The sequence below is a fragment of the Nomascus leucogenys genome, chromosome 3 (assembly GCF_006542625.1).
Source record: "Nomascus leucogenys isolate Asia chromosome 3, Asia_NLE_v1, whole genome shotgun sequence".
In the NCBI taxonomy this organism is placed as follows: Eukaryota; Metazoa; Chordata; class Mammalia; order Primates; family Hylobatidae; genus Nomascus; species Nomascus leucogenys.
In genome coordinates this window covers 33,908,565-34,052,743 of record NC_044383.1, presented here as the reverse complement: position 1 = coordinate 34,052,743, position 144,179 = coordinate 33,908,565, and the positions used below count along the sequence as shown (strand labels likewise).

Below are 144,179 nucleotides of genomic sequence, written 5' to 3'. Positions count from 1 at the left end.
GAACCGCCTCACCGCCATGGGGGACCGCGGCGGCCCGCTAGACTCTGGTCGGGTCTGGAGTATTGGGCCCTCTGGCCGGACCCGGTGCTCCTCAGGCCCCAGCGCCCGGCACTGAGCCTCGCATCCACATTCGCACAGTAAACCCAGCAAGTGTTGAATGAATGAGGTTCCCCGGGCCCCAGCTGTCACTGGGCTCTGCGCCAGGCCGAGAGCCGAAGGCGGGGAAGGAAGATGTCGAAATGGGCGGGATGATTCAGAGATGACGGCCAGTGGCGAGGCGGGGCTGGAGGCCGCATCCCAAAGGCAGCAGGGAAGTGCGGCGGCTGTGGAGAAGCTCGGACGCACGGCCTGGCCGAGTCTGAAGCATCAGCATCTTGTCCCTGCGCCGGCGCTCTGATGGGTCCCCCCACGGCGATGAGGGCTTCTCCCTCCCTTGGGTCAGCCCGGGTCCTGAGAGGCAAGGCCAGCGATTCCCGGCCTTAGGACCTCCTGCGCTAGGGAGCACCGGCGTCTTCTTCTGTTTGCCTTCCCTGAGCGTGTTGGCACAAGCCGCCCGCGGTTTCCAGCTCTGTCTTCTGTGTTTTACCCAGATGCTGCAACTGTGGACTTCTCCATCTGTTTATAGGTTTTCCTTGTATAGGAAAGATGTTTTCCTTTTTTCTTTCTAAAGTTTAGCCCTTCTCTGGGCTTCCTTTTTAAAAACTTGTTCTACTCTCTTCAGCAGTCGTTATTAACCTTTGGGTCGCGACCGTTTGGAAAACAATAAAGCTACGAATTCTCTTCTCCTACTTCCACCCCCATCCCCTGTGTGCACCCAAAATTTTGCATATCATTTCTGCGTTTCAGAGTCCCTGAAGGTGCCATGTGGACACCCTAGGGGTCCATTAACCTGGTTAACCTTTCCCTGGCCGGCGCAGTGGCTCATGCCTGTAACCCCAACACTTTGAGAGGCCGAGGTGGGACGACTGATTGAGCTCAGGAGTTCGAGACCAGCCTGGACAACATGGCAAAACTCTGTCTCTACAAAATAATAATAAATACAAAAAAGTACAAAAATTCAAAAATTAGCTGGGTATGGCGGCGTGCGCCTGTAGTCTCAGCTACTTGGGGGAGGATTGCTTGCGCCACTGAGGTCGAGGCTGCAGTGAGCTGCGTTCACGCCACTACACTCAGGCCTGGTTGACAAAGCCAGGCTTTGTCTCAAAAAATTTTTTTTAAAAGGAACTTCCCCACAGCATGTTCAGTCTCTCCTTTTCTCTGGCATATTTAGCTTGAGAAATGAATAGGTCTCACAAAAATCCATTCAATCCTGCTAGAGTACTAATTCCCTTTACTGCCAGATTACTCCGCCTCTATGTCCTTTCTCTCCTTAAGCTCTTTACATTTTTTACTTTTATTCGTTGGTCATAAATGACCTTTCCAAATCCATCGGTCTTTTTCCTATTCCCGTTTTTCTTAACAGAGATAACACTTGCCGCCACCCCGCATTGGCACTTTTTCCTAGCTTCAGAAACCACTCTACCTTTTAGACTTCTCAGTCGCTTACACTTCTCTAGCCATTGAAGTGGAACATCCCTAAACGTTTAATGCTTCTTGGTCATCTTTAATACCTTAGAGAACTTTGCCATTCCAAACCAGTTGTCCTCATTGGAACCCTATCTTTATTTCCCTTATTGCATATTTTTAACGGAAATTTCCATGGGAACATTCAGTAATGTTTATTGAGTACCAACTGTGTACTTGAAGCTGGGGCTACAGGACAGACATAGTCCATGTTCTCATGGAGCTTTTTAATGATGAGGGTGGGGAGGTGGGACAGAGAAATACACACAAAAAATGTCAGCTCTGGATGCTATGCTGATCTTTGAAATAGGGTGGTATGATATAGTGTGACTGGGTGGCTACATTTATATGGCCAAGGAAGGCCTTTCTGAGGAGACAACATGTATGGTGAGTTCTGAATGATAGGCAGGAGCCAGTCATGACAGACTTGGAGAAGGGCATGCCAGCAGAAGGAACAGTAGGCACGACAACCCTAAGGTGAGAACAAGGTTGGTGCATGAGGAACAGAAAGAAGGCCAGTGTGGCTGGAGCATGGTGAGTGAGTGGGGAGGGGATACAACATGAGGTTGGAAAGATAAACAAGGGGTGAATATCCACCTTGATTTCTGACTCAGCATGTGCATTCCAAACTCAGCCTTTCCATCCCCACCCCAACCCATTCCTCCAAAATGTTCGTTTTCCATGAAAGTTCACTATTTGCCCAATAAATGAGACTCTGAAGCTGGAGTCTTCCTTGACTGCCCATTCAGAATCATCATTATTCTGAACTGTTTCTTCTGTTTATGCTCTCCTTTTCCTTCGTATTGATATACTTTCCCTGAATCTGATTACATCTGTGTTGTCATAACCCCTTGAAAGGCCTGCCTGCCTCGAGGATCCCCTAGCTTCAGCAGTATTTTGATTCTCCTCCTTCCAGGTACATAGTAGGATGTTTTTTCCACCTCCTTGAAGATAGGCATGGCCATGGGATTTGCTTTGGCCAGTGAAATACGAGGGAAGCACAAGGGTCACACATTTCCTCCTCTGCCACATGACTAGTAATTGTTCAAATGGTGGAGGCTCCGTCAGCCTGGGGCCCTGGTGAGAATGACATGAAGCACAGTTCCCTACTTGCTACCTGCTTGCTCCCAGACAGACTTCAGCATCAGTGAGAAATAAATCTTAGTTGTTTCAAGACACAGAGCTTTTAGGATTATTCCACACCATAGCATAAACTAGCCTAGTACTTCTGAGACTTTAATGTGATGATAAATGATGTTACCTGAAGAATTTGTTAAAATGCAGATTGCAGTTCTGTAGGTCTGGTTGGGGCCTAAGATTTACCCTCCCTCCCTTCCTTTCTTCCTTCCTTTCTTTCTTTCTTCCTTTCTTCTCTTTCTCTTCTTTCTTCCTTTCTCCTTCCTTTTTCCTTTTTTCCTTTCTTCCTTTCTTCTTTTTCTTCTTTCTTCCTTTCTCCTCCCTTTCTTCTCTTTTTCTTCTTTCGTCCTTTCTCCTTCCTTTCTTCTCTTTCTTTCTTCCTTTCTTCTCTTTCTTTCTCTTCTTTCTTCCTTTCTTCTCTTTCTTTCTCTTCTTTCTTCCTTTCTCCTTCCTTTTTCCTTTTTTCCTTCGTTCCTTTCTTCTTTTTCTTCTTTCTTCCTTTCTCCTTCCTTCCTTTCTTCTCTTTTTCTTCTTTCTTCCTTTCTCCTTCCTTCCTTTTTTCCTTCCTTCCTTCTCTTTGTTTGTTTCTTTCTTTTTTCTCTCTTCTTTCTTTTTTCTCTCTTTCTTTTTCTTTCTTTCTCTCTCTCTTATTTTTGTAGAGACAGGGTCTTGCTATCTTGCCTAAAATGGCCTTAGAACTCCTGGGCTCAAGCAATCCTCTTGTCTCAGCTTCCCAAAGTGCTGAGATTACAGGTGTGAGCCACCATGCCTACCTAGATTCTGTATTTTTGACAAGGTCTCAAGTGATGCTGATGCTGCTAGACCTTGGACCACAATTTGAATAGTAAGCACCTAACCTGCACACAAACCCATACACTGTTGTACATCTCACCAGCACTAAACCTGCCTAAAAAATTATAAAAGTAAGCAGGCCAGGCGCAGTGGCTCATGCTTGTAATCCCAGCATTTTGGGAGACCGAGGCAGGCAGATCACTTGAGGTCAGGAGTTTGAGATCAGCCTGGCCAAAATGGTGAAACCCCATCTCTACTAAAAATACAAAAATTAGCCAGGCGTGGTGGTGTGTGCCTGTAATCCCAGGTACTCAGGAGGCTGAGGTGGGAGAATCACTTGAACCCGGGATGCAGAGGTTGCAGTGAGCCAAGATTGGGCCACTGCACTCCAGCCTGGGTGACAGAGTGAGACCCTACCTCAGGAAAAAAAGTAGGCAAGGAACTTTATTGGTGATATTCTTCACAAACCCTCAACAGTTTCCTGCACCTGCAACTCCTCAGGTACTATAGTTATGTTTTCTTGTATTCCAGTGTCTGGAATTTATTCCTTCTGGTGGATTCTTGGTCTCACTGACTTCAAGAATGAAGCCGCAGACACTCGCGTGAGTGTTACAGTTCTTAAAAATGGTGTGTCCAGAGTTTGTTCCTTCAGATGTTCAGATGTGTCCGGAGTTTCTTCCTTCCAGTGGGTTCGTGGTCTCGCTGACTTCAGGAGTGAAGCCGCAGACCTTCGCAGTGAGTGTTACAGCCTTACAGGTGGCGCATCCAGAGTTGTTTGTTCCTCCCAGTGGGTTCGTGGTCTCGCTGACTTCAGGAATGAAGCCGCAGACCCTTGCCGTGGGTGTTATAGCTCATAAAGATATTGCGGACCCAAAGAGTGAGCAGCAGCAAGATTTATTCTGAAGAGCGAAAGAACAAAGCTTCCACAGCGTGGAACGGGACCTGAGCGGGTTGCTGCTGCTGGCTCGGGTGGCCACCTTTTATTCCCTTATTTGGCCCTGTCCCCCCACATCCTGCTGATTGGTCCATTTTACAGAGCATTGATTGGTCCATTTTACAGAGTGCTGATTGGTCCATTTTACAGAATGCTGATTGGTGCGTTTACAATCCTTTAGCTGGACACAGAGTGCTGATTGGTGCGTTTTTACAGAGTGCTGATTGGTACATTTACAATCCTTTAGCTAGACACAGAGAGCTGATTGGTGTGTTTACAATCCTCTAGCTAGACAGAAAAGTTCTCCAAGTCTCCACCTGACCCAGAAGCCCAGCTGGCTTCACCTCTCATTCCCAGTACAATTGTTTTTCACATTCTCCCTTCTATCTTGTAATTTTCTACATCTCTCTATGAGACCACTCATTTTTTTTCTTTAGTGATAGAAACCTCAGGTTTCAATTTGAGCATGTGGCTTCCCAGCTAAAGCCCATATATTTTCCCCAGCTTCCCTGGCAATCAACACTGGCGGTGTGACTAAGTTCTAGTTAGTGGGATGTGAGGGAAAGTGATGTTTGAAACACCTGGGTTGTACCTTTAAAAGAAAAGGGTATGTTCTCCTCTTGCTCATTTTCTCCGTTCTCGTCAGAACACAGACCCAGAAGATAATTATTTTTGACCATGAGGACAAGGCCTATACCTTAGCTGGTGGCAGAGCAAAAGTTAGAAGAAACCTGTGTTCTTAACACCATGAGGCATCCTATCACCTCAGACCACTTGTGCTCAGACATGAGAGAGCTTGTTAAGCAATTGCCATTAATAGGAATCTTTGTTATAGCAACTGAATTTATATCCTAGAGAAACTGCTCTTCCTTAGAATGCATTTCCCCCTTTGTTCTTATCAAAATTCTCATTATTGAAGATTCAAAACAGGTCCTACTGCTGCCTCCAGCTTACACTACCCTCCTTCTCTGAACTGCCATCATACCTGGGCATGAGATATGAGTGTAGTATAAAATGAGATTGATTCCAGCAGCCACACATGAAAATAAGACTGCTAACCTTACAGTCACTTAAAAAGAAACTGATTCCTAAATGGTGAAGAAACAGAACATAAGAGCTGCAGAAATTCAGAGATGGCGTAAGCAGTGAGGAGTGAAAGGATCAGGAGATATCATTATTTATCTCATCAGTTTTCAACTGGAGACTGTGCACATGAAGACTTTCCAAGGGTTATTTAGGAAACATTGTTTCAAGGGAATCAATTTGCTACTCCTCATCTGGATTAATTCTTTCCTAAAATTCCTCTTCCTGAAAAAGCCATTGAAACAATTTTTCTTTCCTTTCTCCCCTTTCTCAATCTGTCCTTTCATCTTACAAAAGAAAAGTGTGACCTGACTCACTTCTCATCTTATTATCATTTATTCGCTGGGTGCATAAAAACACCCAGGTTGTCAAACAATCCTTGTGCTGGCAAGGCCTTCAATCAAGATGTAACAGTAGACTTCATGTCTTTCCCTGACTCACATATATTCCTGTTAAGGGCAAAACATGGCTTTAAGAATGGATATTTCAGCCCGTGTGGGATATTCTGTGTACATAAATATTGTACAGTGGAGCAGTGTTATTTTTTTAATTTGTAATTCTCATTTATTGAGGAAAATATAAGTAGAGGGCAGTTTTCTATCCCAACGTTAGTCCTTCTTCCCCAGATTTCTTATTCCACTTTTGTCTGTCTGATGAGTCACTTTCATTCTTTAACCCTGCTCTTTGTATTTTTTTAAAAAATAATTAATTTTATGGCCAGATATGGTGGCTGACACCTCCCAGCACTTTGGGAGGCCACAGCAGCCAGATCACTTAAGGCCAGGAGTTTGAGACCAGCCTGGCCAACATAGTGAAACACTGTCTGTATTAAAAATGCAAAAATTAGCCAGGCATGGTGGTGCATGCCTGTAATCCCAGCTACTTGGGAGGCTGAGGCATGAGAATGGCTTGAACCAGGGAGGCAGAGGTTGCAGTGAGCCAAGATCATGCCACCGCACTCCAGCCTGGGCGACAGACCGAGACAATCTCAAAAAAAAAAAAAAAAAAAAAGTTTTTTTTTTTTATACATAGTAGGTGTATATTTATAGGGTATGTGAGATGTTTTAATATAGGCCTGCAATGTGAAATAATCACACCATGGAGAATGGGGTATCCATCCCCTCAAGCATTTATCCTTTGAGCTATAAACAATCCAATTACACTCTTTATTTATGTATTTGTTTATTTATTCATCTTGTTTTATTTTTTTGAGACAAGGTATTGCTCAGTCACCCAGGATAGAGTGCAGTAGCACGATCATGGCTCACTGCAGCTTCGACCCCCTGGGCTCAAGCGATCCTCCTGCTTCTGTCCCTCAAGTAGCTGAAACTATAGTCATGCACTAATACATCCGGCTCAAGTGATCCTCCCACTTCAGCCTCCCAAAGTGATGAGATTACAGGCATGAGCTACTGTACCCTGCCCACTTTTAAGTTATTTTAAAATGTACAATTAAGTTATTATTGACTATAATCACCCTATTTTGCTATCAAATAGTAGGTCTTATTCATTCTTTCAATTCTTTTTTGGACCTATTAACAATTCTTACCCCCCGCAATTTCCCCGCCACCCTTCCCAGCCTCTGGTAACCATCCTTCTACTCTCTATGTCCATGAGTTTAATTGTTTTGATTTTTGATCCCACAGATAAGTGAGAACAGAGCAGTGAGTTTTTGATTTACATCACCGATTCCAATCTCTGACTATTATCAAAGAATACGTTGCTTCTGGAGGGAGATTCTCCTGAGAGCAAAGTAAAGAGAGCATAATTAAATATTAAAGGTGAGAGAGCCTTATTTCATTTAAGTGGCACATTTATGGCAAGGTTTGTGGCTTATCTCTCTTGGGACTATGATATTCAAGACTTACAATTTTTATTTTTATGCTGGGAAGTAATAAAGGGCAATGATCCCTCTCTGGTCAGAAACAAGAAAAAGCTGAGTAATACTCCTCATTTACTCACGTCTCAACTTGAGTTTCAATTTTATGTTTTGCATTACTTCTAGGAGAAGTATGGGGAAAGTACGTTTACATGTTTTCACAGATCAACATTATGCCATCAAGTAAAAGGAAAATATGTCAAAAACAAATTTGTCTTTTATATTTTCTTGAATGTTTATTCAGGCTTGCAGTAAAAACGTTTTTATTTTCCTTTGTCAAAAGACGATTGGCTATGCCACTTCATACCTATGCAGATGGCTATAAGAAAAAACACAATCATTGGGCGGGCGCAGTGGCTCATGCCTACAATCCCAGCACTTTGGGAGGCTGAGGTGGGCGGATCACCTGAGGTCGGGAGTTCAAGACCAGCCTGACCAACATGGAGAAACCCCGTCCCTACTAAAAATTAATTAGCTGGGCGTGGTGGCACATGCCTGTAATCCCAGCTACTCAGGAGGCTGAGGCAGGAGAATTGCTTGAGCCCGGTAGGCAGAGGTTGCAGTGAGCCGAGATCACACCATTGCACTCTAGCCTGGGCAAAAAGAGCAAAATTCTGACTCAAAAACAAAACAAAAAAACCCACCACTATCATTGTTGAAATAACAACCATTGGCAAGAAAATAACAACCACTGAGGAAATTGGAACCCTCATACATTGCTGGTGAGAATGTAAAATCATTCAGCCACTATGGAAAACAGTTTGGCAGTTCCTCAAAAAGTTAAACATAGAATTACTATATGACCCAGCAATTCCACTCCTAGGTATATGACTGCTATAATTTGGATGTCTGTCCCCTCCAAATCTCATGATGAAATTTGATCTCCAGTGTTCCAGGTGGGCCTACTGAGAGGTATTTGAGTCATGGGACTAGATCCCTCATGAATAGATTAATACCCTCCATAGGGGACAGGTGTGAGTGAGTTCTCATTCTATTAGTTTCAGTGACAGCTGGTTGTTAAAAAGAGCCTGGCACCCCCTGCCCCATGCCCCTTGCCTCATCTCTTGTCATATGATCTCTGCAGAAGCAGCCTGAGGCCCTCCCCAGAAGCTGGGGAGATGCTGGTTCCCTGCTTCTTGTATAACCTGCACAACTGTGAGCCAAAAAACCTCTTTTCTTTATAAATTACCCAACCTCAGGTATTCCTTTATAGCAACACAAGACTAAGACAGTTTCCAAAAGAATTGAACATAGGTACTCAAGCAAGTACATGCCTGTTCACAGCAGCACTTTTCACACTAGGCAAAAGGTAGAAACAGTCCAAATGTCCATCAGACAAATAATGGATCAACAAATTGTGTATACATGCAATGAATATAATTCAACCATAGAAAGAAACAAAGAACTGATATATGCTATAATGTGAATGAATCTTGAAAAAAGTCAAATGCAAAAGGTCACATACTATTCCACTTATATGAAATATCCAGAATAGATAGCTCTATGGAGACAGAACACAGATTGGTGGTTACCAGATGCAGCAGGCAGAGGAGAATGAGAGTAACTGCTTAATGGGGATGGGGTTTCCTATCAGGGTGATGAAATGAGTCAGAACTAGGTAGACGTAGTGGTTGTACAACATTGTGAATGTACTAAATGCCACCGAATAGTCCACTTTAAAATGGTTAATTTAGCCAGGCACAGTGGCTCACGCCTGTAATCCCAACCCTTTGGGAGGCCGAGGTGGGTGGATTGCTTGAGCCTAGGAGTTCAAGACCAGCCTGGGCACCATAGGGAAACCCCCATCTCAAAAAAGAAGAGGGAAAAAAAAGGGTAGTGAGACTGTAAAGCAGTTTCTTCCTCTTCTTTTCTTTCTTTCCTTCCTTCATACCAGTGGCTCTCAAATCATCCAGGGGAGCTTGGATGCAAACTTTTTCTTTTCTTTTTGAGACAGAGTCTCATTCTGTCCCCCTGGCTGGAGTGCGGTGGTACAGATCTCAGCTCACCCAAACTCTGCCCGCCGGGTTAAAGCAATTCTCCCGCCTCTGCCTCCTGAGTAGCTGGGATTAACGATGTGCACCACCACCCCCGGCAAATTTTTTAAAAATATTTTTGGTAGACACGGGGTTTCACCATGTTGGCGAGGCTGGTCTCGAACTCCTGACCTCAAGTGATCCACCCACCTAAGCCTCCCAAAGTGCTGGGATTACAGGCATGAGCCACCGTGCCCGGCCCATGCAAACTTTTCGACCCTAACATAGGCCTAAAAATCATCTTTCAGAGTGAGGCATGAGAATCTGCATTTTATAAGCAGGTCATTCTGACACAGGTGGTCCCTGGACCACATTTTGAAAAATACTGCTATGATATCACCATACTAGTTCCGAACATCCAATTGGTGCTAGTTTAATAGGCTAAAAGCCATGACTCAGCAGGGGGCAGCAAAGCTTAATAGTGCTAGCCAATTCATTTATTCTCTCAATATGTGCCAGGGCTTAAACGAAGTCCTAGGGATAAAAGATGCATAAATCCACGCTTAAAGTCTTCTGGGGGAAGACAGGCATTAACCAAAGATTCTGAATGTAAAATTACAACTGGGATGTGTGAGATGAAGGAAAGGCACATGATACACTAAAAGCATATGTTAAGGGGACCTAACTTAGCCTAGGGGGTTATGTCACACAAGGAAAATGACATTTGAGTAATATTTTAAAGATACGAAGAGTTAATTAGGTTACATCAGATGGAGGGGTAGTGGAAGGAGTAAGGGAGGTAGTGGAAGGAGTAAGGGAAGGAGTAACTTTCTGGATAAAGAAAACATAATAGCAGGAGTCCTGTGGTCACAGGACAAGAACAGCGTTTGTGAGGCCAAATGAAGCATGTCTGAGTCCTGGGAAGTAAGTAAGGAGGAGTCCTTGAGAGGCTTTGAAAGTCATGTTTCAAGGGATTGGTTTCTATCTTAAGAACAATGGGATTCCATTGTGGAATTCTAAGTTGAAGTTGGGCAACATGGTCAATTCTGCATTTTGAAAAGGTCACTGGTTTCTGTGAAAAAAGATTGAGGGCAGCAACCCTAGAAGCTGGCCTATTATTCATATTTTATAGATAAGGAAATGAGCTATAAGAAACATAGTTTCCTCAAGGTAACGCAGCTGGTAAGTGGTGAAGCCAGCTTTCAAACACTGGTCTCCTGACTTCCTTTATTTTATTTAATTTTATATTATATCTTATTTTAAATTTTTATATATTTTTCTTTCTCAGAAATCCTTGCTCTGATCTGCCTGACTTCAGAGTGTAAACTCTTAAATACACAGTCTGCTGCCTCTCCAGATCAAGGTAATAAACTAACAAAACATAGTTAGTAAAAATGATTTTTAAAAAGTATAAACAGAAAGCCTCATCTCTAGGCTGGGCGCGGTGGCTCACGCTTGTAATCCCAGCACTTTGGGAGGCCGAGGCGGGCGGATCACGAGGTCAGGAGATCGAGACCACGGTGAAATCCAGTCTCTACTAAAAATACAAAAAAAAATAGCCGGGCGTGGTGGCGGGCGCCTGTAGTCCCAGCTACTCGGAGAGGCTGAGGCAGGAGAATGGCGTGAACCCGGGAGGCGGAGCTTGCAGTGAGCCGAGATTGTGCCACTGCACTCCCGCCTGGGCGACAGAGCGAGACTCCGTCTCAAAAAAATAAAAAAAATAAAAGAAAGCCTCATCTCTGACTCATCCCATCTTTGCTTTGGTCATGACTCCTCATCAGAAAATGAGAATGGGAAGGGTAGCCCAGGGTGAAGTTCCCTTACTTGACCTAAGCTTCACTTTCCTCATCTGTAAAGCAGTAATAATACTCTAATAGCCCGCATAGAATGCCCTCTGTATCCATGGGTTCTGCATTCGTGAATTCAACCAACTGGGACAGAAAATAATGGGAAAAAATGCATCTGTACTGAACATGCTCAGTATGTTATTTTTTAAGCAATAAAGTATAATGACTATTTACATAGCATTTACATTGTATTAGGTATTATAAGTAATCTAGAGATTATTTAAAGTAGCTGAGAGGATGTGTGTAGGTTATTTGCAAATACTATGCCACTTTACATTAGTGATTTGAGCATCTGCAGATTTTGGTATCTGTGGAGGCTGGCGGGGGGTGTGTGTGTGTCCTAGAACCAGTCCCCCATGGATACTGAGGGACAACTGTACTTCACTGGATTGTTTAAGGATTAAATTACAAAAAGAATGCTAAATGCTTAGTATACTGTCAGGCATACTATATACTATAGTTAGAACTCAACAAATGTGGATTATTACTATTATTATAATGATTACTTATTTTTTCCTTTATATCTGTCCATCCACCATCACAGAAATCAATGGCATCACATCACCTAACTCCCAAGCAAGAAACCAAAATTATCATAGTTACTGTCCTTTGCTTTTATTCTTTCTTCTTTTTTTCAGGTCAACTGTGAGCAAGGAACTTTTGCTTGTTTAGACAATCAACTTGTTGCTAAACTACAGCACCAAATTTTGGGTATCTCACAAATTAGCTTCCTTTTCTTCCTACAATAACATCCTTACTTTGGGACTAGGTCATATGTGACCTTAGTTATTGCATGGACTTTGTATCATAAATAGTAGACCAAATTCTTAAGTGAAATGGCTAGAATTACAAAGCTTTCCTTGAATGTTATCAAATAGCATAATGGTCTATCATCCTTGACATACAAAAACGATAAGCTATCAGCACGGGATAAATTTTGAGTTGTTTATGGAAGTAGATGTGATGTATTTTTAGTGCTCTGTGGTATTGAATACTTCATACATATGGGATGCATTATCAAAGCAACTAGCCAGTTATGAAGGCAGCAAACATGGACACAACATTTTCATTAAAAAAAAAAAAAAAAGTTGGCCTCAACCCCATAAGCCTTGAATCCCCAAGTTATCTGTGTGCATGATTTTCCTGGCTGTTCTCCAGGTCCTATTCCAATTTCTTACTACATTTTTATTACAGGCACATTCCCAACACTCATACCTGGTCTTCTGCCTTATCCAATGCTGATTTCTTCATTGCCTCCTTTTAATCAACCAGCTCTTTTCTCTGTATTTACTTAGCCTTTCCTTTTTTTTTTTTTTTTTTTTTTTTTGAGACGGAGTCTTGTGCTGTCGCCCAGGCTGGAGTGCAGTGGCGCGATCTTGGTTCACTGCAAGCTCTGCCTCCTAGGCTCACGCCATTCTCCTGCCTCGGCCTCCCAAGTAGCTGGGACTACAGGCGCCCACCACCACGCCCAGCTAATTTTTTGTATTTTTAGTAGAGACGGGGTTTCACCGTGTTAGCCAGGATGGTCTCAATCTCCTGACCTCGTGATCCACCCGCCTTGGCCTCCCAAAGTGCTGGGATTACAGGCGTGAACCACTGCACCCGGCCTACTTAGCCTTTCTTGCCTTCACAACTTACTCATTACAAACTGGCATATAAAAGCCTAGGCAGGCCAGGCGCAGTGGCTCACATTTGTAATCCCAGGACTTTGGGAGGCTGATGCAGGTGGATCACTTGAGGTCAGGAGTTCGAGACCAGCCTGGCCAACATGGCAAAACCCCATCTCTACTACAAATACAAAAAATTAGCTGGGTGTGCTGGTGAGTGCCTGTAATCCCAGCTACTTGAGAAGCTGAGGCAGGAGAATGGCATGAACCCAGGAGGTGGAGATTGCAGTGAACTGAGATCGTGTGCCATTGCACTCTAGCCTGGGTGACAGAGGGAGACTCTGTCTTAAGAAAAAAAAAAAAAAAAGCCTAGGCAGACCTATGAGCCTTCCCTATCCGCCCTAGTAGCTGAAGACAAAGGGCATAAACTTGGGAGTTCTAGGGTTCCTCTCCATACTGCCACAGCTGATGCTCTCTGGAAAGCACCACCTCCCAGCAGGAGGCCAACCAGCACAAAAATAAAGCACTAAACCACCAAAGCTAAGAATCCTCACAGAGTCCATTTCACCCGCCTGCCACCTCCACTGGAACAGGTGCTGGTATCCATGGCTGAGAGACCAATAGACAGTTCACATCACCGGACTCTGTGATAACTCCCAGTACCAGCCTGGGGCTGGGTAGACTTGCTGGGTGGCTAGACCCAGAAAAGAGATAACAATCATTGCAGCTTGGCTCACAGAAAGCCAGATCCATAAGAAAGGGGGAGAGTACTACATCAAGGGAATGCCCTGTGTGACAAAAGAATTTGAACAACAGCCTTCAGCCCTGGACCTTCCCTCTGACAGAGCCTACCCAAATGGAAGGAACCAGAAAACCAAGTCTGGTAATATGACAAAACAAGGCTCTTTTACACCCTCAAAAAATCACGCTAGCTCACCAGCAATGGATCCAAACCAAGAAGAAATCCCTGATTTACCTGAAAAAGAATTCAGGAGGTTAGTTATTAAGCTAATCAGGGAGGAACCAGAGAAAGGTGAAGCCCAATGCAAGGAAATCCAAAAAACGATACAAGAAGTGAAGCAAAAAATATTCAAGGAAATACATAGCATAAAAAAGCAATAAAAATTTCAGGAAATATCAAACACACTTATAGAAATGTAAAATGTTCTGGAAAGTCTCAGCAATAGAATTGAACAAGTAGAAAAAAGAAATTCAGAACTCAAAGACAAGGTCTTTGAATTAACCCAATCAAACAAAGACAAAGAAAAAAGATTAAGAAAATATGAACAAAACCTCCAAGAAGTCTAGGATTCTGTTAAATGACCAAACCTAGGAATAATCAGTGTTGCTGAGGAAGATGAGAAATCTAAAAGTTTGGAAAACATATTTGGGGAAATGATTGATGAAAACTTTCCTGGCCTTGCTAGAGACCTAGACATCCAAATACAAGAAGCACAAAGAAAACCTGGGAGATTCATCACAAAAGGATCATTGCCTAGGCAACATTGTCATCGGATTAGCTAAAGTTAAGATGGTGGAAAGAATCTTAAGAGCTGTGAGACAAAAGCACCAGGTAACCTATAAAGGAAAACCCATCAGATTAATAGCAGATTTCTCAGCAGAAACCCTACAAGCCAGAAGGGTTTGGGGCCCTATCATCAGCCTCCTCAAACAAAACAATTATCAGCCAAAAATTTTGTATCCAGCAAGACTAAGCATCATATATGAAGGAAAGATACAGCCTTTTTCAGACAAACAAATGCTGAGAGAATTCATCACTACGAAGCCACCATTACAAGAACTGCCAAAAGGAGCTCTAAATCTTGAAACAAATCCTGGAAACACATCAAAACAAAATCTCTTTAAAGCATAAATCACACAGGACCTATAAAACAAAAATATTAGTTAAAAGGCAAAGCCAAAAACAAAAAAAACCAAGGTACACAGACTGCAAATAGCACAATGAATGCAACATTACCTCACATCTCAATACTAACATTGAATGTAAATGGCCTAAATGCTCCACTTAAAAGATACAGAGCTGCAGAATAGACAAGAACTCACCAACTGCTGGGCATGATGGCTCACACCTGTAATCCCGGCACTTTAGGAGGCCGAGGTGGGCGGATCATGAGGTCAGGAGATTGAGACCATCCTGGCTAACATGGTGAAACCCTGTCTCTACTAAAATACAAAAATTAGCCTGGTGTGGTAGCACACACCTGTAGTTCCAGCTACTTGGGAGGCTGAGGCAGGAGAATCACTTGAACCTGGGAGGTGGAGGTTGCAGTGAGCAGAGATCATGCCACTGCACTCCAGCCTAGGCAACAGAGCGTGATTCCATCTCAAAAAAAAAAAAAAAAACTCACTAACCAACTATCTGCTGCCTTCAGGAGACTCACCTACACATAAGGACTGACATAAACTTAAAGTAAAGGGGTAGAAAAAGGCATTTCACGCAAATGAACACCAAAAACAAGTAGGGGCAGCTATTCTTGTATCAGACAAAACAAACTTTAAAGCAACAGTGGTTAAAAGAGACAAAGAGGGAGATTGTATAATGGTAAAAGGCCTTGTCCAACAGGAAAATATCACAATCCTAAACATATATGCACCTGACACCAGAGCTCCCAAATTTATAAAGCAATTACTAATAGACCTAATAAATGAGATAGACACCAGCACAATAATAGTGGGAATTTCAGTACTCCACTGACAGCACTAGACAGGTCATCGAGAGAGAGAAAGTCAACAAAGAAACAATGGATTTAAACTATACCTTGGAACAAATGGACTTAACAGATATATACAGAACATTTCATCCAACAACCTCAGAATACACATTCTATTCAACAGTGCATGGAACTTTCTCTAAGATAGACCATATGATAGGCCATAAAACAAGCCTCAATAAATTTAAGAAAATTTAAATTATATCAATCACTCTCTCAGACTACAGTGGAATAAAACTGGAAATCAACTCCAAAAGGAACCTTCAAAACCATGCAAATATATGGAAATTAAATAACCTGCTCCCAAATGAGCATTGGGTCAAAAACGAATGGAAATTTAAAAATTCTTCAAACTCAACGACAATAATGACACAACCTATGGAAACGTCTGGGATACAGCAAAGGTGGTGCTAAGAGGAAAGTTCATAGCCCTAAATGCCTACATCAAAAAGACTGAAACAGCACAAACTGACATTCTAAGGTCACATCTCAAGGAAATGGAGAAACAAGAACAAACCAAATGCAAACCCAGCAGAAGAAAGGAAATATCCAATACTGACACTGCTGAAATACAAAAGATCATTCAAGGCTACTATGAACACCTTTATGCACATAAACTAGAAAATGTAGAAGAGATGGATAAATACCTGGAAAAATATAGCCCCCTAGCTTAAGTCAGGAATAAATAGGTACCCTGAACAGATCAATTACAAGCAGTGAGATTGAAATGGTAATTTAAAAATTACCGACAACAAAAAAGTCTAGGACCAGATAGATTCACAGCAGAATTCTATCAGGCATTCAAAGAAGAATTGCTACCAATCCTTTTGACACTATTCCACAAGATAGAGAAAGAGAGAACCCTCCCTAATTCATTCTATGAAACCAGCATCACCCTAATACCAAAACCAGGAAAGGACGTAACCAAAAAAGAAAACAACAGACCAATATCCCTGATGAACATAGACGCTAAAATCCTTAACAAAATACTAGCTAATTGAATCCAACAACATATCAAAAAGATAATACACCATGAGCAAGTGGGTTTCATACCAGGGATGCAGAGATGGTTTAACATACACAAGTCAATAAATGTGATACACCACATAAACCGAATTAAAAACAAACCACATGATCATCTCAAAGATGCAGAAAAAGCATTTGACAAAATCCAGCCTCCCATTATGATTAAAACTCTCAGCAAAATCGGCATACATGGGACATACCTCAATGTAATAAAAGCCATCTATGACAAACCCACAGCCAACATTATACTGAATGGGGAAAAGTTGAAAGCATTCCCTCTGAGAACTGGAGCAAGACAAGGTTGCCCACTCTCACCACTCCTCTTCAACATAGTACTGGAAGTCTCAGCCAGAGCAATCAGACAAGAGAAAGAAAGGACATTCAAATTGGTAAAGAGGAAATCAAACTGTCACTGTTTGCTGACAATATGATTGTTTACCTTGAAAACCCTAAAGACTCCTCCAGAAAGCTCCTAGAACTGACAAAAGAATTCAGCAAAGTTTCTGGATACAAGATTAATGTACACAAATCAGTAGCTCTCCTATACACCAACAGCGACCGAGTGGAGAATCAAATCAGGAACTCAGCTCCTTTTACAGTAGCTGCAAAAACAAAAACAAACAAACAAACAAAAAAACTTAGGAATATACCTAACCAAGGAGACGAAAGACCTCTACAAGGAAAACTACAAAACACTGCTGAAATAAATCATAGATGACACAAACAAATGGAAACACATCCCATGCTCATGGATGGGTAGAATCAATATTGTGAAAATGACCATACTGCCAAAAGCAATCTACAAATTCAATGCAATCCCCATCAAAATGCCATCATCATTCTTCACAGAATTAGAAAAAGCAATTCTAAAATTCATATGGGACCAAAAAAGAGCCTGCATAGCCAAAGCAAGACTAAGCAAAAAGAACAAATCTGGAGGCATCGCACTACCTGATTTCAAACTATATTAAAAGGCCATAGTCACCAAAATAGCATAGTATTGGTATAGAATGGCACATAGAGCAATGGAAAAGAATAGAGAACCCAGAAATAATCCCAAATACTTACAGTCAACTGATCTTCGATAAAGCAAACAAAAACATTAAGTGGGGGAAAGGATACCCTTTTCCACAAATGGTAATAATTGGCTAGCCACATGTAGGAGAATGAAACTGGATCCTCATCTCTCACTTTATACAAAAATCAACTCGACATGGATTAAGAATTTAATCTAAGACCTGAAACTATAAAATTATAGAAGATAACATTGGACAAACCCTTCTAGACATTGGCTTAGGCAAGGATTTCATGACCAAGAACAGTAAAGCAAATACAATAAAAACAAAGATAATTAGCTGAGACTTAATTAAACTAAAGAGCTTTTGCACAGCAAAAGGAACATTCAGCAGAGTAAACAGCAACCCACAGAGTGGGAGAAAATATTCACAATCTATACATCTGACAAAGGACTAATATCCAGAATCTACAATGAACTCAAACAAATCACTAAGAAAAAAAAATCCTATCAAAAAGTGGGCTAAGGATGTGAATAGACAATTCTCAAAAGAAGATATACAAATGGCCAACAAACATATGAAAAAATGCTCAACATCACTAATGATCAGAGAAATGCAAATCAAAACCACAATGTGATACCATCTTACTCCTGCATGAATGGCCATAATCAAAAAATTAAAAAACAGTAGATGTTGGCATGGATGCAGTGATCAGGGAATACTTCTACACTGCTGGATGGGAATGTAAACTAGTACAGCCACTATGGAAAACAGTGTGGAGATTTCTTAAAGAACTAAAGGTAGAACTACCACTTGATCCAGCAATCCCACTATTGGGTATCTACTCAGAGGAAAATAAGTCATTGTACAAAAAAGATACTTGCACACACATTTCTATAGCAGCACAATTTGCAATTGCAAAATCATAGAACCAACCCAAATGCCCATCAATCAATGAGTGGATAAAGAAACTGTGATATATATATATATATTTCTCAACGTATATAAATAGATATATATATTTCTCAATCATATGTATATGATGGAATACTACTCAGCCATAAAAAGGAATGAACCAATGGCATTTGCATCCACCTGGATGAGATTGGAGACCATTATTCTAAGTGAGGTAACTCAGGAATGGAAAACCAAACATTGTATCTTCTCACTGATATGTGGGAGCTAAGCTATGAGGATGCAAAGCCATAAGAATGATACAATAGATTTTGGGGACTTGGGGGTAAGGGTGGGAGAGGCGGAGGGATAAAAGACTACAAATAGGGTTCAGTGTATATTGCATGGGTGATGCGTGCACCAAAATCTCACAGATCACCACAAAAGAACATATGTAACCAAATACCACCTGTACCCCAAAAACCTATGGAAAAAATTTTTAAAAAATGAAATAAATCCCATTTTCTCAATTTCAAGGAATGCCCAATTTTAAACTCAACCTAAAAAAAAATTCCCTGGAGAGAACCAAGCTTGATCCACTAGGTAATAACTCTTACTAAACGTCATTGCTTCATGAAATCTCATTGACTCCCTGCCCCCCCATCCCGCTACTCCGCCCCAGGCTACCTTCTTGGCACTGATCTTATTCCAAGGACTGGGCCAGGCCCATGGGTACACACACACACACGCACACACACACACACACACACACACAGCCTAGGCATTTACATCAACTGCATCAAAAGAGATAATCCCATATTTTAGGAAATGGAAAGTTATTCTCATAGCGACAAAGGTAAATCACTTAACCTTTGGATTTAATTCACTTACTTCATGACTTACTTATCAGGCTTCAGTTATGTGTGTACTCAGCAGTATGTTAAGGGACTGAGAAGGATAAGGAGGGGCAAAGAGTACAAAAAAAGAAAAAAACAAGAAAGCTAGGAAGCTATAGTCCTGCTTTTCAAGAAACTTGAAATCTCTGGTGAAAAAAGACATGCATGTGTTATGCAACAATGGTAACTGACAGCCAACATTTCTGAGTGGCTCACTATGTGCCAGCCAATGTAGACATTATTATTTTCTAATCCTATATTGTTGTATATTAGTTATCCATCACTCCATAACAAATTACCTCAAAACTTAGTAGCTTAAAACAATAAATATTAATTATAAGTTTCCGTGGATGTGGCATTTGATATAATTGGCTAAGGCTACAGATACCTGAAGGATTGACTGGGGATAAAGAATGCACTTCCACAGTGGGTCACTCACACAGCTGGCAAGTTGATTATGGCTATTGGCAGGAGGCCTCAGTTTCTTCCCATGTGGGCATCTCCATAGAGGTGCTTAAGTGTCTTCATGACATGGTAGCACATGGTACCACATTCTAAGCAAATTATTGTATGTGTTTTGATTATATCCATTCTAGAGGATATGTAGTATCTCATTGTGGTTTTATTTTGTACTCTTAAAATTTTGTTTTAATGTTTATATATTTACAGGATACAAGTGCAGATTTCTTCTTTTTTTATTATACTTTAAGTTCTAGGGTACATGTGCACAACATGTAGGTTTGTTACATATGTATACATGTGCCATGTTGGTGTGCTGCACCCATTAACTCCTCATTTACATTAGGTATATCTCCTAATGCTATCCCTCCCCCCTCCCACCACCCCATGACAGGCCCCAGTGTGTGATGTTCCCCATCCTGTGTCCAAGTATTCTCATTGTTCAAGTCCCACCTATGAGTGAGAACATGTGGTGTTTGGTTTTCTGTCCTTGTGATGGTTTGCTCAGAATGATAGTTTCCAGCTTCATCCATGTCCCTACAAAGGACATGAACTCATCCTTTTTTATGGCTGCATAGTATTCTATGGTGTATGTGAGCCACATTTTCTTAATCCAGTCTATTATTGATGGACATTTGGGTTGGTTCCAAATCTTTGCTATTGTGAATAGGGCTACAATAAACGTACGTGTGCATGTGTCTTTATAGCAGCATGATTTATAATCCTTTGGGTGTATATCCAGTAATGGGATGGCTGGGTCAAATGGTATTTCTAGTTCTAGATCCTTGAGGAATCGCCACACTATCTTCCACAATGGTTGAACTAGTTTACAGTCCCACCAACAGTGTAAAAGTGTTCCTATTTCTCCACATCCTCTCCAGCATCTGTTGTTTCCTGACTTTTTAATGATCACCATTCTAACTGGTGTGAGATGATATCTCCTGTGGTTTTGATTTGCATTTCTCTGATGGCCAGTATTGATGAGCATTTTTTCATGTGTCTGTTGGCTGCATAAATGTCTTCTTTTGATAAGTGTCTGTTCATATCCTTCGCCCACTTTTTGATGGGGTTGTTTGATTTTTTTCTTGTAAATTTGTTTAAGTTCTTTGTAGATTCTGGATATTAGCCCTTTGTCAGATGGGTAGATTGTAAAAATTTTCTCCCATTCTGTAGGTTGCCTGTCCACTCTGATGGACTGATATGTGCCACATTTTCTTAATCCAGTCTATCGTTGTTGGACATTTGGGTTGGTTCCAAGTCTTTGCTATTGTGAATAGTGCCACAATAAACATACGTGTGCATGTGTCTTTATAGCAGCATGATTTATAATCCTTTGGGTATATACCCAGTAATGGGATGGCTGGGTCAAATGGTATTTCTAGTTCTAGATCCCTGAGGAATCGCCACACTGACTTCCACAATGGTTGAACTAGTTAACAGTCCCACCAACAGTGTAAAAGTGTTCCTATTTCTCCACATCCTCTCCAGCACCTGCTGTTGCCTGACTTTTTAATGATGGCCATTCCAACTGGTGTGAGATGGTATCTCACTATGGTTTTGATTTGCATTTCTCTGATGGCCAGTGATGATGAGCATTTTTTCATGTGTTTTTTGGCTGCATAAATGTCTTCTTTTGGGAAGTGTCTGTTCATGTCCTTGGCCCACTTTTTGATGGGGTTGTTTGTTTTTTTCTTGTAAATTTGTTTGAGTTCATTGTAGATTCTGGATATTAGCCCTTTGTCAGATGAGTAGGTTGCGAAAATTTTCTCCCATTTTGTAGGTTGCCTGTTCACTCTGATGGTAGTTTCTTTTGCTGTGAAGAAGCTCTTTAGTTTAATTAGATCCCATTTGTCAATTTTGGCTTTTGTTGCCATTGCTTTTGATGTTTTAGACATGAAGTCCTTGCCCATGCCTATGTCCTGAATGGTATTGCCTAGGTTTTCTTCTAGGGTTTTTATGGTTTTAGGTCTAACATGTAAGTCTTTAATCCATCTTGAATTAATTTTTATATAAGGTGTAAGGAAGGGATCCAGTTTCAGCTTTCTACATATGGCTAGCCAGTTTTCCCAGCACCATTTATTAAACAGGGAATCCTTTCCCCATTGCTTGTTTTTGTCAGGTTTGTCAAAGATCAGATAGTTGTAGATGTGTGGCATTATTTCTGAGGGCTCTGTTCTGTTCCATTGATCTAGGTCTCTGTTATGGTCCCAGTACCATGCTGTTTTGGTTACTGTAGCCTTGTAGTATAGTTTGAAGTCAGGTAGCGTGATGCCTCCAGCTTTGTTCTTTTGGCTTAGGATTGACTTGGCCATGTGGGCTCTTTTTTGGTTCCATATGAACTTTAAAGTAGTTTTTTCCAATTCTGTGAAGAAAGTCATTGGTAGCTTGATGGGGATGGCATTGAATCTATAAATTACCTTGAGCAGTATGGCCATTTTCATGATATTGACTCTTCCTATCCATGAGCATGGAATATTCTTCCATTTGTTTGTGTCCTCTTTTATTTCGTTGAGCAGTGGTTTGTAGTTCTCCTTGAAGAGGTCCTTCACATCCCTTGTAAGTTGGATTCCTAGGTATTCTATTCTCTTTGAAGCAATTGTGAATGGGAGTTCACTCATGATTTGGCTCTCTTCTTGTCTGTTATTGGTGTATAAGAATGCTTGTGATTTAGGCACATTGATTTTGTATCCTGACCCTTTGCTGACGTTGCTTATCAGCTTAAGGAGGTTTTGGGTTGAGACGATGGGGTTTTCTAAATATACAATTGTGTCATCTGCAAACAGGGACAATTTGACTTCCTTTTTTCCTAATTGAATGCCCTTTATTTTTCTCCTGCCTGATTGCCCTGGCCAGAACTTCCAACACTATGTTGAATAGGAGTGGTGAGAGAGGGCATCCCTGTCTTGTGCCAGTTTTCAAAGGGAATGCTTCCAGTTTTTGCCCATTCGGTATGATATTGGCTGTGGGTGTGTCAAAAATAGCTCTTATTATTTTGAGATACGTCCCATCAATACCTAGTTTATTGAGAGTTTTTAGCATGAAGGGCTGTTGAATTTTGTCAAAGGCCTTTTCTGCATCTATTGAGATTATCATGTGGTTTTTGTCTTTGGTTCTGTTTATATGATGGATTACATTTATTGATTTGCGTATGTTCGACCAGCCTTGCATCCTAGGGATGAAGCCAACTTGATCATGGTGGATAAGCTTTTTGATGTGCTGCTGGATTCGGTTTGCCAGTATTTTACTGACGATTTTTGCATCGATGTTCATCAGGGATATTGGTCTAAAATTCCCTTTTTTTGTTGTGTCTCTGCCAGGCTTTGGTATCAGGATGATGCTGGCCTCATAATATGAGTTAGGGAGGATTCCCTCTTTTTCTATTGTTTGGAATAGTTTCAGAAGGAATGGTACCAGCTCCTCTTTGTACTTCTGCTAGAATTCGGCTGTGAATCCATCTGGTCCTGGACTCTTTTTGGTTGGTAGGCTATTAATTATTGCCTCAATTTCAGAGCCTGTTACTGGTCTATTCAGGGATTCAACTTCTTGCTGGTTTAGTCTTGGGAGGGTGTATGTGTCCAGGAATTTATCCATTTCTTCTAGATTTTCTAGTTTATTTACACAGAGGTTTTTATAGTATTCTCTGATGGTAGTTTGTATTTCTGTGGGATCAGTGGTGATATCCCCTTTATCATTTTTTATTGCATCTATTTGATTCTTCTCTCTTTTCTTCTTTATTAGTCTTGCTAGTGGTCTATCAATTTTGTTGATCTTTTCAAAAAACAAGCTCCTGGATTCATTAATTTTTTGAAGGGTTTTTTGTGTCTCTATCTCCTTCAGTTCTGCTCTGTTCTTAGTTATTTCTTGCCTTCTGCTAGCTTTTGAATGTGTTTGCTCTTGCTTCTCTAGTTCTTTTAATTGTGATGTTAGGGTGTCAATTTTAGATCTTTCCTGTTTTCTCTTGTGGGCATTTAGTGCTATAAATTTACCTCTACACACCGCTTTAAATGTGTCCCAGAGATTCTGGTATGTTGTGTCTTTGTTCTCATTGGTTTCAAAGAACATCTTCATTTCTGCCTTCATTTCATTATGTACCCAGTAGTCATTCAGGAGCAGGTTGTTCAGTTTCCATGTAGTTGAGCGGTTTTGAGTGAGTTTCTAAATCCTGAGTTCTAGTTTGATTATACTGTAGTCTGAGAGACAGTTTGTTATAATTTCTGGTTTTTTTTACATTTGCCGAGGAGTGCTTTACTTCCAACTGTGTGGTCAATTTTGGAATAAGTGCGATGTGGTGCTGAGAAGAATGTATATTCTGTTGATTTTGAGTGGAGAGCTCTGTAGATGTCTATTAGGTCCGCTTGATACAGAGCTGAGTTCAATTCCTGGATATCCTTGTTAACTTTCTGTCTCGTTGATCTGTCTAATGTCGACAGTGAGGTATTAAAGTCTCCCATTATTATTGTGTGGGAGTCTAAGTCTCTTTGTAGGTCTCTAAGGACTTGCTTTATGAATCTGGATGCTCCTGTATAGGGTGCACATATATTTTGGATAGTTAGCTCTTCTTGTTGAATTGATCCCTTTACTGTTATGTGATGGCCTTCTTTGTCTCTTTTGATCTTTGTTGGTTTGAAGTCTGTTTTATCAGAGACTAGGATTGCAACCCCTGCTTTTTTTCATTTTTCATTTGCTTGATAGATCTTCCCCCATCCCTTTATTTTAAGCCTGTGTGTGTCTCTCCACTTGAGATGGGTTTCTTGAATACAGCACACTGACTCTTTATTCAATTTGCCAGTCTGTGTCTTTTAATTGGAGCACTTAGTCCATTTACATTTAAGGTTAATATTGTTATGTGTGAATTTGATCCTGTCATTATGATGTTAGCTGGTTATTTTGCTCATTAATTGATGCAGTTTCTTCCTAGCATCGATGGTCTTTACAATTTGGCATGTTTTTGCAGTGGCTGGTACTAGTTGTTCCTTTCCATGTTTAGTGCTTCCTTCAGGAGCTCTTGTAAGGCAGGCCTGGTGGTGGCAAAATCTCTCAGCATTTCCTTGTCTGTAAAGGATTTTATTTCTCCTTCACTTATGAAGCTTAGTTTGGCTGGATATGAAATTCTGGGTTGAAAATTCTTTTCTTTAAGAATGTTGAATATTGGCCCCCACTCTCTTCTGGCTTGTAGAGTTTCTGTGAGAGATCCGCTGTTAGTTTGATGAGCTTCCCTTTGTGGGTAAGCCGATCTTTCTCTCTGGCTGCCCTTAACATTTTTTCCTTCATTTCAACTTTGGTGAATCTGACAATTATGTGTCTTGGAGTTGCTCTTCTCGAGGAGTATCTTTGTGGCATTCTCTGTATTTCCTGAATTTGAATATTGGCCTGTCTTGCTAGGTTGGGGAAGTTCTCCTGGATAATATCCTAAAGAATGTTTTCCAACTTGGTTCCATTCTCCCCGTCACTTTCAGGTACACCAATCAGACATAGATTTGGTCTTTTCACATAGTCCCATATTTCTTGGGGCTTTGTTAGTTTCTTTTTACTCTTTTTTCTCTAAACTTATCTTCCTGCTTCATTTCATTCATTTGATCTTTGATCACTGATACCCTTTCTTCCACTTGATCAAATCAGCTACTGAAGATTGTGCATGTGTCACATAGTTTTCATGCCATGGTTTTCAGCTCCATCAGGTCATTTAAGGTCTTCTCTCTGCTGTTTATTCTAGTTAGCCATTCATCTAATCTTTTTTCAAGGTTTCTGGCTGCTTTGCGATGGGTTCGAACATTCTCCTTTAGCTTGGAGAAGTTTGTTATTACCGATCATCCGAAGCCTTCTTCTTTCAACTCATCAAAGTCATTCTCCAACCAGCTTTGTTCCATTGCTGGTGAGGAGCTGCTTTCCTTTGGAGGAGAAGAGGTGCTCTGATTTTTAGAGTTTTCAGCTTTTCTGCTCTGGTTTCTCCCCATCTTTGTGGTTTTATCAACCTTTGGTCTTTGATGATGGTAACGTACAGATGGGGTTTTGGTGTGGATGTCCTTTCTGTTTGTTAGTTTTCCTTCTAACAGTCAGGACCTTTAGCTGTGAGTTTGTTGGAGTTTGCTGGAGGTCCACTCCAGACCCTGTCTGTCTGGTTATCACCAGCAGAGGCTGCAATACAGCAAATATTGCAGAACGGCAAATGTTGCTGCCTGATCCTTCCTCTGGAAGCTTCATCTCAGAGGGGCACCCAGCCTCATGAGGTGTCAGTCGGCCCCTACTGGGAGGTGCCTCCCAGTTAGGCTACTCGGAGGTCAGGCACCCACTTGAGGAGGCAGTCTGTCCATTCTGAGATCTCAAACTCCATGCTGGGAGAACCACTACTCTCTTCAAATCTGTCAGACAGGGACGTTTAAGTGTGCAGAAGTTTCTGCAGCTATGTTCAGCTATGGCCTGCCCCCAGAGGTGGAGTCTACAGAGGCAGGAAGGCCTCCTTGAGCTGCAGTTGGCTCCACCCCAACTTCCCGGCCACTTTGTTTACCTACTCAAGCCTCAGCAATGGCGGACGCCCCTTCCCCAGCCTCACTGCCACCTTGCAGTTTGATCTCAGACTGCTGTGCTAGCAGTGAGCAAGGCTCCGTGGGCATGGGACCCTCTGAGCCAGGTGTAGGATATAATCTCCTGGTGTGCTGTTTGCTAAGACCATTGGAAAAGTGCAGTATTAGGGTGGGAGTGTCCCAATTTTCCAGGTACCATCTGTCACAGCTTCCCTTGGCTAGGAAAGGGAATTCCCCAACCCCTTGTGCTTCCCAGGTGAGGTGATGCCCCACCCTGCTTCGGCTCATGCTCCATGGGCTGCACCCATGGTCCAACAGGCTCCAGTGAGATGAACCCGGTACCTCAGTTGGAAATGCAGAAATCACCGTCTTCTGCATCGCTCATGCTGGGAGCTATAGACTGGAGCTGTTCCTATTCGGCCATCTTGGAACCTCCCCAGAAGAGACAAGTGCAGATTTCTTACATGCATATATTGCATAGTGGTGAAGTCTGGGCTTTTAGTGTACCCATCACCCAAATAGTGAATATTGTACCCAACAGGTAATTTTCCAACCCTAACCCTCCTCCTACCCTCCTGCCTTCTGAAGTCTCCAGTGTCTAATAGTCCACTCTGTATATCCATAGGTACTCTTTGTTTAGCTCCCACTTACAAGTGAGAGCATGCTGTATTTGACTTTCTGAGTTATTTCACTTAGGATAGTGGCTTCAAGTTCCACCAATGTTGCTGGAAAAGATATGATTTTATTCTTTCTTATGGTTGAGTAGTATTCCATGCTATATATAAAATACATTGTCTTAATCCAACCTTCTGTTGATGGACACAGTTTGATTTCATCTTTGTTATTGTGAATAGTACTGCAATAGACATTAATGCAGATATCTTTTTGATATAATCATTTCTTTCCATTTGGATATATACGCACTGGTGGAATTGAATGGTACTTCTATCTTTAGTTCTTTAAGAAATCTCCATACTGTTTTCCACAAAGGTTGTACTAATTTACATGCCTACCAACAAAGTATAAGATGTGTAAGATGGTATCTCATTGTGGTTTTCAGTTGCATTTCTCTGATGATTAGTGATGTTGAACACTTTTTCTTATATTCTTTGGCCGCTTGTATGTTTTCTTTGAAAAATGTCTGTTCATGTCCTTTGCCCAATTTTTAATGGGATTAGTTGCATTTTTCTTGTTGAGTTCTTTGAGTTCCTTGCAGATTATGGCTATTAGTCCTCTGTTGTATGCATAATTTGCAAATATTTTCTCCCATTCTGTAAGTTGTCTGTTTACTCTGTTCTTTTGCTTTGCAGAAGGTTTTTTGTTTAATCAAGTCCCATTTGTCTATTTTTGTTCTTGCTATGTTTGCTTTTGAGGACTTGGACATAAATTCTTTGCCTAGGCCAATGTCCAGAAGAGTTTTTCCCAGATTTTCTTTGAGGATGTTTATAGTTTCAGGCATTACATTTAGGTCTTTAATCCATCTTGATTTAATTTTTGTTTATGGCGAGAAGTATGGGTCTAGTTTCATTCTTTTGCATATGGCTATCCAATTTTCCTAGCACCATTTGTTGAATAGGGTGTCCTTTCCCAAGTGTTTATTTTTGTTGATCTTGTCAAAGATCAGTTTTTCATAGGTGTGTGGCTTTATTTCTGGGTTCTTTATTCCATTCCATTGATTTTTTTTTTTTCAGTCAGTCTCACTTTGTCTCCAGGCTGGAGTGCAGTGGAGTGACATCGGCTCACTGTAGCCCCAGCCTCCCAGGCTCAAGCAATTCTCATGCCTCAGCCTTGCAAATAGCTGGGATTACAGGTGTGCGCCACCATGCCCGGCTGTTTTTTTTTTTTTTTTTTTTTTTTTTTTTGTAGTAGAGATGAGGTTTCACCATGTTGACCAGGCTGGTCTCCAACTTCTGGCCTCAAGTAAACCACCGTCTGTCTGCCAAAGTGCTGGAATTACAGGCATGCACCACCACGCCCAGCCTATTCCATTGATGTATGTGTATATACTTATACCAGTACAACACTACTTTGGTGACTATAGCCTTGTAGTATACTTCAAAGTGAGAAATGGATGCCTCGAGCTTTGTTCTTTTTGCTTAGGATTGCTCTGGCTATTCAGGCCCTTTTCTGGCTACATATGAATTTTAGGATTTTTTTATAATTCTGTAAAAAACGACATTGGTAATTCGATAGGGATCGCATTGAATCTGTAGATTACTTTGGGGACTATGGTCATTTTAACAATATTGATTCTTCCAATCCATAAGCATGGGATGTTTTTCCATTTGCATAATCTGCAATTTCTTTCATCAATGTTTTGTAGTTCTCCTTATAAAGATCTTTCACTTCCTTGGTTAAATATATTCCTAGGTATTTTTTTTTTTTTTGTAGCTATTGTAAATAGGATTGCCTTCTTGATTTGGTCCTCAGCTAGATTGTTATTGTTGTATAGAAACACTACTGATTTCTGTACATTAATTTTGTATCCTGAAACTACTGCATTCATTTATCAAATCTAAAGGCTTTTTTGGAGGAGCCTTTGTGGTTTTCTAGATAGAAGATCATATCATCAGCAAACAGGAATAATTTGACTTCCTCTTTTCCAATGTGGATGCCTTTTATTTTTTTCCTTTGCCTGATTGGCCTGGTGAAGACTCCCAGTACTAAGTTGAATAAGAGTAGTGAAAGTGGGCATCCTTGTTCCAGTTAGAGGAAATGTTTTTATTTTTTCTCCACTAAGTGTGATGTTAGCTGTGGGTTTGTCACATATGACCTTATTATGTTAAGATATGTTTCTTCTATGCCTAGTTTGTTGAGGATTTTTATCATGAAGGGATGTTGAATTTTATTGAATGCTTTTTCTGTATTGAAATGATCATATAGGTTTTTGTCCTTAATTATCTTTATGTGATGTATCACATTTATTGATTTGCATACATTGAAACATCCTTGCATTCCTGGGATAAATCCTACCTGATCATGGTGTATTGTCTTTTTGATATGCTGTTGGATTTGATTCGCTAATATTTTGTTAAGGATTTTTGCATCAATGTTCATCAGGGATACTGGTCTATAGTTTTCACTTTTTGTCATGTCCTTGTCTTGTTTTGGTATCAGGATGATACTGGCCTTGTAGAATGAGTTAAGGAGACTTCCCTCTTCCTCTATTTTTTGAAATAGCTTCAGAAGAATTAACAATAGTTCTTCTTTGTATATTTGGTAGAATTTGGCTGTGAATCCATATAGTTCTGGGCTTTTGTTGTTGTTGTTGAGAGATTTTTTATTACTGATTCAATCTCACTACTCATTATTGTTCTGTCTGTTCAAGAGTTCTGTTTCTTCCTAGTTGGATCTCAGAAGATTGTATGTTTCCAGAAATTTACCCACTTCTTCTAGGTATTCTAGTTTGTGGGCATATAGTTGTTCATAATAGTCTCTGATGATCTTTTGTACTTCTGTGGTATCATTTTAATGTCTCATTTTTCATATCCATTTGTTTATTTGTATCTCCTCTCTTCTTTCTTGGTCTAGCTAGTGGCTTATCAATTTTGTTTACATTGTCAAAGAAGCAACTTTTCATTCATTGATTTTTTTTGGTCTTTATTTCATTTAGGTATGATCTAATCTTCATTATATCTTTTCTTCTGCCAACTTTGGGTTTGGTTTGTTCTTGTTCTAGTTCCTTGAGATGTGACATTAAGTCGTTATTTTGTAATATTTCTACTTTTTACTATTTTTATATTTCTACTTTTTAAATATCTATCTACTAAATATAGATATTTAATGCTATGAACTTCCCTCTTAGGATTGCTTTTGCTGTATCCCACAGGTTTTGATATGTTGTGCTTTCATTTTCATTCATTTCAGATTTTTTTTTAATTTCCATCTTAATTTCTTTCTTTCTTTTTCAGACAGGGTTTCACTCTGTCAGCCAGGCTGGAGTGCAGTGGTGCGATCACAGCTCACCACAGCCTCAACCTCCTGGGCTCAAGCAATCCTTCTGCTTCAGCCTCCTGGGTAACTGGGACCATAGGTGCACATCACGATGCCCAGCAAATTTTTAAAAATTTTCTGTAGAAATTGGGTCTTACTATGTTGTCCAGGCTGGTTTTGAACTCTCACAGGGCAGTGGGAATTTTTCTATGTATGTGCAGGAGAGCCTGGTTTCCCTGTCTGTTCTTGGATGGGCAGCAGCTGCAGCTGCATCAGTCTGAACTCAGCCTAAGGGCAGGATGTAGCCTAACATTAAACTCTCAAAATGGTGCCTTGGGCCTAGGACCAGAGAGGGTAGGGCACGTTCCAGGCAAGCAGTGTGGGCAAGAAGCTGTGGGGAAATGCAATCCGCTCACATCTCAGTCACACAGCAGCCCACTGCAGGGCTGTGGTATTGTCTTAGATATGTATAGGAAAGCCTGGTTTCCCTGATCCTGCTTGGCTGGGTTCATGTCTCAGTCTCAACGGCAGCCCACAGATGGGTGGTAGGGACTCTCCCAGGGGTGTGTGAGAGCATTTGGTCTCCCCTCTCCCTTTTTGGAGCAGAGCAACAGCCGCAGCCATGTCTGTAGATCCCCGGTATCTAGACTATCAAAATAATGCCTGGCTGAGGCTGCTCTAGTCTCAGATGCCTGTAGGATTCCATGTGGATTTCTTTTCTGGAGCAACATATCTGTGCAATTTTAGGCAGCTCCATATATCAGGCCTGAGGTCCTAAGCTGGTTGGGGTTTTTTTGCATAGCCAAGATCATAAAAGCTCTTTTTGGAGTGTGGAGCCCTAGGGATTTCTCTCTTATTGTTTCCCGGCATCCAGGAGCCTCTTGGGGCTCTCAGTCAGTCCCAAACCCTCTCCTTATTTATTTCTGGTGCTTCCCATCACTACTCTGGTGAGTCCTAGCATTCTCTACCAGACAATCTCTTCAAAATATATCTACTTACTCTTCTGGTTCCTCTCCATGAAGGAGGCACATACTACCTGTGTCTAGTCAGCCATCTTCTCATTGTAGTTTTAATTTGCATTTCTCTAATGACTAATGATTTTGAACATCTTTTGAACAGATTGCTTATTTGTCATCTGTATATCTTATTTGGTGAAGTGCACAAATCTTTCATCTATTTACACCTGGGTTGTTTGCTTTCTTATTATTTAATTTTGAGAATTCTTTTCGTATTCTAGATACAAGTCCTTTATCAGATATGTGATTTGCAAATATTTTCTCCCACAGAAGGATAACCCACTGTGTGGCTTATCTTTTCATTCTCTTAGTAGTATGTTTTGAAGAGGAGTAGATCTTAGTTGCCTTTTTTTTTTTTTTTGAGGTAGGGTCTCACTCTGTCACCCAGGCTGCAGTGCAGTGGCACAGTCATAGCTCATTGCAGCCTCGAACTCCTGGGCTCACATGATCCTGTCACCTCAGCCTCCTGAGTAACTAGGATGAGAGGTCCATGCCACCATGCCTGGCATACATTTTTATTTTTAAATTATTTTTAGAGATAGAGTCTGACTGTGTTGCTCAGGCTGGCCGTGAACTCCTCCCACCTCAGCCTCCCAAAGAGCTGAGATTACAGGCATGACCCATCATGCCTGGCCTAGATCTTAGTTTCAATGGAGACCAATTTATTAAGGTTTTCTTTTGGTGTGTGAGTGTGTATCTTGCTTTTGCTATTGAATCTAAGAAATTTCAAGGCTACCAAGATTTTCTCCTCTATTTTCTTTCACAAGTTTTATCGTTTTAGCTCTTACATCCAGAATTATGATCTATTTCAAATTAGTTTTTATACGTGATGTTAGATTTTTTTTGGCACTGTCAGTTTTTACTTATTAATATTTCTCTGCAATCTTACCATATGTGTACATAAAGAGCTTCCTTTTGTTTTTCCAGGTACAACAGCAGGTTCTTTTCTGATTCCTCAAAGTCCTGCATGGGGTGGAGGCAGAGATAGAAGAGAATGTAAACACTGGGTTCCACCCTCTGGAGCTTAAGGGAAGACTCCTTACCCAGATAGGGACTGACTGGAGAGGTGGAAGGGAACAAGGTGAAAGGTAGGGGTACTGGTGAGAGAAAGCAGGGGGGCCTGAGAACACAGAGGAAGGTGGTTGAGAAATGTTCTCTCATATGCTCTTTAAGAAAAGCAAATGCCCCTTTTTTGTCCCAGAAAGCATGTCTCTTTATCTAGAATTAGGCCGTGTGCCCACTCCTGAAACAGTAGCTATGACCCAGGGATGAGATTTTGCCCAATACCTCAGGACTGGCTTGCATGTGCCATTCCTAGGGCCAGGAGTGGAGTCAGAATCCTCAAATGACATGCTACACATGAGGGTGTCCACACTCAAGTAAAATTGGGATGGATACCAAGAGAAGGGGTTACGTTCCCTTCTCACAATGCCTCTGTTCAAGTACTACGGGCTTTTAGAATTTGCCATACTGTACCCCCACCCCAGCCTCCCTCACCCTAGTCTCTCTGAGGAGGGGCCTTTTACTTCTCTGAATGACCTGTGGTATTGATTTTCTGCATTTTTCAAATTTTCAATCATCCTACTTGTTAATTTACTTTCTGCAGATGCTGTTATCTCCCTGCTCTGCTATGTCTTCATTCCTCACAGTACCCGCACACAAAGCTGTGGTGTTATCAGACTTTTACTGAAGGTTTGGGGTCCTGAAGAGGATTATAACACAGCACAAAACTCAAAACTGAACATTGATGATGTCATTATCAATACCCAAAAGTTCCCTGACCAAACCCATTTTAAGGACTGCGGTAATTTAAAAGTATGTCTACAAATTAGTTGATACTTCTTTATTCAAAAGGTGGAGCCTAATTCCCCTCCCGTTCAATGTGGGCTAGGAGTTAGTGACTCACTTTTAACAAATAATGTGTGGCAGAAGTGAAGATATTTGACTTCTGAGGCTAAGTCATACAAAGGATAAAGTTTCTACCTGGCTTGTTCTCTTTAGGATCACCCTGGGGGAAGCCAGCTACCATGTAATGAAGGTACTCAAGCAGCCCTGGGAAAGAACCATGTGAAAAGAAACTGGGGCCTCCCACCAATAGCCAGCATCAACTTGCCAGCCATGCATGCCATCTTGGAAAGATATCCTCTAGTTCCAGCTAAGACTTTAGCCTCCTATAACCCCAGCTGACATCTTGATTGCAACCTCATGAGAAGATCCTTAGTTGAGGGGCAACCAAACTCCTGACCCACAGAAATTGTGAGAGATAATAATGCTTATTGTTATTTTAAGCCACAAAGTTTTGGAGTAATTTGCTATGTAGCAACACATAAGTAATACAGAGAGTCTCTCATGGGCTGTTTTCTTCCGTCTTATCTGCCATCTTGCCTTGATCCTTCCTCTTTTTTCATCTCTTTTTCTTTTTCCTTGCCAGAGCTCCCCAAACCCAGTCTCTAGAGGGAATGCTCAAAATTACTGTATTTCACTTTGCAGAGTAATTTAAGTCTTCTTGGTCTAAACATCTCCCATGTAGATTAAGCCCACGGGATTCCATCTTTTCGGACCAAATATACCTGTTAATGTCCAAAACAGATAATTCTGTCTTCCTACCAGGCCCAGTGGCATCAGGTCCAATCAGACAGCTGCCAGCTTGCCCTAACAACAGTAGATATAGGCAAAATACTATAAGAGCAAAAAATAAGAAGCATGTAAGCTGACTCATGGAGGAGGTAATATTTGAGTTGAGTTTTTAAGGATATGTAGGAGTTCATTTGGTAGAGAAGTGAATGAAAGTTACTTATGCAGAGTAACAGCAAGTAAAAAGGCTCAGAGGTGAGAAAAGTTATAATCAATGCTGAGAACTTTAAATATGTAAGGGTTCTGGGTGACAACATCTATTAGTGAGCTTGGAAGCTTTTGGGGGCTAGATAATATCAGACATTGAAAGCCACATGTATCAGGAGACTACAGACAATGTAAATCCCTGATTCACTGACTTAAAAATAAGAACAATAAGGAATTTACTATTTCAAATAATAAGCCCAAGGTAAGACTGCTCCAATGTCTTAATTTAGCAGCTTGATGATGTTATCAAGAACCCAGTTTGCTTCTGTATTTCTATTCTGTTATCCCCAGTCTTGTACTCCCATGATTATAAGATGGTTACAGCAGCTCCAGGCATCATGTCCTTAAGATTACACCTGGACAGCCTGGGCAACATGGTAAAACCCCTTCTCTACCAAAAATACAAAAAACTAGCCAGGTGTGGTGACGCGTGCCTGTAGTCCCAGTTACTCAGGAGGCGGGAGGATCGCTTGAGCCTGGGAGGCAGAGGTTGCAGTCAGCCGAGATTGCACCACCACACTCCAGCCTGGGTAACAGAGTGAGACCCATCTCAATGACAACAACAAAAAGATCACACCTGGAAGTAGAAAGGGGGCCTTCTCTTCTTTTTCTCTCATTATATAAAATTTTTAAAAAAGAAATGGGATCTTGCTATATTGCCCAGGATGGAGTATGGTGGCTACTGATAGGCACAATCATAACATGCATCCAGAGAAAATTGCAAATATAATTGTAAGGCAAGGCTTTAAAGAGCAGTTAAAAACTTGTTTTGAAATACGGGTTTCTAGAATTTGTTGAGTTACAGCAAATGAAATAGAGAAATAGTCTCAATGCTTTTTAATTTGCCCTGCTGACTGGAAACCTTAGAACTCAGCCTTATGAGCTCTTAATCAGATAAGCACTGTGGGTTTTTGCAAAGAATCATGCTTGACAAATGCTTGAGGGCATATGGATTTATTGAAGGAAGTATTGTCCAAACCAGACTGACAAAATTTTACAAAGAAAATAGAATTTAAAAATGTTGGGATTAAAATGTAGATCTTATCTGAGCATGGCGGTGTGCGCCTGTAATCCCAGCTACTCGGGAGGCTGAGGCAGGAGAATCACTTGAACCCAGGAGGCGGAGGTTGCAGTGAGCCGAGATGACACCACTGCATTCCAGCCTGGGGGACAAAGCAAGACCCCTTCTCAAAAAAAAGGTAGTTTTTTTTCTGTTTTGAGATGTAGTTATGAAATGTAAATTAGAGGATGTTTCAATGAACTTTTGAATTATAAGTTAATATAGTTTATAAACCATATAAATTAAGTACTATTTAAAAAATAGATGGGAATTATACTTCCACTCAAAAACACCTTGAACTCCTGGCCTCAAGGGATCCTCCTACCTCAGCTTTCTAAGTAACTGGGATTACAGCTGCATGCCACCACGCCCAGCCCCATTATGAAAAGTTTTCATTGACTTATACCTGTATTGTTTTTCTCTTTCAATAACTTTGGTATGAATGTATCTCTTTTTAAGATGAAGAAAACTTTGCCTAGAAATGTCTTCCCTCCTCCCTGGGCATTCTTCTTAACAGCTGACTTCCCCTTCATATTATTAGCTAAAATTGTATCATATGCCCATTTAAACCAATATTTTGTGAGGGTATGGGCCCACCATGATTGACTTAGACAATCACAATTTACCTCCTGGGACTGAGGTTGGAGCCTAGCACCCTTCAAGCACATGGCCAAGCATATTCAGTGTGGTTACTTGTCAAGTTAACCAGGTAGAAAAGAGAGCCTACTTCTGGAATAGGCTATCAGCGGGATCTCCCACACCATGCTAAGGAATTTGGACCATATCTCATTGGAATAAGAAACTACTATGGGATCACAGGATGGGATAAAAAATATATAATAGGAACTTCTGGAATAAGGTACTTCTGGAATAGGCTGTCAGTGGGGTCTGCCACACCATGCTTAGGAATTTGGACTATATCTCGTCAGAATACGAAACTACTATGGGACCACAAGATGGGCTTAAAAAAAAAGTAAGGAACTAGTGAAGGATTTTAGATCAGGAAGCAGCATGATGAGATTTCCCAATGGTAACAGAATCAAGGGGCACTCAGGAGGGGCATGGGTCTGGAGGCAGGGCCACTAGTTGGAAGGCTTCATTAGAAGATCTTGGAGAGGATTTTAGGCACTTGAATTAAGCACCCCTAATGACTTGTTGGATGGAAAGGGAGAAAGAAAGTTAGAAGGAAGATATGCTAGGATGACTCTCATACAGGTTCCTGCTCTGGTGAATCACAGGGTATTTTGTCAAAATGGAGAATATGGATGGAGGAGGTTTAGGTGGATATGACGAGAGTGGAGAGATACTGAGTTTATCTGGGACAATGGGGTGCCTGAAAGACAGGTGAAGAGAGATGGGTAAACTTGGAAGGGAGAGTGTAGACCACATGACATTCCTCCAAATTCCTTTAGAGGGTAGGGTAGGATGGAGCATGGAGGGAAGGAGAATCCACAAGGGGGAATGAAGCAAAGCAAACAACTAGCACCTAATATGGGACCTGTTGGGCTGATTTTGCTCAGGGCTGGGCATCAAGCACATCTGGAGAAACACTGCAAATGTAATTGTAAGGCAAGCCTTTAAAGAGCAGTTAAAAACCTGTTTTGAAACATAGATTTCTATAATTTGTTGCAACATGTTGAGTTACAGCAAATGAAATAGGGAAATAGTCTCAGTGCTTTTTAATTTGCCCTGCTCACTGGAAACCTCAGAACTTAGCCCTATGGGCTGTTAACCAGATAAGCGTTGCTGGTTTTTGTAAAGAATTATGCTTGACAAATGCTTGAGGGCATATGGATTTATTGAAGGAAGTATCGTCCAAACCAGACTGACAAAGAAAGTTTTACAAAGAAAATATAATGAAAAAATGTTCGGATTAAAATGTAGGTCTTTTCTGTTTTATGACGTAGTTATGAAACGTAAATTAGAGGATGTTTCAACGAACTTTTGAATTATAAGTTAATATAGTTCATAAACCATAGGAATTAAGTACTATTTAAAAAATAGGAATTATACTTCCACTCAAAAACACCTATTTTATGGAACACTAAAGTTTGAAATATATATATAGATTAGACTTAGAACTCACAGAAGGCAAATTCAAGAAATTTTTAAAAATTACTCCAAAACATTATTTTAGTTCTTTCCATATCTATTTTGTTCTAGGAACTGAACTGGGTTCTGAAATAATAAAAATAACTGGTATCTGTATAATGTTGTGGTTAATCCCAACTTTATGCAACTATTCTATTCAATGTGGTTTCTGGGGGTCCAGATAAAATATAACACTTCAAGCAGAGTGGGGATTGAGGGACAGAGAAAAAAAAAACTGAGAACTGAGAATTGAAGAAGAAAGGCAAATTAGGAAGTTCAACAAGGTTAGCAGAGTAGTGGAGCCAAAAAAACAATAGTCATGGGAACTGAATATAGAAACTGGACAACGGCTAGATCTTACATGACAGTTAGAACTCTGACCCACAACCTCTACAGCAACCAGCCCAGAATAATCAGGACTTGGTCAATGACTCAGTTTCCCTGTTTTTTGCCACCTCCTTTCTTCAACTCAGGACCCACTAAAGGCAGCCAAATATGCTACCTACCCCAAGCCAATCACTTAAGAGACACTACTTTTGTTAGCCCACCTCCAGCTTTCCCATGCTAATACCCTCAAGTCAGAGCATACATGAAACCTTCCCTTTTTGTTCACTACTAAGCTTTCCTGGCCAGGTGCAGCTGCTCATCCCTGTAATCCCAGCACTTTGGGAGGCTGAGACAGGAAGACTGCTTGAACCCAGGAGTTCAAGACCAGCCTGGACAACGTAGTGAGACTCCATCTCTACAAAGAATTTAAAAAGATAAGCCGGGCATGGTGGCACGTGCCTGTAGAGCCAGCTACACAGGAGGTTGAGGTGGGAGGATCGCTTGCTCAGGAGGTCGAGGCTGCAGTGAACCATGATCGTGCCACTGCACTCCAGCCTGGATGACAACAGAGTGAGACTCTGTAGGTAAGTAAGTAAGTAGTTTTCCTAATGTCCTGACAGGCTTTGAGTCGGCCAAATGCAAGTGATGGTGACTGACTCCCTTGTCATAGCAAGCTTTGAATAAATAAAGCATTTGGGTGGTCTTCTTCCCCGACCCCCCCCCACATTAATTTATTTGCTTATTAATTATACATTAGTTGTGTTTTATCTGCCAGGCAGTGGCCAGTATTGGGAATATGTGGAAGCAGATAGTCCCTGCCTTCAAGGATATTCTGTCTAGTGGGACAGACAGACAGACACATACGTATAATAGTAATTCAACGTGCTAAGTGAAACACTAGGCATGTATAAAAAAGGTGTAGTAGGTCAAGTAGGGCTTTTAGGGGAAGGTGACCCTTAAGATGGGTGGTAAGGGATGAGTAGGAGGTGATTTGGCTAAGAGGCCGGGACGATTATTCAAGGCAGGTGGAGGGGCAGAATGAGCAAAACAGGACGCGTTGCTGGAGCGTGGTAAGGAAGGCAAGCAGCGGCAGAGGACACGGTAGGGCAGATCGTGGAGCGCAATGGATGTGCCACGTTGGAAAGAGCTTGGACTTTATGCCGTCCTCCTGGAAATGAGATAAGGGCTGGTGTAAGCAAGAAAGAAACACACACACCCACGCGCGCGCGTCGTTTCCTTTGTGTTACTGTAAGGTCAAGGAGGGCGGCGACACAGAAATTCATGATGATTGGCATAAGTAGACATTCAATGAATGAATGAATGGACACAAGCAGTTTGATGTAAACGTCATTGTCTTCGATTTATGTTTTTCTCACGGGGCAAGACAGTGAGGTCGGGGCATCAGTTTGGGAGGTGATAGGGAAGGTTTAAGGTGAGAGAACTGCCATTCTGGTAGGGAGGGTCAGTGGGCACAAAACCAACAACAGTTTATGGGCAAGGGATGCGCTTCGGTCGCAAACACCCCGAACCCACCCACCGGAGCTACTCTGTCCCAGGAGCGGCCGTGGAGAAAGCAACTGGCCAAGAGTTCGCGCCCCTGGGAGGGAAGCGGGCGCAGGGCCGCCCAGCGCCACTCACCTGTGAGCTCTCCGCTGGCCCTGCAGGCGGAGCCTCGGCACGACGCCTTTCCGATTGGGCGCGGCTCAAAGTCCCGGGGCGGGCATTAGAGGCCGAGCGCTCTAGGGGATTGGCCACCCTGGCGGACGGATGTGCTGCTGACCGAGCTGGTTCGCCCCCGGTTCGGCTCGTGGAGAGCCGGCCCCTCTCCGTGGGTCTTCTGTCAGTCATTGGCTCCCTGCGGTTTCCTTGGGGACGTGGCGCCGCCGCCGGCCCGGGCCCTCCTTCCGGCTGGGCAAGGGGCCGCGGGGAGCAGCTTGGGACTGAACCGAGCGGTGTCGAAGGAACCGGCGGGCCGCTTGATCCCGTGAGTGTGGGCGCGAGAGGGCTGTGGGACCCGAAGGGACGGGGAGAGGGAACGGGACCCATACCCCGCCACCTGGGGACGACTGGTTCCTAGAGGACAGAGCTGGCCCACGAGAACGCCCCGCTCCCAGGATGCCTGGGTAGGGTCCTCTGGGCCTGAGGAACCAAAGCAGACGGAGTGGGAGCCTGGGGAGGAGGTGGGAGCCATGGAATTCCCGTGGAGGTTTGTCTCGTGGGCTCAGTCGGACAGAAGCCTGAAATCAAATCTTTCTAGGCTGCAGACGTAGGAGATGCCTGGGACAAGGAGGCCACCTTCTCAGGGCAAAAGAAAAAGAAGGTGACAGGCGTTGAGACCACCGAAGGGAACCCATGGCTAGGTAAGGCTGCACACTTTCTCTCCGGCTAGGAGCACCGCAGAGGATGGCAGGCAGGTTGGGGGGCCCTGGGAGGCTGTCCCAAGTGAGATTTGCCCTGGAGCTGCACTTGGACTTTGTATCCTGGTTAGTTGGATGCAGAGACGATCAAAGTTGTATTATTTCGAGGGCTGATAAATAATAGTTTCTAGCCCATAGCCCAGGGGTGGTGGAGTGAGTCGGCTTGCTCAGCTCTGTAAAGTGCAAGGTTGTAACACTGATTCAGATTTGCATCTGAGCAAGGCTAGGTGCCACTTGAGGAGGTTAAACAAAGAAGTTTTTTGTTTTTTGTTTGCAATGAACTTTAAAAGCAGACAGACCGAGGTCCTTTTGAATCAATATACAAAGTGAACTTCACAGATGAATACACTTATCCATACATTATAATACCCTGAAGCTTTTTAAAAATATTAATGTGGATCTACATGCACCAATAAGGGACAGTTATAAAATAAAGTGAGGAAAGATGCAGAACAGCAGGTATGGTGGACTACCATTTGTGTAAAACCGAGGGAATGGATACGCACACACACACACACACACAAACACACATACAGATATATTACTGTAAATATATTGGTGTATATTTATGCTTGTGTATCCGTAGAATATCCCTGGAAAAATACACAGCAATGGCCGGGTGCGGTAGCTCACGCCTCTAATCCCAGCACTTTGGGAGGCCGAGGCAGGCGGATCACCTGAGGTCAGGAGTTCGGGACCAGCCTGGCCAAGTAGAAACCCGGTCTCTACTAAAAATAACTAAAAATACGAAAATTAGTTGGGCGTGGTGGCAGGCACCTGTAATCCCAGCTACTGGGGAGGCTGAGGAAGAAGAATCGCTTGAACCCAGGAGGTGGAGGTTGCAGTGAGCCGAGATTGCACCACTACACTCCAGCCTGGGCAACAGAGCAAGACTCCATCTCAAAAAAAAAAAAAAATTACACAGCAACTGGGTAGCAATGTTTGCCTCTGAGAGAGAGATTGTGGGGTCAAGGCAAGAATCACTTTTCACTATACAATATATCCTTTTAAACTGTTTGATTTGTCTTTTACTATGTGCATATATAATCTGGTAAAACATTTTTAAAATCAGTTAAATAAATTTTCTGACCATCTGTTTCTTGACAGCATTCTTGGTTGGGAATATTGTAGTTGCTCTGATTCTCCAATGTTATGAGGTTGCCCAGGGAGACTGGTGATCTTTTCACTAACATGAGATTAAGTCTTTGAATTGCACTCAAAAGTGCAGTTTGGAAAAAGGGCAGATAAGGCTTTTCTGATTTATATAGTAGAAGCACCATGAGCTTCTTCTAAAATTAGAGATGACAAGAACATTTAGACTTCTGTTGGCATGGATTTTTGCCTTTATTAGGAGGGCTTTTATCCAATTTTAAAACGATATTTAAGCACTCAATTGTAGAAATGTTTCAGACTTACTAATGTTTGTCTAATTTCAGGATCAGTTTTTCCTACCTCTGCCCAGCCTCCTGGTACTTCACTGTGCCCACAGTGAGTCCATTTCTCCGTCAGCGGGTGGCATTCCTGGGACTCTTCTTCATATCCTGTCTCCTTTTACTTATGTTAATCATAGACTTTCGACATTGGAGTGCTTCATTACCACGAGATAGGCAATACGAAAGGTGAGTCAGCTTTAGATTTTGGCACTCAAGTCATAAATATTTTCATAAGCTGTTTAACACACTACTAACTTTGACCCTTTTGGGTGATACTGTACTTTCATTAGTAAAATTGCATGCCATTTATTACATAAAGAAGATCTTAAGCCCTATTTTGGCAATGTTCAGTTTGGTACAGGAATACTGATACTGCATGAAAGGCATCTTTCTGTTTTCTTGTTTTGGTGGGCTGAAACTTATTGTGTGTATAAGTGTTTAGGACTGTATATACCTTTATGAATGGACCCCTTTATCATTATTAAATGATTTTCTTTATCCTTGATTATATACTTTGCTCTGAAATCTACTAGTCTGGTATTGATATAGCTACTCCAGCTTTCTTTTGATTAACATTAGCATGACAGATATTTCTTCTATAGTTTTAGTTTTAGCCTATTGGTGTCTTTATATAAGTGGGCTTCTTGTAGTCGGTGTTTGGTTGAGTCTTGTTTTTTTATCCAATCTGACTATTTCTGCAGTTAATTGGGGTGTTCAGGCCATTTACATGTAATCTGATTATTTAGTATGTTTAGTTTTAATCTTGCTATGTGTTTTTCGTTTGTCACATTTGTTCTTGTTCTTTTTCCCTCTTTTCAGTTGAGCACAATTTTTATGTTTCCATTTTATCTCTCATGTTGGCTTATTAGATATAACTTTTTCTTTTTTTAGTGGTTACTTTAAAGTTTATAGTGTCATCTTTAATTATCACAATCTTCCTTCAAGTAATATTACTCCTCTTCACATCTAGAACAAGAACCTAACAACAGTATGCTTTCATTCCTCCCTTCCCCTTGGTCTTTGTGCTATTGTCATATATTTTATTTCTACATGTTATAAGCTCCACAATATATTGTTATTATTTTTGTGTTAGATAGTCAATTATCTTTTGAAGAGATTTTCAATATAAGAAAAAAAGGCTTATGTATTTAACCGTATTGTTGCCTGAAAGGGTCATATAAGCAAAGTGACCCTTGAATGCTGAAGGGACTGAGAAACCAAAGGAGGAGGCAGGCAAATTGTTCGTTGGTATTGATTGATTTATTGAGGAACTTGCAGACAGAAGCATGGTCCTGGGTAGCTGCAAGACAGGTAGATCTCCATACTGTTACTCCTGAGATCCAGGGCTTATATAGTACAGGGAGACGGGATATGCACCCCATGCAAGACAATTAAAGACAGCCCTCCAGAACAGGTAAGAATGCTGCATGTGCCATATCCTGTCATTTGTGTGCCAACACCAAGGTTGACATGTTCTTACACTAGTAAATAAAGCAGGAATCAAGAGGCATTTACGGGACTGGGGCTAGTCAGAAGTCAACGTGGCAGATTAGCATCCATGATGGAGTCACTTTTGTCTATATTTACCATTTCTGGGCTGCTTCATTCCTTTGCGTAGATCCATATTTCCATCTGGATCCATATTTCCATGTTTGCTTTTACCTCGAGAACATTCTCTAGCATTTCTAGTAGAGCAAGTATGTGGTGATAAATTCTTTCAACTTTTATATGACTGAAAAAGTCCTTATTTTGCTTTCCTTTTGAAAGAAATTTTCATTGGGTATAGAACTCTAGGTTGATCATTTTTTTCCTTTCATTACTTTAAAGATGATACTTCACTGTCTTTTGGCTTGCATTCTTTCTGAGATGTCTGCTGTCCTTTTAATCTTTGTTCTCTCTGTATAGAATGTATCTTTTTCCTCTGAATACTTTTAGAATTTTCTGTTTATCACTGGTTTTAAGCAATTTGATTGTGATGTGCTTTGATGTGGTTTTCTACATGATTTTATTTGTTTATTTATTTATTTTTGAGACTGTCTCGCTCATCTCCGAGGTTGGAGTGCTATGGTGCAATCATAGCCCACTGCAGCCTCAATCTCCTGGGTTCAAGCTATCTTCCTGCCTCAGCCTCCCGAGTAGCTGGGACTACAGGCGTATGCCATCATACCTGGCTAATTTTTTTGATTTTTAGTAGAGGTGAGGTCTCGCAGTGTTGCTCAAGCTGATCTCAAACTGCTGAGCTCAACCTATCCTCCTGCCTCGGCCTCCCAAAGTGCTGGGATTACTGGCATGGGTCACTGTGCCCTACTTACATGATTCTTGTGCTTGTGATTTGTTGATTCTTGGATCTATGGATTTGTAGTTTTAATCAAATTTGGAAACATTTTGTCCATTACTTCTTCAGATTTTTTTGTTGTTGTTCTCCCCTGCTTTTCCTCTGGGGACTCCAGTTACATGTATATTGAGCTATGTGATGTTTTCCCACAGCTCACTGATGTTCATTTTTTTTTCCAGTCTTTTTTCTCTCTGTGTTTCATTCGGATATTTTTTTGCGCTTTCAAATTTGTTAGTATTTTTTTCCTGTAGTGTTTAATCTACTGTTCCATCCAGTAAAAGTTTGGCATCTTTTTTCACAGATAGTACATCTGAATTATTTTATATACTTTTAGCTATACCAATTGCACAGAAGGTCTATATTTCTTTATAGCAGTGATTCATTTTGCTATTTTTTTGAGATTAGTTTTTGATGAAGGTACAAAATTAAATAATGGCATGTTGTGTTCATCATCTTCAACATGATTTTCTTATTAAAAAATTTTTTTCTTTAGAAACAGAGTCTCACTCTGTCACCCAGGCTGGAGTACAGTGGTGTGATCATAGCTCCTTCAACTCCTGGGTTCAAGCAATTCTCCTGCCTTGGCATGTCAAAATGCTGGGATTACAGATGTGAGCCACTGTGCCTGGCCTCATTTTTAAAATATTTACATTTTCTTTTTTTTTTTTTTTGAGACAGAGTCTTGCTCTGTTGCCCAGGATGGAGTACAGTGGCGCTATCTCAGCTCACTACATCCTCTGCTTCCCAGGTTCAAGTGATTCTCCTGCCTCAGCCTCCCGAGTAGCTGGGACTACAGGCACATGCCACCAAGCCTGGCTAATTTTTTGTATTTTTAATAGAGATGGGGTTTCACCGTGTTAGCCAGGATGGTCGTGATCTCTTGACCTTGTGATCTACCCACCTCGGCCTCCCAAAGTGCTGGGATTACAGGCGTGAGCCACCATGCCTGGCCTAAATGGTCTTTTTATTGCTTCTCAGATATGTATTAGTTAAGAGGCTTTGGGCTGCAAATAACAGCCCACATTGACTTAAACAATAAGAATGCTCACATACCTGGAAGTCCAGGGGTAGAAGGACTACAAGTTCAACATTGGCTGACAGGATGAGAGGCTCTGTCTCTCCTGTCTGTTGTCCACAGTGTCAGTTTACTTAATGGTTGAAAAACAGCAGACTGCCAGGCATGGTGGCTCATGCCCGTAATCTCAGCACTTTGGGAGGCGGAGGCAGGTGGATTGCATGAGCTCAAGAGTTCGAGACCAGCCTGTGCAACATGGTGAAACCCTGTTTCTACAAAAAAATACAAAAATTAGCCAGGCATGGTAGCATGCACCTGTAGTCCTTGCTTCCCAGGAGGCTGAGGCAGGAGGATCACTGGAGCCTGGGGAGGTAGAGAATGCAGTGAGCTGGGATCACGCCATTTTACTCCAGCCTGGGGGACAGAGTGAGACCCTGTCTCAAAAAAAATAAAAAAAGAAAGAAAAGAAAAACAGCAGACAGTAGCAACCAGGGCAACATATATACTCACTTATGTCCTGTAGCAGACAGAAAGGCTATCCATGACTCTCTTCTAAGAATGGAGAAGAGCCTTGCCAGAAACCTCTAACAACCATTTCCTGGAATCTTTTTTGGTCAGAATTGGGACACATGCCTACCCTCCTTTTTATTTCTGGATTCTGTCCCCAGATTTTCTCATTTCCCATTCACTTTGGTCATTCATTCATTCATTCATCATTCATTCATTCATTCAACAAAAATTTGAGCAGCCACTATGTGCAGACGATAATAGGCATCAGACACCAGACACAGAGACTTTGGTACATTTTCTCAAGAAGCTTACGTTTTCAGCCTTGCCTTCTTCTAGCAGCCCTATTCATTTGTATTTTGGCTTTCTTTTCTTTTTAAATGTTACGGAAATAGAGATGGAGGTCTCACTATGTTGCCCAAGGCTGGTCTTGAACACCTGGGCTCAAGTGATCCTCCTGCTTTGGCCTCCCAGAGTGTTGGGATTGCTCTGGGATTGCAGGCATTGAGTACCATGCCAGCCTCGACTTTCTCTTCCTTTCCAGAAGAGGAAACGCTGTTTGGATGATTATAGTAATCAACAACTGCCCTTAAGAAACGTACTAAATTTGGGGACCTAAATCCATAATTTGAGTTTGTTTAATGCTTATGGAATTTTCTTGACAGACCTGCGCATAGTTTCTCACTTGAAGACGACATGGTCTAATTATGGAGTTCCATGTAGGTTAGTTAATATGGCTAAAGACAATTAGGGAGTGAATAGTGAGCTGTATGGCTGGAGAGCTAGATCAAGCTCAGTCTGTGAAGCTATTTTAGAGGGTTTAGGCATTACCCTCAGGGCAGAAGGAAGGCTTTGAAAGGTTTTGAAGAGTGAAAAGGTTGGAACTGCTTTTTAATTTTTTTTTTTGAAAGAGAGTCTCACTCTGTCACCCAGGCCGGAGTGCAGTGGCGCTATCTCGGCTCATTACAACCTCCGCCTCCCAGGTTCAAGCAATTCTCCTGCCTCAGCCTCCCATGTAGCTGGGATTACAGGCATGTGGCACCATGCCCAGCTAGGTTTTATATTTTTAGTAGAGACGGGGTTTCACCATGTTGGCCAGGCTGGTCTCAAATCCCTGGCCTAAAGTAGTCCACCTGCCTCGGCCTCTCAAAGTGCTGGGGTTACAGGCATGAGCCATCATGCCCAGCCAGAACTGCTTCTTAAAGAAAGCTCACTTTGGTGGGATTGTGGAAAAAGAATTGGAGAGGAATAAAAAAGAAAGCAAGAAGAGTAATTGAACTAGAGATGCTCCTTGACTTATGATGGGTTATGTAAATTGAAATATCATAAGTTGAAAATGCATTTAACACACCTAACCTAACAAATGTCATAGCTTAGCCTAGCCTACTTTGAAGGTGCTCAGAACATTTACATTAGCCTACTGTTGTGCAAAACCACCTAACAGAAGGCCTATTTTATAATAAAGTATTGAATATCTCACGTAATTTATTGAATACTGTACTGAAAGTGAAAAACAGAATGGTTGTGTGGATACTCACGGTATACTTTCTACTGAATGTGCATCACTTTTGCAGCATCATAAAGCTGAAAAATTGTAAGTTGTAAGTTGTACCATTGTAAGTCAAGGACTGTACCTCAAGAGAGAGATGGTTGTGGTCGCAAGAGGATGGAGAGAGGTAAAAGCATTTACATGTATGTGGGAGGCAGAGTTATCTGATAATTCTTGTCTATCACTGTATCCCAAGTGGTCAGAGCCAATAAATACTTGGTAGGTTGAATTAATTGAAACAAGTTAGCAGCAGAGCTGAGGACCACATAGACTGTGCCATTATGGTGACCTCACCAAAGTCCTAACACCCTGGCACGCTGTGGCTCAGAGCTCATTGTTATTTCATGAAAGGTTCTGTATATATTGCCACAAATGACCATTTATCATTAAACTTCATTCAGGGCAGCCTCCATGAGTCATTTAAGAGGCAAACATTTATTGAGGGCTTGCTGTGTCCATGACTCTTATGATAGCACTGGAGTACAAAGATGACAAAGCATAGCCCCTGAACTCAAGTAGTTTGTAATCTAGTTAGAGATGCAGGCATAAAGGAAAAATTATTTCCCAGCGAGATAATAGTTTAGGTACGGTTGTATAGAATCAGGAGTGAAGAATCAGGAACTATGTACAAGGTTAAGAATTAGGAACAAAGTTAAGAATCAGAAATTAAACAGAAGAAGTTCTTGAGCAACCAAATTTCATATCACTAAGTTCATGTGCTAAAAGCACCTGTACTTTACTGATAAGATAGGCTCTCACATAAAGCCTGTTAGCTTTTATTTTACACACTGTTCTCATTTGCATGGTTCTCACTTGTCTCAGAACACAACAGATAACAAATTGGAATGGTGGGTGGGGTGTGTTGTTAGATGTGGGCACATTATGACAATAATCAGTTATATCTGGCATCTTGGCAGTGAAGCAGGAGAGAGGAAATTTAATAAAGATAGACTCAATAACTCAAAATTTCTACAGACAGTTTCTATAGTGGTAAACGGTTCTACATATGTTGTTAAAACTGTTTTATTACATAGTCTAAAAACTTATGTTAATGAAATGATAATCTTTCTTTTTTTTTTTTTTTCGAGACAGAGTCTCACTCTGTTGCCCAGGCTGGAGTGCAGTGGCATGATCTCAGCTCACTTCAACCACCACCTCCCAGGTTCAAGTGATTCTCATACCTTAGCCTCCCGAGTAGCTGGGATTACAGGTGCACACCACCATGCCCGGCTAATTTTTGTATTTTTAGTAGAGACAGGGTTTCACCATGTTTGCCAAGCTGGTCTCGAACTCCTGGCCTCATGTGATCCACCCACTTCAGCCTCCCAAAGCGCTGGGATTACAGACGTGAGCCACCACGCCTGGCCATTAATGATAATTTTAAATCAGAGGTTTTCAACCTTTGTGTATCTAAATCACTTGGGGAACTTTAAAAAAATGTAAATAATTGGGACTCTTCTCAAGGTGAATCTAATATACCACCTGGGTTGAGAAAAACTGCTCTAAGATTCGGTTACATTTATTTAAGGAGGTATTGTGAGGTAAGGGAAAGTATTAATTTTAATCAGCCCATCATTTGCTAGTTGGGTAATCTTGGGCAGGTTTCTTAATATCCTGGAATTTCATTTTCTTTATATATAAAGTGAGAATAAAAATAGCTATCTTTTAGTCTTGTCATTTGCATAAGAAGAGTAGAGCATCTAGGAATGTCAGGTGCATTGATTGACTAATCAAATGTCAATCTATTATTATTTGAAATAATCTTGATTTTTCTGTTTTCCAATTCTCTTCTCTGCCTGAAAATATACACTGAAGATAATGGGCATTATAATCTCTATTTAAAATTTTGATGAAATGATTAAGCAAGTAACTAGGAATTGGTAGAAACACTTACTACCTTAGTTTAACAGCTTAAAAAAGTTTTAAGACAAGCGCCTGTAGTTGTGATTTTTTATATTGTATTCATATATAGACATATTTTTTTCCTACTTAAATTGTTCCTAATTCACACAGCGAAATTATATCAGTACTTTATGGTGTCCCTCAGAAAGTGTGCTGACTTCCAGGAATCACTTACATGTGTCTTCATGGGAGCAAGTTTGGAAACCTTTGATCAGGAAAATGTGCCTAGAGGAACACTACATTCATTCTTTATTTTATTTTATATATCTTTTTTTTTTTTTTTTTTTTTTTGTAGAGACAGTGTCTCCCTATGTTGCCTAGGCTGGTCATGAACTCCCAGGCTCAAGCAATCCACCTGCCTTGGCCTCACAAAGTGCTGGGATTACAGATGTAAGCCACTGTCTCAGGCCCATTCATTGTTTTATGGTCTTGACAAATAAGGCATTGCTTTAATTAGAAATGATAGTCTCTCTTGCACATTGCATCTTTGTATTTTAATATATATGAAAGCAGTTAATGTTTAAAATATTTTAATTACTTTTGCATTGAAAACAGATATTTCAATGTGAACTTTTTGTAGGCATTGGTGGAATTTAACATATCACTTCTCAGGGGATATTAACTAGGACTTTAGAAGCCTGTCGGGGTTTTCTCTCAGTAGTTCCAGAACTAAAGACTTACATTTTTTTTCTTTATTGTGAACACGTATCCATATTGCTTCTGGAAAGAGAAAGTAGGAGGTTTGCATCAGAACTAGAATTTATTTGATACAAAAAAAGTAAATTTAGAGAGATGGGGTGTCAGTAAGGATAGAATCCAAAACTGTGTTTTTTCAATAAACTTTTTTTAGAGCCATTTTAGTTTTACAGCTCATTTGAGCTGAAAGTGCAGAGATTTACCACATATCCCCTGGCCCTACACATGCACAGCAGAGCTATTTTTGAGAATAATACTTGTATTAGATGTGTGGGTTTTTTTGTTTTGTTTTGTTTTGTTTGAGACAGAGTCTCGCTTTGTCGCCCAGGCTGGAGTGCAGTGGCGCGATCTCGGCTCACTGCAAGCTCTGCCTCCCGGGTTCACGCCATTCTCCTGCCTCAGCCTCCCGAGTAGTTGGGACTACAGGCGCCTGCCACCACGCCCAGCTAATTTTTTGTGTTTTTAGTAGAGAGGGGGTTTCACCGTGTTAGCCAGGATGGTCTTGATCTCCTGACCTCATGATCCACCCGCCTCGGCCTCCCAAAGTGCTGGGATTACAGGCGTGAGCCCCTGCGCCCGGCCGAGATGTGTGTTTTAATCAACTATTTTTCTGGCATGTGCCACATAAGACATGCTCCAATATTTTCTTCAGACTTAATACATATCTTATATCCTTTTATTCATTTATCTGTTTACTTATTCAACAATTATCGAGTGTCTACACTGTGGTATCAAATAGGGTAGTCACTACCCACAAGTGGCTAATTAAATTTAAATTAATTAATGTTAAATGAAACAAAATTCAGTTCCTCACTTGGACTGGGCACATTTCAAATGCTCAGTGGCCACATGTGGATATATGGGACAGTGCAGATAGAGAACATTTTCATCATTTCACAGAGTTCTGTTGACAGTGTTAAGTGTACCATGTTTTAATTTCTGCTGTGGATGCTGGGTAACTTAAAATTTATTAATTTTTCATACAGTCATGTGTTATATAATGATTGGGATATGTTCTAATAAATGCATCATTAGGTGATTTCATAATTGTGTAAACATCATAGAATACTTACACAAACCTAGATGGTACAGCCTACTACACACCTAGGCTGTGTGGTGTACATGCTCCTAGCCTACAAACCTGTACACATGTTACTGCACTGAATACTATAGGCAACTGCAACACAATGGTAAGTATTTGTGTATCTAAACATATATAAACATAGAAAAGGTACAGTGAAAATATGGTGTAAAAGATAAATTGGGTCTGGTATGGTGGCTCATGCCTGCAGTCCCAGTACTTTGGGAGGCTGAAGTGGACAGATCTCTTGAGCCCAGGAGTTCCAGACCAGCCTAGGTAACATGGTGAAACCTCATCTCTACAGAAAATTTAGAAATTAGCTGGGTGTGGTGGTGCATGCCTGTAGCCCCAGCTACTTGGGTGGCGGAGGCAGGAGGATCACTTGAGCCCAGGAGGCCAAGGCTTCAGTGAGCCATGATTGCTCTGCTGCACTCCATCCTGGGCAACAGAGCAAGACCCTGTCTCAAAAATAATAATAATAATAATAATAATAATAAATTGTACACCTGTATAGGGCACTTACCATCAATGGAGCTCACAGAACTGGAAGTTTCTCAGCATGAGTGAGTGGTGAGTGTGAAGGCCTAGGACATTACTGTAGACTTTATAAACACTGTACCTTTAGGCTACGCTAAATTTATTAAAAAATTATTTACATTTTTTTCTTTCTTCAATAATAAATTAACCTTAACTTACCGTAACTTTTCCACTTTCTAAGCTTTGAAATTTTTAAAAACTTTTTGACTGTTTTGGACTAACACAACTTAAAACACAAACATATTGTAAATCTGTAGGGAAATATTTTCCTTATAATATTCTTATTCTATAAGTTTTTTTCTATTTTTAAAAATTTAAAAATTTTTTTCCTTTTAAAACTTATTTGTTAGAAATGAAAACAGAAACACACATATTAGCCTAAGCCTGCACAGGGTCAGGATCATCAAGACGTCATTAAGTAATAGGAATTTTTTCAGTTCCATTATAGTCTTATGGGACCACTGTTGTACATGTGGTTTGCTGTTGACTGAAACGTCATTATGCAGTGCATGACTGTGTAAGAGGAACTTCTAGCATGTATACATAGTGTACAAGACACTGTGGTAAACAGTTCTTAAATGTTCTATTTAATACCTTTCCTTTTTCACATTCATGTTTAATATTTTTCACTTTTTGGTAGCCTCACTGTTATCTTCATTAGTGGGTAAAATTTTGTCTGGTTGAACTATTGTCTGAAGAATGTCTTTGTAGCCATTGAAAGGTGGTGCCTTCATGTTCCTTTACCATCTGGAAATAACTGAATGAGAGGTTCTGTGTCAGCAATTGGCTTGGTACTGGCCTTCCATAGGTGTTTCAATTCTGTTTAATTAAAGCAAGTCAAAGAGAGGCATTACTTTTGGTTAGAATGCTCTTTAGCATATACAGATGAAATGATTGGGTTCTTATGTGTAATAGAACAGTTCAGAGATTTTTGATGGTGAAATCAAAAGCATTTATTCACGTTTATTTTATTATTTATAGAGTGACTCAAGCCATCCTCCTGCCTCAGCCTTCCTAGTATCTGAGATTATAGGTGCATGCCACCGTGCTTGGCTGAATTTTTTATTTTATTTTTAGAGACAGAGGTCTCACTATGTTGCCCAGGCTGGCCTTGAACGCCTGACCTCAAGCAGTCCTTCCACCTTGACCTCCCAAAGTGCTGGGATTACAGGCATGAGCCACTGTGTCTGTCCCACATTTATTCAGTTACTTGATCTTTTGTTTTTTTTGGAAACAGGGTCTCACTTTGTCACCCAAGCTGGAGTGCAGTGGTGTGATCATAGCTCACTGCAGCCTCAACCTCCCAGGCTTAAGCAATCCTCTTACCTTAGTTCCTCAAGCAGCTGAGACCAAAGGCAAGCACCACCACACCCGATAATTTTTATATTCTTTGTAGAGATGGGGTTTCACCATGTTGCTCAGGCTGGTCTCGAACTCCTGAGCTCAAGCAAGCCACCCACCTTGGCCTCCCAAAGTGCTGGCTTACAGCCATGAGCCACCACACCCAGCCCATTTATTTGATCTTAATGGTGTTTTGAGCAGGACTTTAAATTATAGATGTTCCTGACTGCTCTGATTAATCTTGTTAGGAGGTAAGCAGTAATCTTACAATATACTTTTCTGGGTATGTATTACTATCATCAGTCATGCACAGCTACTTTAACTGTAACATCATTATATTTGGTTCTGAGCTTTGAACAGAGTTGAGGAGTATGATGACATTCAGCAAAGAATTAGTAGCCCCATACTCATGGGGGCTACTTCAATTGATTTTTGGCCCATCACTGAGCTCTGTTTGAACTCTAAAGTGGTATAATTAGTTTTGATTTTGTAAGCTAGGTAATGGTTTGCTTAGTTACAGCTCTAATGCTGTTAATGCTTTCAGGATAATGGCAGTGAAAAGCCATTGTCTTCCAATTCCACCTTGGGTGATATATTTATGGGTAACTTTCTTTTCATTGACTCAGCAGTGACTAGAAGGAAATCATGTTTCTTAAACAGAGGGTGTGTGTGTGTGGGTATGGTATTGGGGTGAGTATGTGTGATAGTGAATCAGCCCTCTTTGGGGAAGGTGGATGTGAGGGATGCCAAGACTTTTGAGACTTTTCTTTTGGGCTTTTGGTCCTCTTTAGAGATTGGCTAGTGTGGCATCAGCAAAACAGGAGGGTCCAGCAATGCAAGTAATTGACCATGATGGCTAAGGCCATGGCTACAAATTATATATGACAAAAAAAACTATATATGAAAAAATGCAGGAAAGATCTGGTGATCCATTCATGTTAGGAGCCTAAATAGAGGAAGGCTTCTAGTTGGTTGAAAGTGTAAGAAGCCTGATTAGGTCATAAGAGGTCAGAGTTCCAGAAAAAGGTAATATGGTTACTGCCCAGAGGGGAAAACTGTTCTTTAGTTACTCGTTTATATGCACAATGAGAAAAATGGAGACTTTCCACTGCATAAATGCCATTTAGGCCTATCTTCCTCTTTAGTGATCTAAGGTCAGCTGACATTTTAGCCAAAGCTCACATGGAGACTTCGAAAGGAAGAGAAAGAAAAGTTGAGTTGCACCAAAACTGGAGCTGTAAAGTTGCTTATTTTGGCAGGAATCAGAGAGCATAACAAGATACTTTATTTGGAAAGCAATTAAAACTTTCTAAGAAAGAGACCAGCTGATTTTGAGTAGAGCTGTACAAAGACATGGAGGAGTTAACAGACCAACAGCTCCATTTTGTGAGCTCTAGGACCAAACCAATCAATACTGTTTGATACATGTTTTGGGTGGAGAAACGTGAGAAACTCTGTGACAGTGTCAAGATACTATAGATAAGGTACATGTTCTTAAGAAACTTATGGTCTAAACAGGTAGAGCAAGCAAATATGAAAGAAATCTTAGGGGCTCATACTGAAATATAAACAGGGAATATTGACGTCCACATTTTAGAACAGAAGGAAGAGGCCTTTTCAAATCATTCTGGGTATTACCAGTCAGCATTGTTGAGTAGAGGCTTTTTAAGAACTGAGAAGCCATGTCCAAGGAGACAGGAGAGGGGAAGGAGTAGGTAGAGAAGCAGATGGATGTTAAAGAGAAAAGGAAGGCTGTATTAGAACAGTGGTTCTCAAGAGTGTTTAGTGGCCTTTGGAGGGTCTCTGAGACCCTTTTGGGAGTCTGTGAGGGTGAAACTATTTTTATAATAATACTAAAATGTTATTTTGCCTTTTAAAACTATGGTTCAAACATATACAATTTACCATTTTTAAGTGTACAGTCAGTAGTATTAAGTATGTTTACATTGTTGTGACACAGATCTCCAGAATTTTTTCATCTTGCAGATCATAACTCTGTATCCTTTAATGAACTCTCCTTTTCTCTCTCTTTCCAGTGAGCTGCTGGTAACTACCATTAAATTTTCTGTTTCTACTTTAGATACCTCATATAGATGGAATCATACAGTACTTGTCTTTTTGTGCCTGGCTTACTTACTTAGCATAATATCGTGAAGATTCATCTGTGTTGTAACATGTGACAGGATTTCTTCCTTTTTAAGGCGGAATAATATATCATTGTATGTATATACCACATTTTGTAGATCCATTTATCTATTGATGGACATTTGGGTCGCTTCCATCTCTTGACTGTTGTCATTTTTTTTTACCTTTTTCACTGAGTTGATTGATACTTGCTTGGATGGTGCAAAAGCAATGGCAGGTAAAACTGCTAATAATGCCTTAGGCAAATCAAGATAGAGGCACCACATTGTACTAGTAGTTACTATATTCTTCATTGCCACACGACTGCATTGGAAGAAAAGATTCAGTTCCACTTATGAATATCTTTTCAATATTCTATGTGATGAAAGGGGAAATAGGTATTTCCTATACCTATTTCATATATATATGCTGTATACTGAAGTTGTCTAGAGTAAAAGCACTTGGGCAGTTTTTTGAATTATGAGGTAAACCCAGCTGCTTTTATCATGGAACACTATTTTTAGTTAAAAGAATGACTGCCAGAAAAACTAAGGTTTTAGACTTGCGTATTTTATAGACATTTCCTTGAAAATGAATGAAATAAATCTGTCACTTCATGAAAAACAGTTTTCAGTATTTATTGCCAATGTTAAAATTTGAACTTCCAAGTGAAAATTAGTATTTTGGAAAACTATATCTGCCACTGTGAATTGGATAGCTTCCCAATACTTAAAAGACTTTTTGAGTAAGATTGGTAGTGATATTAATGAATGTGTGTGTGTGTGTTTTTTTTAAGGATTGTAGAATGAAATGTATCAATGTTAGGAAGATTTGCATAACTCAGTGAACCAATTATTTTCCAATAGATGATGTTATGAAATCATGCTTGGATAACAGCCATTCAAAGTGCATGGTAAACCTATGTTTTTTAATGGATTTTAATGTAACGGAGTATGAAAAGTTTTTAGATAGGGTTTTAGATTCCAATTGCAACTCATCTTTTTTTTTTTTGGCGGGGGGGCGTGAGGTGGGGTTTAGATTCCAATTGCAACTAATCTTTTTTTTTTTTTTTTTGAGATGGAGTCTTGCTCTGTTGCCCAGGCTGGAGTGCAATGGTGCGATCTTGGCTCACTGCAAGCTCCGCCTCCCAGGTTCACACCATTCTGCTGCCTCAGCCTCCCGAGTAGCTGGGACTACAGGCGCCTGCCACCACGCCTGGCTCATTTTTTGTATTTTTAGTAGAGACAGGGTTTCACCGTGTTAGCCAGGATGGTCTTGATCTCCTGACCTCATGATCCACCCGCCTCGGCCTCCCAAAGTGCTGGGATTACAGGCATGAGCCACTGCACCCAATCGCGACTAATCTTTAAGAAACGCTACTTGTTGAGTTTTAGTATAGTATCAAAGAAGAGTATTCAGAATGATCTGAAAGGGCTGTTTAATACTCCTCCTGTTTCCAACAGTGTGTCTGTGTGAGGCTGGATTTTCACACAAATGCTTCAATTTGTGTGAAAATTGAAAATTTTCAATTTTCAATATTGTTTTGATATATTGTAACAGATTGAATACGGAAGTAAATGTGAGAATCTAGGGTCTTCTGTTAGTTTGGCTACTAAAGATATTTGCAAAATTATAAAACAATGCCACTCTTCTATTTTTTTGTTTTAGGAGATATGCTTATTTTTATAAAAATATATTTATATGTAATGAGTTTATTTTATTTAAATGAAATGATAAATACTTAACATTTTTATGTTTTATTTTCTAATATAGTAAATATAGATAGATATAACCTATGTCTGTGAAAGCTCTTTGGGGTTCAATAAGTTTTAAGATTATAAAGGAGTCCCAAGGCCCCCAGATTTGAGAACCAGTGCACTAGAGAAAAGTTACTCATTATGCAAAAGGGGATGGGATCCAGAATCTTGCAAGAGACAAGCAGAGTGGGTGGTTTTCAGAGAAGGGAAGCAGGAAGATTCTGTGAAGCATGTGAAATAGAAAGATTGCTATGATTGGAAATGAAAAGTCACTTTGGAATGGGGGTGGATTATCTTGCCTGTTTCTTTTTTATCTTTGGCCTTTTATGAGGTCAGTATTTGCAAGAGTTCTGTGACTTGAACCCAGACTTTTGCCCAGCTCTCATATGATAGAAGTGAGCTGTTGCTAGTTGATTGATGGCTTCTAGCACAGTTCAGCCCAGTGATTTGATTTATGGGAAGATATGTGGTGAAATGGAATCTTTAGGATTAGAAACTTTCTGTTATGTAACAGATTTTTACCATCTGCTTCATTTCCCTCAACTCACTACCATTTCAGATCCAGAAAAAAAGTTCTACCTACCCCTACTCTCAGTAATAATTTACAACATTATATTGAAGCTCAGTTCCCTGTTCTTCTCTTTTTTTAAAAAAAAATGCATTTTGCATTGTAATATAGGAAAGGTACTCTACTTTTTTATTTCAGAATTATTTCTACATGCACTTCTTTTTATCAAGTTTGCTTTTCTGCCCAAATAAGGAACAGTGTGGTTTGTCTAACAATGTGAAATCACCAATAAACACTGGCTAGATTGGTTTCAGGAGCGTGATGTGTGGTTTATTGTTGATTGGGGGTGGGTTTACTGTGAAGCTAATGATCCTTATACCTTAAAGCCCCTCACTTACATGGGCTTTTTTTCTATTTGTAATGCTGAATCTTGTTTTTAAAAGGCTTTCCAAATTCTGTTAGCTTCAGACATCACAAAAGCTGGTTCTGAGGGGTGCTGTGTAAGAACCTTGGAGATCTAGGAGTTGGCTTTAAAGACAATGTTGGATGAGCAAGGCAGATAGCTTTTTTTTTTTTTTTTTTTTTTTTTTTTTGAGACAGAGTCTCGCTCTGTCACCCAGGCTAGAGTGCAGTGGCACGATCTCAGCTCACCGAAACCTCCGCCTCCCGGGTTCAAGCAATTATCCTGCCTCAGCCTCCTGAGTAGCTGGGATTACAGGCTCCCGCCACCATGCCTGGCTAATTTTTGTATTTTTAGTAGAAATGGGGTTTCACCGTGTTGGCCAGGCTGCTCTCGAATTCCTGATCTCAGGTGATCCGCCCACCTCAGCCTCCCAAAGTGCCGGGATAACAGGCGTGAGCCACCGCACCCAGCCAAGTGCTCAGAAGTATTTTAATCAACTCTTAGTCTTCTTTATTTTCTGAACTTTTAAGCCTTTTTCCTCAGAGTCTTCTACTATTTGCTTTCCCAATGATTATTCTGTTAACAGCGGCAGCACAGTTCTGCTATGTGTATGATCTCTGTGAGTGTAGATACCCTTCACTCTCCTTGTTTTACAGATGAGGAAACAGTCTGAGAGAAGTTTATTAACTTGCCTAAGGTCACACAGCATAGAAAGCAATAGAGCTGAGATTCAAACCTTGATATGTTTCATGGAACACCTTTACTTGTTTCATCTTCCTGATGTCAGCCAGCCAGATATCTTGGAATGAGAATCTGAAAAAATTCCAACACAAAATACTAATGTCCTAGCGGCCAAGAAGAATTATTATTATTTTTAAAAAGTATAATTTATTTTTTAAACTTGGTGGTAGGTACACAGGCATTTGTTTTATTGTTATTCTTTATACCCTATACATATTTTATTATCATTCTTTTTATGTTTATAAAATATTTAGGCCGGGTGCGGTGGCTCATGTCTGTAATCCCAGCACTTTGGGAGGCCAAGGCAGGCGGATCACGAGGTCAGGAGATCGAGACCATCCTGGCTAAGACGGTGAAACCCTGTCTCTACTAAAAATACAAAAAATTAGCCAGGCATGGTGGCGGGTGCCTGTAGTCCCAGCTACTCGGGAGGCTGAGGCAGGAGAATGGCATGAGCCTGGGAGGCGGAGCTTGCAATGAGCTGAGATCGCGCCACTGCACTCCAGCCTAGGAGACAGAGTGAGACTCCATCTCAAAAAAAAAAAAAAAAAAGAAAAAAATATATATGTATATATATAAAATATTGTAGAAAAGAATAATTATTGTTTTTATGAATTACATTTTTAGTTAATGCAATTCTAGCAATATAAATACAAAACAAAAAGCAAAAAAGCAAAACCAAAAAGCCCAATCAAAAATATCACCACCCAGCCCAGGTGCAGTGGCTCACACCTATAATCCCAGCACTTTGGGAGGCTGAGGCAGGAGAATCAGTTGAATTTGGGAGGCAGAGGTTGCAGTGAGCTGAGATCGTGCCACTGTACTCCAGCCTGAGTGACAGAATAAGACTCCGTCTCAAAAAAAAAAAAAAAAAATCACCTCCCAGAAACACATTAAATGAGAAATCATTCCACAATATTCTGGATGCATCTATAAAGAAAGATAGAAAAGAAGTGATTAAGATTGTCTCAGTTATCTAGTGTGTGTAACAAGCTACCCCAAAACTTAATGGCATATAACAAAAAACCAATTATTTATTCAGGGCTACAAGTTCTAATGCTTGAAAAAAGATTGCTACCTCAGCCAGTTTCAGAGCTGCCCCCACACGTGGGGACATCTTTTAGTCATCTAATTTCAGCGGCCTCTAGGCAAGTGAACCAGCTATTGTCTCAAGCACATCAGTAAATCTGTCAATATTGCTTCACTCATTGGTTAGGACTGGTAGTCCCATGTGCTTGGCACATGTAGGCACTTAATGAAGATTCATGAACAAATGAAGTAAGTGAGGGTGCCTTTCATGGACCTAACTGCTTAGCACTGATTTCTCTTTTTGCCTGACTTAGGTATTTGGCTCGAGTAGGGGAGCTTGAAGCTACTGACACTGAAGACCCAAATCTGAATTATGGACTTGTTGTTGACTGTGGCAGCAGTGGTTCCCGGATTTTTGTTTATTTCTGGCCAAGACATAATGGGAACCCCCATGACTTGCTGGACATCAAACAGATGAGAGACCGCAACAGCCAACCAGTGGTTAAAAAAATCAAGCCAGGTGCTAATCAGAATATATTTTGTTGTCAATCTCTTTTAAGGCATGAAAGAGGAGAGAAAAGAAGGAGAAAGCAAGCTACCCTTTTCTTCTTGAGAGTCTGGGTAATGGGAGGGATATCTCATTCACTGTCACCCCCTACCTCTCAAATAAATAAATGTTTAGGATATTAAGGAGAACCTTATAGGGTATCAGTTTCCTGAGTCTTATGTGAGCCGCTTTTTAAAGAGACTTTTGTCTGTTTGTTTGTTTTAACTTAAGGAATCTCTGCAATGGCAGACACTCCAGAACATGCCAGTGATTACCTTCGTCCTCTGCTGAGCTTTGCTGCTGCTCATGTGCCCGTGAAGAAGCACAAGGAGACCCCTCTTTACATCCTCTGCACAGCAGGCATGAGGCTTCTCCCTGAGAGGTGAGATGCAGCATCCAGGAAACACAGGAAAACGGTGGCACAAGAGATGAAAGGCCAGTTTCATGCACTGTCCTCTGTGGTTCCCTGGTGTATACCCCTAAACCCAATTATGACATTCATTCCCAACTTCTTGTCATTTGCTGCTTTGGGATCAGCATCTGTCTGGGATGACTATAGTGATTCTTAGTTTGGATTGAGGGTTGGGAGTTGTGGTGATGGGAATAGATTTGGATCATCGGGCACATAGAGAACATAATTACAGAATAAATTAGGAAGAGGGTCACCTGATGACCTGGATACCTAGGGACTAGTCGGAGAGCTCTGGTAGGAACACTACCTTTGCTGTAACTCTGCCTAGAACCCTGGCAATAACTGGGGAGTCCCTCATCTTGCTGCTACCGGGAAGCTCAGTCTCCATTGCCTTAGGCCTGTTTTCTCAGCCCCAGCCAGTCACATCATTTCCACTTGACCTTGGCAATTCAGCCTGACACCTTGCCACCTGATCCTCTTCCTGCATTAGAGGAAGAGGAAGAGAAGGCTGTATTTAGGCCAGACTCCTTGTTTGTGATTTCTCTCCTTTGGTACCACCTTGATTGTCCATACTTATGTAGGCCTGGGGTAAGAATGAGCTCCCTGAACTTTTTTTTTTTTTAATGATTTTTATTTTATTGTGGTAAGAACACAACATGAGATCTACCCTCTAACCAGATTTTTTTCTTTTTTTTTGGAGACAGGGTCTGCTCTGTTGCCCAGGCTGGAGGGCAGTGGTGTGATCACAGCTCACTGCAACCTCTGCCTCCCAGGCCCAAGTGATCCTCCCACCTCAGCCTCCTAAGTAGCTGGGACTACAGGTGGGCACCATCACACCCAGATAATTTTTGTGGAGCCAGGTTTCACCATGTTGCCCAGGCTGGTTTAGAACTCCTGGGCTCAAGTGATCCGCTTGCCTCAGCCTCCCAGAGTGCTGGGATTTCAAGCGTCAGCTACCATGTCTGGCCCAACAAATTTTTAAGTATACAATACATTATTGTTGACTGTGTGTACAGTGTTGTACAGTGGATCTTCAGTGCTTATTCATCCTGCTTAACTGAAATTTTGTGCCTATTTATTTCCCTTAGCATATTGTCCTTAGTGTTCATCCACCTTGTCACATATTGCAGAATGCCCTTTTTTATTTAAAAAGGTCTAAATAGTTTTCCACTGTGTGTATATACCATGTTTTCTTTACATATTCCTCTGTCAGTAAACATTTAGGTTGTTTCCACATCTTGATTATTGTAAAGAATGCTTCAGTGAACATGGGAGGGCTCATATCTCTTTGAGATCCTGATTTTAAATCTTTGGAATAATTAGCCAGAAGTAGGATTGCTGGATCATATGACAGTTTAATTATTTATTTATTTATTTATTTATTGAGACAGGGTCTCGCTCTGTTGCCCAAGCTGGAGTGCAATGGCATGATCTCGGCTCACTGCAACTTCCACCTCACAGGCTCAGGTGATTCTCCCACCTCAGCTTCCCGACTATCTGGGACCACAGGCATGTGCCACCATGCCTGGCTAAGTTTTTGTATTTTTTTGTAGAGATGGGGTCTTGCCATGTTGCCCAGGCTGTTCTTGAAGTCCTGGGCTCAAGCAGTCTGCATGTCTTGGCCTCCCAAAGTGCTGAATTACAGGTGTGAGCCACCGTACCTGGCCTATATTTTTAATTTTTTGAGGAACCTCCATACTGTTTTGCAGAGCTGCTGCACCATTTTGCATTCCCACCAGCAGTATGCAGAGTTTCCAATTTCTCCACAGCCCTGCCAACACTTGTTTTCTTTTGTTTTTTGGATAACAGCCATCCTGACAAGTGTGAGGTGATATGTCATCGGGGTTTTGATTTGCATTTCCCTGATGACTAGGAATGTTGAGCAACTTTTCATATGCCTGTTGGCCATTTCTGTGAATGGAGAAATGTCTATTCAAGTCTTTAGCCCATTTTTACATTGGGTTAATAGGATTTTTGCTGTTGAGTTGTAGGAGTTTCTAAAATGTTTTAAAGATTAACCCCTTACCAATGTATAGTTCTCAAATATTTTTTCCCATTCTGTAGCTTGCCTTTTTACTCTGTTGTTTCCTTTACTGTATACAGAAATTTTTAGTTTGATATAGTCTTACTTGTTTATTTTTTGTTGCCTGTGCTTTTGGTGTCATATCAATGAGACCATTGCCAACCTTAACTTTAGAATTCATCCTCCTGGAATGTTCATGGTCTCATAGGCATCAGGTATTTCCTTATTAGCTTAAATATTTTCCCTTGGTCAATAGCAGTTTTTTTTTTTTTTTTACAACATTTAAATTTTATAGTTGGCTTTCTTTCGTTAAAACAACAGCAAACAACAAAAACCTCAGCCATACATGTAGGGCTCCAAGGCTTATGTCAGACGTGCAGACAACATAACATATAGCAGCAATGCTTCTTTCAGTGGACTTTTTTTCACAGTTACTGGTTTACTGACTGGTTTACTGTCGAGAAGCAGATTATTTATGTAGCCATTTGTCACCATGAGAGGTTTTTTAGTTCCTTATTACTCCATACATTTCAGTCTTTAAAAAATTTTTCGTTTTGTTTTTACTTATCTTTAAAATCAAACTTTAAATATTGTAACTGCAGCCTTAACTCCTTAAGGGAAATCTTAAAAATGAACAAAACGAAACAATACAACTTACAACCCTGCTACCCTATCAAAACTGTTTCATTTTGTTGTATTCCCTCCTCTCTGTTCACATATATGTAATTTCCACAAAGTTGTAATCACACTGTGCATGCAATTAAGAATTTTTATTTGACATAGGTGATATTCATATTGTTCAAAAATTTTAGAAACCCTGGGAAGAATATAGATGACACAAGAGCAGATGCCACATCACAAAGTCTATAAAAGGCCAAGGAAAGGGGAAGGAGGCCAGAGAAAAAGCTGACTTGGAGGTTAAAAAGGCAGAATTGACCAGCTGAGCTGGGCAGAGGAACCCACTTGGTAGTTCAGCTACCTTTAGTGTGTTTGGAGCAAAGGAGATTGTTGACTCACCGCCTGGCACTGTTTGGTATTACCTCTGTCAAAGAAGATTCCATCCAAACAAAACTCACTGTGTAGCTCCACCCTTTTTGTCTAAGATGTTAGTTGTCAATGTGGAAACTCAGAATATTAATATTTATTGTATCTAAAGAATTTTTAAAGAAATTTGCCTTTTTCTCTTTCAACTTGTTTTCTGGTCACCTCTCTAAATAATGCATACATCTGTTCTAGGCTTATAAAATCATTGCTGCCTCTAAGTCCAAGCTAGTTGTTGGTATAAATGTGACTATCAGTATAAGAACCTGTTTTGTGTGATTAATGGTTTGCTAATTTATTAGCATTTGTACACAGATTCAAAATAGGGTTGAATCATTTAGACTATATTTTGAATTTATTAGCATTTGGTTTTATTTCTTTGCCAAAGGCCTGGACTAACAGAATTTTTTCTACCTCCCTTTTATTTTACAGTTAAAAAAATCCCTTAAAAATTACAACATAATACAAGGTGGTGTTTAATGAAATAATAATTTTCATTTTAGGAAATTTCACATGTGTATAAAAGTAAAAAGAACAGTGCAGTAAATCCCCATTTACCCACCACCCAGCTTTAACAATTATCAACATTTTGCCATTTTAAAAGCATTTTAAATAAATAAACTACATTGAATTTTAGAAGATGAAAGCTTTATCCTGTCACTATGTATACATGAAGAATGATTTGGGTTTTTGTTTTTTTAGCATAAATTGAATCACATTATACATACTGTTTTGTAAAATGTATTGGACATCTTTTATCTTTTCATGTCTATACATGTAGATATAAGTAGACTTCATTTCTTTTAACATCTGTATAGTATTACATTGCATGGCTGTGCCGTAAGTTATTTAACCAATCCCTATGGTATGGTATTTCCCGTTTTTCATTGTTATAAATAATTTTCGTTGTTATAAATAATGCTGCAGTATTTCTCTTCTTTATTTTATTGTCTGATGATTTCCTTGGAATTAATTTCTAAAAGTATAACAGCTGGATCAAAGGTTAAACACATTGAAACATTTTGAAACATGGTCCTGGATTGTCCTTTAGAAAGGTTGTACTAGTAATTTATTTATTTATTTATTGGAGATGGAGTCTCCCACTATCGCCCAGGCTGGAGTGCAGTGGCATGATCTCAGCTCACTGCAACCTCCACCTCCCGGGTTCAAGCGATTCTCCTGCTTCAGCCTCCCGAGTGGGATTACAGGTGTCTCTCACCGTGCCTGGCTAATTTTTGTATTTTTGGTAGAGACGGGGTTTCACCATATTGGCCAGACTGGTCTCAAACTCCTGACCTCAGGTTATCCACGTGCCTCAGCCTCCCAAAGTGCTGGGATTACAGGCATGAGCCACTGCACCCGGCCTGTACTAGTAATTTGCATAACTAACAGCAACATATGTTGGTGCCCATTCTTCCATATCGTTGCCAAAACCAGTGAACCCTCTCTTTGAGGAGTTTAGAAGCATATCCAACAGGGACAGAAGAATACCACTTCTTGGTCCCCATTTGAAATTCTTATTGCAAGAATTTAATATGTATAACAACGAGCTTTTTAAGAAACTATACTTGACATTATATTGGAAGATTATTACTTCAAATATAGATCTTCACTTTGAAGTGCTAACAACATTCTTCATCAAGTAATGCTAACAACATTCTTCATCAAGTAATACTGACAACTGTCTGAGCCAGCAGAATATTTTTGTAATGAATATTTTTTTAATCCAAGATAACTTGTCTTATTTTAACTAACATTTTCTCTAGATTCATATTATTACTTCTAGCTTTGTTTCTTTGCTTTCCTTTGCTTTATAATATTGATTACATGCTTAAAATGTTAGAGGAAAGACAACCCTATAGATACGAAGTTTCAAATGTTTTCCCCAAATTGGAAATGTTGTTATGTCCTCTGGATTTTGATCTTGATCTGGGGTTTTCAAATGGTAAGATTTTTACAATGAAAAAAAAAATCAACCCTTGAAATATGGAAAAGGAGATTAAAAAGTTAATTGTGGCTGGACGAGGTGGCTCACGCCTGTAATCCCAGCACTTTGGGAGGCCGAGGCAGGTGAATCACCTGAGGTCAGGAGTTTGAGACCAGCCTGACCAACATGGTGAAACCCCATCTCTACTAAACATACAAAATTAGCCGGGTGTGGTGGTGCATGCCTGTAATCCCAGCTACTTGGGAGGCTGAGGCAGGAGAATCACTTGAACCTGGGAGGCAGAGGTGGCAGTGAGCTGAGATCACGCCATTGCACTCCAGCCTGGGCAACAAGAGTGAAACTCCATCTCAAAAAAAAGTTAATTGTTAGCTTATGTAAAGGATTATATTAAAACTTGTGGAACCAACAGTACATCTTGTGTGGTAATGTGAAGCATTGTTTCTGTGTTGTGTAAGATTTGAGGATGAGATTGTGTTCCTTAATTTAATACCTTTGTTTTACAGTAGTGAGGAATAATGTAATTACATCAATTTTATAGATTATGCAACTTGGCTGCAGTTTCCTGTGGCTTGTTTGTACTCAGCCTGTGAGAGTCATAGAACCACAGTCTCATAGCCTCATCTTTTAACACTCTTTGAATAATAACATCATATAAGGGGAAAGTATTATTATTACCATGTTGCCTTTTAGGTAGGAGGCTATACCTGGAGGCAGTTTAAACTTTTAAAATCAAAGGCGGTACCAAAAAGAAGCAGGGCTGGACAAGTAAATGAGGTAGGTGAACAGTGAGGTCATGACAAGGCTAAGTAGAAGGACAAGTTGAGGCAGTTTATGAGAAGAGAGTTTAGTGACTAACTTTGGGATTTTTTGTTCTTTCTTGCAGGAAGCAGTTGGCTATCTTGGCTGACCTAGTGAAAGATTTACCACTGGAGTTTGACTTCCTCTTTTCACAGTCTCAAGCAGAAGTGATCTCTGGGAAGCAGGAAGGTACTGGGCCTTAAGGGGTGCAGCTGGTTCACCTCTAAGCCAACCACAGCACAGCCTCTCTAAAGGGTGTTTAGAATTATTCTATATATCTGATTTTAATTTTTCTGCCAATAATTTTCTTGATTCTGCTACATAGTTGATTTGATTATTTGCATATTTTGCATTGGCATCTGTTTTAGAATGCTGGTTCTGGAAGTCAAAAATGTATATCTCTTTTTAACTTAGTGCTAAGCATTATGTTTATAAGAATGTATTAGTATTTAATGATTTCAGTCGGATATTTGGTTAGCTAACTATACTTTTGAAAACATATAGTTCTAGGAGTTGTATTGAGTTTGTCAAAGTCAAATGTAAGGTAAATTATTAAAGTAAGGAAAAACTTTAATTTCAAGGGATGATCAGAATGAGTTACTTTCGTTTTGTTATGCCTTCATTGTAATTACTATGCAGTATTGATAATTCCCTGGAATCTCACACTATTGGGTTTATACTTTTAGAGTGAATATGTGTTCTCATGCAGCCAAATGTGGCCAGTTTGATGAATTATATTTCCATTTCTTATAAACGAGAAGGAGATCTTATATGTCTTCTAATTGCAGACATATACATGGGAAAAGATTTACCTTTTAAAATTTCAGTATTGCATTTTTCAGTTGTAAAATTTCTATTTTGATCTTCTTAATATTCTATTTCTTTTCTTTTCTGTTTCTTTGCTGAGACCTTCTATCTTTCCATTCATTGTAAGACTGCTCATCTTTCTTTGTTATATGGTTGCTCTAATATCTTTGATAATTCCAATGTATGTGTCATCTCAGAGTTGGCATCTTTTGATTGTCTTTTCTCTTATGAGTTCAGATTTTTCTGGTTCTTTGTATGCCAAGTATTTTTATATTCTATCCTGGACATTTTGAATATTACATTATGAGACTCCGGGTCCTGTTTAAATCAAAGAGAACATTTTGTTTGTTTGTTTTAGGAGGCAGTTGATCTCAAGTTCTGACCTGCTCTCTGTAGGCTGTGATTCTTTTTTTTTTTTTTTTTTTTTTTTTGAGACAGAGTTTCACTCTTGTTACCAACGCTGAGTGCACTGGTGCGATCTCTGCTCACTGCAATCTCCGCCTCCCGGGTTCAAGTGATTCTCCTGCCTCAGCCTCCCAAGTAGCTTGGATTACAGACATGCACCACCACGCCTGGCTAATTTTGTATTTTTAGTAGAGACAGGGTTTCACCATGTTGGTCAGGCTGGTCTCAAACTCCTGACCTCGCGATCCGCCCGCCTCAGCCTCCCAAAGTGCTAGGGTAACAGGCGTGAGCCACTGCGGCCGGCCCATGATTCTATTAGTTCATTTTTCTTTTCTTTCTTTCTTCTTTTTTTTTTTTTTGAGATGGAGTCTCGCTCTGTCATCCAGGCTGGAGTGCAGCGTCGTGGTCTCGGCGCACTGCAACCTCCACTCCCTGGTTCAAGCGATTCTCCTGCCTCAGCCTTCCTGAGTAGCTGGGACTACAGGCGTGTGCCACCACGCCTGGCTAATTTTTTGTATTTTTAGTAAAGACAGAGTTTCACTGTGTTAACCAGGATGGTCTCGATCTCCTGACCTCGTGATCCACCCGCCTTGGCCTCCCAAAGTGCTGGAATTACAGGTGTGAGCCACTGCGCCCGGCCTATTAGTTCATTTTTCAAAGCCTTGGTCACTGCTATTTGGATTTGTCTTGTGTGTCAGCCAGTGGCTAATCTGGAACCTGGGCAGTGGCCTAGCCTGTAGTTCAGTTCTTAGAGCTGTTTGTATATTGTTTAGGGTCAGATCCATGTATTTGTAGCTTGGAGGTGAGCCCAGGGGTTCATACACAACTTTGCTCCCTACTGTCTGTGATCCCTCTGACACTTTCTGGTTCCTTGGAGCTCCCTTTCATTACCCTCCTGTCAGAATACCAGAGCTTTAATTTGCCCACTCTCTGCCATGCACTTCTCATGATTGCATCTGCATCCAAGGCCAAGTGGTGGGAGGACAGAGGGAGACAAAATAAACAATAGGATTTGTTTCACACTCTTGAAGCTACAGCTTCTCTGGTCAGAGAAAAGAATTCAAAGCCCTCAGAGTTTTAGGTCCTGCTCAACTTCTACCTCTGTTGCCTGAGGTTAGAGAGAACAAAATAAGAAAAAAAAAGAAAAAAAAAAAGCAGGAGATTTCCCTTATTTTCTCTGAACTTTTGGCATTCCTTTTTCTGTTCTTTGGACCAGAAAATGAATTGAAGTTCCTCTGTTCATACCTGGTGTTACTTTCATGTTTCAAGCTGCTCTTAAGTCTAGACCAGGTAATAACTGAGGGGGAAGAAATGGGACACTCACTACTGGCTTGGTGGTAGTTTAAACCCTGGTCTCTGTCCCGGTGTGCTCATTATCATTTACTTTCAGAGTTTCCAGAAAGCTGCTCCATGCATTCTATCTAGAGTTTATATTTGTATTCAGTGGGGAGACAAGATTGCCCAGAACTAGAACTCCAAGATTTACATTTTTTCTTTTTTTCGATATCTTCGTGACATTAAGATGATTTATATTTCTTAAACATTTGTTATACAATTAATTTCTATTCATTGAGGAAATTTAGAAGATGCAAATGATTTTAAAAGGGAAAAAAATCACAAGATGAGATTTGAAATTCCTACATTGAGAGTATGGAATAAAATACTATGATTACTTTTTCCAAGAAAAAGAGGAAAGAGAAGCTCTAAGGGAGAGGTGTATACATGGCATAGCAGTAGAGAATTAAGTGAGGGCTTTTCTATTTCTTACTTAGGGGTTTATGCATGGATTGGAATCAACTTTGTTTTGGGAAGATTTGACCACGAGGATGGTGAGTAATACTGTTTTTTTATGACAATTTACCTAAGGGCTGAAGATTTAAGTTATAACCTATCAGTAGCATGTAAATGCAAATTTTGAGTTGTTTTTCTTTTTTCAAACATAAGATGCTTCATTTTCCAGTCCTAATTTGCTTTCTTTTATTTCTTTTTAACTTGTTAATATGGAAAGTTTCAAACATTCACAAAAGTAGAATAATAAAATGAACCTCCATGGACCCATTACCCAGACTCAATATTTACTAACGTTTTGCCATTTCTCCCCCATATTCCCCCATGTATTAAAGGTTTTTTTCTCATTGAATGTTTTAAAAAGCAAACCCCAGACATGTAATTTTTATTTCCATGTATGTCAGTATGTATCTACAACAGATAAGGGGTTTCAAAATGAACAAAAAATATATCCATAATGCCATTTTTAAACTTAATAGAATTAACAATTTCTAATATCATACAATACCCATCTAATACCCTACCCAGGTATAGATTTTCCTGATTTTCTCAACAATGTTTATTTGTAGTGGGCTTGTTCAAATCAGAATCTGAACAAGGGTCATGCATTGCATTTGATGAATATGTCCCTTTAGTCTCTTTTAATCTATAATGGCTAACCTTACCACCTCACTCCCCTGCCTTTAAAAGCAAGAAAAAATTGGATCACCTGGTAGAAAGAATTTGCCACATGCTGGATTTGATTGACTGCATCTTTGTGGGGTTAACATGTTTTCTTTAACATGTTTCTTATCCCCTCATATGTCCTTTAAACTGGAGGTCAGATATAGATGTTTGATTAGACTCAGATTCAATTCCATCTGCAAGACTAAATCATAGAAGGCGCAATGTGTTTTCCACTACTCACATCAGGAGTTTTGTAATGTCTGGTTGACTCACTTTTGTCATGCTCAGACTCATCAGGTATTGAGGGTTCAAGTATCATCAGCCGGATCTAACTTAGTATTAAAATTCCTTATCTGCCTTTCACGGAATGGTTGTAATAGCCAGTTGTGATCATTGCTTAGACATGTTTTTCATTAGAGATTGCAAAATGGTGATATTTCTAATTCTGTCATTCCTTCCGCATTTAACGCTAGAATTTTTATGTAATGAACTTTTCTTGATCAACTCTTTGGTTACCCTGACATATAGTTCTTATGGGAAAGACAGAATAAATCCTGATTCTTTTTATTTATCACATTTCTGAATAATGAGTTGGTATCTAGCAACTTCCAAAGGTAACCAGTGAAAAAAAAGTTTTAATTATTATTATGAACTCATGGATTTTAATATATTAGATGCATTAGAGCCCATCACATTATTACTATTTTAAGGAGCATCTTTAGGTTGGCTCCTGTATCCTTTTAATATGACCCCAATACTCTTTTATATTCCCCTTGCTATCTGGTACAGCAATGTATTCCAGGGTCATCTTGTATACTTTCTACCCTAGACCTGGCATTGGCCTGTTTTTAAAAGAGCCCTGGTTTCTTTTAGTAAAAGATGGTATTTAGAGATTATTGGTCCAGATACCACAGGTGGTCATTACTCCTGGGATATCATTGCTTCTAGGCCTGTCAGTGAACAGAGCTAGGAAATATGTATTTTTTAGAAAGAGAAAAATAAATGAGTTCATAGTCATATTTCTGACTCATATGTAAGATTATAGGGTGCTATTAATTTATTTGATTTTTATACCTATATCCTTTTTGTTGTTATGCTGAATCTTTGTTTCTAAATATATTGACATAAACATTTATTTGTTTTATTCCACAATATATTTCATAATTTTTTTTTTTTTGAGACGGAGTCTTGCTCTGTCACCCAGGCTGGAGTGCAGTGGTGCGATCTCAGCTCACTACAACCTCCGCCTGTCGGGTTCAAGCGATTCTTCTGCCTCAGCCCCCTGAGTAGTTCGGATTACAGGTGCGCAGCACCATGCCCCACTAATTTTTGTGTTTTAGTAGAGACAGGGTTTCACCATGTTGGTCAGGCTGGTCTCGAACTCCTGACCTTGTGATCTGCCTGCCTTGGTCTCCCTTCATAATTTTTAAATAATAAAACCAATAATATTGTTAACAAATAAGACTACTGTGATGTAGCTTAAGATATTTGTTTCTTTTGTCCTTAGGCTATATCCTACTAGGGATACATAGTCAAAATGTCACGTTTAAGTAATTTGCAAGAATTATTCTTTGTGTAATAATACAGTTGATTCAGTTAGTATACTTCAGTTGATTCAGTTAGTATACTTGTTTGCTTTCTTTTTTTTATTTTGAGACAGGTTCTCTGTCACTGAGGCTAGAGTTTAGTGGTGCGATAATAGCTCACTGCAGCCTCAAACTCTTGGGCACAAATGATCCTCTGGCCTCAGCCTCCTGAGTAGCTGGGACTACAGGTGTGCACCACCATGCCCAGCTAATTAAAAAAAAAATTTTTTTTATGAGAGTGTCTTACTATGTTGCCCAGGCTGGTCTTGAACTCCTCGGCTCACGTAATCCTCCCACCTTGGCCTCCCAGTGTGCTGGGATTAGAGGTGTGAGCCATGGCGCCTGTCTGCTTTCAAAGTTTTAAGGGATTGCTGTTTTGGGGGTTTGACTTAATTTTGTTTTTTAATTACTAGAGCCCTTTTGTTCTCTTATTTATTTCAGAATCAGATGCTGAGGCTACCCAGGAATTGGCAGCAGGACGAAGAAGGACAGTAGGGATACTGGATATGGGAGGAGCCTCTCTCCAAATTGCTTATGAAGTTCCTACCTCAACCTCTGTCCTTCCTGCAAAGCAGGTAATTTACCTTTTAGGGAAATTTAGTTGCTAGGAATGCTAGTATTTGAGAAGGAAGGGCACTGTCTTTGGACTTAGACCAACCTGCCTGGCTCTAAATATTTGTTCAGATACTTGCTAGCTTGCGTTATCTTGAGTAGGTTACCTCTCTGAGCCTCAGCTTCCTCCTGTGTGAAAAAGGGATAATAATAGTATCTACCTCATAAAGTTATGAGAATGAAATAATACCATGTTTGTAAAGCATTTAGCAAACTGTCCAGCATAAGTGTTCGATACATTTTAACAATTATAACTGTACTAGGTATCTCCTGCCACTGCTGAGGATAAACATGATAATGCATTTACATTCTGGAGCACAGTATTTGATACATATCTATTGTTCAATAAATGTTACTCCCTTTCCCCTTACTGATGATTCCATTCTGGGCCCTCTAATAATCTTTAGCCCACTAGAATGTAAAGAATGTATTTTGAGGGAGAAGTTTCATCCTACACAGACACTTTTTGTACACCCATTATGTACACCTATCATGTACACCCATTATGTACACCCATTATGTACACCTATTATGTACACCCATTATGTGCAAGGAATAGACAATACTATGTACAAGGAATAGACATGTTAGTTACACTGTCCCTAAAAACTTATAATTTATCTGTCAGTGGAGACAGCTTGTGATATCAGGGAGACTGTAGCAGTGCTTAACTTGATCTAAACCAGGGCTTCTCATCGTTGAGAAGGGATTATTATCGTTGTCATCAGGGGTTAACATGCATCATGTGATATCTCTTGCCTCTACCAGATGTCAGTAACAATCCTCCCCCTTCCAGTTGTGACAATCAAAAGTGTCTCCAGACATTGCCAGATGTGTGGGGCAGGGTGGAAATTGCCCATCATTGAGACCATCTGGTTTAAACAGAGAGCTGTGGCAATATGGGGACTGGCAGGGCCAACTCGGTTTGCAAAGTTGAATGGGAGCCATTCTGGCTTCATGGAAGGTAAAGTTTTACCTGGGCCTTGGATGAGAGTAGGCTTTTTTTGCAGAGTGGAGGCTGAGGGAAGGCCACCTGCATGGAGGGAACACTATGTACAAAGGCACAGAAAAGCAGCACAGAGGCCAGAATGTCCAGGGAATGATGAATAGCCTTTTACAGTATAGGATTTTCAGGTGTGCTAGTAGTTAAGCCTGGGAAGATAAGATGGAGCTAAATCATGAGCAGTGTTGAGTGCTATCGTAGGGGGACTGGCTTTTATTTCCATAGATAGTGGAAAACCACCAAAGGTTTTTGAGTAAGGCAGTCACATGGGCCTCAGTTTCATTTATAAAATAATTAAACTGTGAAGTTCCTTCTCAGCTCTGAATTTTGTGATGATGTTAATTGTGTGACTGTGATCTGATCTGTTTTTTGTAGTGAAAGAATTTTTGTGTCAGTAGGAGAAAGAATATAGGTCACAGAACCTTGAGTGAGAAGTAATAAAGGGCTGAGTTAGACAAAGTAAGTGGAAATGAAAGGGAGGGGACAGATTTCAGGGGATAGTTTGGAGTGAAAAACCAATGTAATTGAGCGATTGATTGTGGTAGTGTGAGTAGGGTGGGAGGATGGCCAGCAGTGCTGAGGATCTATCCTAGATAACCAGAAGACTGAGGAACCCAGTCACTGAGAGAAGAGCAACAGGGGTAAGGGCAAGGGTCATATTAAGCAAACAGTATTGTCCTGAGAGATCTCGATGAGAGCATCTATCTGGTCTTCTAGTTCAGAAGTTGTAAAACTAATGACTTCAATTTTGGGTATATTGAATTTAAGATACCCAAGGAACATATGTGTCAGAATATCCACAGGACTGTTGGAAATGTGAGTTTAGCAGTCAGCAGAGAATTTCATGCTGGGGTTGGAAATGTGGGGGACTAACTAGGTTGTGATACTTCTTAGTCTATATTTGTTAGTATGTATTCAACAGGTAAAATGAAGGCATGGATCTGATACTAAGAAATAGGTGACAAGTGGGACTGGGGCTTCAAGTCTTAAAGAAATGACTTTTGTGTGTGTGCAGCTTTAGAAAGGAACACTGTTATGGAAAGCAACACTGGTACAGAATGCATACTTGCAAGCAACAAATTAGATTTACATATAGCAGGCCGGGCACAGTGGCTGACGCCTGTAATCCCAGCACTTTGGGAAGCCGAGGCGGGTGGATCACCTGAGGTCAGGAGTTTAGGACCAGTCTGGCCAACATGGTGAAACCCCGTCTCTACTAAAAATACAAAAATTAGCTGGGCAGGGTGGCAGGCACCTCTAATCCCTGCTACTCGGGAGGCTGAGGCAGGAGAATTGCTTGAACCTGGGAGGCAGAAGTTGCAGTGAGCGGAGATCGCACCACTGCACTCCAGCCTGGGTGACAGAGTGAGACCCCATCTCAAAAAAAAAAAAAAAAAAAGTAATTACACACAGCAATATAATGGCTCTTCAAGATGAATCTTAGTACTTGGTAAAAACGAAAGAAACTATGAGACAATGGCATTTAAAACATTTTAAATAATCCTGAATGCCTAATATATTTTTTTGTACAACTCACAAAGTTACGTACATTCACAAAGTTGTGCAGCCACCACTATTGAATTCCAGAACATTTCATCACCCCAAAAAGAAACCCTATATTCACTCCCCACTCATTTCCCATTAGCAGTCACTCCTCATTCTCTCCTCTCCCTACCCCTGACAACTATTCCTCTACTTTCTCTCTCCAGTGGATTTGCCTATTCCGGATATTTTGTATAAATGAAATCATACAATATGTGGTGTTTTACATCTGGCTTCTTTTATTTAGCAAAATGTTTTCAAGGTTCAGCCATCTTGTGGTATGGGTATTTCATTCCTTTTTATGGCTGAAAAACATTCCATTGTATGACCAACCATGCTGTATTTTGTTTATCCATTTATCAGCTGATGAAAATTTCAGTGGTTTTCCCTTTTTGGCTATTATGCACAGTGCTGCTGTGAACATTCATATACACATTTTTCTACGTACGTAAGTTTTTTTTTTTTTGAGATGGGGTTTCGCTCTTGTCATTCAGGCTGGAGTGCCATGGCATGATCTCGGCTCACTGCAACCTCTGCCTCCCAGGTTCAAGCGATTCTCCTGCCTCAGCCTCCTGAGTAGCTGGGATTACAGGCACCCACCACCATGCCTGGCTAATTTTTGTATTTTTAGTAGAGACGGAGTTTCACCATGTTGGCCACGCTTGTCTCGAACTCCTGGCCTCAAGTGATCGACCCTCCTTGGCCTCCCAAAGTGCTGGGATTATAGGCATGAGCCACCATGCCCAGCCCAGTTTTTGGATCTCTTGGTATATACCTTGGAGTGAAATTGCAGGGCACAATGGCATTTTCACAAATTAAAAAGAAATACATTCAAAACAAGAATCCTCATTTTATAACAATACATATATGCAAAAATTATACATAACACATTAGAATGGTTGCCTATGGCAGAGAGTGGGAATGAGAGTAAGTATGAAGATAAAAGGGAATAAATAAATAAAGCAAAAGAGAGGCTTTGCCATGATAATGTGGGATGAGCTGAGGAATATGATTAATTCAGCCTCTTCCCTTGAGGTTCAAGAAAAAATATAGCACCTTTTCATTGGAGGTACAATAAAATTGAACTTTCCCAATCCCCAAACCTGTCACAAGGAACCTTAGAGCTTCTTGGATAATTTTAGAAAAGGCCACAGAACCAGGCACGGTGGCTCACGCCTGTAATCCCAGCACTTTGGGAGGCTGAGAAGGGCTGATCATGAGGTCAAGAAATCGAGAACATCCTGGCCAACATGGTGAAACCCATCTCCACTAAAAATACAAAAATTAGCTGGGCATGGTGGCACGTGCCTCTAGTCCTAGCTACTCAGGAGGCTGAGGCAGGAGAATAGGAGAATTGCTTGAACCCAGGAGGCAGAGGTTGCAGTGAGCCGAGAGCGTGCCACTGTACTCCAGCCTAGTGACACGGTGAGACTCTGTCTGAAAAAAAAAAAAAAAAAGAAAAGAAAAAGAAAAGGCCAAAGAATAGATCTTATGATGATCCACAGAATTCCTTAAATTTATTTTTATTAAAGGATTTTTTCCTAACTATTAAAATAACACATTCCCATTGTGGGGAATTGGAAAATACAGAAAAATACATGTGAGAAAATGATATCTGTAGTAATTCTACCTCCTATATAACTACAGATAGTGTGTTGGGTTTCTAATTTCATATTTAGTTTTTAATTTAGTGTCTAATTTGTACCTTTGGGTGCAGTCTTGTCATTTTGTGTCTGTTTAAAATAATACTATGAGGATGAAAGAATGTTTAAGATGTTTTAAAGAGTAGTCATAGAAATGAAGCCTGGTGTATTAGCAATGTCATAGCTTTCTGGAAGGCAACCAAAACTAAAATTCCCTTTTTTCTCTTGGTATTGTATTATAGGAAGAAGCTGCCAAGATCCTACTGGCTGAGTTCAACCTGGGCTGTGATGTGCAACACACTGAACACGTATACAGGGTTTATGTCACAACTTTTCTGGGTTTCGGAGGCAACTTTGCCCGGCAGCGCTACGAAGACCTTGTTCTGAATGAAACTCTTAACAAAAACAGGTACATTTGACATGGGATCCGAGTTTCTGAAATATAATGTCAGGCTGCAGATATTAGGGAGAAATATTCACATCCTCCTAAGACAGATAAGTCCCTGCTTCCTCCTTCTTTCTGACTATCCCTGCCAATGGGGTAGCATCTCTTAAAGACTTCTATTAGCAGTCCCACTCTGGGTGAGGGTACATTCTGATCTTTGTTATTAGGACTCATAAAGTACAGTAGCTTATTGTGATCTCTTGCTGTTTCCCATATTCAGACCTGACATCATGGGAAAAGGGAGATGAATTAAATTGCCAATTTAAAATGTACAATATATAGTGTAGCTGCTAGCAGTTCCTTCTGCATGGAAGTGTTCAAGACATGTTTGTTGAATTACAGTGCAGTTGCATCTTTTGTGGGAGTTCAGTTCTGTAGTATGTCTAAAAGATAAAAAGCAAGCGTAGTTAAAATTAACTTTTAAAATGGTCTCTCATCAAATTCAGAATAGTCAGTTTTTCCTTTAGCATTGGACAGATCACAGATTCTTCACTTGAGTACCAGATGAAGTAGTTAGACCATAATGTACAAACAGTGGTGGGATTTCTTGTTTCTTTTTTGTTTTTTAAGTCTGTAAAATTATTTATTTTATCATTAAGCACATTGAAGGAAAGCATAAGAGAAAGCAGAGTTCTTTTCCATCATTAAATTTACACAAAATTTTGGAATGAAACCAGTGTAATTGGGTGATTGATTGTGGTGGTGTAGATAGGGCAGGGAGGATGGCCAGCAGTGCTGAGGGTCTAGCCTAGGTAACCAGAAGGGTGAGAAATCCAATCACTGAGAGAAGGACCACAGATGAAAGGGCAGGGCTGATATTAAGCAAACTACACACTTACCTATGTATACTTAACCATTTAGCTACGAACACTAGCTTGAAGAGATACTGGTGTATCCCGTTTGTAATAATTTATCCACAGCAATCAATTATCTTATATTTACAGCATGTTGAAGAAAATATCGTCCCATAAGTCTTTTTTGTTTTTGTAAGTCTTAGTCTCTAGGAGTTCAAGGTGCTTTGGGAGAATCCTGGTGCCCTGGATGATTGACTAATGCATTAAAATCAAGTGGTGTGTTTGTATTCTGAAAAGTACTCCTAAATCTATACAAACATTGCTTGGGTTGAGGTGCTCAGATGTCTCCTACAGGCACTATGATGTTTGAAGATCATTTGTTGTGAAAGTTTCACACCAGTTTTGGTTTTCCTTCTTCATTAGCTGCTGTGCTTCCATTTTCTTCTTTTGTTGTTTTACTGCTTTCTTTTCTGTCTGCTGTTTTCTGCTGTCTCCAAACTACTTCTTGCCAGACTGCATCTTCTTCTTCCCATGCGTTGGTACTTTTTTGCCAAGTAGCTAAGTCACCTACTTCAGGTGACTGATCAGTAAAAGACATATCTTGTGTAGCTGCCAGTCTACTAACCTGTTTCCTGAGACGGCAAAATGATCATTGTCTCTTCTCAATAACAATTTTCTGACTTTTCCTTACAGTTGGTATCACATCCTTAAAATAGTCGGTTCCAGTTATTGTAAAGTGTTCTGTTGTACTGCCTCATTCCATTCTCACCCTCGGTCTTTACACTTGTGGGTGCATCCTCATTCTAAGAAGTCTACTCTTCAACATCTGTCTGTTTAGGAACTGATGAATAATTAACTGCAACTGGCAAAGTTACTTGGACCCCAACTTAATTTCTGTCCTTGGACAGATCTTCATACTTATCTTTTTGAGGAATGAGAATATGGTTGCTAGGCAAGTATAAACTCGAAATAACTGGAACTGTGTTATGGCCATGGTGGGAATCAAAGCTTTCCAGTCTTCTCCTCACTCAGAGACTCCAGGCTCTGCAGGTGGCTTCCTGGAGCTGTGCTGTGCCTGTTCTGTTCCAGCACTGCTCATTCAGAGGCAGGCATGGGCTCCATCACCATTGCCAGCCATTGCACATGGGCCACTGCCGTGGTCTGCTCTTCAGGAATCTCTCCCCACGGCCCTTCCCACCTCACCCCCTACCAGTTGTATTTTTAAACATTAGAACCACACTCTGCATGATAAGGTCCTTGCACTTTTAAGAGGTGTGTGGGAATGAAGACCAGATGGAGAACAGCAGATTCACATCTCCAGTTTCACTACAGACTAGGAAATACACATGTTGACTAAAACGTCGAACAGAATTGATCACCATATTCCTCTTTTTTTTCTAAATTTAACTTGCTGAAGTTAAATGTTTATGTGATGAAATTGCACTCCATCCTCTTTTCTAGGGATATCATGAAAACTAGTAGGAAGATATTTCTGATGCACGTTGTATTTCTTAGACTAGGTTGAATACAGGCATGACATGTTTTTTTGTTTGTTTGTTTTTGTCATTGTGGCAGATTGCTGGGTCAGAAGACAGGTCTGAGTCCCGACAATCCATTTCTGGATCCCTGCCTGCCAGTGGGACTCACAGATGTGGTGGAGAGGAACAGCCAAGTCTTGCATGTCCGAGGAAGAGGAGACTGGGTGTCTTGTGGGGCAATGCTGAACCCCCTGCTGGCTCGCTCCAACACCAGCCAGGCCTCACTCAATGGCATCTATCAATCGCCTATTGACTTCAACAACAGCGAGTTCTATGGCTTCTCTGAGTTTTTTTATTGTACAGAGGATGTGTTGCGCATTGGTGGCCGCTACCATGGGCCAACATTTGCCAAGGCTGCTCAGGTAAATTATTAATGATAAACATGGCTTATGCTGGCAGCAGCCATTTATTGAATGCCTCACTCTGTGCCAGGTGCTGTGCAAAGGGCTTTGCATACAGAATCTCACTTGTTCTTTGCAGGAGCCCTTTGAACTCTCATTTTACAGATAAGGAAGTGGACTCAGAGAACTTAAGGATCTAGCTATGCTGTACTGCCTTCTAATTAACTAAATTTAGTTTCCATGGATGTCATATCACCCAAATTATTACCCAGGTGTAAAATTTTTGTGTTGGCTAATGGTTTTTCTTCCAACTTTCCAATAGTCTTGTTTAATGTTTATGCCCAAGAAATGTCACCTCCAGTATTTTTCCTCTTGCTAGCTATTCTCTGTTGTAATGTGCTTTTGGAGATGATATCACCCAGAGGGGCAAGTCCATCTTTCTTTTGGTTTGAGGTGTTAAGAGGCAGAGCGGTATGGGGTCCCTGGGAATATTAGATGTTGTAAAAAGCAATGATGATGGAAGTTTGTTTAGATTTAAAATAGAGGAGTAAAAATTCACTTTGAGCATATATAGGACTTAAGCATCATATAAGTTTAAATCATTGGTACCTGGACAGATGAAAGTTTAGCCAGCTTTCTATCATGTTCTGCTTAATTTAGGGCCATCTCTTTGAATTGTTGCGTATCTCTATCTTTTTCATCAGAGAAACTAATGGGAGAATCTGTCCTCATATTTTTTTTTTTTTCCTTGAGATGGGGTCTCACTCTGTAGCCTAGGCTAGAGTGCAGTGGCACAATCTCAGCTCATGGCAACCTCTGCTTTCTGGGTTCAAGTGATTCTCCTGCCTCAGCCTCCCGAGTAACTGGGATTACAGATGCCCACCACCATGCCTGGCTAATTTTTGTTATTTTTAATAGAGATGGGGTTTTGCCAAGTTGGCCAGGCTGGTCTCGAACTCCTGGCCTCAGGTGATCTGCCGCCTTGGCCTCCCAAAGTGCTGAGATTACAGGCGTGAGTCACCGCACCCAGCCTCTCCTCATATTTCCCTCCCTCCCTCCCTTCCTTCCTTCTTCCCTGCCTACCTTTCTCTTTCTTTCTTACAATTCTCTAGGGTTCTCTTAGTGTAAGGCTTCCAGCAGAATAATATCTGCAGTATCTGTACTATTCTGTTCCCAAAAGACAGTCCTTAAGAAATACTGTGGGACACCTGGTTTGTATTTGCTCCTTTCTCTCCAGCCTCCAGGAAGACCTTCATGCTCCCTTTTTTTCTGGAGCCCAGAGCTCCATAACTATCCATGGCCTGACTCTTTCTCTTATCTCAAAACTTCTTCAGATTCTATTCCCTTGAACACCAAAAGGCTCAAGTTATTGCTTGCCAACATTGCTAGTGGCTTAACATGTTATCTTTTCCAGGTAAAAGAGCGATTTTTTTCCCTTACCTTTTTAACTTTGACTCAAACGTTATCTTCCCAGAGCCACTTTCTGGGACCACTCTATCCAAAATGACAACGCTCCCCATATTACCTGTTGCCCTTTCCTGCTTTATTTTCCCTGAGCATTTATGTTATCCAGCGTACCGTGTGTGTGTGTGTGTGTGTGTGTGTGTGTGTGTGTGTGTGTGTGTGTGTGTTTATTGTCTGTCTCTTACCACTAGAATGTAAGCTTCCTGAGGACAGGAATTTTTGTCTGTTTTATTTACTGCATGATTCCCTGGCATCTAGAACAGCACCTGGCACATAGCAGACATTCAGTAAATGTCAGTTTACTGAACAAATCAAAAGGAATGATTATTTTGGTGAGAATTATAACACCAAGGGAGGCCAATGACAGGTTTCTAACCATCCTCTTCCATCTGCTCTCCCTGCTCATGTCAGTCCTATGTGGAGTAGAATGAAGCTATCTTTGGCTTTTGACATTACTATTTGTTAGTCCTAACCTCAGCCCCTCTGAAGCCTAAGAGGCTCAGAAGCCACATCAGGCTGGCTTGGTGCTAGACATGGGATGATGGGAATAAACAGGGGTATGGCGCAGTGTTTAGTGAATGAATATGTCATTTCTGTTTTCCTTTGTCAGCTGGTAGCCCACAAGTAACTTTAGAAATGGAACAGCTGTGACTGTGGGGAAGGTAGAGAGTTTGCCTCCAAATTCATGTTGCACTATTTCTGTGGTTGATCCAGGATTACTGTGGCATGGCTTGGTCGGTACTAACTCAGAGATTCAAGAATGGCCTCTTTTCATCACATGCAGATGAGCATCGACTCAAGTAAGTTACTTCCCTTTCCTCCTTAGATGTGGCCTTAAAATCTAGATGGCAGATTATAATGGAGAGAGAGTGAGCAATAATGCAGATTAGATTTCATGTTGAGGGAGCATTTGATTATTCCAGATTTGATTTTCTGAGGGATAGGGGCCAAAATAGTGAGCCTATTATAGCAAAGCCAGAAGAAATCAGTGGTTACCAAACAGAGTTCTCATCAAGTGATTTGACAACAAAAGTGATTTTTTTTTTTTTTTTTTGAGACAGGGTCTCACTTTGTCGCCCAGGCTGGAGTGCAGGGCACGATCTTAGCTCACTGCAACCTCCGCCTTCTGGGTTCCAGCAATTCTCCTGCCTCAGCCCCCCAAGTAGCTGGGACTGTAGGCACGTGCCACCATGCCTGGCCAATTTTTGTATTTTTTTGTAGAGACGGGGTTTCGCAAGGTTGCCAGGCTGGTCTTGAACTCCTGAGCTCAAGTGATCCGCCTGCCTCGCCCTCCCAGAGTGCTAGGATTACAGGTATGAGCCACAGGGCCCGGCCAAAAGTGATTTTTTAACTTTGTATTATAGATAATATCAAACATATAGAAAAGTAGAGAGAATAGCAACATAAACCCTCATGTAACTATCACAGTTTCAACAAATAACATTTTGCCAGTATGGTTCTTTGGTCCTTTCATTTTTAAATGTTTTAGTTAAAAATTGTTTAACATTGCCGGGCATGGTGGCTCACGCCTGTAATCCCAGCACTTTGGGAGGCTGAAGTGGGTGGATCACCTGAGTTCAGGAGTTCAAGACCAGCCTGGCCAACATGGCGAAACCCCATCTCCACTAAAAATACAAAAATTAGTGGGGTTTGGTGTCAGGTGCCTGTAATCCCAGCTACTCGAGAGGCTGAGGCAGGGAGAATTGCTTGAACCCAGTAGGTGGAGGTTGTAGTGAGCCAAGATTGCGCCACTGCACTCCAGCCTGGGCGACAGAGTGAGACTCTGTCTCAAAAAAAAAAAAAAATTGTTTAACATAAACAAAACTAGAATAGTGTAATCAACTCCTGTGTACCTGTCACCCTGCTTTCCTAACAGTTATCAGCTCCTGGCCCATCTTGTTTATATCTGTTTTCCCATCCACAATCCCCCTCTTACTACAACTGGGTCGTTTTGAAGCAAATCCCAAACATCATATAATTACATTTGTAGATATTTTAATATGCTCTCTGAAGATAGGGACTCTTAAAAAAAAGAAAAAGAAAAAGACAGCCACAGTATCATTATTGCCTTTATGGTAAACACAAGATAAGTAGGCTGACTTAGAAATAACTCACTTAGAGGTGAGGAAGGTGAAGCGGGAGGAGGTAGGTCTTTTAATAACTGGTGGGAATACGGAGTGGCTTATTGCAAAGGAAAGTATTAGAATTCTTTTCTCTTTTTTTAAAATTTAATTATTTTTGTCACACAGATATCAGTGTTTTAAATCGGCTTGGATGTACCAAGTCTTACATGAAGGATTCCACTTTCCCTATGACTACCCAAACCTGCGGACAGCCCAGCTGGTGTATGACCGGGAGGTTCAGTGGACGCTGGGAGCCATTCTATATAAAACACGATTCTTACCACTCAGGTAAAGTAAGACTGACCAGTCTGGTATCTTGAACTCAGAGGATATCAGTTGATGCCTCAGAATTGGTTTCTTTTTTTTTTTTTTTAACCGGCTTAGAATAGGTCTTAAGTGACCTTCCTCCCTACCCCCTCACAAAAACAAACTCCTTTACTTCCATGTGAGCCACTGTTACTACCAAGCATGCTTGAACAGAAAGAAGGTTGAGCCTTACTGGTCTGGAGTCTCAGCTTTGCTGTTTCAGAAATCCAGCTTTATTTGTTTACTCACAACAAACCAGTCTTTAGGACTGAGCTCTTACTAATCACTTCCAAGATACTGACAAGCTAAAATGTCATTCTTGGGTTACCCTGGAAAACACATCTGACTAAAGAACAGGGTTAGGATGTCTAGAGCAATCTTTCATAACGTAGGGAGGCACTCCAGACATTGTGTCATTGACTTAGAAGGCTTTCTGGTGGGTCAGAATTAGAATAAAGGACGTGAGATGTTTTTAATGGGGCTACTTTCATCAAACTCTGGTAGCCTGATGCCATACCTTTACGTACTGTAAGATATTTGGGACAACTTTTAGGTACTCTGTACCCTGGACTGTTTCAGATAAACTCAGATGAATTTTCTATCTTTGATGTTTGTTCCTCTAAACCCAATACCGTCAGGAGCCAGGCAGGTGATAGAAGTGAGGGAAGCGGGCTAGGTGGGGGTTGCCCACAACTGGAGCATGTATCCCAGTTAACGAACGGGCTGGTTACCGTCACACACAAGCGCTGTCCCAGCATTTGCCAGTTCTCATCTGTCCAGGGAAGTCAGAAATCCATATTTTTTATGAAGTCTTTCAGTTTAGAGATTTTCATTCTAGAAGAACACTGCAGGTCAAACCAGACAAAACTAGATCTGGATCTGGAGCGCTGAAGAGTGGCTTCTGTTCTAGCCAGGTGGACTATTACACTTCGTTTTCATATCACCTTATTTTTATCAGACTGTAATACAGTTGATCAGGTAACAGCTTTATTTAGATATATCCTAGATCCTAAGGAAACACAGTACCTTTATTTTTTATTATTTTTTTGAGACAGGGTCTTGCTCTGTTGTCTAGGCTGAGTGTGGTGGCAGTGCCGTGTTCATAGCACACTGCAACCTTGAACTTCTGGGCTCAAGTGATTCTCCTGCCTCAGCCTTCTGAGTAGCTGGGAGTACAGGTGCTCGCCACCATGCCAAGCTAATTTTTTAATTTTTCTTTTGCAGAGATGAGGTCTTGTTATGTTGACCAGGCTGGTTTTGAACTCCTGGCTTCAAGCAATTCTCCTGGCCTGGCCTCCCAAAGTGCTTTGATTACAGGCATGTGCCACTGCACTTGGCTGCACAGCAACTTTAAAAAAAGGATTTAGACACACTCTGATTTATTTATTGGATTCAGGGGATACCCTACTCTCATTAGTACTGTATTTATAAACCATATTTTAAGACTTATGTTACAGGTGATCAATCTAGCCTTTCTGTTCATTTTTTGGGCTTCAATTTCAAAGGCCTTTGTTCCCATCGTGGCTTAGATTCTGGAGGGTGTAAGCCTGGAGGTCCCTTCTGGAGGCCGTGGGAAGGAAGACACAGAAGTGCTTCTGGGGCGGGGAATGTTCTTCAGCTTTGCCTGCTCTGTAGAGCTGGTGTCATAAAATGTTTATGTGGATGGAATAAATGTGGTAACACTACTGGGCCTTTCAAATCAGTAAATGTCTCCCTCTGAAACTTAACAGTTTTTTCCACCTACAAATTCTTAATTCTTCCCTAGGGATCTTCGGCAGGAAGGTGTCCGACAAGCCCATGGTAGCTGGTTCCGTCTCTCCTTTGTATACAACCACTATCTCTTCTTTGCCTGTATCCTGGTGGTGCTACTGGCCATTGTCCTATACCTTCTGCGGCTACGCCGAATTCACCACCGAGAAACACGAGCCTCAGCTCCGTTGGACTTGCTTTGGCTTGAAGAGGTGGTGCCCATGATGGGAGTACAGGTGGGGCCATGAGGCTGGACCAGGACTAGAGAAGCTTGAGCACCACTGAGTTGCTGCTCATTGAATTCCTCCCCTTTCTTATATGGCCTCAGATGCTGTGATGCCTGACCTTGTGGATATTTGCCCTTGGAATTTCTACTTTACTTTCTACCGTTAATTCCTTCTCAATACCCAGGTCTTCTCTGAGAGAAGCTATAATTTAATCTGTGAGGAACTAAATGACAGGGATTGGTGCTAATACGGGGGACCAAGCTTTGTCCAAGTGAAGCAGGCTTCGACTCCTTCTGAGAGGTCTGGTGTGTTCCTGGAATCTCACCTTTTATTCCCTTGCTAAAGCATGAAGTTTGGCATTTGGCACACTGGAAGCCTGGTTGAAATGAAACTTGTAGCATCTGATACAAAGCCAGAGACATTCTAGCAAGTGCAGCAGCCCCTTCTTTCTCTGTAACAGAGATATCATTTATGTGGAGATCCACAGCCTTTAACAAGGATCCAAGATCTTTGCAGTTCAATGGACCACGTAGGAATTTCCAGGCACCAAAATGATATAACTTCCTTGCTTACTTGACAAAGAAGCCATTATGGGTGTGATCCAAGATCCCTGTCATAGTGTTGATGATGTTAGTACATGATTTTAAAGGTTAGAACCCCTTCTAAATGAATGGTCTGTGGAAGATGTTAGTATCTTATCTGATGCCTGGTATGACGAGGATAGAAAATTTTTCCATTTTTATGTGCCTCACAGGCTGTTTGGGCATTAATTTTGCTTATTGAGCCTTAAGTGTGTTAGTAGGATGGAGAAACTGTGATGGGGACTGGGAACCTGGATTTGTCTGATTTTAGGTCACTGTTCCCTAGGCCTGTTTTTGTGAGCCCTTAAACAGGAAGATACAAAAAGAGTTCTTTCATTTCACTGCTAAAATCAGTATGTAGTTTGGGGAATGTATTTGGGTTGTTTTTAAAGAAAAGGGGAACAGAATCAGGAGAGTGGGCAAAGGCAATAAAATCAAAGTTCTTATTAATTATTTCTGAGAAATGGAAGTTTCTCAATTTCTGACCCTTGGAATGTCTGAAAGGGAGCAAATTCTAAACTTTGGAATAGATCAATCTGTTAATAAGCCATCTGGCAACTTTCAGAACCTCTATTAAGAGACTGCTCAGTCACAAACAGCACTTCCATTAATGAAGCGAGAGGAAAAGCCATAATAATTACATCTTCACCCACAACCTTTCCAGAGCTTTGCTTCTCCTCCACATTTAGCCATTAAATTGCATGAGGATTTCTCTTCATCAGGGTCCGCATGGAATCTTTCTTATATTTTACCCTTTCCTACATGTAGACTTTAATGTCCTGTCCACGAATATGCTCCCAGGGCTGGGAGCATTTTCTTTTCTTTTTGTCACCTTTGATTTCTGGGATTAGATTAATAGGGGAAAAAGTCCCTGGCTTTAAAGAAAACAAAAGTAGAATTCTTCAGAAATAAATTTCATACTGGGAACAGAAAGGAATTAAATGCTTCATAAAACAGGGAAAAAGAAATTAAGATCATCCTAGAAATAAACTAAGATAAAAATAAATATATTGACCCTTGGTTGGTAGATAAAAAGATAACCAGTCTTGTATTGTTTTAAAATTAGATAAACATAGATTAAACATACAAAGACTCTGTTCCTTTTTTTTTTTTTTTTCTTGGAGACAGGGCCTCACGCTGTCACCCAGGCTGGAGTGCAGTTGTGCAATATCATGGCTGCTGCAGCCTCAACCTCCTGAGCTCAAGCAGTCCTCCCAACTCAGACTCCAGAGTAGCCGGGACTACAGGTGTGCACCACCACACTCAGCTAATTTTTTATTTTATATTTTTAGAGATGGAGCCTATGTTGTCCAGGCTGGTCTCAAACTCTTGGGCTCAAGCAATCCTCCTGCCTCGGCCTCCCAAAGTGCTGGGATTACAGGCATGAGCTACTGCACCTGGCCTCTGTTTCCTTTGGAAATCTCTTACCTTTCATTAGGGTTTTTTTTCATAGCAATTTCTTTCGGTTTTTAAGACTTCTACATTGCTTTAATTTTCTATTATCTGTGCTCCATGAACCTTATGAATGCTGCTTAAAAATAATGTCAAAATATGTTTTAGCTAGCCATTGCCTACTCAGGTAACATTTTCTTTTGCCCTCATCTTGGTTTCCATATACTATCTTTGGTTTTTTTGTGAGATCTAATCAATGATCTAGTCAGAAGCTACTTAACTGGCTAACAGTGATCATATTCATGTGCTAAAAATGAACTTGAAACAGGGAAGTAGTGATTGGTCCAATTTGAAAGCTCTTATTAATATTCTTCATCCTGGCTGTAGCAATAGCCATTATTTGTTAAGCCTTTGTTATGTACCAGACACTCTTAAGGATTTCATGTGTATTATTCAAATTGCTATTACTCTGTTCTTTTTATAGTTGAGAATCTCAGGATACCTACATTTATCACTTTTTCAATATATATGTATTTCTTATTCTTATTTTGTCTTGGAGTGTTTAATGTGTTATTTCCTGTTCATTACTTTAATATTATGGGATCTAGGCTTGTCTTTATTACCATGAGCAAGGTCTCCAGGAGTTCCACAGTACTGAAGGAAAATTTTATCATATCCCTCAGAAGAACTGAATATTTATTGTTGGTATTGGCTCCTTTGTTTATTCTGTTCTCCCAATTAATAGATTTTAAATGAAATCTCATTAGCTAGAAACAAAAGCCATTTACTCCTTGCTGAGGGCCAATTACTTAAATATATTTCTTCCTTATAATAAAATAATTTGCTTCTAGGAGCAGAAATCTATCTTGCCATACCCTTTGGTTTTTAAAGATTTCTCTTCTATTTGCATTTCTGTACTTTGGTGGTTCTCCCATGAAGATAATTATGGTGTCATAAAATTCACATTCCACTGGTTCCTTTGAATCTTACGAACCACTCTAGTTAACAGAGACAATGAACCTGAACTGTTTTAGTACTCGTTATTACTGAGACAGGTCGCAAATGTCAAAATAGGAGTCCGTGGCTTGTAGTGATGCTTTTTAGTCTTGTGATAGCACAATCCATCACTTTCCCCAAAATTCTTGTCAAAAGAACGTAATGAAAAATATGTAAAATACCCATTTATGTGGCATTTCATTCATTTAAGTTGCAGTTAACTGTAAGCCAAATTATACCATTTTTTCTCTCTGTACTTTAGCTCCTTGAATTTCCTTAATCTGGGAAACTTTTGTTCCCACACCAAGGAACAAATTCAGGGGGTACAAGTGTAGGTTTGTTACATGAGTATATTGAGTGATGCTGAGGTTTGGGGTACAGATCCCATCACCAGGTGGTGAGTATAGTACCTAACAAACAGTTCTTCAATCCATGCCCTCCTCTCTCCCTCCCTGCTATAGTAGTCCACAGTGTCTATTCTCGTCTGGGAAATTTTCATCACTTTCCACCAATCTTCTATTTCTTCTCCAAATGTCTTCCAAAGTATCTTGCCCCACCCCCTCCTCATCCTAAGTGATTCCTTTAACTTCAAGATCATATCCAGTGATTGCTGAAAAATGTCTGCCATGTACTTGCTAAGCCAGTCTTTTTAGGCATTAACATTTATTATCACATCCATATTTACATTTTTGAAATAATTTATTCTTCTCACTAGTATCATCTAAACAGATGCTTCTCACAGTTTTATGTTTTGTTTTTTGTCAGGGATGAAAGACAAGTGAGTGGTTATCACTTAAGGGAAAGAACAGTAGGCTTAATGAATAGCAGACCTGGATTCTAGTTCTGGCTTTGTCATTTACTAGCTCTGGTACCCCGGGCCAGTCACTTACCATCTCTGGTTCGGTTCTCATCTATCAAACAAAGTGGCTGGACAAGATTAGAAACTAAAGGCAGAAGACAAGGTAGAAAGATCATATGATTTTGGGAAGAGCATTTTGTCCTTTGGTTTAGAAGACCAGGCTGCCCAAAAGAGCCTCCTATTTTATCCATAACCTCTGATGATGATAAGGTTGGTGGGAACAGAGTTTCTAATAGCAATCATAATAAATTTCAGAAGAGTTTTAAAGCTGGGACTTTAAAGGTCTTCTGGTCAACCCCCTTGATTTATATGGGTGATGAAACTGAGGCCTAGAGCAGTTGTAATATGTGCAAAGTCATAGTGAGTGGCCTCCTAGGCCCCAGTTTTCTCTGTAACACAGACACCCCAACTACTTTGTCAGCTACAATGAAATGTTCATTAACAGAATCTTTCTGCAAGTATAAACAGAATCTATTCTTTATAAAACAGCTGGCCACAACTAACTATGCCCGATCTTTACAACTGCTTCTGACATTCATTTATGACTGCTTTGCTCACATTTAGGAATAAACTTTGAAAAAAATACTTTGTTAGAAATTGTGCCAAGTTTTTACTACATCTATTCTTGTTCCTGTATTTCTTTTCATACTTTTAAATTTTATACATCTTTTTAAAACAATTTTATACAATTTCCTTTACTACAACATCCAAGCAATTCATTAGATGACTACAGCCTAGATGAAGGTATAAATGCCTATTACATCTACCTCATTAAAGAACTTCGTTGTAATTCTTGGGCAGTTTCCAGACTCTGTTACGGAAACAGAGGGCTGTTTCTTTTTGTTGTCTTTAAACTTTTCAAATTAATTCAAAACTAGTATCTAATTGTCCTTTTTGCTGTGGTATGTGGTGTAATGTTGATTGGGAATAAGAATTATGATAGAAATAGCAGATGTTTCAAATTCTCCCGTATTAGTCTCTTAGGGACGCTAGCTCCAGATTCCAGCCCCTGGGGCAATAACTTGTGAGGATTTTCCTGGTGTTACAAAAAATATTGCTCTTAAAAAACTAAGACTCAAAACCAAAAGTTGTGATTAATAATAACAGGATTATTAGTCAATAATATTTTGATTAATACTATAGAATAGCAAACAGTGAATATACCTCAAATTGAAAACTTTTAGGTTGTGTTCTTGGCTCATTCTCTCATAACCTGGATCTAAGTTGGAAAGCTGTGGCACCCTGTTTGGGTGTCCCATCTACCTTGTTTTCTGTTTCTGCAGATGGCTTGTTCAAGCTTCATTTTAAGCCTGCTCTGTCTACTTATCTTACTTATATCCTAATAGACTTCTCTTGTGTTACTACACATTTCTCTTTTGCTCTAATATTTGATTATTTTCCAGTTTGTCAGTACCGTTATCAGAGGGACGAGGAAGGAATAACACACCAGTTGACCATTTTGTTTCTCTGAAAATCTGAGCAATAAGGAGATCCTTTTATTAATAAAACTGAATCATTACTCATACTACAAGGGCTTTCACTTTTAAAATGTAATCCATCCTTGCTTGCCATTTTTATGAAAACCAAAGTTGAAAAGTTTCCTGAATCACAGGCTATGTATAGCCACACATGCATGACTTCAGGCTAGCATAAAGACATGTCTGCTCCTGAGCCTCTTCTTTTAAAGAAGGGCAACCACTTGTATACCCTCTGGTGGCCACTCCTCCTGCTCCACTCCAAGGCAGCCCTGGTACTTTCCTAAGTGGCCCCTCCTACAGAGCACTTGCTGGCATTTGGCCTTCTGCTGGTGAAGACCGCCCCTTATTAGCTTCATAAATGTCCTTCTGCAAGCAGGGATCCCAGACACACACTTTGGTTTCTAGTGTTTCAGTTACTATGTTGTATTTGAAATTCTCATTCCACAATTCCCCCTTAGTTGAAGTCCTGAAGTACATGCCGTGTCTCCCCCTTTATGTCTACCTTGATCAATGGCCTCTGTGGAGTGTGGTGAAAGACATCTTTTTATTATGATCCACAGCTAGACACTCTACACTTTTAGAAACCAAAGGCTGCCTGTATTACATTGCTTTGGGGAGTTGTTAAGACTCTATGTTTTTCTACTGCTTCACATTAAACAATTAATTTTGTTGAATTTTGAATTCTTAAAATTCTCACTGACAAACATTTTAGGTCAGTGTTAAGGAAAATGTGTGATGCATGTTAGAGAGGTGACGCATTCTCCCTTATGCAGGGACATGGGTATATGTGTTACATATGCTGATATATAACCCACCATTCATCCCAGGACCACAAGGATAGCTGTAGATAAACTGGTTATCCTAAAATCATGATTATCGGTGCTGATCTCTGCAACCAACATTGCTTTAGGGAGTTGCTAGTCATTACCCCTGCTACAATAGATAGTATTTGTCAGTCTAAGTTATAGACAAAAAATTCTAGGTTGACTGATTAAGAAAGCCATGTGTTTTAATTTCCTTCATGTTTTAAAAACAATGGACATAAGTGCAGAGAGATCTTTGAAAATATTAAGGGAAATCTATTTAATCCTATAGGTATGTGATGACCTTTTTTTTGGAAAAAGGTATTTGGGACATCAATCTGTAATTATCCATTTTCCATTCATGCATTCACTAATTCAATATTTGATATGTGTCTGGGAGTGCTGAGAATAATATAAATACAAAAAAAAACCTAAGATAATCATTCACCAGAAGCGCATAGATATAATACAGTTATATAGCTAAATGTAACCAGTTGTTTTTCCAAATGTATTCATCATCTGTAATAAAAGAATAATGAAGTAAAACATCTGAAACCTTAACTTACTCACGAGTTGCTACTTCCTTGGAGGGAACTGTAGAAGCATTAATATATGGTTCTTTGGGTTGGGTCATACTGCCCTCTGCTGACTCAGTTTAACTAAGGACAACCTGGGTTTGAGGATCAGGAGAGGATGGTGTGGGAACCTGCCTCAGGAACTACAGTTCCCTTTCTTTGAAGGATTCTATCCAGAAGAGACCATATCCTACTAACATACTAACAGGAGCAACATAGCAGATCAAATGATATGGTGGCGTGGAAATTAGAAGGGAATGGGAATAAGCTAGTCAGAACTTTCTAAGGTAACTAGGCTATTAGGACCTAAGCCAGTGGTCCCTAGACTTGTCTGCACATTGGAATCACCTGGGGAACTTTAAAAATATGCCTTTTACTGCTTCCAGGGATTGTGACTTAATTGGTCTTAGATGAGGCTTGGGCTTTGGGATTTTTCTAAGATTCAAATAAGAGAGAAGTTGGGAATCTCTTCTAGGCAATAGCATAAGCCCATCCAGTGTCCAGGATTTATGAAAAATTGACAAACTGTTTTGCTAAGGATCACCTGTGTTAGTCGGCTTGCATTGCTATAAGGAAATACCTGACAATTTTTAGAAAGAAAAGAGGTTTATTTGGCTCACGGTTCTGCATAGAACTGTATAGGAAGCATGGCGCTGGCATCTGCTTCTGGTGAGGGCCTCAGGAAGCTTACAATCATGGCAGAAGGTGAAGGGGAGCCAGTGTGTCACATGGTGAGAGAGGGCAAGTGAGAGAGGAGGAAGTTCCAGGCTCTTTTAAACAACCAGCTCTTGCATAAACAACCAGAGTGAGAACTCACTCATTACTATGGGGATGGCACAAAGTCATACATAAGGGATCCGCCCCCATGACCCAAATACCTCCCACTAGGCCCACCTCTAACACTGAATGTCACACTTTGAACATGAGATTTGGAGGGGACAAAACATCCAAACCATATCACCACCTGAGAATGGCACACTACAGGTCACAGAAACTTACAGAGTACTGGAGTTGAAAGAGAACTGAGATCACCTAGTTCAGAGATTAAAAATGGGAAACGTTAGGTCATTTATGGCTCTCAGACATGTTAAGCCTGCATAACATTTTTTAAAATCTTGAAATTAATTCCCAACACTTAATTGAGAGCTTTCACAGAAAAATCTAGATATGTGGCTTATTTTTAAAAAACAGAAGATTTGGTGACTTAAACACTGTAAAATTAAACATTTATATCTGAATCCAGCATCTCTTTTTGCTTTGTAAATGAGGTCAAGGATGAAATCCAGATATTCTCCCTTTGTATTTGTATTGTCACTGTATGGAATCTAGGTATATCCAAGGAAAAATAAACTTAAGATAAATTTATTTTCCTTATTTCAAAAAGCAAAACAAAAACCCAGAAGATCGAACAACCCTGGACCTGTAGAGTGGCAGCAACAGACCAGAACTCAGCAGTTTAGTCCGAGCTGGGGCACCTGCTCGCCAGTGTTACTGTCTCCATCAGCCTGACCCCAGTAAGCATTTGATTTGATCTACCCTACTCTTGCCTTCTACAGAACTGAAACTAACTTCCTGCAACTTTCACCCATTGCTGCCAGCTCTGCAGCATAATGGAAGCTCATTCCCTCTTCTGCATGAGATGGCTTCAACTTCTCAAGGACAGGAATCTTGCTCTCTCCCCAAATGTTCTCTTCTCCAGTTAAATATCCCTAGTTCCTTCAACTATTCCCTGTGTGATAGGGGTTCTGGACTCCTCACCATTCTGGTCTCTTCTTCTGGATACACACTTAAGTATCTTCTGGATACTTGCTTAAATTTGGTACCCAGTGTGAAATGCAATATGTTAGGGGTATTCTGACTATGGCTATGACACTTCTACTGATAAAACCTGAAGTACCACTAATTTTTCTGTGTTACCATATAATAACAACATGAATACTAGTTGGTTCATATTGAACCTGAGGACAACTGAAATCCCCAAGTCTTTTTTATATGAAATGATATAAGGCCAGGTTTCACTTATACAACTTATTTAATTTAAATGAGTATGTTACATTTCTAATCTGTTTAATTTCATCTCAATGGGGTCATTCTGGGGCTGTTTTCAGTTGCCACTGTCATCTATTATATTAGCAATATTGGGTTGCTCCATCCTCAAATCAGATGTTTCTGATGCCTTCATCCAAATCACTGATTTTAAAAGTAAAGTTGAGTAAGACAGAGCCCTGTGAAATATCAAGAGACCAAAATCACATTAATTCAGCAGTCAACAATTTGTTTAAATATCTGGATAGATGTCCATGTACTATACCATCAAGGCCATATTTTTCTTATTACAAAGCTGTTAGGAAACCCTCTCAGGAACCAATTTATACTGTCGATTCCATTCTTCTCTCTGACCTTGTAATGTTAACAGCCTTATCAAAAGAGGAACTAGCTGGGCGTGGGGGCCCACGCCTGTAATCTCAGCACTTTGGGAGGCCGAGGTGGGCGGATTACCTGAGGTCAGGAGTTCAAGACCAGCCTGGCCAACATGGTGAAACCCCTTCTCTACTAAAAATACAAAATTAGCCAGGCATGGTGACTTGTGCCTGTAGTCCCAGCTACTCGGGAGGCTGAGGCACGAGAATTGCTTGAACCTGGGAGGTGGAGGTTGCAGAGTGAGCTGAGATCACACCACCGCACTCCAGCCTGGGCAACAAGAGTGAAACTCTGTCTCAAAAAAAAAAAAAAAAAAAAAAAAGGGAACTATTTGGCGATTACCTCCTTTTCCAAGTACTTAAAAACCATTTTGCTACATATACACATTAAGCTTGTCAAAATCTGCAATTTCCCCATTTCTGAACATCAGGATATTAGAAGACATTAGCTTTTTTTTTTTTTGCTGAAGACCAGCTGGCTACTTTGGGTATGTCAATCCTATCCTTTCAATCTTCACTTAATGGAAGTGAAGTTAAGATCATAAAGAAATTCTATTTAGGCAGAATTAAGGACTCAGGAGAACAAGGAGACAGAAATCATCCATGTAGAACCAAGAGCTTGCCAACACTGAAAAACCTGACACAAAGCCTGTTAAGCAGCAAATGGCAGCCATTTCTTTCTCTACATTAAAACTGATTTTCAACATGAAAAGCAGATTTAAGAGGGAACACTTAGGGTAACCACACTTAATGCATTCTTGATCCAGTGACTTTCTCAAAACAGGAAAAGATTTTTAAGTAAGTTGACCATTTGGAAACCACTTGGTATGTCAAGGTCATCTCGTAGAAAAGCCCAAGTTCTTACGATCTCTGAAGAGCTCTCAAAAGCAGTCACAGTCCCAGGAGGGTAGTCCTCTAAGAATCATTTTGGGACTCTTCGGAGTTCATTCATCAGCCAAAGAGCGCCAGTGAGCAAAGCCAAGGAGCCTGACTGGTGAGTGGCGGCCAGAGGAGTTGGGACGTACATCAGCAGCGTGCTGATGCCCAAGCCCACCTGTCACAAAGGAAAGAAGGCAATAGGAAAGGCAGTAACCCAAAGTTCACACTGAAAATGGCCAGGCATGGATAACCACACACAAACCTCCACATCCTCCTATCAGAGCACTTAAAATACATACATTTTTAATTTCACAAGCAAATATGCTTACAATGAAAGAAATTCGAACGAAATTGATAAACCTAAAATTCCCCTTATTCTTCATTCCATCCCAGTTCCCCAGAGTAGTCACTGTTACCAGTTTCTGCACACTTATACTTTAGTATGTTTATAGGGAAATATATAGTTTTGTGCTTTTAAAAAACATATTGTTCTGTCATTTGCTTTTTTTTCACTCAGCAATATACAGTACGTATTGCGATCTTATTAAACTGCTGTGCAGTATCGCACAGTATGGATATACCATAGTTTTTTTTGTTTTGTTTTGTTTTGAGACAGTTTCACTCTGTCTGCCAGGCTGGAGTGCAATGGCATGATCTCGGCTCACTGCAACCTCCACCTCCAGGGCTCAAGCAATTCTCCTGCCTCAGCCTCCCGAGTAGCTGGGATTACGGGCGTGTGCCACCACGCCTGGCTAATTTTTGTATTTTTTAGTAGAGACAGAGTTTCATCATGTTGGCCAGGCTGGTCTTGAACTCCTGACCTCAGGTAATCCACCCACCTCGGCCTCCCAAAGTGCTGGGATTACAGGCGTGAGCCACTGTGCCCAGCCCATAGTTTTTTAACTATTTAGGTTGTTTCCAATTTTTCACTATCACAATTCTATGATGAATTTTCTCATACAAAAGGTCTTTGTGCATTGGACTGTTTCTAGGACAGACACTAATAAGTCATTTGCTGGGCCAAATAATTATCCATTTAACTTTTAAAAGATATTGCCAGCCTGGGTGACAGAGTGAGACTCCGTCTCCAGAAAAAACAAAGATACTGCCAAATTGCCCTCTGGAAAAAAACTGTACTAACTCATGCTCTCACCAAGAGTATTTGAAGGTATCCATTTTCCTATGCCCATGGCAATACCTGATTATCTTTTTTCACTTTTTTCCAATTTGATAGGCACAAAATGGTACTTATTTTTTAAATTTGTTCCTCTCTGATTATAAGTGAAGCTGAACAGCTTTTCATGTTTACTGTCCATTAATCATTGTTTTTGTGGTAATTGTGTATTGATGTCCTTTACTTATTTTCCGGTTATTAATCTTTTAATTTATTATAAATATGGAAAATATTTTCTCCTAGTCTGTCACCTTTCCTTTTTTTTTTTTTTTTTTTTTTTTAAACAGATAGGGTCTCACTCTGCTGTCTAGGCTGGGGTGCAGTGGTGCGATCTTGACTCACTGCAGCCTCAACCTCCCTGGCTCAGGTGATCCTCCCATCTCAGCCTCCCATGTAGTTTGGACTACAGGCATACACCAACATGCCCATCTAATTTTTGTATTTTTTTGTAGAGATGGGGTTTTGCCATGTTGCCCAGGCTGGTCTCGAATTCCTGGCTCAAGTGATCTGCCCACCTAGGCCTCCCAAAGTGCTGGGATTACAGCCATGAGCCACTGTGCCCGGCCCCTTTTTTAACTTTGTATTGGGGATACTGTCAGAACAAAAAGAAGTGGTTTATACCTGTGTATACGCCAAAGCCAGCAGAGTCACTGCTGCCATCTTGGTCCTTCTAGGAAGGGGAATTCTCCGAGAGAGGAAGTAGAGCACTGTAATGGCAGTGACTGAAGTGATTCCCTGCAGGGAAGAAAGAGTCTATCACATTAGATAGAAGTGCCAGGTTTCTACTCACCTTACATGTATCTCCTCTAGAACCACTCAGCAACCATGAAGTACCTTCCTGTACCAGTCACAGAGAACCTCTCTGCAGTCCCACCCTGATTACTCCTCCACAGGCTGTCTCTTCCACTGTCCTCTTCTGCTTGCCACTTAAACGTCGGTATCACCCAGGCTCCACCTAAGATTCTGTATGTACCACTTTATACACCCTCACTCCCAGTGATCTCATCCACCTTCCAATGTGGGTGTCCCCCACATTTTTAAGTCATTCTTTGCATCCTTATCCCTAACCATATCTCTAATCCCATATTCTTAAAGCACGGCTGACCCCAGCACAAGGGTTATTATTTTCCTGGGCTATGAGTGGAGATAGTGCTGGTGCTGCCAGCTGGTGCTAAAAAAGACCTAAAGTCTCATTTTCATTCCTATCTCTTCAGAACAAGGGTCCAGGACTGGCAATAATGGTCCCCTTCCTCTCCCACGGTATCAGGGAGAATGTTTTCTATCATATTTCTACATTTATTTCACTTCGTTTCCTTTTCAGTGCTGTCCACAATGACAATTTCAACCAGGCTTTACTTATGCTAAAATACTGTGTGCAGGTGGGGACTCAGCCCACACCAGGTAACATGCCTCAGCCCAGCCCCCGCTGGACAGCTGAGTCCTCTGGCCCCCTCTCTCTGGATGTGCTGCTCTCATCTCACACTCAACATGTCTCCATCTGATGCCATCCTCCCACCTCTAGCTCCACACTCATTCCAAGGGTCCCATCCCTGTAGGTCATGTTTCAAGCATGCTGCAGAAGAAATTTGGGATTTTGCTTGATCTTTCTTCACCTTTATTCCTGACAGCCAATCTTATTAACTCTTTTCCTTTATTTATTTATTTATTTATTTATTTATTTACTTATTGTAGAGATGAGGTCTCCCTGTGTTGCCCAGGCTGGTCTTGAACTCTTGGGCTCAAGCAATCCTCTTGCCTTAGCCTCCCAAAGTGCTGGGATTACAGGCATGAGCCATTGCGCCCAGTGCTCTTATTTTTAACTGAAATTTAATTTTTTAAGAGACAGGCTCTCACTCTGTCTCCCAGGCTAGAATGCAGTAACGTGATCACAGCTCACTGCAGCCTCAAACTCCTGCTCAAACAATCCTCTCGCCTCAGCCTCCCAAAGTGCTAGGATTATAGGTGTGAGCCACCGTGCCCAGCCTCTCTGTTCCTTTAAATTCTCTCTCAAATGCATCATTCTTCTCAAGTCCCACTCCCACCATGTAGGCCCCATCTCCATCACTCTCCCTGGCATTGCGCAGCAGCACTATGCTTCTCACAGTCTCCTTACTGCTCATCTTTCCCCGCTCCAATTCATCACACACAGGTCTCCAAGCCAATCTTTAAATGGCCCATAGCAGACCCTTAAAACATATTAGCTTAAATAGAATGAAAAGTACTGGTGAAGCTCCTGGCTCCTTGAGCTTCTGGTTTAGCTCCGAGAGCTCCGTGCTTAGCAGCTATGGTCTCCGCATTCGCTTCTCTACTTAACCACATTTCTGCTGAAATGACTTGCTAGGTACGTGCAGGATTGAGGGAGGTTATCACTTGCCAAGTGGTAAAAGGCACATTTGAACTTTAAGAAGCTGGCAATGTCCTGAAAGCTAGAATTTGGCTGGGGTGGGGACAGGGGGACAGGTGAATAATGAGGACAAAGACATTAGATTAGAGAAATGGTCCTAAAATTTCTTCCAAAGACAGCAGGAAATATAGTTCCTGCTCTACCCTCTCAGTGTTGCCATCAGTGCTTCACTGATACCCCAAAGCCTATGATAGGCTCCCGTGCTCTCTGACAGGTAACCACCAACTACACTTACCAGAATCCGGTGATCAAACTGCACCATGGTGGGATTCTCAAAAACATTCCTCAGGATGGGGGAGAAGGTAAAGAGGTCCTCCGGGATCCAGGATTCTCCCATTTTGGGAAAGGAGTTGTAAACAAGCCCAGCATCTAGCCCTGCCACAAAAGCCCCTGTATTCCAAGGTAAATGGTATTTATTAAAATGAGAGGAAGAAGAGACCAAATACTAGTTCTGACATAGAAAAAGTGTGTTATCCCAGAGTTAAACTAAGGGAACAGTCAGAGAATAATAGAAAGATCTACAACAGGAATTCTCCAACAGGGAAGGTACATCACGATTACCATGGAAATTTCAAATCTCTGCATCTTTACCTGCTCCCACCCCAAGATTCTGCTTCCTCTAGAGAAGTGGAGTACAGGCTGTGGTGTGGGGGGAGGGGGAGAGGCTTATTAGCTTAGAAAAATTCCCTTAGTGATTTTGATGCCCTCCTTACCCTGCCACTGAGTGCTACTGATTTATTTTAGAAATGCTCTCCCACAGATGTCTGCATGACTGACTCCCTTACTTTCAGCTTCCACTCAGATGTCACCTTACCAAAGAGATTCCACTTGATGATCCTATATAAAATGGCACTCCCCTAGCCCACTTTCTGTCTCCTGACCCTAATTTATTTTTCTTCATGGCACTAAATATCATCTAACACATTATGTTTCTATTGTGCATTATCTGTCTTCCCCCAAATACTCAATAAATGTTTGTTGACTGAACACGGAAGTGAGACAAATCCCAAAACTTATAAACTAAATCCTGGATAAACAAATAAAGAGGGTATTCATGAATTAATGGATGTCTGATCCATTATTTATTATCAAAGAAAATCCAGAAATGTTTGGGTCACACTCCCTTTTTTCTTTTTCTTTTTTTGAGGCAGAGTCTGGTTCTGTCCCCCAGGCTGGAGTGCAGCAGCACGACCTCGGCTCACTGCAACCTCTGCCTCCAGGGTTCATGCGATTCTCCTGCCTCAGCCTCCCGAGTAGCTGGGACTATAGGTGCCCGCCCTTTGGTAGAGACGAGGTTTCACCACGTTGACCAGGCTGGTCTCGAACTCCCAACCTCAGGTGATCCGCCTGCCTCAGCCTCCCAAAGTGCTGGGATTATAGGCATGAGCCACCACGCCTGGCCTTTTTTTCTTTTTTTGAGTCAGGGTCTTGCTCTGTCACCCAGGCTGGAGTGCAGCAGTGCAATCTTGGCTCACTGCAGCCTTGACCTCCTGGGCTCAAGCAATCCTCCCGCCTCAGCCCCCTGAGTAGCTGAGACTACAGGTGCACAACACCACACATGGCTAATTTTTGTATTTTTTGTAGAGACAAGGTTCCACCATGTTGCCCAGGCTAGTCTTGAACTCCCTGGCTCAAGCAATCCACCTGCCTCAGCATCCCAAAGTGCTGGAATTACAGGTGTGAGCCACCATGCCCAACCCACTCCATATTTTTTTAAAAATGGAGTAAATACTTCATAAAAATTCATGCTCTTATGCCAAAAATAAAAGTGTTGAGTGGTTCATTGGTTTGAATCAATATTATTTTTATTCCAGAGCAGTACTGTCAATAGAACTTTCTGTGAGAGTAGAAGTGTTCTATATTTGTGCCATCCAATATACTAGCCCCTAGCCACATGTGCCTGTGGAACATCTGAAATGTTGCTAGCGTGACTGAAGAACTAAATTTTAAATTTTATGTAACCTTAATTAATTTAAGTTTAAATATCCACATGAAGCTACAGACTCCTCTACTGGATAGTGCAATTCTAGAATGAGAGCAGCAGAGGTGGAAGTGTGGTTTAAAGAATGAAAAAGGCCAGGTGTGGTAGCTCACGCCTGTAATCCCAGCACTTTGGGAGGCTAAGGCAGGTGGATCACCTGAGGTCAGAAGTTTGAGGCCAGCCTGGCCAACATGGTGAAACCCCATCTCTACTAAAAATACAAAAATTAGCAGGGCGTGGTGTTGTGCACCTGTAGTCTTAGCTACTCGGGAGGCTGAGGCACGAGAATCGCTTGGATTTAGGGAGGCAGAGGTTGTAGTGAGCTGAGATCACGCCACTGCACTCCAGCCTGGGCAACAGAGTGAGACTCAGTCTCAAAAAAAAGAATGAAAAAATCCTCTGTTGGTCTCTCTGTGCCAATGAACTCTCCACCTGCAACCATCTCTGAGGGCAAGCCTTTTGTCTGACCCATCTTGATGTAATGTGATGATAACAATAATGTTTATATATAGTAACAGCTAACACTTATGTAGCCTTTGCTACATGCCAACAACTATTCTACACATTTCACATTTAGCAGTCATACTGTTGTCATAATCTCCATTTTATAGATAAGGTCTCTAAGGCCCAGAGAGGTTACAGAGCTTGCAAAGGTCATATAGTTCACAGGTAGTGAAGCCAGGATTTGAACCTAGGCCATCTGGATCTAGGTAGGTGTTCAATATTTTTGTTCAAATGACAGTAAAGTAAAATTTTTGGAAGAGAGAAAGAAACAGGAAACAGAGGGTGAAGATAGCGGGAATGAGAGAAACAGATGTGAAAAGGAAATATAAAGATGCAGGAGGAAGGGGCAAAGCATTAGGCAAGAGGTTCCAGCTTAGAGTGCAATGCAAACACGTCATCTTTGAAGAGCTGAGTCCTACCTGAGAGGGCCGTAAGGAACACCAGACCTGCTGTTCCATGAGCAAATCGTCTCAACTGTAGGAGCTGGCGGGTTTCAGGCAACTAAATAAGAAAAAAAACATTCAGTTAAACTGTGTTGCAGGAACAATGAGAGGCAGCAAAGACCTCCAAGGCCAAAACCAAGTGACAAATTAAGATCAGATCTTCTCTGACCCCTAGACTAGGTTAAGTACTCCCGGCAGATATTCTGTTCCAACATGCACTGTATTTTATTATAAATATACATTACTATCTGTTTTCCCTTCTACCCCATAAGTTTTGTGAAGGCAGGAACTGCCATCTTTTTTACTAGAGCAATCTTAGCCTTGTGATTGGCACATAGGTACTCATTACGTATCTGTTCAAAAACTGAATGATTTACATTATTCAGGAAACAATGCTTCATCACGGTTGAAAGGATGTCGCTTAAGATCAGGACTGGATTTTCGTGTGTGATATTAGTGTTTAGCAAATACAGTCAGAATCAAAATTGCATAAAATGCTTAGAGATTCCTGAATTTAGTGTTTTTGATAAAATCAAAATTTGTTTTTATTCTTATTACCACCAATTTCTAATACTAATAAATGAATCATCAAGTATGAATAAGAACTTTATAAACAGGTGACTATGCTACCCTTAAATGGCCTACACTCTACTATATGAAAAGTTAGGTATCATTACTAACATATTATAGGACAGTATATCAGCACTGTCCAATAGAACTTTCTGTGATGATGGAAAAGTTCTATCATCTACCTAAGGAGAGCTTGAAACATAGCTAGTATGACTGAAAATTAAATAAAAAATTAATTTTATTTAAATATAAAGTTTAAGTAAACAAAAAGCTTATGTAAATAAATTTTATTTAATTAAAAAAATTTTTTTTCTCACTTTGTTGCCCAGACTGGAGTGCAGTGGCGCAATCTTGGCTCACCGCAACCTCCACCTCCCAGGTTCAAGCGATTCTCCTGCCTCAGCCTCCCAAGTAGCTAGGATTACAGGTGCGCGCCGCTATTGCCCAGCTAATTTTTTAAATTTTAGTAGAGATGGGGGTTTCACTATTTTGGCCAGGCTGGTCTCGAACTCCTGACCTCAAATGATCCACCCGCCTCAGCCTCCCAAAGTGCTGGGATTACAGGTGTGAGCCACCGTGCCCAGCCTCAATTAGTTAAAATTTAAATAGCCATATGTAGCTAGTAGCTACTGTGTTGGACAGCATAGCACTATATGGCTCATTGGCTAGCATCTCAAATCCTTTTTGTAATTAGGTGAATCTAAACAAACAGAAAAACAATTGATAAAGTCATCAGTAACCTTTAAGAGCACAATTTCAGTAGCAAGAGTGTGTGGGTTTATGTGTAAGTGTGGGTAAATGTGTGTGTATGTATTGGGTTGGGTGAGGAAGATAATTACAGGGATTGAAAAGAAGGAATAGATTGTCAGGAAGCAGCAGCTATAGATGCAGGCAAAGTCTGAATTAAAGTGAATTCTGAATTAAAATGAATTCATTTTAGAAGTTTGGCTTTGATGGGCACAGTGGCTCACACCTGTAATCCCAGCACTTTGGGAGGCCAAGGTGGGTGGATCACCTGAGGTCAGGAGTTCAAGAACAGCCTGGCCAACGTGGCGAAACCCTGTCTCTACTAAAAATACAAAAAATTAGCCGAACATGGTGGTGTGCGCCTGTAGTCCCAGCTACTCGGGAGGCTGAGGCTGAAGAATTGCTTGAACCTGGGAGGTGGAGGGTGCAGTGAGTGAGGTCACACCACTGCACTCCAGCCTGGGCAACAGAGCTAGACTCCATCTCAAATAAATAAATAAACAAATAAATGAAGTTTGGCTTTGAAAATCAGGAGACTTTCAAATAATTCCTTATTTTTCAGATGTGGAATTATTCAGTGGTTGTCTACTATATCAATATTTCAACCCAATTTGGCTTCTCTGTGGGAATGACTGCCAAGACAACACGTCCAGTCCTTACTGGGATCTAGCTACTAGCTCCAAGTACCTAACGGATGATTCGACTCAAGAGTCCTGCTGTCATCTCAAACTTTTCTCCAGAAACAGCTTACTCAGGTCAATCCATGATTTCAATACCTAATATAAGACTCTTTTTTTTTTTTTTGGAGATGGAATTTCGCTCTTGTTGCCCCAGGCTAGACTGCAATGGTGCCATCTCAGCTCACTGCAACCTCTACCTCCCGGATTCAAGCAATTCTCCTGCCTCAGCCTCTCGAGTAGCTGGGATTACAGGCATGCGCCACCACGGCTGGCTAATTTTGTATTTTTAGTAGAGATGGGGTTTCTCCAGGTTGGTCAGGCTGGTCTCAAACTCCCAACCTCAGGTGATCTGCCTGCCTCTGCCTCCCAAAGTGCTAGGATTATAGGCACGAGCCACTGCACCTGGCCAAGACTCATTTAAAAAAAAATTCTGTGGGAAAAAAAATGTCCTATAACGGTGTGGTGTCTTGGGACCTCTATTATTAATGAAGGCCTCAAAAAAATGTTATACCTTGTTTTTAAATCAAAGCATAAAATGAAAAACTAGTACTTTCCTTTAATCAACAGACAGAAAAATACTTCAGACAAAATCACTAAGGTTTACTATATTATTAGACTTAACTGGCAAGTCCCCATTTAACGAACAATATGGCTTCTGTCCACACCAGAAGTTCAGAAACACCTCTGTTCTGATCTTTCTCACTTTGCCATCCACCATCCCTTCTGGGAGTCAGAGGTAAAGCGACTGGGATATTTCTTGTTGTTGGTACTCCCTCCCACTCTATTTTTCAATTTGTTTCACCTTTGCCAATAGAAAATGTTGGCAAAATATTCAATTCCTATATGATCCAGCAATTCTACTTCTAGATATATATCCAAAAGAATTGAAAGCGGGGTCTTGAAGAGAGGTATTTGCACACAACTCTTACCTTGTGCGGAGGGAGTAGCAGTGAGAGTGAGGTCCATAAGCTGGCACAATAAAGAACCAGGGCTGATCCCAGGTGGGCAGCGAGGCGGTACTGACTGACCCGAGGGATGTCATGGGAGTCGGATTTTTCTTCTAGTCCGCTTTTCACCATATACCATCCCAACAGACCCTAGAACCCCCAAGAGATGAAGCAAACAAAACAAGGTTAAAATGATCTGTTCAACTTTCTTTTTGTTGTTTTTTTGAGACACAGTCTTGCTCTGTCACCAGGCTGGAGTGCAGTGGCGGGATCTCGGCTCACTGCAACCTCCACCTCCCAGGTTCAAGTGATTCTCCTGCCTCAGCCTCCCAAGTGGCTGGGACTACAGTTGTGCATCACCACGCCCAGCTAATTTTTGTATTTTTAATAGAGATGGGGTTTCACCATGTTGGCCAGATGGTGTCAATCTCTTGACCTCGTGATCCGCCCGCCTTAGCCTCCCAAAGTGCTGGTATTACAGGTGTGAGCCACCACGCCCGGCCTGATCTGTTCAACTTTACTGAGGAAATGAGCTATTAGGAGTACTCTCTACCCCACCCCTCCTCTTTCCATACCCTCCCCAATATGCAGTGTCCCAAGATTCATGATTTATCCACAATTCTTCACATATCACCATTAATACTTAACTGCTATTTAGATCAGAAGTGTCCAATCTTTTGGCTTCCCTGGGCCACACTGGAAGAATTGTCTTGGGCCATGCATAAAATACACTAATACTAACAATAGCTGATGAGCTTTAAAAAAAAAAAAAAGGTCCATGGATATATCTCATAAAACTAGATTGAATGTTTTGGAGAAACTTAACAAAGGTAAATGCTTAAAAACATCTACTGTCAAGTTAGGTTGGAATAAGACAATTATAAAAGTTTCAGGGGAGAATCATAAAAATCAATAAGGTTTTGCATGCAGATCGCTTTGCAAATATCTAAGTTCCCACTCCTCTTTAAGCAAAACCACAGTTTATGGGGATATAAGAAACCTGCAGTTGAATGCCAATCTGGGGACGCATAGTCAAAGAAAAGGCCTTGATTTTGTAAAAGTTGGTAATGAACGTACAGATTTAAGTTTAAAAGTTTATGTTATGTATCATATTCTATGATTCTCTGCTTTAACTGGCTTTTTCAATTAACCAAACAATTGTCAGTTCCAATCATATGAGATAAGACAGCCCTTTCACTCCCACATGCCCAGCTCAGTACAATCAGGTCAAAGAGGTGGACTCTGCCGCTTCTAAATATATACTCTTCAGGAAATCTTTTTGGGCATTTCTCTCCCCTTTCAAGATTACCCTGGATATTCTAATTACCCTGATTTCATCTGCAAGAGACATTGAAAGATGAAGACGTACACAGTTGATTCACTAGCCCACTTTCTTCTCCCATACCTTATCTGACATCTTCAATTTCTGCCTCCCTAATAGTCTGTTTTCAGTGTTGGCTTGTTTTTCTAATTCTAAAATGTTAACTTTCATTTTGTTCTACGTGCCTTTCTCTGGTTACTATTAGACTTTGATTACTGTTTCTGCTGCCTCTATTTCTTCTCTCATCTCCCTCCTTAATCCCTTCTTTATTTATTTATTTATTTTTTGAGACAGAGTCTTGCTCTGTTGCCCAGGCTGGAGTGCAGTGGTGCAACCTCTTGGCTCGCTGCAACCTCCGCCTCCCGGGTTCAAGCAATTCTTCTGCCTCAGCCTCCCAGATAGCTGGGACTACAGGCCCACGCCAGCACGCCCAGCTAATTTTGGTATTTTAGGTAAAGACAGGGTTTCACCATGTTGGCCAGGCTGGCCTGGAACTCCTGATCCCTCCACCTTGGCTTCCGAAAGTGTTGGGATTACAGGTGTGAGCCACTGCACCCAGTCTTAATCCCTTCTAACTGGCTCATTTGCTTACCACTTCTGAGTTAAATTAACCAATTAGCTTCCTCCTGATTAAATTTTGATGATGTTTCTTTGATGCCCTGATAATCTCCTTTAGGATCTCTAAACCTTGACCCAAATACTCCTATGTGTCTTCTCTCTTAATTTCTGGCTCAGTTTCACCCAACTTTTTTTTTTCATCATCCTAGCAGTACTAACCTGTTAACTGTGGGAGTCTTTCTTTAAAAGGCGCTCAACTTACATGATTTTAATTGCCATTTATATCTGAATATCTCTCAGCTACATGGGTATTCTACAATCCTTCATCCCACAAAGTGTTTCTCTCTTTTGGAATTTTCCTGTATGCTTCTGTAGCATTCTAGCATGGGGATCCCACTTTCCTATAGCAGACAAGTTAGAAAAAGAGAAGAGACAAGAATCTAGGGAGACACCCATGATGGGAAACAAACTACATCTTGCAGCACATGAAAATATACTACTGAGTGCTTACTGATTCCAGGCACTAAGCTAAGTACTTTAAATATGGATTATCTCATTTAATATTTACACAACTGTACATGGTGGCACTATTATCCCCATTTACAGGTAAAGAAATCATAGCTTTCAGAGGTTAGGTAATTTACCCTAAGTGTCAGAGCTGGGGCTTGAAGCTAGGCCTGTGACACTAAAATGCATGCTCTTACCTACTCTATTAAAGTGCCTCAGAGATTATTTCCTTAAAAACAATGCCAACTAGGGGCCGGGTGCGGTGGCTCACGCCTGTAATCCCAGCACTTTGGGAGGCCAAGGCAGGCAGATCACGAGGTCAGGAGATCGAGACCATCCTGGCTAACACGGTGAAACCCCGTCTCTACTAAAAACACGAAAAATTAGCCGGCCGTGGTGGTGGGTGCCTGTAGTCCCAGCTACCGGGAGGCTGAGGCAGGAGCACGGTGTGAACCCGCGAGGTGGAGCTTGCCGTGAGCCAAGATCGCGCCAATGCACTCCAGCCTGGGCAACAGAGCCAGACTCCATCTCAAAAAAAAAAAAAAAAAAAAAAAAAAACAATGCCAACTAGGAAGATCCTGGGAGCATTTCGCGTTTCTCAACCTTGAATAAATCTTACCTGGAAGCAGACGAGGCCACAGAGGGCAAGAACACGTCCTTTCACGCCATGGCTGAGCCAGCCCTTTCTCCAAAAGTAGGCAGCAGGCAGGATGTATGCAAGGCCTACAAGGCGACCCCACATTCGGTGTGAGTACTCCATGTACCAGATGAACTTGAATTCTGTCAGTGTCATATCATGATTCAAGCTAGGTGAAATGGAAAGTCAGAAAAGAAGGAGGAAACATCCTTCTGATTTTTATTTTCTTATGGAATGCAAAAACTTTCTTTCCCAGTCCTACAACTTGGTAGGTCTGCCCTCTTCCTCAACAACCACCTCAGAATGACTTTGGATTTGGAGGCTTAGAAGACAAGCTGACTAAACATAACTGAACCAAAGATCATGAAATAATCTAACCATTCTGAAGGGTTTAAGTGCAAAAGATCAAACGGGCCTACTGGGATGTTTATATAATTTTCTCTAATACTTACATTTTAAATTCTGGAAATTGCTGGTATCTTTGGAATTCTGCTTCCCATTCCTCTTGGCTTGTAGGTGGCTTCATCTCCTTTATTAAATGCCAATCTACCATCGAGAGGCCTGACTCTGTCAACCTTAGGATAGGAAAGAAATTTTGGGGTGTACGCGTGAGGCTGCATTACTCACAAAAGGTTTATAGCAACAAGTGGATCTGAACTTAACCTCATTAAAGGTAAACACATTGTTTCCTCTTTTGAGACGTTTCTCTCTTACTGCTTAGAATTTTGTCAGAAACAGCTGCCATCAGGTACAAATTTATTTACCCTTATATTCTCTCAATCCTTTTATTCAACTCTCCCCAATTCTTTTTTTTTTTTTTCCGAATTCTTTCTTTCACTAGCATTCCTCGACAGGCAAAATCAACCCCTACAGCCAAATAAATGTGTTCTAAATGCATAACCAACATTCCTCACCCAGGGAAAAGAGGTCTGTTACATGTATACAGGTTTAGATTCTTGGGTGAATTTAGAGACAATAAAATTCAAATTTGTTGCACTTGCTAATAACAACCTATATAACACATAAGGTATTTTGAAATAAGGGACGTGGAATGTGAAGAGAATTTTAGGAAGACACATTTGACTAAAACCAGAAACTTTTTCACCAAAAGGAATTAGGATTCCTAAAGTAAAAGGCTGATTTTAGGCCTGAGGCAAGAAATGTACAAGATGAATTTGGAACATCTTGTCATACTAGAAAGTAAGGAAACTATCAAAGGTAATTAGGGCCCTGCCAAAAAGTCACTAGAGCCAATTGCAGGAGATGCCCACTGACTAAAGATGGGACAATCTGAACAAATCACTAACACCGTCATCACAATGGACTGAAACATTATCAAGTGTGTTTGAACCTATAATCTCATAATGAGCCTTAAAAATTCAAATGCTTTATTTGTTGCCTTTGGAGGATTTGGGGGACCAATTTATTATTTTGAAAATTGGTAAATAAAGGGAAAGAAAATCAAGTATTTATCCTGCCTTTCCTATACAAACTATACCTTGGGATGTCCAAATTGATGATGAGGGAAAGCTTTTTAGAGTTAAGCTAATAAAATATCATAATTTTGCTATGCTAACGAAATAATGGATCTAGGCAATGGTAATTAATGGCTGTTAACATCTACAATAGACAGCAGATATTCATGAATGTTCTATTCACCTGCTGAAGTATTTTGCTCCCTCATCCCTAATTTGAATCTGATCAAGCAACTACTCATTCACAGGAAATAGAGGGGACAAAGGAACATGTTAAATATCACACAGTTATGCAATCAGCAAAATCTAGACTGTGCATAACCATAGGACAAATGACTAGTTTCCTCAGCAACTAAAAGAGGGGGAAAGGGAGGAGTGTCTAAATCTATAGTCTCTTCATAGATTTAAACAAACCTAAGAAACATGAACCAATTATGATGTACATAACTTCTTTGGGTTTAATTCAAACAAAGCGTAAAAAAAGTTTTGAGACAAACTTGGACTCTGATTGAAAGAGAAAAGATACATAAACAATGCACAGGTACCAGTTAAGACATAAACCAGTCTTTATAGAAGGCTCCTACTAATAAAACACTCAACTGTTCTATGGCAGGGCAAGCCATCAGACATGTTCCTTAAGGCCTCGGTTTCTCCATCTATACAATGAGGGAGCTAGACTAGATGCTCTGTAAAATTCCTTTCTCCAGCTGGGCGCGGTGGTTCATGCCTGTAATCCCGGCACTTTGGGAGGCCGAGGTGGACAGATCACCTGAGGTGAGGAGTTCGGATCAGCCTGGCCAACATGGTGAAACCCTGTCTACTAAAAATACAAAAAATTAGCCAGATACGGTGGCACGCGCCTAGTCCCAGGTACTTGGGAGGCTGAGGCAGGAGAATCGCTTGAACTCAGGAGGCGGAGGTTGCAGTAAGCCAAGATCACACCACTGCACTCCAGGCTGGCCAACAGAGCAAGACTCTGTCTCAAAAAAAAAAAAAAAAAATTCCTTTCTCCTCAGTCAACCTGTGCTTCTACTGATGATCCAAATACCTGACTCACTATGAGCAAATTACTCACCTAGTTACTCCACCAAGAATAACTGCTCCAGCCACTGTTCCACTGCAGACCAGGAGCCATCGGCCCACCACCCGCTCAGCAGCCTTTGAGGGAAGGGACACTGTACCCCTTCCAGATTGCAAAGCTACTTCAGAGATGGTGCTGTATTGCCCTGGCCTCAAAGGGCGCCTGATGCAATCACACTAAAGATCAAGATAGACAAATTACAACTGGAGAAACAGGGAATGGCTGCTACCCACACTCAACCCCATTCTGATTAGCGTGAAGTACTCATAGCATCCCCGCAGCTATGTCTTGGTAAGTCATCATCTCTTATCTGAATTACTGCATCAACCTTCCAACTGGTTTTCCAATTGGTTTTCAAATCTAGCCTCACTCAAACCTATCCCCAACTACATGAATCTTCTCATCTCTGAATACTTCCCTCAGACTTCACTCTACTTACAGATATGGAATATTTTCTTTCACCTCTAGATCTTTAAACATTTCTCTCTGGCTTGCACACTTCCTTTCCCCTGATTAATAATACCTACTGCAGATCTCCGCTTACATGTCACCTCCTCTGGGATGTGTTCCCAGGCTCTTCAAGGTCTGCAATAGGTCACTCCCACAGCACACTGGACAGCCCTTAATACACTGTAATGTGCAGTCAAGCATCACGTAACAACAGGGGCACATGTTCTGTGAAATGCATTCTTATGCAATTTCATCATTGTGTGAACCTCATAGAATGTACTTAAACAAATCTAAAGGCTGGGTGTGGTGACTCACACCTGTAATTCCAGCACTTTGGGAGGCAGAGGCAGGGAGATCACTTGGGTCAGGAGTTCAAGACCAGCCTGGCCAAAATGGTGAAACCCCATCTTTACCAAAAATAAAAAAATTAGCTGGGCATGGTGGTGTACGCTTGTAATCGCAGCTACTTGAGAGGCTGAGGTGGCAGGATCACTTGAACCTGGGAGGCAGAGGTTGCAGTGAGCCAAGGTCTCACCATTGCACTCCAGCCTAGGCGACGAAGCGAGACTCCATCTCTCAAAAAAAAAAAAAGTACTTACAGAAATCTAGATGGTATGGCCTACTACACCCCTGAGCTATATGGTATGACTTATTGCTCTTAGGCTATAAATCTGTATGGCATATTACGTACCGAATACTGTAACACAATGGTATTTATCTAAACATAGAAAAATTACAGTAAAAATATGGCATAAAAGATTTAAAAATGGGGCCAGGTGCAATGGCTCATGCCTATAATCCCAAGGCTTTGGGAGGCCAAGGTGAGAGGATCACTTGAGGCCAGTAGTTCAAGACCAGCCTGGGCAACGTAGCAAGACCCCCTATCTCTATTTTTTCAAAAATTAGGCACAGTGGTACACACCTGTAGTCTTAGCTACTCAAGTGACTGAGGCAAGAGGATGCTTGAGCCCAGGATTTCCAAGCTGGAGGCTGCAGTGAGTTATAATCATGCCACTGCACTCCAGCCTGGGTGACAAAGTAAAACCCTGTCTCTAAAAAAGACATTTAGAGAAAAAGATTTTTTTTTTTTAAAAAGGTACACTTGGAAAGGCAGCTCCATTATAATCTTATGGGACCATGACTGTATCTGTGGCCTGTTGTTGACCAAAATGTTGTTATGCAGCACATCACTCTACTTTCAGGTTCATCTGTTTGTATCTCCCACTAAACTATGAGCTTTGGGGTGGCAGTGTCTGGTCAGTCTTGCTCTCTCCCTTCTGCTAGCTTTGTTTCTAACACTGTTCCTTTATATAACGAGACCATGATAAGGATTTCACAAATGAATAAACTGACTTCCTCCAGGGCAGGAGTCTTGTAATATTTATCTTTCTTTTTCCAGTTCCTAATATATAATAACCACTCAATAATTACTAGTTAAGCAAATGCATGGCCTCTTCTGACTATACCCCTATGAGTCCAAAGATCCATGCTCGGTTTCCTACTTCTGATTAACTGAGTCACCTTTAGAAAAGTAACTTTAAGCCTCAATTTCCTTCTCTGTAGGATGCAGTTATACTTCCTCACCTGACTACTTGGAACTTTTTAAGCAAAAATAAACTATACGGATAAAAATTACTCAGCTTTTACCATGTGCTAAAGGACTGATGTATATTAAAGAATGTAATCCTCATAACAAACCTCAAAGTAGGTATTGTTATCCCCATTTTACAGATAAGGAAATTGAAGAACAGAAAGTTTAATTAACTTGGCCAATACCACACAGCAGGTCAATGGTCCAGATCTGAACCTAGGGGCTCTGAACACAAGGAAATGCGTTGTGAGTGCACTGTAAGGAGCTCCGGAAACGTGATGTGGGGCTCTACATTATCTTTATCCCGGTCCTTTCACTCCATCCCCGCTCCCGCGACTCGCAGTCCGCTCAGTGCGGTACCTGTGCTCTAGGCGCTGCCCTAGGAGCCAGGAGCGGCAGACACTGCCTCCCCTTCAAGGCCCTCAAGGGCGGAAAGAGCAATCGCTGCATACTGATGACAGGGCACGGCCACCTCTTCCACAACCCAGGGCTCTGTGGTTTCCTTCCTCCGCCACGGAAAAAAGAAGCACTTCCGGGTCGGGCAGCGGGAGCCCCGCCTTCTCTGGGGCCCAGAGCGAACAGAAGTGCGCCTGCGTTGCGACTCCGCTTTCGCGGGGGCTGCTGGGGCGTAGGTGTCGGGGACGCGCGCAGGGGCGCGCGCAGCTGTTGACGCGCTTCTTAGCTGGTGCGCGCCGGAGCCCAAACTCCAAGTGGAAACTGCAGGCGCACGAGGGAGGAACGCGTGGAGCATGAAGAGGCAGGGGGCCTCCTCTGAGCGGAAACGGGCGCGGATACCGTCCGGGAAGGCCGGTGCGGAAGGTGGCGGGGGAGGGGACGGTCGGCCGAAGGCTCCCCGGGGCGGGCCGGCGGGAGTCGTGGTCAGTGGTGATTTCTTCTGGAGTCGTTTCCTCAGCTCCTTCCAGCCCCTTGGGCGGCACCTTCTATCTTTGAGGCGTTAAAGGTGTGGAAACGGAGGGCGTGACGAGGGGCAGGTAGCGAGAATGTCTCAGCTGTGGAGCCAAGGTTCGAGTCCCGGGGTCCCCACATAACGGCCCTGCGACCTTGTGCAAGTTGGTTAACTTCAGCTTCACGTTTTTTCCGTCGCCACACAAGGATGCCAGTACCCCCCGAACCAGCAGCCAGTACTCCGCTGGGATAGTTAATTGTCGAGCGCGGAGCCCAGTTCCTAACCTGCAGTTACCTGTAGCTGCCACGGCGGGGACGGGGCTTGGTCCTCAAAGCCACGCAGCTACCAAGTGGCCGAGCTTGTGGCTGCTCCAAGTCCCGAGTTCTTCCTGAGTGCCAGGGTAGGATGGCATGGCAGGTGCCAGAGAATTTGGCAAGTCCCTCTTCCTCTTCCTCCGTGAACTCTTGGTTCCTCCAAACGTTGACCTCAGGACTTCTTTACCTTCCTAAAAGTTATCAAGAGTCCTCAAAGATCTTTTCTTTATGTGGATTACATCTATCTATTTTGACTGTATTAGAAATTAAAACAAATTTTTCTTTGGGAGGCCGAGGCGGACAGATCACCTGAGCTCAAGAGTTCGAGACCAGCCTCGCCAGCATGATGAAACCCCGTCTCTACTGAAAATACAAAAATTAGCCGGGCGTGGTGGCAGGCGCCTGTAATACCAGCTACTCGGGAGGCTGAGGCAGGAGAATCACTTGAACCCGGGAGGCGGAGGTTGCAGTGAGCCGAGATCGCGCCACTGCACTCCAGCCCGGGCGACTGAGCGAGACTCCGTCTCAAAAAATAAAAATTAAAAAAAAAAACAAAATTTTAAAATATTGATTAGAAAATAACCATAGTAAACCCATTACATGTTGACATAACATTTTCTATGAAAAAGAAATGTTCCTAAACAAACAAAAGCAAAAGAGTGGAAATATATTTTTGCAAGTTTCTTCAGTATATCTTAATGGAAGACAGCTGGATTCTCATACCCGCTGCTTCATTCAGTCTAACATGTCAAGTAGCCTCTTGAAAACGCCTGTTCACGGAGGTTGCAGTGAGCCGAGATCGCGCCAATGCACTCCATCTTGGGTGACAGAGTGAGACTGTCTCAAAAAAGAAAACGCCTCTCACTTGTGAGAGAATTAAAGTGAAAAAGTCAAATAAAGTGTTAGTATTATTAAGAAAACGGTTGTAGCCCTGCAGACTCTGAAAAGTCTCAGAGGCTCCCAAAGCTCTTTGAGAACTGCTGCTGCTTCTCCTTTGATCTCTATAACTTTGTTGCTTGGGACAACTGCCTTGCTCTGCCTCCTGTCATAGCCTTTTTTATACATGTCTCCATCTTCTCCTGCCTAGGGTCCTTTCTTGTGTGAGGCAAATAGTCCCCTGGCAGCATCGGCATCGGCCGGTGCCACTGATCTGACGGCTGGTCTGGTAGCTACCGGGAAACTCATGGAGTTAATAATGCAGAGCTGTTGGTTAAGAGCATAGATTGACACTTAACCCTTTCACAGTTTGGGACTGATAGTCTTTTTTTTTTTTTTTTTTTTTTTTTTTTGAGACGGAGTCTGGCTCTTGTCGCCCAGGCTGAAGTGCAGTGGCCTGATCTCAGCTCACTGCAACCTCCACCTCCCAGGTTCAAGCAATTCTCCTGCCTCAGCCTCCTGAATATCTGGGATTACAGGCGCCCGCCTGCACGCCCGGCTAATTTGTGTACTTTTAGCAGAGACGGGGTTTTGCCATGTTGGCCAGGCTGGTCTCAAAATCCTGACCTCAGATCCGCCCACCTCAGCCTCCCAAAGTACTGGGATTACAGGTGTGAGTCACCGCGCCCGACAGGGACTGATAGTCTTAAATAAGTAAGGCAGTTGCAGTTTGATGTTAGCAGATGATAGATTTTTGTTTTATTTGTTTTTCGAAGTAAAAATTGCTTTTTTAAATTATAAAAGCAATATTGGGTAGAAAAAATAAATCAATAAAGAAAAGTAAAAAGAAGAAAATAAAAATAATTTCAAATCACACCCCACCAGAAGTGACCATTACCAGTATGTGAGGAACATTCTATTAAGTGTCATTGCATGAAGTGTGCATTGTTTTGTTCCTTTTTGTAAATTATGTGCTCCCGGAAAAAAAACTCAAAACTCTGTTTACATCACACTTTGTGATATAAATACATTAATTTTGTTGTAATTATTCAGCTTTTAGTAAATATTTGATTATTGTGTACCATGGTAGATACTGTGCTTGGTGTGGGTGATGATAACGATTTCTCACGTAAAGACCTAACTTAGGAGGCCAGACGTGGTGGCTCATGCCTATAATCCCAGCTCTTTGGGAGGCCGAGGCTGGCAGATCACTTGAGTGCAGGAGTTTGAAACCAGCATGGGCAACATGGCGAAACCCCGTCTCTACAAAAAATACAAAATTAAGCAAGTGTTGTGGCACATACCTGTAGTCCCAGCTACTGAGGAGGCTGAGGCACAAGAATTGCTTGAGCCCGGGAGGCGGAGGTTGCAGTGAGCCGAGATCATGCCACTGCACTGTAGCCTGGGCAACAGAGCAAGACTCTGTATCAAAAAAAAAAAAAAAACTTAGGAACTCTAAGTCAAGTAAAAGTGATCAGATATTTATCTGCATAAATAATAAAAGGTAGAAAGTAATTTATATTTTAAGAAGGAACAATTGGGGTTTCGTAACTCATGAAGAGTTAAATGAGTTCAAAAGAGGGACATAAAATTTTCTACTTTGGGAGAGAGAAAAAATCATGGAAATGTTCCTTGGAAAATTTTATTCAAAGGTGAAGCCAGAAGGAACTCTGGGCTGAGGAGAAGGCATTGAGGAGCCAGCCATAGGGACTGGAAAGATCTGGAAGCATAAGAAGGAATGAGACAGAGTATCGCTCTGTCACCCAGGCTGGAGTGCAGTGGCGCAATTTTGGCTCACTGCAACCTCCACCTCCTGGGTTCAAGCGATTCTCATACCTCAGCCTCCCAAGTAGCCGGGATTACAGGCACACGCCACGATGCCTGGCTAATTTTTGTATTTTTAGTAAAGACTGGGTTTTACCATGTTGTCCAGGCTGGTCTCCAATTCCTGACCTCATGTGATCCACCTGCCTCGGCCTCCCAAAGTGCTGGGATTACAGGCGTGAGCCACCACACCCGGCCAGATAACTAATACTTTTTGATTCTTGAGACTATATACTTTACATGAATTATCTCATTTAATCCTCACTACTCTAAGGTACATACTAAAATCTACCTGTTTTACAGAAAACTTAAGTAACTTATCTAGGATCTCACACTAAATAGTTGGTGGGACATGGATTTGAAGTCTGTCCTGCTTTTAAACCTATATTCCTTATAAAGAAGTTTAAATATATTCTGCAGGCATTGAGAAGCATTGTAAGAATCTCAGCTGGAATGTGATGATGAGGTCTATGTTTTAGGAAGATTAATTTGGCATTCAATAGACATTTTCCTCAGTATAATTTTTTATACATCTGTCTGTGTACCTATTTCAGTCTACAGGCATCAATTCAATAATTAATGTGATATTTTATTGCATTCATGGGCCCTAGTGTACTTACCTATTTACCTATTATTGGACCAATCATTTGCATTTTGGCAGCAAAATGTAAACCCTTTGTGGTAAATTGGTCTGGATGGATAGAACCTTTATGAACTCTTACCATTCTCCATGTATTTTAGGAGCAGCAAATGGATTTCTCATGGAAGTTTGTGTTGATTCAGTGGAGTCAGCTGTGAATGCAGAAAGAGGAGGTAAGAGAAATTAGAGAATGAATGACAGTTGGCTACCCTTTTAAGAGTCTGAAAATTAATCCTGTGTGCTTATCTCGGAAGCCCTTGTGATCTCTAAGCATCCCCCATAATGTTTTCAGAAACAACCAATTATAAACCCTACTGGAAAATTATGATCTAGTCTCTCCCTTCCTCTCCCCAAGTGGGTCACATTTTAAGTCAAGTGTTGACAATAGTACTTACTCACTGACCTCATTTTTCATTGAACTTAGCAAAATTTTAATTTTTTTAAACCATTAACTTAAAGATGACTTCAGAGACTTCATCATGAGGAATTTTATCTTTTTTACTTTTGAACATTATCTATTTTTCCCTCAAAGTTTCTGTTGTACTCTGAACTTGTTTTAATGGGAAGCACAGACATTTTCATCATCTCAGGTTCAGAAAAATTAAAAAAAAATTTTATTATGGAAAAATAAACATATACAAAAGTAGAGCAAATAGGATAATGAAGCCCCATGTATGCATCACTCATCTTCACCCATTTTCAACACATGGCCAGTCTTTCATTTATTTCGGGGGTCAATAAACTTTTTCTGTGAAGAGCTGCATAGTATATATATTTTCAGCTTTGCTGGACACATTTGATCTTTGTCACTTATTTTATTTTTAAATCTTTTGAAAATGTAACCATCAGCCGAGTGCAGTGGCTCACGCCTGTAATCCCAGTAATTGGAGAGGCCGAGGCAGCCAGATCACTTGAGCTCACGAGTTTGAGACCAGCCCAGGCAACATGGCAAAACCCTGTCTCAACAAAAAATAGAAAAATTAGCCAAGCGTGGTGGTGAGCACCTGTAGTCCCAGCTACTTGGGAGGCTAAGGTGGGAGGATCACTTGAGCCCAGGAGGCAGAGGCTGAAGTGAGCCAGTCACACCACTGCACTCTAGCCTGGGTGACACAGCCAGATCTTGTCTAAAAAAAAGAAAAAAAAAGTAAAAAACAATCCTTCTTACTTTGGCAATAGAAAAGAATGAAGTACTGATACATAACTATAATATAGATGAATCTTGAAATATTATTCTAAGTGAAAGAAACCAGTGGAAGAAAATACAACATATGATTCCATTTATATGATATGTCCAAAATAGGTAAGTTTATGTAGACATAAAGTAGATTAATAGTTGCTTAGGGCTGAGAGGCATGAGAAGGGTAAGTGACTGCTAAAGGGTATAGGGTTGTTTTGGGGGTGATGAAAATGTTCTAAAATTACTTGTGGAGATGGTTGCAAAACTCTGTATATACTAAAGAGTACTAAATTGTACACTTTTAAATGGGTGAATTGTATGAGTGAATTATATGTCCATAAAGCTGTTGTTTTTCAAAAAGAATACAAAAACATTCTTAGTTTGCAGGCCATAGCCAAAACAAGCTATGTGCCCATAGCCCACATGCCATAGTTTGCTGACCCCTGATTTATAGTCCTACCTTCCTCTCTCAACCTCGGATTATTTTGAAGTAAATCCCAGACATCATGTTGTTTCATTTTAAATATTTCAGTATGTGTCTCTAAAAAATAAAGACTCTTGCTAGGCACGGTGGCTCACGCCTGTAATCCCAGCACTTTGGGAGGCCGAGGTGGGCGGATCACCTGAGGTCAGGAGTTCGAGACCAGCCTCAACATGGAGAAACCCCGTCTCTACTAAAAATACAAAATTAGCTGGGCGTGGTGGTGCATGCCTGTAATCCCAGCTACTCGGAAGGCTGAGGCAGGAGAATTGCTTGAACCTGGGAGGTGGAGGTTGCGGTGAGCCAAGATCGCACCATTGCACTCCAGCCTGGGCAATAAGAGCGAAACTCCGTCTCAAAAAACAAAAAAAAAGGACTTTTTTTTTGTTGTTTCAGTTCTTTATTGTTTTCAAAGGCCTAGTATGTATACATATATAAGAAATCCATAAATAATGTGGAATTATTAATGTATATTGTTTAAGATAAAGTCCCTTTTAAAGAACAAAACACCACAGTGTCACTAACACGCCTTTAAAAAAATCATTTCTTAATATCGTCAAATAACCCAGTTTTCAGATTTCTCCAGTTGACTCATACAGGGTGTGTGTGTGTGTGTGTGTGTGTGTGTGTGTGTGTGTATGTATGTAAACAGGTCTTTGAATCAAGAGCCAAACATTTCGTTTGTTTTATATGCCTCTTAAGTCTCTTTAAATCTCTAAGTTTCTCCTGCTTTTTTCTTTAATTCTTTGTTTACTTTCTCAAGATTTATTTATTAAAGCAACTGTGATATTCATCTTTTAGAGTATCCCATATTCTCAATTTTGCTAATTATATATGTGATACCATTTAACATAGTCCTCTGACCACTGTATTTCCCGTAAAGGTAGTTAGCCCAGAGGCCTAATCAGATTCAGATTTCAGTTTTGACAAAATTTATTTCTAGATAACATTATGTACTTCCTGTTGCATCACATCAGGAAGACATCACATGTTGATTTTTTCTGTTTTTGTGATACTAAGATTGATCAGGGAGTTCAGGTATTGCCAGCCTAACCTATCCTTAAGGTTTTCTGTCAGCTTTTCACCTAATAAATTTAGCAACCTATATTTTAGTAGGGGTTGCAAAATGGTGACATTTATTTTTCACTTATGAACTAGAATACTTCTGTAAAGAACTTTCCCTCATCATCTGTTTGGTTATGCTGAAGTAGAGTTTGTATAAGAAAGGCAGAATAAATGCTTGCTTATTTTCCCTTATTTATTATAATACTTTTTAGAATAATGAATTTGTTCTGCCTTCCCTTGAATTGTTTTGTCATTGTGAATCTAGATTTAGATATATTTTGTGTGTTTTAATCCATTGTAGTTATTCTGCTTATTGATGAACAAAATGTTCTATCTTTGGCTAGTGAGAGCTTCTTCAAACTGGTTCCTGAGATCTTTTGATGTGACCTTGGTAGCCTAATAATTCTTTTGGTTTCAGCATTTTCTTATTCTTGAAATGATCTTGGTTTAGCTACTCAAAAGTAGCTTTGTGTTTTTTAAAGCTTAGAATAATAAAGACCCTTTTGGGAAAGATTATGTTATTTTCTTATCAACGAAGACTCAGTATTCCACTGTATTCGGTTTTAAGAAACATCTTTATTCTATGTTACTTTCCTGTACATAGAGAGGTAACCCTATAATACAAAATTTTAAGAGAACTAGCTTAACTTTAATTAATTCTTAAATTTGAGTATGAGTAACACAATGTGGGCTGCAGAGTATAGCTGAGTTAAAAACAGAGTTTTACTCTAGTTTTATAATTTGATTTCTCTAAGATGATTTCTAAGACTTCTATATTTGGAAAAAATATATATAAACAGGTTGCTGTTTAATAACAGCTTATTTTTTAAAGATGTGTTGAGCAATGCTTTTATATTACAGGTGCTGATCGGATTGAATTATGTTCTGGTTTATCAGAGGGGGGAACTACACCCAGCATGGGTAAGTGTCCGTTTTTCCCAGATTTTCTGATTGGAGTTCATAGAGCCTGGAAGCAACTGATAATCAGTTTTGTTGGGGTCCTTTACTAATGTCATGTTAACTATGTTATGGATGTATCAGAAATGTTTATGGTTGTAAAAAACAAAATGAAAGATTTGATCAAACATATTTCTTTCTCACATCAAAAAGTTGAAAGGTAGGTAGGTAATTGTTAATACCGGTTCAGCTGCTTGGTAGTAGTGTCAAGGATTAGGCTTTTATAAAATGTTTCCATGCTGGCGTCCTTAGTATATTGAAGTCCCCTCCTGGTCTTTGTGCTATTGTTGTCATACATTTTACTCATACATATATCAAAAACTCCATGCTGTATTGGTAGTTTTGTTTGAAGAGTCAATTATCTTTTATTAAATAAGAGATTTAAATAATAAGAAAGCAATCATATATTTACCCATATGCAATTACCATTTCTGGTGTTCTTCATTCCTTTGTGTAGATCCCGTTTTTCTGTCTGGTTTCATTTTCATTCTGCATGAAGTACTTTCTTTAACTTTTTTTGTTTAAAAGTATGCTAGTAATTCATTCCTTCAGCTTTTATATGTCTAAAATAGCTTTTTCCTTTATTTTTGAAAGGTATTTTTGCTGTGTATAGAATTCTAGGTTGACAGGTTTTTTTCTTTGAAGATGTTTTTCCATTGTCTTGCTTGTATTGTTTCTGACAAAAAAATCTATCATCCATATCTTTGTTTTTCTCTATGTAATATGTCTCTTTTTTCTTTTTTTTTTTTGAGGTGGAGTCTTGCTCTGTCGCCCAGGCTGGAGTGCAGTGGCGCGATCTCAGCTCACTGCAAGCTCTGCCTCCCGGGTTCATGCCATTCTCCTGCCTCAGCCTCCCGAGTAGCTGGGACTACAGGCACCCGCCACCACGCCCGGCTAATTTTTTTGTATTTTTAGTAGAGATGGGGTTTCACCATGTTAGCCCAGATGGTCTCGATCTCCTGACCTCATGATCCACCCGCCTCGGCCTCCCAAAGTGCTGGGATTACAGGCGTGAGCCACCACGCCCAGTCAATATGTCTCTTTTTTCTACCTACTTTTAAGATTTTTTCTTCATTACTGGTTTTGAACAATTTTCTTATGGTGTACCTGAGTATAGTTTTTTTCATGTTTCTTGGACCTGTGCATTTATACTTTTCATCACATTTGGAAAATTTTCAGCTTGCAGCTTGCAGCTTGTTCTCCACTCCCTCCTTTAGAGACTTAAGCTATTCTTACATTAGACTACATGAAATTGTCCCAAAAGTCACTGATGAACTTCTCTATTTAAAAAAAAAATCTCCTTTCTGTGTTTCGTTTTGCATAGTTCCTATTCCATTGTCCTTGAGCTTACTGACCTTTTCTTCTGCACTATCTAATCTGCTATTAGTCTCACCTAGTATGTTTTCATCTCATACATTATAGTTTTCATCTCTAGAAATTTGAGTCTTTTTATGTCTCTGATGTCTCTTTTTTTGAACATGTGGAATAAAGTTACGATAGCTGTTATAATGACCTTGTCTGCCAATTATAACATCTTTATCAGTTCTGAGTTTGTTTCATTTGATTTATCATCTAATAATATATCTTATTTTCCTGCCTTGTAATTTTTTATTGGATGCAAGACATTGTGAATTTTACTTTATTGGTTACTAGACATTTTTGAATTCCTACAAATGTTCCAAAACAGTTTGGTTATTTTGGGTCTTGCTGTCAAGATTTGCTGGGCAAGTCTGGAGCAGTGGTCAATACAGAGCTAATTATTCCTTACTACTGAGTCAGGATTATTCTGTGAACTCTATCCAGTGCCCATGAATTTTGAAATTTTCCTGTCTGGCTGGTGGAATAGGCATTATTCACAGCTTGGTATGAATGACAGGCACATTATTTCTAATCCTTTTTATTGGTTCTGTCCCAGGCCTTGAATAGTTTCTTTGCATACATGCACCATTCAGTACTCAGCTGAATATTAAAGGAGGTTCTCTGCAGACCTCCAGAGTTATCTGTCTTCCTTTCTTCTTTCATTCCTTCCTTTCCTTTCTTTCCTTTCCTTCTCTTTTTCTCTCTCTTTGCTTTCCTTCCTTCCTTCCTTTCTTTCTTTCTTTCTTTTGACAGGGTCTTACCTGTTGTCCAGGCTTGACTGAAGTGGTGTGACCATAGCTCCCTACAGCCTCAAACTCCTGGGCTCAAGCAGTCATCCTGCCTCAGCCTCTCAAGTAGCTAGGATTACAGGCATGTGCCACCATGTCCAGCTAAATTTGTTTGTTTGTTTGGTAGAGATGGGGTCTCATCATTTTACCCAGACTAGTCTTGAACTCCTTGCCTCAGGCAATCCACCCGTGTCAGCCTCCCAAAGCACTGGAATTACAGGCATGAGCCACCATACCAAGCCTATCTTTAAAAAAAAAAAAAAAAATCCTTTTTTAAAACCATTGAGATAGTCTTTGCTACTCCAGTGTTATCTTTCTGTCCTCCCTGTGCTCTCTCCTATAAATACTAGCTACTTCAGTCTTCCTGAACTCTCAGCTTTGTCTCCTTAACTCAGGGAATTGTTTTAGCTCCATGTGGGTCCCCCATCCCTGTGTTTTGGCCTAGAAACTCTCAAGGCAGTAAGTTGGGTCAATCAGAATTGACTTACTAACTTCATTGTTTACCATTTTCAAGGATCATTGCCCTTCACTGCTTAATGTCCAGTGTCTTGCAAACCATTGTTTCATATATTTTGACTGTTTTTTTATTATTATTATTATTATAGGTGGGAGGGTAAATCCAGTCACTGTTACCCTGTCTTGGCCAAAAGCAGAAGTCCGTATATGAATTGTGGTCTCCTAAATTATGCTACTCTGAGGTTGATAATAGCATTATTTAACGTAAAAAGTTTGTATATGCAACAGCCCTTTGGAATCTTCACACGAAAAGAGGGCATTCCTGGCCATTCTAAAATTCCTAGATCATGTCTGTAAATTTGAGTACAGTCTGTTTTTGTAACACCAATTATGATTCATTGCTTGGTATTGGACAACTGCTATCCTATGCAAAATTGGAGTTCTTTTAGCAAGAAAAAAGAAGAAAATTCATACTGGGTAAACAATGGATGGAGCCTGTCACAGCCTTATACTATTGATGGTTTATGAGCTAGCCACATATTATGGCATATTTAGTTACTTTTATGCATAGATCTCTGCATAAAATCACAAATAAGTAGAACTTTGCCCCCTTTCACGTATCTTGTTTAAAAAAAAAAAAAGGTTTTGCTAAATGTCTTTGCCCATTAAAGGAAGATGAACTTTGAAGCTATTTAACCATATCTCTAGTAGGTTTTAAATAGAGCTGTAATGAATTAGAAAGAAGAAATTGGATCTTGGGGAATAATGTACTGGCAGAACATCGAGCCTGGTAGTTATTGCACTTTCAAATGTCACATACCAATAAAAGGGTTCTGAGTCATACGGATTTTTGTTGAGTCAACTGACAAGTGCTTTTAAATTGTAGCATCTTCTGTTGTCTAAATTGTTCTATTTAACCCTTTGCTATTACTTACCTTCTGCCATATATACATTTTTCTTCTCAGTGTCCTCCTACCTTTTAGAGCCATCTTTGTCCGGTTTCTTTAGTTAACTCCACCTTTTTCTTTTGGAGGTAATATGCAAGAGCAAATGTAAATGACTAATAATATATCATTGGCTTTAGCTCACATTTGAATTTTAGTCTGCTTTCTTTTCTTGTAGGTGTCCTTCAAGTAGTGAAGCAGAGTGTTCAGATCCCAGTTTTTGTGATGATTCGGCCACGGGGAGGTGATTTTTTGTATTCAGATCGTGAAATTGAGGTAATGAAGGCTGACATTCGTCTTGCCAAGCTTTATGGTGCTGATGGTTTGGTATTTGGGGCATTGACTGAAGATGGACACATTGACAAAGAGCTGTGTATGTCCCTTATGGGTAAGAATTTGTATCTAAGACTTAAAAGCCTCTAATGATAATTGTATTTATGCTCGCAATATAGAAAAACATCATCACAAAACTGACTTTGCGGTCATAGCTACAGACACTTATACTAACCTAAGTATTTCAAATAGTAGTTATTTAGATGTTTGGGGTGGGGTGTATGCATGGCAAAGCCTTCTTAACTCTCCTCAATTGCTATAGATTAGGCTCTGCTACTGTTCCCATAGAATAGAAATTTAAGGGAAATTTACCATGATTCCTTTAATCACTGCACCAAGAACTTAAAAAGCTATTATAGTTGGTGAGGATGGACCACCAAGTTTGAAGATGCAAAGAGGACAGAAGCAAACTACCTATATTACTAGACCAAAGTATTTATTGAATGACCTCAGAGGGACAAGTATTAGATGTAATGCTGCCCTTATAGTTGTCAGATTAAATGATTTTCATTTGGTGCTAAGCCATGAAGATTTGGTGTTAAGCCATCAGAGAGTTTTGGAAAGATAAAACTTGAATTTGTAAGGCTGCTATTTTATTATTATGTTAGTTTACTGCCTTGTTAGGCGAAGAAAGTTAAAAAGTTTTAGCTAACATGGAGAATTCTATATATAGTAATCAGTGATGACATCTTCATTCATGTTGTTATGTGACTTTCTTTTTATAGCTATTTGCCGCCCTCTGCCAGTCACTTTCCACAGAGGTGAGTCATTTTCATTTTAAAAGTTCTATTGAACAGTGTTAGTTTTCTGATTTCAACAACTGCCACAATCTTTTTATGGGACACAATTCTGTAGTGTTCCAAGGTTACCAATTGGTTTTTTAGATCCTGGGACTAAAAGTTATAAAAGTTAGAGATGTGCAATTTCTAGAAAATTTGAAGCCTTAGTTATGGAAAGTTGTTAAAAGTGGGTGTTGGTGGTGGTGGGACATAATAGAGAGAGGGAGAAAGTAAGCATTGCCTTCAAGTGTGTGTACCTATCACAGCATTCCAAGCAAGAATCCTGAGACTCATTTAACTAAGATTGTATTAGGTCATGTGCAACCCCAAAAGAATAAATTATTGTGGCTGGTGAAGTGAAAGGTACTGTCTATCTTAAGCCAGGCAAAACCATCCCTGGGGCTAGCAGTGAGGTGAGGTTTCACAGATAGAGACTGCTTAAGGGGAGAGAAAGTTGGGTATTTGGAGAAGAACTGGATCTTATTAGGAAGGGAGAAAGGAGAAATAGATGCAATCTAGTGTTGACTAGTCAATGAACAGATGTCCACAATAGTATACAAAATTATTTTTCATTATAGCTTGTCTGTACCACAATGATTTTTTAATGTGATAGTTTCTTATAAATAAATATTTCCTATAAAAAATCAGGTAGTTATAATTTTTTTTTTTTGAGATGGAGTCTCGCTTTGTCGCCTAGGCTGGAGTGCAGTGGCACGATCTCGGCTCACTGCAACCTCTGCCTCTCGGGTTCAAGCATTTCTCTACCTCAGCCTCCCGCGTAGCTGGGATTACAGGCATCTGCCACCATGCCCAGCTAATTTTTGTATTTTTAGTAGAGACAGAGTTTCACTATCTTGGCCAGGCTGGTCTTTAACTTCTGACCTCTTAATCCACTCGCCTTGGTCTCCCAAAGTGCTGGGATTACAGGCGTGAGCCACCACTCCTGGCCAAAAAACCAGATAGTTATAATTTCTATACTTTTTGGCTACACCTTGGTAAAATGGAAGAACAAGTATCTATTTTGCCTTCAGAGAGCACTGCCATTGCACATGAAAAGAAGTCTACAGTCAAAAAAATTTTTTTTACTTCAAATTTCTGTTCTTTTCTTTATTCCAATAGGTTTAACAAAAATATTTTTATATTTTCAAAATTTGTAGAATTTTTGGGTCCCACATTTTTTTCACTAATGTATTTAATGAGATAGCATAATATTGTTATAGTGGTGAGAAGGGAACTCCTCTCTGGTAGATTTAGTTGCCTACATACACTAAAGGTGAAATGAAGGGGCCTGTCCCAGAGGACCACTACCACCTAATCCACTGCAGGCTAGAGCTTCAATATCATGTAGCAGTATGAGAACCAAAGCAGAAGTAGGTTTTCTGTTTTCAGTTTCCTGATACCACCTTTACTCTTTGAGGGCTCTGAGGAGAGGAGAAGTCTCTTAAAAGTAGGATGGGGCCGGGCACAGCGGCTCACCCCTATAATCCCACCACTTTGGGAGACCGAGGCAGGTGGATCACAAGGTTAGGAGATTGAGACCATCCTGGCCAACATGGTGAAACCCCATCTGTACTAAAAATACAAAAATTAGCTGGGCATGGTGGCACGTGCCTGTAATCCCAGCTACTCAGGAGGCTGAGGCAGGAGAATCACTTGAATCAGGGAGTTGGAGGTTACAGTGAGCCGAGACCACACCACTGCACTCCAGCCTGGGCGACAGAGCAAGACTCCATCTCAAAAAAAAAAAAAAATAGGATGGAAGTGAAACTTTGTATAGTCTGTTGAAAACAAAACAAGTATCCTTATGCTATGAACCTTGAGTATGTGGGATTAATAGATTAATCCAAAATATTAGTCAGTAATGAGAATGTGAGCCAAGGCTTTTTCTAGAACTGGTGAGTACAGTGTTTCATTCTACCTAGTCTAATTTTTCTGAAGCCTTAGAAGAGTTTCCCAAATTTAACTCACCTGCCTATCACATTTAAAATTTTACCATATATGAGTGCTACCTGTGCACATTTATTTAATCATTTTCTTTAAATAAAATCTTAAGTATGCACCCATAAAAAAGAACAAGATCATGTCCTTTGCAGAGGCATGGATGGAGCTGGAGACCATTATCCTTAGCAAACTAACACAAGAACAGAAAACCAAATAGCATATTTCTCACTTATAAGTGGGAGCTAAATGATGAGAACACATAGGCACATAGAGGGGACCAACACACACTGGGGCCTTTCCGAGGGTGGAGGGTGGGAGGACAGAGAGGATCAGGAAAAATAACTAATGAGTACTAGGCTTAATACCTTGGTGATGAAATAATCTGTACAACAAACTCCCAAGACACGGGTTTACCTGTATAACAAACCTGCACTTGTACCCCTGAACTTAAAAAAAAGTTAAAAAAAAAAAAAAGTAAATTTATTTTAAATAGAAACTTTTATAATTACTGTATATTGAAAACTTTTCATTTCTTATCTGCATTTAAGTAAATATACTATTTAAATGTGTACCATTATTAAAATGATTATGCACAGTGGTATGTAGACTGTGTGGTGTGCTGATGAACTGGCTCTTAGAAAAAAGAGCCCTGATTTGTAGCATTTTTAAATTTCTGTGGTTTAAATACTCTACCTTCACTAATTTTTTTTATTATTATTAATTAAATTTTTATTTTTCTTTTGAGACAGGTCTTGCTCTGTCGTCCAGGCTGGGGCACAATGGTGCAATCAGCTCACTGCAGCCTCGACCCCTTAGGCTCAGGTGATCCTCCTATTTCAGCCTCTCGAGTAGCTGGGACTATAGGTGCACACCACCATGCCCAGCTAATTTTTGTATTGTAGATATGGGGTCTTGCCACATTGCCCAGGCTGGTCTCAAACTGCTGGGCTTAAGTGATCTCCCCACCTCGGCCTCTCAAAATGCCAAGATTATAGGCACGAGCCACTGCACCTGGCCCTACCTTCACTAATTTCAGGCTGCCAGTGGATTAACAATCTGACTTGCAGAATTCTTGAGTGTTTAATAATTGGCCTTTGTAAGCCAGTACAAGCTAGGTCCAGCATGCCACTGCGTGTATACTACATTTTAGGAAATGCTGCATTAGAGATACCTGTTCAAAATTCACATCAGTTTTATTTATTCCAGCCTTTGACATGGTTCATGATCCAATGGCAGCTCTGGAGACCCTCTTAACCTTGGGATTTGAACGAGTGTTGACCAGTGGATGTGACAGTTCAGCGTTAGAAGGGCTACCCCTAATAAAGCGACTCATAGAGCAGGTACATGGACTTTATCTTTTTTTCCCCTAAGACGCTGTTGTGGTTACTCCTGACATTCTGCTGTTTAGCCAATTTGTGAGACTATATATTAGTGACTTTGTGGTTACTCTGTAGGAAAAGCAAGCAGGCAATAATGTATATAATTCTTATTTCTTTCACACAAGCCTTTGTAATAACCAAGGCTTTCAAGATCAAATTATATATAGATAGTGCCTAAAGATCTGATCTAACTTGGATAAGCACAGCAAATTTTACCTTTTCTCTGCCATTGGCATTGCAGTTTTTTTTTGTTTTGTTTTGTTTTTATTTTTTAGTTTAGATACAAGGTCTTGCTATGTTGCCCAGGCTGGTCTCGAACTCTTGGGCTCAAGCCATCTGCCCTCCTTGCCCTCCCAGATTGCTGGGATTACAGGCATGAGGCACTGCACCCAGCCAGCATTGCAGTTTTAAGCCACATCTTTTCGTTGTCAGCCCATGTATATTCAGGGGATCCCATATAAAATTAACATCTGGAGGTAAATTCCAAAACTAAAACTATAATCTTATTTCTTCTCATCTGTCAATATAGGAGGAAATATATTTTTCTATTTTAAGAGTTTTCTTGGTGAGCTAGCATCATTTGTAGAGCACTCAGAAGGTGACTTTGTAATTATAGTATGTCTGTGTTTTTCTGACATCAGTCCAGAGCATTATAAGTTAGTGAGTACAGACTTTGAGGTGAGAAAGTTGAGCGTTTGAGACTTGAGTTTGATACTTGCTATGTGATGTTGAGCAGGTTACTAGTCTTTAAGCCTCTCTTTCCCCCTGTGTGAAACTGAGATGAGTTTAATACTTATTTTAGAGTTTCTCAGAAGACTGCTAAAGATGGGATGTGTTAGAGGCTTAGCACAGTGGTTGGCATATACTAGGTCTTAATAATGTTAGGTTCTATTATTACTGCTATTATTAATAATATTAATGTTCCTGTGTAGACATCTGGTTATTTTCATTTTTCTATAGCCATGAAAATAATTTTTAGAAATTTCTCCTAAAGATCTGATGTGACTTTGCTATTCTGGGATGTAGTGGTTTTACAAACATTTATTAAATATATATTAGATGCAGGACATTTGTACTGTGGGGGTAACCAAGGGCTAAGTGTCTGTGTGTAGTCACTGTCCTTACAATTTAGTGCGGAACAGGCACTTCTAATAGAGCAGGCAATTTTAATAGAGCTCTATTTTTAAAAGATACTGTAGGAGTACACTGGAGAGGAATTAACCCCAAATTTGGGGAAATGAAGGTTGGCAATAATTAGAGGAAGCTTCCCAGAAGAAAAGACATCCAGACTGCAGTGTTTTACTCATTTGAAGGATGTTTGGGAGTTATCTGTGTAAAAGTTGGGGGCACTGGGAGTGAGGATGAAGGGGATGTTGGTGGAATTGTTCCATACAAAACAAATAGTATAAGCAAGGGCTATAAACAAAAGCAAGCATAACTTAAAACACTGAGGAATGACCAGAATATTGCATGTGGACAGAATGATATCCAGAGCCTTGAAAACGTTATTAAAGTATTTATTTTCGTGGTGCAGCGGGGAGGCCTGAGGTGTTTTAAAATAGAAGAGTTGATGAGTCAGGTTTCCAGTTTTAAAAGGTTACTCAGTAAGGAGTAGAAAATAAGATATAATCGCCATAGTAATGTATTGCATTTCAAAATGTGTATGTGTGTGTGTATGTCTGTTATTTGTATGTTAATCTATTGGTTAGTAGGAAGAGCCACTCAAATATTCTCATACATTAACTTTACTGAAGTAACTACCTAGTAGTGTAACATACTAGTTAAAGCATAGGCTTTGTGATTGGACAGGTCTGTGTTTAAACCCTGGCTTTGACACTTACTAATAGTGACCATGGATACATTACCTAACCATCCTAAACCTCAGCTTGCTCTTCTGCAAAGTTAGGATAATAATAACACCTACCTCCTAGAATAGTCGTGAGGGATTTCTTCAGGTTATAGCACTTAGTAATTGTTCTATATTATTAAATCTGACATTTAGTGATTGCTGTATATTATTAAATCACTTTGATAGCCTTATATAAGCATATACTTCTAAATAATCTTGTGTGGAACGCAAAAAGAAATGGTAGAATTCATTTCTTTAAAAATATTATTTCTCTATGTTTTGGAAAGCCTTGATTTGAAAGAAACAGGCAAATACAACTTTTTTCCATTCTGAAGTGATTTCAGCTTTTTAGATAGTCAATGTTTTGTTTTATGGATGCTTTGTTCAGGCCATTTGAGAATATGAAGCATCCTTGTTCCATTTATTTCCCTAACAATTTTTAAATTATTTGAAATAGACAGTCCCCTCTTTCACTCTCTTTCTTTAACTTTATTTTTTGCTTTATTTATTCGCTTGCTTTGTTTTTTCTTTGTTATACTTATTGCTACCTGGAATTTTACTGTATAAATATCCCTGTGCATTGTCTCGTCTTTCTTGAATGTGTAAGCTCCATGGGAGCAGGAACTTTCTCTTACTCACCATGTAAGGGCGGAAAAACTTTTCTTCTATCCTCAGGGTTTGTTATTGGGGGCCTGCAAATTAAACTGACTAAAGACAGATTAGCAGGAGTAAAAACAGATTTTATCACATAAGTACATATATATGTAAGTATATACAGAAGTTCACAAAGAAATATGACTTAGAATTGGGGGCCTATATACCATCTTAATAGGTGAAGGGGAGGGAGAAAATGGCACTTATTGGGGGGAAAAATGACTTTTGGAAAGATAACTTTCTAGAGACAAATTTACTATGCTGGACATCTTACTTATCCAAGATCCCAAAGAAATAGAGAAGATCTAGTAAAAATTAAACATTAATAGTAATTTTTAAAATTGAATATATTCTGACTTATGTTTCTATTCTCACTGCCTTATTATCCCATTCAAGAGAAAGATATTAAAATTTACTTGTTTTTTTTTTTCTTTTTTCAGGCAAAAGGCAGGATTGTGGTAATGCCAGGTATTTATTTATCTATCAATTCACTAGCATAACACTGAACTATAGTGGAGGAAGAGCAAAGGAGGCAGGAAAATGTGAGAGAGAGTATTAGTACATTACATATTAGTACGTGATCTTCAAAGAGAAGAATATATAGTTTGATTAAAATGTTTAAAACTGAGAGATCTGTGCTAGAATTTAAAAGTTTAGATAAGAAGGAAAATATTCTAATAGGGATTAGCTCAAAGAAGAGCAAATAAGGAAGTAGATAGAGATTGAGGTTTCTCCATATTTGCTCTCTCATTATATAGAAATTTATGAATTTGGATGTTCATCTCTGGTGAGGCACATCAAATTTGATCCTAATCAAGTTTTGTTTAGGACAAATGTCCTAATAAACAGTGTTTAAGCAAAGGTTTAGGCAACATCCTTGGGTAAAATATAATACTCTCTCAGTTCCTGAAAATCTCTGATTGCCAAATTATTTCTTGTAACCAGAATTTAATCATATGATCCTGATGATAACCATAAGATCAGTTAAGTTCATAATGGCTAACTAGAAATGAACAGTTGGAGCAGCTTTTAAAGAATTAGATAATACAACCTAGAAGAGTGAGACAAATGTAAAGACAATCTTAATTTTTTTAATTGTTTCTCAAACATATAAAAAAGTAGAAAATAGCGTAATGAATCCTCATATGCTCTCTATCCTGAGGTATTTTATTAAAGTTAAATTGAAAGCATCATGACATTTTATCTTTATTTATCTCTAAAAAGGGTGGGATGTTACCATAATGACAATTCCATTGTCACACCTATCACAATAAACATTTAATACTCAACTTTCTCCAGTTGTCCCCACAATGGTTTTTATAGCTGATATGTTCAAACTAGGATCCTGTCAAGGAATAAGCATTACATTTTCAGTTATCTTTTGTTTGTTTGTTTGTTTGTTTATTTTTAGAGATGAGGTCTTGCTATATTGGCCAGGCTGGGCTTGAACTCTTAGCCTCAAGCGATCCTCCTGCCTCAGCCACCCAAGTAGCTGGGACTACAGTTGCACGCCGCCATGCCCAGTTCTATTATCTTTTAAAATATCTTTAATATAGATGTTTTTCCTTTTATTTTTCTTGCTTTAAAAAAAAGTTACATTTACAAAGTTTGGGCTGGGCCCAGTGGCTCACGCCTGTAATCCCAGCACTTTGGGAGTCTGAGGCAGCCAGATCACCTGAGGTCAAGAGTTCGAGACCAGCCTGGCCAACATGGTGAAATCCTGTCTCTACTAAAAATACAAAAATTAGCCAGCCATGCTGGCATGTGCCTGTAATCCCAGCTACTTGGGAGGCTGAGGCATGAGCATCACTTGAACCAAAGAGGCAGAGGTTGCAGTGTGCTGAGATTGCACCACTGCACTCCAGCCTGGGTGACACAGCAAGACTCAGTCTCAAAATAAAATAAAAGTTTGGATCACTTACCCTGTAAAATGTCCTACTTTCTGGATTTGTCAGATTATTTCCTCATGATATTGTTTAGCTTGTTCCTTGTGCCTCTGTATATCCTATAAACTAATAGTTAAATCATAAGGTTTGAATAGACTCTGCTTAAATATTTTTGGTCAGAATACTTTATGGGTGATTCTGCATACTTACATCATATGACATCACATCAGAAGGTATTCAGTCTCTGGTTATCTCACTACTAGTGATGTCAAGACTGACCAGGGTTCAAAATAGTGACACCTAGATAAAGAGTAACTTTTAAAACAGGCCGTGAACCTGGGCAATATAGTAAGACACCATCTTTACCAAAACTTAAAAAAATTAGTTGGGCATGGTGGCGTGCTCCTGAAGTCCCAGCTACTCTAGAGGCTGAGGTGGGAGGATTTCTTGAGCCCTGAGGCTGCAGTGAGCTATGATCGCACCACTGCACTCCAGCCTAGGCAACAGAGTGAGACCCTGTGTCAAAAAAAAAAAGGCCATATAAGGGGTATTGTCAGATACTTAGGAAGGCTTTGACCTTTAACAAGTCCTTGAAACATAAGCAGAGAGAAAGTATATATTATCTGTCAGAGTGTGGTACTTTTTGGTTAATCAAGGAATGTTAAAGAGACTTTCTGAGTGTGATGTTTTTCCATTTAGCACTAAATATTTATAGTTTTGACAACTAATACTTAGACAATTGTTGACATTAAGAGTACCTTTATTTAATATGCAATTGTTATCAGCTGTGTGCAAGGCATTACTTGGGATGCAAAGCTACACAAGAAACTACGTTCTCAAGAAGCTGACTCAGGTCAAAAGATGTTACGTACAAAAATATTTGTGATTAATTTCTTTAACAAACCTTATCAGGCAAATGTTAATTGTATGACAGTTATGTATATTATATGCTAATTGTGTGATAGATATGAAAACAGAAATAAAGTAATCCTACTTGAGGAGCTCACAGAATAGACTTATAAATAAATGTATTACAATTTCATGTGAATAAGTACCAGCAAGTAAAAACTGCTAGGTAAGTCATTCTGAATGCCTAATAAGTATTCATCATTGAGAAATATAAAGAGGTAGTTGCCCTCTAGGAACTTTCATAATGAAACCTACAACATATTTAGGCTCTGGTTTCTTCATCTATAAAGAGAAGAATTTTAAACTAGTTCTGTGGGATCCTTTTTTTTTTTTTTTTTGAGACAGAGTCTTCACTCTTTCGCCCAGGCTGGAGTGCAGTGGCGAGATCTCGGCTCACTGCAAGCTCCACCCCCCGGGTTCACGCCATTCTCCTGCCTCAGCCTCCCGAGTAGCTGGGACTACAGGCGCCCACCACCACGCCCGGCTAATTTTTGTATTTTTTAGTAGAGACGGGGTTTCACCGTGTTAGCCAGGATGGTCTCGATCTCCTGACCTCGTGATCCGCCCGCCTCGGCCTCCCAAAGTGCTGGGATTACAGGCGTGAGCCACCGCGCCCGGCAGCTATGGGATCCTTTTTAACCATAGAGCTGTGTTAGTCTGAGTCTGGAAAGATGTATTACCTGTGTACTTAAGTTGCTGATAACTGAGCAACATGTGTTTCAGTGGCCAGATGTTTTGTTATTTGTTAGAAGGAATAGAAGGAAATAATATATTTGTCTCTTAATCCTTACAATAAGCTTGTGAGGTAGCCAGTATTATCCCTCTTTTATTGGCGAAAATGTTGAGGTCAGTGAATTTAAATAATTTATCTAATATCACATAGCTGTGAAAAGCTACAGTGATAAAGCCAGGATTTCAGTCTAAATCTACTCAGCCTTTATTTTTTCTATTTCTTTCTTTTTTTCTGAGACAGGGTCTCACTGTGTCACCCAGGCTATGGTGAAGTGGTACAGTGGTGCAGTCTCAGCTTACTGCAGCCTCTGCCTCCTAGGCTCAAGCGATCCTCCTACCTCAGCGTCCTGAATAGGTGGGTCTGCAGGCACCCACCACCACATCCAGCTAATTTTTGTATGTTTTTGTAGAGACAGGGTTTCACCATGTTGCCCAGGCTGGTCTCAAACTCTTGAGCTCAAGTGATCCTCCTGCCTCGGCCTCCCAAAGTGTTGGGATTACCAGTGTGAGCCACCACACCCAGCCTTTTTTCTATTTCTTAAGGCTCAGTGATATTACTGTACTACTAAGGAAAAAAAGACAAGTTAATGAGTCTGAAAGAGTGTGTAAAAATAGGTTATTTCAGCATCTTTAATGGCTTGAGATACAAAGTACATAGTTTTAAAATATTGAGTACATCCTATAGGGAGATAAGGATATAAAGATGAATAAACTAATTTCATATTTATGATATACTGGTATCAATTCAGAATATGATTATATATAAATATTTAAAAGATTGTTCATCAAAACAAATGTCATAAAATACTTGGTGGTACAGTTTTAATAAAGTAGAATCAGATTCTTCTGTGAAATGAAGTATAAAGCTGATATTGTAACTAATAACCTGTATAATACCTTGCATTATTCCTGTTTCCAATGAAGTCAATGTAGTCTTTACATCCGGGGCTAGAGACACATCTCTGAGGTTGTGCTTTTGTAGATTTTTTTCCTCGAACCTATCCTTACCTTTCTTTTTAATTTGATTTTGCTTTAATTGAGGGGCAAGCAGGGATAGCATTGTTATATTAGCCAATGGACAGATAAGATTCTATCATACATGTTCTATAAACTTAATGGTACTTCCCCGGAGTCTGTAGCCTATGTATCTTTTATCACTTTTCTAATCTCATTCTAGCTGGGTAGGGAGAGACTAATTTTTGAAGCAATGAGAAATTCAGTTTGGGGATTCCAAGTAAAGTAAGCAGTCATTATTATTCCTTAAAATTTATGCAAAATTCTATTTTACTAACATTTTTTTTAATTTTTTTTTTGCACACAAAACAATAAACATTTTCTAAAAGTACATACAAATAAAAAGATGCATATCAAACATATTAGGAAGGTTGCACATGGGAAGACGGGGAATAGAAATGGGGGGTGGGAATTAAAGAAAATAAATGAGAGAGGGACTTTGTATGGATCAATGATAATAACTCAATCCTCTATTTGACAAAGAAGAAGGAGAAGGAAGAGGAAGAAAAAGAAAGTGGGATAAAGGATCAGAAAGGGAGGAAAATAGAAAAAATTAGAGTATGACTCCAGGGTAGACCTGTTTTGTTGTCGCTTGGTTGGTTGGTTGGTTTGTCAGTTGTATTTTTCATATGTTTCACCATGTTGGCCAGGCTGGTCTCGAACTCCTAGCCTCAAGTGATCAACCTGCCTTGGCTTCCCAGAGTACTGCGACTACATGAGTGAGCCACCACGTCCAGCCCCCACATTGCTTCTGGCCTCTGTGGTAGACCTCCCAGACGGGGCGGCCGGGCAGAGGCGCTCCTCACATCCCAGACAATGGGTGGCCGGGCAGAGGCGCTCCTCACTTCCCAGACAGGGCAGCCGGGCAGAGGCGCTCCTCACTTCCCAGACGGGGCGGCCGTGCAGAGGTGCTCCTCACTTCCCAGACGGGGCGGCCGGGCAGAGGCGCTCCTCACTTCTTCCCAGACAGGGCGGTCGGGCAGAGATGCTCCTCACTTCGCAGATGGGGTGGCGGCCGGGCAGAGGGGCTCCTCACTTCCCAGACGGGGCGGCCGGGCAGAGGCGCTCCTCACATCCCAGAAGGGGCGGCCAGGCAGAGGCGCTCCTCACATCCCAGAAGGGGCGGCCGGGCAGAGGCGCTCCTCACTTCCCAGACGGGGCGGCCGGGCAGAGGCGCTCCTCACTTCCCAGATGGGGCGGCCGGGCAGAGGCGCTCCTCACTTCCCAGACGGGGAGGTCGGGCAGAGGCGTGCCTCACTTCTTCCCAGACTGGGAGGCCGGGCAGAGACGCTCCTCACTTCCTAGACGGGGTGGTGGCCGGGCAGAGGCGCTCCTCACTTCCCAGACGGGGCGGCCGGGCAGAGGCGCTCCTCACTTCCCAGACGGGGTGGCCGGGTAGAGGCGCTCCTCACATCCCAGACGGGGCGGCCGGGCAGAGGCGCTCCTCACTTCCCAGAAGGGGCGGCCGGGCAGAGGCGCTCCTCACTTCCCAGACGGGGCGGCCGGGCAGAGACGCTCCCCACCTCCCAGACGGGGCGGCGGCCGGGCAGAGGCTGCAATCCCAGCACCTTGGGAGGCCAAGGCAGGCGTCTGGGAGGCGGAGGCTGCAGCGAGCCAAGACCACGCCACCGCACTGCAGCCCAGGCAACACCGAGCACCTCCGTCTGCAGTCCCAGCACCTCTAGAGGCCGAGGCGGGCAGACCACCAGAGGTCAGGAGCTGGAGAGCAGCCTGGCCGACATGGCGAAACCGCGCCTCCAGCCAAAGGAGAAAAACCAGGGAGGGATGGTGGCGCGCGCCGGCAATCCCAGGCAGCTCGCAGGCCAGGGCAGGCAGACGCAGGGAGCCTGCAGCCAGCCGAGTGTACTCCAGCCTGGGCCACAGAGGGAAGAAAAGAAAAAGGAAGGAAGGAAGGAAGGAGGGAGGGAGGGAGGGAAGAAGGAAGGAAGGAAGGAAGGAAGGAAGGAAGGAAGGAAGGAAGGAAGGAAGGAAGGAAGGAAGTGCAAAATTCTATTTTACTTAATGTGTTACTTATTCTTTCCAACAGGAGGCGGTGTAACAGACAGAAATCTACAAAGGATCCTTGAGGGTTCAGGTGCTACAGAATTCCACTGTTCTGCTCGGTCTACTAGAGACTCGGGAATGAAGTTTCGGTAAAAGTGTATTCTACGATTCAAATAAAAAGGATGAGATTAACTTTTACTTTCTCCCAAATAGAAAAACTTTAGATGGGGGCATGATTAATCAATGGAATATTGTGACTACTACATAAGTATTGTAGTTGTTTTTGTAGTTGAAAAACATTTCTAAAATGATTCTTGTCCTGTCTTAAATAAACAGGCTCTTTGAACATAGGTGAACCTTGCCTTGTAAAGGCATTGCTGAACTTAGACCAGTTAATAGTAAACAAATTCTGCAGTTGAGCTTCAAATGAGTCAGATATGCACATGTGCCCATTCACCTATGATATCCTGTAGCAAAGTTAATAACTATGGTGTAAGGATGGAAGAGTCACAGTCATTTTTCTCCCTCCTACCTTTAGTACTTAGTCTTCCCTCACATTTGTTCTCTGTTTTCAGTTATTTTGAAATTATATTATCATTAAGAAATTGTGACTATTGTATGGGGTTTTTTAAATACTTAAGAAGACTCTTTAATAGTAGTTGAATGTTTCTGTTTATAAATTGGGAAAAACACAATGTAAAAGAAGCAAGATGGCTGGGCGAGGTGGCTCACGCCTGCAATCCCAGCGCTTTGGGAGGCCAAGGCAGGTGGATCAGTTGAGGTCAGGAGTTCGAGACCAGTCTGGCCAACATGGTGAAACTCCGTCTCTATTAAAAGTACAAAAAAATTAGCTGGGTGTGGTGATACGCGCCTGTAATTTAAAAAGGAAAAAAAAAAGGAAGCAAGAGCCTTAGAACTTACAATTCTAGATATAAAATCAAGTATACTGTCCGGTGGATTCAGCTGCTGGATGTTTCAAGTAATTAATTGATGAAAATTATGGAATATACTAGTTCAGCATACTTGACCTACCCTTGTATCATGAAATAGTCTGTAAAATGAAGTGGCAGTAGGAGGGCTCATTTAATAACATATAATTATCTGTTCCTTTATTATTTCTATTACAGAAATTCATCTGTTGCCATGGGAGCCTCACTTTCTTGCTCAGAATATTCCCTAAAGGTAACAGATGTGACCAAAGTAAGGACTTTGAATGCTATTGCAAAGAATATCCTGGTTTAGCCAGACCTCTCTGAGAGACATGGATATCACAGGATGAAGGTAGAAGTATAATCTGCAATTCTCTATGACACGGCTTTAACCTTCTTCTCTGGCCAGGATAGTCACAATCTTCGTTTTAAGTTTCACATGGCCATGGAGAATGTGCCCAAGAAGAAAAAGAATTTGAAACAGAGATACAGTCACTTTCTTTGCTTAGTCTTATCAGTGATTGTCGTCATGGTTAAAGCTGGTCTATGCTTCTTCCATAGACAGAAGCTTAGTCTGGTTTTGGTGGAATTAATTGATGAACTGGGAAAATTTAACTGCATGGTATGAATTCAGAGTGTGACTTAAGAGTCAATTCAAAGCAGTATTTTGACTTTTCCTTTGTAAAATAAAAATTTCCACTCTTACAGTACAGTCTCTTATTCTTGCACTAAATACAGTCTGTAGCCTACAAGTATGAAAGGAAACATGTTATCTTGTTTGGTTCTTCACTTTCTCTTTTTATTATGTGCTGATTGGATATACTGCTTTGGGCAAGATGCTAAGGGTACAGAGTAAAATGGTGCACTGTGAAAATTCCCAGACTTGGGAAACAGAATATCAAAGTTCCTAGACTTACAAAGACAGATATGAACTCTGGCATTCAACAGGTTACTTCTCCTGTAAGCGGAAAGAAATGGCTTAACTCTAAGATCCATCTGACAATTTTCAAAGACCTATAGTAAAAACTAGAGGGGGGTTAGGAAAGTTATCAAAGCAGCAGTTTCTTTCTACTGAAGTCACAGATGGGAAAGACGGATTCTAGTGATGAAATATTTTTCCTATGACCAGGTCCCAAATGGTAAAGTTCATCACTACCTGTGTCTGTCACTTTCATATTTATAATCTCATTTTACACAAACAACACACTGATAATAGAACTGTTGTTCCTATCTTAGGAGAGTAACTGAAGCATAAAGAGCTTACCCTTGGCCAGGAAGCCTCTGAATAACATGCACAGATTGTCTACTAATGAATGTTTATATGAAGAGTCTTGCCTTTATTTATTATTTATTTATTTTTGAGACAGAGTCTCACTCTGTCATCCAGGTTGGAGTGCAGTGGCGCAATCTTGGCTCACTGCAACCTCCACCTTCCGGGTTCAAGTGATTCTCCTGCCTCAACCTCCTGAGTAGCTGGGATTACAGGTGTGCGCCACCATGCCCTACTAGTTTTTTATATTTTTAGTAGATATGGGGTTTTGCCATGTTGGCCAGGCTGGTCTGGAATTCCTGGCCTCGTGATCTACCTGGCTCAGCCTCCCAAAGTGCTGGGATTACAGGCTTGAACCACCACACCCAGCCTAGATTTTAGGGACTTTGATCTTTCAGAATTTCAACATTCAGGATTATAGCATTTAGGATTGTCTTTGGGGATTATGATCCAAACCCCTCTTTATGTATAAAGCAAGATATACATACAGTCCGTAACAAATATGCAGTGTATCTATGGTATTAAAATTTCAGGAGAGAGGAGTGTTTAGGGAAAAGGGGTGACCAAAAAATCTCCTTAGACATGATAGTCAAGAAACACTGAACTAGGATAAGGTACCAACAAGGGAGAAAGTCATGGTTAAAGGCATAGTCATAGTTAAAGCGAAAGCAGTAAAAATGTGATATAAAATGGATTTAATGTGAACTTATATTGCTTAAAATGTGTCATATTAAGGAATACATCATATGAACATTATCCAGAAGTACAAAAATAATGCAGGTGTTTTAAGAAATCCAAATACTGAAATAGGATGGTATTCACATCTTTTCCTGTCTTACAGGAATTATTTATATTAAATATTTATTAATCTTTGGACGTTTTTTGGTATAATGAGGACAGTGGCTGGAGAGAGGAAAATTGGAAGAAGCCTAGAGAGGCTACGTGATTTATTTGAAAAGGGCATAGAGCTACCTTGGGAGGAAGAGATCCAGGAGCAATGGAGGGGGCGGTGGGGAAGTAACCACAGGTGAGCTCAAATAGCCTGAGATCTTTTAGGAAAAAGAAAGGAGATTCAGTGATACAAGAACTTTGAAGAGAATGGCAAGGAAGTTTTAAAGAAGGTTTGTTTTCGGTTGACATTATCAGATGTTATAATTGCCTATTTGCCATCTCTTCAAAATACTTTTAATAGAATTTTGTAGTATTTGCAAAAATTTTGGAATGTGGCACTTGAAAAATAAACATGAATATGTGTTTATTCCATTGTATAAAAGCAATAATTTAGAAATTAAAAGAACATTGCAGAGATCTCTAAATAGAGCTAAAGATTTTTTTCTAAAGTAATGTTTTTGTTTTCTGTTTCTTAGATAATCTGTTTTGCCCCCAAATAGTAGAAAAAGCCCATGTAACGTGAGCTTATTACTTTGCAAACCATTTTTTCTAAATACCCCTGCCGACAGTTTAAGCAGAGCATTATGCTTGATCTTATATTTTACTAGCCAACTGTTCTCCATCACTATTTGTCTTTCTGTTCTCTGCCAGGAAACCTCATTTATCAGCCTTAAATCCTAATTTACATGCATTCACTATCTTGTTTGTTTAATCTTGGTAAATCAAAAATCAGTTAATCTGTCCCTGGATAATTGTATCTATTACAACAACTAAGAGGAAATATATTCTTCTGTCTTTGGAGAAATACCAGTTAAGAGTACAACATAGCACTGGGAAGTACAGCTAATGCCCAAACAATGAACGCGTTAGGAGTGTTGACCCCCTTATACAGTCTAACTTACGTACAACTTTTGACTCCCCCAAAACTTAAGTTAAATCCTGTGAAGTCATGCACAACATCTGGACAGTTTTCTCTAGCAGGAATTTGTTTTGAGCTTGATGGCTTTCATGGGTTTTTCTGTTAACAATAGTGACATCTTCAGTAATGTAATACCTTCAGATTTTCATGATGTTGAATCAGGGTTCTCTTCCATAGCGTTGACAGTCCTTTTCATAGAGGACCATGTGTAATGATCCTTAAAGGTCCTTATGACCCCTTGATCTCAAGGCTAAATTAGAGACATTGTGTTTGGGGTCATGTAGACCACTTTGATGCTTTCAAGGTTGAACTCTTGGGGTTCTGCATGGCCAGAGGCATTGTTCAATATCAAAAGAACTTTAAAAGGCAGTCCCTTATTGGCAAGGTCCTTCTGACTTAAGGGACAAAGTGTCTGTCTGAGTCCATTTGGGTTGCTATAAAGGAATACCTGTGGCTGGATAATTTATAAAGAAAAGAGGTTTTATTTGGCTTACAGTTCTGCAAGCTACATGTTCCATGAAAGGGCCATATATTCAAAGCCAGAAGGAGTTGAGAAAACAAACGAGGCAGACAAATCCAATTTGTCAGTATTGTGTGGTTTACTGAGGGAATTTACAGACAGAAGCATGGTCTTGGGTGGCTGCAAGACAGGTAGATCTCTGCCCCATAACCCCCCAGACCCAGGGATTATATCTTAGGAAAAAGTATAGGTGGTCTGGTAAGAATGTATAGGCGGCTACAGGAATTGCAGTGTATGATTTCTGCAGCAACAAGGATTGTTTTGGAGGAAACTTGTAATGAGTAGGTGTTTCTACATAAAGAGTAATACATCAATTAAACATTTTGGAGGCATTCCTGGACTCAGGGTTAGCCAGGTGGATTAGCATTTAAAATAAAGTCACTTCTGTCTCCACACTGTACAAGAAGCATGGCACCAGCATCTGCTTCTGATGAGGGCCTCAGGAAGCTTCCATTCATGGCAGAAAGCAAAGGGGAGCCAGAATGTACAGATTACATGGCATGAACAAAAGCAAGAGAAGGGGGAGGAGGTGCCAGGCTCTTTTTAGCAATCAGTCTGGGGAAACTAATAGGGTGAGAACTAATAGGACAGCACCAAGACATGCATGAAGAATATGCCACCTTGACCCAAACATCTCCCATTAGGCTCCCACCTCTAACATTAGGGATCAGATTTCAACATGAGACTTGGTGGGGGCCAAACAAACCATATCCAAACCATAGTATTCTGCCTCGACCCCCCAATCTCATGTCCTTCTCATATTACAAAATATAATCTTCCCATCCCCAAAGTCTTAACTTGTTCTAGCATCAATTCAAAAGTCCAAAGCCTCATCTGAGACTCAAGTTAAGTTCCTTACAGCTGTGAGCCTATGAAATGAAACATTATTTACTTCCAAGATACAGTGGTGATACAGGCACTGAGTAAACGTTCCCGCTCCAAAAGGGAGAAAACAAAGAAAGGGGGTAATAGGCCCCATGCAAATCTGAACCCCAGCAGGACAGACATTAAACCTTTAAGCTCTAAAATCTACTTTGACTTCACGTCCTACAACCTGAACATACTGGTATAAGGAGTGGGCTCCCAAAGCCTTGTGCAGTTCTGTCCCCGCAGCTTTTCTGGGCACGGCTCAAGTGAGCTGCTTTCATGGGTTGGAGTTGAATGCCTGTGACTTTTCCAGGCTGAGTGCATGCTGTTGATGGTTCTACCATCCAAGGTCTGGAGGGCAGTGGCCATGTTCCCACAACTCCATTAGGAAGTTCCCCAGTGGGGACTCTGCAGGGGTTCCAACCCCGCATTTCTGCTTTCCATTGCCTTAGTAGAGTCTCAGTGGGGACTGCCCCTGTGGCAGGATTTTACCTGGGCACTCAGGCTTTCGAATACTCCTCTGAAATCTAAGTGGAAGCTGGCAAGCCATGACTTGCATTCTGTGTGCCTGCAGACTTAACACGGAAGTCACCAAGGCTTATAGCTTACATCCTCCAGACAGGCTGGAGCCAGAGCAGCTGGGATGCAGGGAGCAGCATCCTGAGGTGGGAGCAACACAGCAGCAGCACCTGGGCTTGTCCCCTCAAACTATTCCATCCTCCTAGGCCTCTGGGCCTTTGATAAGAGGGGTAGCCTTGAAGATTTCTGAAATGGCTTCATAGACTTTTTCTCATTGTTCTGACACCTGGCTCCCTTTTATCATTGCTAATCTCTCTCACAAGTGATTGTTCCTCTTGGCCGTATTCTTGGATTCCTCTCCTGAAAATGCCCTTTCCTTCTCTACCACATGGTCAGGCTTCAAATTCTCTAAGTTTTTATTCTCTGCTTTTAAGTTCTGACTTTAGGTCATTCCTTTGTTCGCATATTTGATTGTAGGCTGTTAGAAGCAGCCACACTTTTTTTTTTTTTTTTTTTTTTTTTTTTTGAGACAGGATCTTGCTCTGTCACCCAGGCTGGAGCAGTGGCAGGATTATGACTCACTGCAGTCTTGATCTCCTGGGATGAAATGATCCTCCCACCTCAGCCACCCAATAACTGGAACTACAGGCACATACCACCACACCCAGCTAATTAAAGAAAAAAAAAATGTAGAGTTGGAGGTCTCACTGTGTTGCCTAGGCTGGTCTCAAACTACTGGGCTCAAGTGATCCTCCTGCCTCAGCCTCTGAAAGTGCTGGGATTACAGGCATGAGCCACCATGCCTGGCCTCACCACTTATTGAACACTTTGCTGCTTAGAAAAGCATGGCCTTTACTGTCTGTATTTCTGTCAGCACTTTGGCCACAACCACTCACACAGTCTAATAAATCCCAAACTTTCCCTTATCTTCCTGTTTTCTTCTGAGCCTTCTAAACTCTTCCAACTTTTGCCCATTACCCAGTTCCAAAGCCACTTCCCCATTTTCAAGTATCTTTATAGCAACCACCCTCTCCTTGGTACCAGTTGTCTTTCTTAGTTCATTTTTGTTGTTATAAATGCCTGAGGCTTTGTAACTTGAAAAGAAATTTTATTTGGCTCACAGTTCTGCAGCC

General features: G+C 40.7%; 3 protein-coding genes across 7 annotated transcripts; 2 read left to right on the top strand and 1 right to left on the bottom strand.

The window, feature by feature from the left end:
• Positions 1-39,469: 39,469 nt before the first annotated feature.
• ENTPD7 (ectonucleoside triphosphate diphosphohydrolase 7) lies at positions 39,470-86,392 on the top strand. Its single transcript, XM_003255330.4, has 13 exons — positions 39,470-39,611; positions 39,885-39,987; positions 41,481-41,663; positions 59,317-59,522; positions 59,781-59,931; positions 65,857-65,960; positions 68,756-68,812; positions 71,465-71,598; positions 76,066-76,232; positions 78,638-78,962; positions 81,120-81,205; positions 82,655-82,816; positions 84,600-86,392. The coding sequence occupies exons 2-13, from the start codon at positions 39,980-39,982 to the stop codon at positions 84,829-84,831; spliced, it is 1,815 nt and encodes a 604-aa protein (XP_003255378.1). The 5' UTR covers positions 39,470-39,611; positions 39,885-39,979; the 3' UTR covers positions 84,832-86,392.
• LOC100599631 (cytochrome c oxidase assembly protein COX15 homolog) lies at positions 74,397-112,930 on the bottom strand. 5 transcript variants are annotated; one of them, XR_004029073.1, is made up of 10 exons: positions 112,224-112,435; positions 109,817-109,998; positions 107,719-107,841; positions 107,249-107,435; positions 104,226-104,393; positions 101,276-101,357; positions 98,607-98,761; positions 96,589-96,702; positions 94,780-94,968; positions 93,643-93,719 (listed from the first exon to the last, which is right to left on the bottom strand). XR_004029073.1 is itself a non-coding variant. In XM_030808596.1 (9 exons), exons 1-9 carry the CDS (start codon positions 112,311-112,313, stop codon positions 76,586-76,588), a joined length of 1,167 nt encoding a protein of 388 aa, XP_030664456.1. In that variant the 5' UTR covers positions 112,314-112,435; the 3' UTR covers positions 74,397-76,585. The 5 variants fall into 5 exon arrangements, 4 of the variants coding, with proteins under 4 accessions (XP_030664456.1, XP_003255381.1, XP_003255380.1 ...); XM_030808596.1 differs by lacking the exons at positions 93,643-93,719; positions 94,780-94,968 and adding an exon at positions 74,397-76,651; XM_003255333.4 differs by lacking the exon at positions 94,780-94,968 and having other exon boundaries at positions 90,096-93,719.
• CUTC (cutC copper transporter) lies at positions 112,498-138,767 on the top strand. The gene is made up of 9 exons (XM_003255329.3): positions 112,498-112,673; positions 116,526-116,597; positions 120,009-120,068; positions 123,830-124,039; positions 124,710-124,745; positions 127,911-128,044; positions 131,027-131,054; positions 137,175-137,280; positions 138,259-138,767. Exons 1-9 carry the CDS (start codon positions 112,613-112,615, stop codon positions 138,371-138,373), a joined length of 822 nt encoding a protein of 273 aa, XP_003255377.2. The 5' UTR covers positions 112,498-112,612; the 3' UTR covers positions 138,374-138,767.
• Positions 138,768-144,179: the final 5,412 nt, after the last annotated feature.

What these genes read in the sequence shown, in the direction of transcription:
- LOC100599631 (XM_003255332.4), bottom strand. Translation starts at nt 112,313, where the DNA reads ATGCAGCGATTGCTCTTTCCGCCCTTGAGGGCCTTGAAGGGGAGGCAG. An exon ending in ATTCTTGGTGGAGTAACTAG is followed by an intron (nt 107,842 to 109,816) that starts GTGAGTAATTTG and finishes TCCTATCCTAAG; the next exon opens with GTTGACAGAGTCAGGCCTCT. An exon ending in TGCTACTCCCTCCGCACAAG is followed by an intron (nt 101,358 to 104,225) that starts GTAAGAGTTGTG and finishes TTTCTTATTTAG; the next exon opens with TTGCCTGAAACCCGCCAGCT.
- CUTC (XM_003255329.3), top strand. Translation starts at nt 112,613, where the DNA reads ATGAAGAGGCAGGGGGCCTCCTCTGAGCGGAAACGGGCGCGGATACCG. An exon ending in GGGAACTACACCCAGCATGG is followed by an intron (nt 120,069 to 123,829) that starts GTAAGTGTCCGT and finishes CTTTTCTTGTAG; the next exon opens with GTGTCCTTCAAGTAGTGAAG. An exon ending in GCCAGTCACTTTCCACAGAG is followed by an intron (nt 124,746 to 127,910) that starts GTGAGTCATTTT and finishes TATTTATTCCAG; the next exon opens with CCTTTGACATGGTTCATGAT.
- ENTPD7 (XM_003255330.4), top strand. An exon ending in AAGATTTGACCACGAGGATG is followed by an intron (nt 68,813 to 71,464) that starts GTGAGTAATACT and finishes TATTTATTTCAG; the next exon opens with AATCAGATGCTGAGGCTACC. An exon ending in CTGTCCTTCCTGCAAAGCAG is followed by an intron (nt 71,599 to 76,065) that starts GTAATTTACCTT and finishes ATTGTATTATAG; the next exon opens with GAAGAAGCTGCCAAGATCCT.